The 124,132-nt window shown below is 39.5% G+C and overlaps 5 protein-coding genes and 1 pseudogene across 7 annotated transcripts; 2 read left to right on the top strand and 4 right to left on the bottom strand.

Annotated features, from left to right (window-relative positions):
- The first annotated feature begins 6,849 nt into the window (after positions 1-6,849).
- On the top strand, positions 6,850-12,660 carry LOC104609719 (potassium transporter 5-like). The gene is made up of 9 exons (XM_010276094.2): positions 6,850-7,118; positions 7,207-7,429; positions 7,535-7,783; positions 9,502-9,552; positions 10,294-10,554; positions 10,650-10,702; positions 10,849-10,963; positions 11,058-11,312; positions 11,393-12,660. Exons 1-9 carry the CDS (start codon positions 6,921-6,923, stop codon positions 12,499-12,501), a joined length of 2,514 nt encoding a protein of 837 aa, XP_010274396.1. The 5' UTR covers positions 6,850-6,920; the 3' UTR covers positions 12,502-12,660.
- A 6,696-nt stretch (positions 12,661-19,356) lies between these two features.
- On the top strand, positions 19,357-61,258 carry LOC104609721 (NADH dehydrogenase [ubiquinone] iron-sulfur protein 4, mitochondrial-like). Of its 2 annotated transcripts, XM_010276097.3 has the most exons (6): positions 19,357-19,685; positions 24,244-24,332; positions 24,686-24,815; positions 57,350-57,379; positions 58,015-58,061; positions 61,004-61,258. In XM_010276097.3, exons 1-5 carry the CDS (start codon positions 19,524-19,526, stop codon positions 58,018-58,020), a joined length of 417 nt encoding a protein of 138 aa, XP_010274399.1. In that variant the 5' UTR covers positions 19,357-19,523; the 3' UTR covers positions 58,021-58,061; positions 61,004-61,258. The 2 variants fall into 2 exon arrangements, with proteins under 2 accessions (XP_010274399.1, XP_010274398.1); XM_010276096.3 differs by lacking the exon at positions 58,015-58,061 and having other exon boundaries at positions 19,370-19,685.
- LOC104609720 (uncharacterized) lies at positions 61,179-63,059 on the bottom strand. The gene has a single exon (XM_010276095.3). It carries the CDS (start codon positions 62,463-62,465, stop codon positions 61,299-61,301), a length of 1,167 nt encoding a protein of 388 aa, XP_010274397.1. The 5' UTR covers positions 62,466-63,059; the 3' UTR covers positions 61,179-61,298.
- Positions 63,060-92,657: 29,598 nt separating this feature from the next.
- On the bottom strand, positions 92,658-94,246 carry LOC104609722 (protein CYSTEINE-RICH TRANSMEMBRANE MODULE 13-like). The gene is made up of 3 exons (XM_010276098.3): positions 94,086-94,246; positions 93,687-93,855; positions 92,658-93,000 (listed from the first exon to the last, which is right to left on the bottom strand). The coding sequence occupies exons 1-3, from the start codon at positions 94,135-94,137 to the stop codon at positions 92,955-92,957; spliced, it is 267 nt and encodes an 88-aa protein (XP_010274400.1). The 5' UTR covers positions 94,138-94,246; the 3' UTR covers positions 92,658-92,954.
- A 7,073-nt stretch (positions 94,247-101,319) lies between these two features.
- On the bottom strand, positions 101,320-105,648 carry LOC104609723 (uncharacterized). 2 transcript variants are annotated; one of them, XM_010276099.3, is made up of 4 exons: positions 105,299-105,648; positions 103,378-104,224; positions 103,119-103,270; positions 101,320-101,742 (listed from the first exon to the last, which is right to left on the bottom strand). In XM_010276099.3, the coding sequence occupies exons 2-4, from the start codon at positions 103,625-103,627 to the stop codon at positions 101,608-101,610; spliced, it is 537 nt and encodes a 178-aa protein (XP_010274401.1). In that variant the 5' UTR covers positions 103,628-104,224; positions 105,299-105,648; the 3' UTR covers positions 101,320-101,607. The 2 variants fall into 2 exon arrangements, with proteins under 2 accessions (XP_010274401.1, XP_088750275.1); XM_088894149.1 differs by having other exon boundaries at positions 103,378-103,964; positions 105,299-105,646.
- A 1,641-nt stretch (positions 105,649-107,289) lies between these two features.
- LOC148803773 (F-box/kelch-repeat protein At5g43190-like) lies at positions 107,290-108,012 on the bottom strand (annotated as a pseudogene).
- Between the last annotated feature and the right edge of the window lie 16,120 nt (positions 108,013-124,132).

Genomic DNA, 124,132 nt, shown 5'->3' on the forward strand with positions numbered 1-124,132 from the left:
CCGGCCAGACCGGTGCCCGGGTGGGACACCAACTTGGTAAGTTGTTGCCTGGGTGTTTGCCTAGTTGTCACAAGGTGCCATGTGTCACAATTTCACTAGAGGGCCAAATCTGTGCTCATCAATTGCCCCCCACTCTCGAGTTGAGAGTAACTCAGCTAAGGGAGTAGATTTCTTTTGGCCCATAAGTCGACGAGCTAGTAAGTGCTGATCCAATTCCTTAGGCTTTGGAGCTTCCTGTATGTGGCGAGCTGCCAGTAAGGCGAGGGGGCTTCCCTCGTTCAATAGTGTAGCCCTTAGGCTCTGGGGCAACTTATAGTTGACTTTTGCAGATTTTGCTCTTGCTGAGGAAGCGACTGGATATTTAGCAATAGTGTGGCCCGTAGGCTTTGGGAGTGAGTTGTAGTCTACTCTTCTTTGACTTTTGCCCATGTCGGAGAGGCGACCGGGTCTTAAGCAGTAATGTGGCCCGTAGGATTTGGGAGTGACTTGTAGTCTACTCTTTTTTGACTTTGCCTGTGCCGAAGAGGCGACCGGGTCTTAAGCAGTCATGTGGCCCGTAGGCTTTGGGAGTGACTCATAGTCTACTCTTTTTTGACTTTTCCCGTGCCAGAGAGGCGACCGGGTCTTAAGCAGTAATGTGGCCCGTAGGCTTTGCTTGTGAGGTGCTGAGCTATGATTGTGCTGCATCAGCTTCGTAATGGCGGTCACCCACTCCTACAAGAAGTTACTAGGAGCTCGACCTTCGGGGGCAGCACTACTAAATTTAAGTCGCCAGCTCACACGGGATCCTTGGAAGGCTCGACTGGTAAGGGCGCCTATGTAGTCTGTTGGACGCCAACTCCCGCAGAAGCCACGAAGAGCTCATCTTTGTAGGGGGGACCTTGCGGAGAGGACTGATGAGGCATTATCTGAATTGAAAGTAAGGTTGGTAGAGCTACTTAGTCTATTAGCTCCCTGCATAGTCTTTGAATTCATAAAAAATGTAAATTATAAAGCGATAGATTCAATTTCTAAAAAGTGAGGACTTAGCTTTGGTAGGATGAGAACTTAGCTTTAGTAGGATGAGAACTTAGCTTTAGTAGGATGAGAACTTAGCTTTTTGTAGCGTGATCCCACAGACGGCGCCAATTGATGTAACCGTTTTTGGTCACGTACCATTTTTCTGTGATGTATAATTTTTTTTGGCTAAGTACCTCGTTATTCAACCCGGTGGTGACGTGCCTTGGTGATGAGCTACTTGGTGGCGAACCGCTTGGTGGCGAACTCCCTGGTGGCGAGCTCCCTGGTGGCAAACTGCTTGGTGGTGAGCTCCCTGGTGGCGAATTGCTTGGTGGCGAGCTGCCTAGTGGCGAGCTCCTTGGTGGCGAACTCCCCGGGGGAGAACTGCCTGGTGGACTCGTCATTTGACTTGCTCCTAGGCGGCCTGCAACTCAGAGGATGATGGAGCTCTCTAGTGCAGCGCAACCCGACTCCCCTCTGCATGAGGTGATTTCCTCTCCTTTGTAGGCGGCGGGAGCTGAGGAACCTGCGAGAACTGAATCAGAGGACCCGGGGGTATTTTCCTGGTGAGGACTCTCCGATGCCTAAGTTAGCATTTTGATTACTGAAAGCTTGGAGAGAAATGAGAGAGTTAGAGAGCAGGGGTTACCATCTTTTTTTTCTCCATCCCCCTCCCCTTTGGGGGGTGAGGTCTTTATATTACCGGAGTCCTTGCGGGTTAGGTGGGTGAAAAACCTCCAAACGGTAAGACTCGTCACATCCCGTCAGAACCGGGGTACGGTGGTGAACTCCTTGAGTTCGTCAAGTTGGTGCTTGTGTCAGGCGGCCAGGTCGGCGCCTGGGCCAGGTTGTTAGGGCGGCACCTGCGTCAGTCGGCGGGTCGGTATCTGGGCCAGGTTGTCAGGTCGGCGCCTGTGTCAGTCGGCGGGTCGGTGTATAGGCCAGGTTGTCAGGCAGGAGATCTTCCTGCAATACGCCAAACTACTCTTGTATCGAGCTACCCTACAAGTGGCGAGCTGCCCGGGGGAGCTATGCCGAGCTGCTTGTCGCGAGCTCTACCGAGCTGTCTGGCTCCTTGGCGAGCTCTTTGGTGAGCTACCGAGCTCCTTGGCGAGCTCCTTGGTGAGATATCGAGCTCGTGGGGTATACATGCCGAGTTTACCAGTGGGCGTCTTATGGGCGGCTAGGTCGGATCATGTGCCAGGTCGATCTAGGTCGCCAGGTCGCGCAGGCCGCGCGCAGGCCGCGCCAGGCCGCGTGCAGGTCACGCCAGGCCGGCCAGACCGGTGCCCAGGTGGGACACCAACTTGGTAAGTTGTTGCCTGGGAGTTTGCCTAGTTGTCATGAGGTGCCACATGTCACAATTTCACTGGAGGGCCAAATCTGCCCTCATCAGAATCGGAGTATAAAGTTTATACTTGTACGATTTTCCACCTCAGACAAACATGGCTTAAAGAAGAATCTTGGGACAGGAAACAAATAGCTGGTCAAGTGTGAGCATTAATAAGAATGAGGTGAAGAAGAGTTTTCTACATGACTGACATGGCAAATCAATGTAGTTGATTTGATGCAAGGTTCAAAGTGTCGACACGTATCGGCTCATATCGGTTGATACGTATCGTTCTGGAACTCCTCCGATATGCCCCTACAATGGGTGTATCAGGGGTCTAACCAGTTCTAGGTGTGGAGGAGTACTAAACCGGCTCCCCTGAACCAGTTGCGAAAAAAAAAAGTACCAAAAGCTATATCGATTCGCCCGATATGCCCAAACCACCACATCGGACGTATCAATATTTTGAACCTTGATTTGATGTGGCACTAGCTGGATTATCCATGTGCAATTGTGCATAATATTTATTTTTTCCGATCCTTTAAAATACTAATATTATTCGGCATCATAATCACTCTTTTTTTTTCCATTATTACTTTGGAAATTATAGTTTGTGAAAATCGTATGATATGAAAATGAATTGTGATCACACAACTCCCATTCCATTGGAATGGTTATAACCCCATGTCCCAATTTATGACCTCAGCTCTTGAGGTTTTTCTATAGCATACTATATGATTCTTGGGCTAGGATAACACTTATTCCGTTCATTAAGCACGTGAAAGGAATAGTACATTTATGAATTATGGCATATTATGCTTAAATTATGAGTTGTATGTCCAAATCACATGTGATATGTCCAAAGTCAGCAGTTTAGCACGCGTGGTGGTCACATTAACCCGTGGTCATTAATCAAGGTGGGGTCATAGCAATTCATTGAAGGTTGTGATTTTACCGTTTTAGCCCAAGAGGCCAAGACTCAAACCGAGTTATATATAAAAGGGTTATTAACTTATTATGTAAAACTCAAGTTTTCTTTATTTCTCAAGAATTTGTCCTTACTTTTCAAAACCTCTTTAGATCCCTTGTGAAATAAATTTTGTTATTTGAAACTCACCTTTTCTTAAAAAGGTGTCGAGTGTCAACTAGCTTGTTGGTCAACTCTCTAGTATCTGGTTGTAGTATAGACATGAGATAGAGTCCTGCCTTAATTAACCAAGGTTGGGAGGGGGGGTTACGGGTTTGGGGAGGGCTTGTGCAACCTGTTTGTCTACAAAAAATCATAAAAGAAGAAAATGCAAAAAGAAAAAAATTTTGGGCTCATTTGATTCACAAGAATAGGGGTTTAGAATTAAAATTAGACCAATTGTTTGGTTGGGTAAAATTAGAATCTCACTCCTATTCCTGGTGGAATGGTCATTCCCTCACCCTCCTTTTCCCTTGGAAATGAAATCCCATTCAAAGTGATTCCAATTTCCATTCTGATTAACGTTTTAAAAAATGATCCAGAAACGAAATGTTTTAAAAAATACTAAAGAGTGGTAATAGAACGAAATGCACATGAGGCCCATTGGAATGACAGCTAGATGACCAGTTCAACTATTACGCCATCGGCGTGTTGAGTCCGTGTTTATATGTCTCATTCTCCAAAAGTCAAATTACAAGTCCAATAATAAGGAATCAATGGTTTAATGAAATGAAAAAGAAAAGTTGTTGTATAGCTATAAAATTCTAAATGGATTAAATAAACTGGTGTTAAGTGTTTATTCGTGATATTATATGATGATTTTTCTATTGGCAAATGACATCATTCATGTGTCTACCCAAAAAAAATGCCTTCATTCATGTAAAAGCAATAAAAAAGGAGATAATGCAGAATTCTTTTTTATTTTTATTCGTGAGAAGATGTCTATTTTAAAATATATATCTTAACTAATTTGTTCCAGAAAGGTATTACTGATCTCAACATTTCGGGTTCGATATATAAGCAGGTCCTGCCCCCACTGAATTAAGCATCAACTTTAGAGTCTTAACGCTACCCTACCACATGGTTAGGGCGAATCCAATGGAACTGTAGTAATGACTTAAGGTCTAGGGATGGTAATTTTTATTCTACGTGGTGGGTATCTGTCTCTACCCACCCGATGAGTTCAAATCAGCCCCCCACCAGATTGCCCCCCATAACGTTCCACAGCATATTCCTGTCATGTATTGTGAGTATTTCCCGATGATGACATCATCATTTTTGGTATCATCATTGGGAGATGTTTTCAATACATGGCTTGAATGTGCTGTGGGACGTTGTGGGGGATTGATTTGCTCTCCCACCCGATGGGGTTTTTCTTTCTTTCTTTCTTTTTTTTTTGTTTTTGAAAAGCAAATTTTGGAATTATACAACTAAGTATCTATTAGGCTAAATCAGATCTTCCCTGATGACCTGCATATTTGAAAGACATACGAACCATGTATTAGGTATTGAATTTTATATGAAAGATAATTAATAGTTATATTTTTTTGCATATTTTAATCAAATAATTGAAAATTTTGATGTTTGTTAATGTTATTTTACTTATTTATTGCTTACATATAACAAGAGACTAGATGAGGGTTTTAGACCCAACCTGTACACCCTTAAATGTAGGGAGACTGGTAGGGTCGGGGAGGGTTTTGCGTTTTCACGTGCAAGGAGGGTTGGAATTTTGAAAAATCCAATCTTCTACATATTTTGGGGAGAATATGGGTTGGGAGGTCTAAAGAGGTGGATAGAATTTAGAATTTACAAAACCCTCTTCGTTGCCATCCCTACTCAGGTGAAACCCATGTACGTAGGTTTTCTTTCATCTTGAAGCATATATCGAATAAAAGAAAATTTCCATGCCCGTGGTTTTAAGGGGTATTTGGTATAGTGGTATTGTGTTGTTGTTGGGTTATGGGCTGATAAATACAAATTTGTGAGAAATATGTATTGCCACATCATATAGTAGTATGGGAGTGTATTTCAACTAGAAAAATTTGTATTAATCAACCCAAAATATTTCAAGTAAAAATTTGTGTGTGATTTAGGTAGAAATATGAATTCGTATTGATCAACTCAAAACATTTCAAGTAAAAATCTCTCTCTCTCTCTCTCTCTCTCACACACACACACACAAATTTGTATTGATCAACCCAAAATGCAACAACATTGTACCAAAAGGGGACTTGAATGATCAGGATTCAAATCTTAAAAACGACCCCTCTCTTTATGTGCAGGGATAAGGCTGAATATATGTCTGTCCCTCCCTAAACCCTGCATTGGCAGGAGTTTTATGCACTAAGGTGTCCATTAGGCTGTGTTTGGTTTGAAGGAAAAGGTAGGAAAATCTTTACAAATCTTGTATAAATTTCTCTGCTAAATTGATGGCCATTAGAATATTCAATCATTCATAATTTCTCTCCAATACTGCTAATCTACTATCACTACCACCCATCAACACCATTACATGTTGAAAGGTGGTTTCCAATTTGTTTGAATTATTATTATTATTATTATTATTAATTAGCTATCGATAAAAACAAATAAGTTGTGTCTTGCTTGTAGAACTTATCAATCCTAAGAAAAACGACCCAAACATAATTCTTATTATGTTTGATGATGGATTACTATCTAGTTTATTAGAGGCTATATTTTCGAAATTTAATTGCCAAAATTTGGATGCAGAGCAGAGCAACAACCAACAACGATGATCCCAAATTCCATTCCGAAAATAGTTCAATCTTCAATATGAAGTAGACGATCTCGAAGTTTAGTGGTCCAAGCCAACCATATTTGAAAATTTTATAGTGATGATGGTACGGGTGGTTACTGGTGCGCATTAGTGTCCAATTCCAGGAAAACATTTGTAGACGGACAATGAAATTCGACTTTGACTTCGCGCAACAAGGGTTAGTATGCATCATTGTCTTAGCTTGTGTGAAGACTGTGAATTCTTTCAATAAAATACAAGAATTATTGGCCTTCAGGCCCTTCATTGAAATTATATGCCGTAAGAAAAGAAGTATACCGATATATCTAATTCAGAAGGTCAGTAAGAGGGTTTGAGGACTTTCTAGACAATCTACCCCATTTAATTAGCCACGTGGAATGATTGTGCGTCAGATGTCGACTGTTGAGCTGTTTAATTTAAAGCATTCAGTGGGAAGGCATGATACCGGAAAAAAAAAAAAAATCCAAACCCGAGGTATACGCAGTCCCTGCATTGTATTTGTATGTACACGAATCAGGAATCCCTCCCCTCTGATGCCATTCCATTGGTAAAAAAACCAAAAGAGAATCAGACCGCTAAACGAATTGACCAACGGATTAGGTGCTTAATCATCATTCATCAGTGTGCTAACCGTGTATGCCCTCCTACGAGCTTTAGTAAAATGGATTAGTGCATCCGGATCTTCGGAATCGCCGCACACTGGGAATAATTTCCAATAGAATTTCTTTCCCTATATCGCATTCAGACTACGTTTTTTTGCCTATAAAAGGAGATGAAGGCAGGACGATAACACGGCCTGAGCCTAGAAAAAAAAGGGTATAGAGAAACTGGATACAGCAGGAATAATGGCGGATCCAGTTGATGAGAGGAAAGAAGTTAATGGAGAGAAAAATAAAACTAATCTAGAGGAAGAAATAGTGATTATAGAACCGGAAAAAACTATGCAAGACCGGAAGTTGTCATGGGCGAAGCTTCGCCATGTAGACTCGCTCCACTTGGAGGCTGGGAGAGTTTCAAATGGTTGGATGAACCACACTGCGAAGGTCTGAGAGTAATTCATCTATGTTTTTTTCTTTGTTAATCTCTGTTTTTGGGCTGAAAAAATACAAATTTCTGCTGACTGACTAACAGATGGATTGGAGAACGACGTTGAGTCTGGCATTCCAGAGCTTAGGAGTGGTGTACGGGGACATAGGGACATCTCCACTTTACGTGTATGCAAGCACCTTCAGCGACGGAATCCAGAACAATAACGACATACTGGGCGTGTTGTCTCTCATAATTTATACACTAGTTCTCGTACCCTTGATTAAATACGTGTTCATTGTTATTCGGGCCAACGATAATGGTGATGGTGAGTTCCATGCATGACTTACTTTCGTTTATATCTTGATCAGATCGATCGATCCTACTGCAGTTTAGAATAAGTGTTGTGACTGGTAATTAATTGATTCTTTAGGGGGAACCTTCGCGCTCTACTCCTTGATATGCCGGTATGCGAAGGTGAGCTTAATTCCAAATGATCAACCGGAGGACAGGGAGCTGTCTAACTACAGACTGGACACGCCATCGAGACAGTTGAAGAGGGCTCAAAAGATAAAAGAAAAACTGGAGACAAGTAAGGTGGCTCAAATCGCGCTCTTTCTTATCACTATTCTGGCGACCTCCATGGTGATCGGGGATGGAGTTCTTACTCCATGTATCTCAGGTCAGTAGCTTCTTTCAGTTTCAAGTCATTGACTTTTATCATATCAGAGACCGTAACAGTTCAATTGCACAACAATGAGAAGGACATATTCTTCGCCAATTTTAATTATATGATTAATTAATTAATTTATTGAGAGAGAGAGAGAGAGAGAAAGATGTGTGACTCTCCGGTCTCCACTCTCCACCAGACTGACCGTCGTCTGTGGTCTCGTACACGATTTGAGCTGATTTTTGAAATATAAAGTACGAACGTGCAGAAAGCGGATCTTCCGTGCTAGTCGCTACCGCGAGCGAGCAATGGAGCAAGGCGGTGCTGTGAGCAAAGCTCTGCCCACTGGCCAGTGGCCACCGATATGCTCAGTGTTTAGGAAAACGTGGACTGTGTCTGTGTCTGGTTATATTTGAATAAGATCCGGCCTGATCAAGTACTATACCCGACTCAAAGCAAAATGTTTCGTTGCTCCTTGCTCGTGCAAAATTTGATAGAAATTAATTCAGGCTTTTCCTATGGCTTATTTGCTTTAGTATCTTAGAAAGTGCTATAGTTGGTTGTAGTGGAGATTTGGATCGAATATCCGGATCCCACATTCACCAGGGTAGGGAGTGAATCAAGGAAAAAGAAAAGGGTTTACTTTCCTAAGTCCTAACCCAAATCTATAAAACAAGGAAACCCCTATTATATTAAATTATTAATACCAGAAAAATATATTAATTATTAAGGGGAATGATTAATTACACACCATGTAGCCTTCAAGAAAAATAATAGATAAATAACACACTATGTAGGTTGGTCAAACCGTATCTGCATACGGTTGCTGCATTGCTTTTCTACTAATATTGGCAACTGTGTTGATTGGCCATGTATAAGTGCTTTTTTGGTCAACCCATAAGCCCACGAGTAGCAGCTGATGCTCGATGGCTAGTTTTTCTACTTAAATTTCATAGATTCCCATGAAAGATGGCTATCTTTTGACTTGTTGATGGTAACAGAATATGACAAGTTTGTTTCTGCTCTTTCCTTTTTTTTCTTGGTATACTACATGATTCCTCCATGCAACTTGGGTGGGCTGGAACGGGTTTAAGATCAATCCAGGCCCAACCCTTATTTGAACCTATGATCCGATTCTGGACTGAGCCTGAGAATAAGCCTGATGTGGCCAACTCTGAATCCAACCTGAACTAAAATTTGACACATTCAGGTTGGAATCGGGTACTTATTTAATCAGGTCCAGGTGGATCTATTAAGCCCAAGGTATTTAAAAAGAAAATGCTCTAAGCGTATTAGCACAAATAATTTAAACCATTATATTAGTATTGAAAATTTTATATTTTGTGTATATACATGCATATGCATACATGTGTAGTTGGACCGGGTTTGGGGAGGAAATTCGGGTCCAACCCAAAATATAAAAGTCCAGTGTTTTAGGATCAAATCAATTAACACTTGAGAGGACGAAAAATATTAAATTCTAAGCCCAACCATTTATTCAAAAACCATCTGCCTATCGTGTTTTTGGTAAAGCTTCCACAGTCACACTTCACACGCAGGTGAAACCGTGAAACTTTCACTTTATGATTTCAGTCATCCGTGAATTCCATGCGTCACCCTAATTTTGCCTTTGTTTTTTTTTTTTTCTTTCCTCCGATCTTCTGGAGATTCTCTTGTGGCAAATAGAAAAGAAAAAGACTTGATCAATGAAATTGTAATTTTCATTGCAGTGCTTTCAGCGGTCAGCGGAATCAAGCAGTCAGCGAAATCCCTTCATCAAGGTACTTTAACATTTTCTTTTTCTCCGCTCTTGTAAGCATCACGGTACCTTTACATGTTTCTACCAAAGAAAAAAGTAATTTAATTTACATGACCACCACATCTCCCGTGAAAAAAATTAAATTAGTTAAAAACATTAATGCACCATTAACCATAGTTATGAAATGCAAAATGGTCAGGTCAAACATAGCGTGAACCGCTTTTTGATTTCCATCGTTGGCGTGAGCCTGTTTCATTGGAAGGTCCCAAATCATTCATGGCTCTAAAGCTTAATTGGTCCACGTCTAAAGCTTATGAGGTGAACCACTGTAAAGACTCCTAGTTACAAGTCATGTATGCCTAGCCAAAACCCTACAAGTGACGCAATTCCAAACTCCACAAGCTCCAAACTTATATATGCTTGCATGTCCATTCACAGAAAGAGATCGATATTATCTTAATCAACATAAACAAACTGATTGGGTCCTACAGTCAAATCGATTTTGATTCAAATCATCCATTTCCCTAGAACCTAGCTACCAAGACAAATATATAGTTAAATCCACTAGTAATAAAAATCAATTTGTTCTGGTACGGATCGATGAAAGTGTTGAATTGACTAATTTCAAAGTCAGTAGATATATAGATGGAGATGTTAATAAACTAGTATGCTGTAAGGCAGGGTTTAATTTAATTTGCGACTGCTAATTAACTCGATCCATTTATCTTTTTCTTTCTTTCTTATGTGTGTTGTCATTCTCCAGACACCATAGTCGGAATTTCTGTAGCAATTTTGATCTGTCTCTTTGCTGTTCAGCGCTTCGGCACTGACAAAATTGGCTACTCATTTGCACCAATCATCATATTGTGGTTTTCTTTCATTGGTGGCATTGGTCTCTACAACTTATTCAAGCACGAAATCGGTGTTTTACGTGCTTTCAATCCAAAATACATTATAGACTACTTCAAAAGAAACGGCAAACAAGGATGGAGATCTCTAGGTGGTATTGTGTTGTGCATTACAGGTGGGTAGAACTAGCTAGCTAGCTCTCGATATTTCTCTTAATTTGTACTATTCTCATCACCACCACCTACTTTTACTTGGCGTAATGGAAAACAGGCACTGAAGCCATGTTTGCTGACTTGGGTCACTTCTCAGTCCGAGCCATTCAAGTACGTATATGCCATAGACTCATGATCGATGAGTCCTGATGCTGGTTAAATATTAATTTAATATTTATTACTCGTCCAAGTTGTTTAGTTTGCCAACAGTATATAATAATGGACATGTCAATCACCATGGCGGAATTGAATTACAGATAAGCTTCTCCGGAGTTGTTCTTCCTGCACTGCTATGTGCCTATATTGGTCAGGCTGCATACCTCACCAAATTCTCTGATAAAGTTTCTGATACTTTCTACGCTTCCATTCCAAGTAAGTCAAATTAATTAAGTTGATGATTATTATGGGCTGTGCGTGTTAATTATATAACTTTAATTGAATAATTAACGGGATGACATGCATGCAGATCCATTGTACTGGCCAATATTTGTTGTGGCTGTTGCTGCTGCCATCATTGCCAGCCAAGCCATGATATCTGGAGCATTTGCAATCATATCCCAGTCGCTAAGTTTAGGTTGTTTTCCGAGGGTGAAGGTGGTTCACACCTCCACCAAATATGAAGGGCAGGTTTACATCCCCGAGATTAACTACATTCTCATGATCGCCTGTGTTATAGTTACTGTCCTCTTCAAAACTACAGAAAAGATCGGCAATGCATATGGTAATTCTCCTGTGGACAGAAAGAAAATGAAAAGATTAATACTAATTATAATGGGATATATTATTGGGGTTTTGGTGCAGGCATTGCAGTGGTTGCTGTAATGGTGATTACGACACTTTTAGTTGTTCTCATAATGCTCATGATATGGAAGACAAAGATTTGGTGGATCACACTGTTCTTTCTGGTGTTTGGTTCGATAGAATTCGTATATCTGTCCTCCGTCCTGTCTAAGTTCGTACAAGGAGGCTTCCTACCGCTGGTCTTTTCAGTTGTGTTGATGGCTATAATGGGCATATGGCATTATGTTCACAGAGAAAGATACGTGTTCGAGCTGAGCCACAAGGTTTCCGGTGAATTTGTAAAAGATTTAGCCAAGAACCCAGCTATAAGCAGGGTGCCCGGAATTGGACTTCTATACTCGGAGCTTGTGCAGGGAATTCCACCAATATTTCCCCATTTTATTGCTAATATACCATCCATCCACTCAATCCTAGTGTTCGTCTCTATAAAGCACATACCAATCAGTAAAGTTGCCCCGGAGGAGCGGTTTCTATTTCGACAGGTTGAGCCCAAAGAATATTGGATATTTCGGTGTGTCGTGCGCTATGGATATAAGGACCTTATTGACAAGCCGGAGGTCTTTGAGCGTCAACTGGTGCAATACTTGAAAGAATTTATCCGCCATGAACACTTCATATTCGAAGGTATTCCTTCTCATCATCAACAAAAAGCAGCAGCTCTGGAGCCTGCTGATGAGGAAATGAGCCTCACGTATTCCAGTCTACTATCAAAAGACGGGGTGTTACGTGGATCAGGGCGGTCATCATCAAGAGTGCGTGTTGATCAGGAACCCATGCAACAAAACATCCCATCAGCTCGTAGTGTTTCATCGGAATCTACCATCAATACAGTGGTTGCTCGATCAACAAATTGTTCGAATCGAATAGTGAGTGGGCCCATACAAAGTGCTGAAGAGGAGATGCAGTTTATTCAGAGACAGTTGGATAATGGGGTGGTGTATCTCTTGGGAGAAGCAGAAGTGGTGGCCGAAGAGGAATCCTCCTTGTTCAAGAAGTTGGTCGTCAACTATGGCTACAATTTCCTGAGGAGGAACTTCCGACAAGGAGAGAAGACAATGTTGATTCCACGGGAAAGGCTCCTCAGGGTTGGAATGACATATGAGATCTGATTTGACATAGATGTAGTAGTCTATCAATCATTACTCGTTAGAACATATATTATGCGTACGTACGACTCCTGAATCTCGTCTGTACCATAAACTTATCTCGGATAATTAAATAAGTTAGTTTTCTCCTTTTCGGAGAAAAGAATGTATATTGCAAAACAACACCTTGGCTTTTGGGACATACTTATTTCAGAAACGGAGATGCCAAATAAATATCAATAAATATCAGGTGATGAAATGCAAGATTATGTCAAGGAACTATCCATCGTGTTACTAAATATTATATAGTTTTTCTTTATATATATATATATATAATGCTGATACTAGCTAGCCTTGGTTCACGTCCAGTCAACCATGTGAAGGATTTGACAATTTATTTTCATCTCTCTTTTTTGCATGTTCCACTCAATAATCTTATACTTGACTTATTATGGTTTCACAGCCAGATGACCATACGAAATCTAATCCATTTATTGCATTAAAAAAAAAATTAATCCATTTATTTTATTTCCTCACTCCAATCTCCACGCTCTGGTCTATAATATATAAGGTTTTTAAAATCGGATTGGACAATGAAACCATTCAGGGTCCGGTTACAGGGTTGAATGGTCCGATCGTTTGAATCAAATGGACGGCTCATTCTGAATAAGGATTAAGGTATCGATATGATGCTTTTGATACGGGGTGTATCGTATTCATATCTATGATCATAGATACATGATATGCTACGATTGGATATGTACCTTACAAGTCGTGTGTATCGGTGCGATATGCCTCCGTATCAGACCGTATCGCACTATATCGAAGGATACTATCCAATACACACCGATACGGAGGTGTATCCGTGTCTAGCTTGACAAAATTGTACATTGAGTACTTTTGGATTGTTTTTCATCTTTAATACAAGTTAAAAAATAGTATTATGAAAACTGAAAAAAAAAATAATTTAAGATTTAATTTTTTTCACAAAAAATTAATAAAAAGTAAAAATTATAAAAATAATATATTTTATCTACCTTGGATGAGTTATATATTTTATTTTACACATAATTATTTGTTAAAAATGAAAACATAGTTATTATTTGAAAAAAATAGTTATTATATAAAAATACTAAATAAATAAATTTTCCCAACAAAATTAATGAAAAACAAAAAATTATAATTATAAAAACTGAAACAAATAATTTAAGATTTAATTTTCCCAAAAGAATTAATAAAAACTGAAAATTAAATATAATTTATTTTATCTACCTTAAATGATTTATTTGTTTTATTTTACAATTATGTGTAAAATAAAAAAAAATTATATGTTAAATATGAAAACATATTTATTATTTAAAAGTATTTTTTATTTAAATAAAATACTAAATTAATAAATATTCCCAAAAATTAATAAAAATTGAAAATTATAATTATAAAATTGAAAGAATGATAATTATTGTACAATGTTTGAATGTTCTAGAGTTCCAGTATTGTTCATTGTAATATTTCTTTTCATATAACCTATTGAAGTATGCATTTCTCATGTCTTTATATCTTATTCATAGATAATTCAGCTTTTGGTTTAGTATTATTAATGTATTTATGTGATTTGTATGCATTTCACTAGCGTATCCAAGCGTTTCTATATCTTTCATTTGTATCCATGCGTTTCCAAAGCGTATCCATATCCATATCCATATTTGATTTATCTGATACGATACCCGATACCGATACTTTAATCCTTGATTTTGACAAAAGAAATAAAAAATTAAAATTAAAAAACGGCCAAAAACCATTGGACGGTTTGCCCGCCTAGTTTAACGGTTTGTTGACTAAATCAACGGTTTTTGCCAAAAAGATGATTCTAGGGTAAAATAGACCAGTTTTTGTTTTTTTCAGTCCAACCATCCAGTTTGATCCGATTTTAAAAACCATGATAATATCCATCTCCCTCGTGATTCAGTCGTAGTGGTTGAATACCAGAGTTTTGAAGTTACGTTCCTTCCAATGCCTTATGCATATAAATCCAAGCAATTCTATTTTTTAATGTTTATTTAGGCAGTGTTTAGCATCGTGTTCATCTCGTGGATGGGATGAACACCCGTTTTGCAGGTTGTGGACAGGACCTGTTCTATCCACACCACAATTTCTCATCCACGACAAAATCTTGTGGTTAGGGACCGTCCACATTTGATTTTTGATCTTCTACTTCACACTTTCCTTAAAAGGCTAAAACCTTATTGTCTGTTTCACATTTTAATATTTTTATCAATAAAATATTAATTATTTAATTTTTAAATTTTTTAAATTTTTACTGTTTTATCAATAAAATAATATTTTAAATATATTTTTTAAAATTTTAATTATTTTACTATTGTTTTTTATAAAAAATTAAATTTTGTTGGTTAATATTAATTTGTCGAATCATTTTTCAATATATTTATCATATAAAATGTCAAACGGTTCCCAGACCGTTTGGCCTGGGAACCGTCTAGGCAAGCGGTTCCGTTTTATCCCAAACCTAGTTTTTGGCCAAAAACCATTGAAAAAGTCAACAATCCGTTGACCGAGCGATCGAACCATTGACCCATTCAACGGTTTTTTACTGTTTTTTTTAATTTTTAATTATTGTTTATTTTTTTAATTTGTTTGTCAGCACGGGTCGTCCAATTGAACCAGACAGTTGGACTGTCAACCCAAAAACCGATGGCCAAAACGGTTCCGTTTCTGGGTTCTTTAAAATGTTGGTGTAGATCACTCATAAATGTATATGAGATACATGGAATAAAAAAGAATGGTGTGGATCCACGCCTACAGAACGCCATTGTGGGTGTGGATTGGTCCAGTCCACACAATTTGCCCACAGTTCAGAATAGTTGTGGACTGAGGTGTGGTGTGGATTGATCCCTACCACAGGTGTGGTGTGGACCAATCCACACCCACCAATTTCTCATCCACACTATAGAACAGTGGAACACCCCCTTAATAAATGCTAACAATGGTGTGAGGAAATAGAGTAATAAATGCAAACACCTAAGTGACACTGATGTGACGATATTTTTTTTTATGAACGTCCATAAAACCAAACATAGAGTAAATTAAATAAGAAAATATTTGAGTATATAATAATCTTCCATTACAACTTCAGCCATTATGTAACTCAAAACCCTTAAAAACTTATTCATAAAATCATAAGGGGTCTCCGACAACATGGTTGGTTTTAATTTTGCATACATAGTAGTTGCTTTTGTTTTCAAAAACAAAACCAACCTTGTTGTCAAACACACCTAAGGCTGCGTTTAGAATTGGTGTAAATCAAGGCTGTGATTTATATGGTAAATCGGTGTAAAATCTCATCAAACATAAAATTTTACATTGATTATCGATGTAAATACTATATCAATAAAATTGATGTAAAACTTTACACCGATCACGTCACACTTTTCAATAGTACAATGATCATTGAATCATAGTTCAGTGTAAAACGTCATCGGTATACCGTTTCCAAACACAGCCTAAGAGACAAAGCAATAGATTTTTCAGTCCAGCCACTTTTTAGATATATATTATATCAAACGATCTTCAAAGACACAAACTATGTGATGACATAATTTATTATTCTTTCAAATATTGGAGATGTAGGTTGGTTATCTACCTAGAAAGTAACCTTTCCCTCCAAAGAAGGAGAAAACTTTTTCTGCATCAATTTTTGTACTCCATGTTATCAATCATTTCACACATAATCCATTGTAGAGAAAGTAAAGACTAAAGGGTAGTAATTAATTGTCCAAATAAAAAGAAAATAAAAAGTTTTTCTCTCACCAACTTATAGTTGTGCTTTTTTTTCATCAAATTAAATTATATTATTGTAGGTATCAAAGACAATTTTGATAGCATTTATCAAGAGATTCATTGGATTTGGTTGATGATTTTTTAAATATTTTTTTTTTATTTATGACATCCCAAGATTAATCTTAAAAGTATGAACCAATCAGGTAGGTTTTTGCCAAAATTCATGGGGGTTGTGATTGATCAAAGCCTCTCCGATCTAATGTCTTTCTGACATCATTGATTTTCCCAATCGAAAAAAAAAATGCTTAACATTTGTTTTCTATCTACCTTTGATAAGCGGTTGAGTTGGTTCTCCATCCACTGTTGTAGGTACTATCAAACCACGTGGTTTGAGTTGATCTTCTCACGATCAATGCCTAACTACAAAGTTAGCCACATAGAAAACTATTGATTTTCTCACAACATTGCAAAAGAAAATAAAAAAAAAGGTTCTGAAATTATCTATTTTGATCACATAGAACACTATTGAGCTCCTCTATAAGATAAAAAATTTTGTCTTCTTAAAACATCAACCCAATATGATTCTCATAGAAACACTTGAAACCTCTGGGGGTGTTTTTATTTTCTATACCGTAATCCACTTACTTTTCTACGTACGTAGATGATGATGGCAAATGCCTTACAGGGTTATATACAATGTTTTTGAATCGTTGTTGACCCAGATGATCGGACTGTTTGGCCCGGAAACCATCCAAGCAACCAGTTCTGTTTCACCCCTAATCCGTTCTTAGGTCAAAAACCGTTGACTTTGTTAGAAAACTGCTGACCCAGGCAGTCGAACCATCAATTCGTTTGACCTGTACAACGGTTCACGGTTTGAGAAATTGCAGAGAGGGAGAAACTCTGAGTCTGAGACACAAACTCAGATCTGATATCCAGAGAGATTGAAGAGAGAAGAAGAAGAAGTTGCAGTTTTCTTATCTGAGAACTCATATCTCAGATCTCAGATCTATCATCTGCGTTGTTACCACTATCACCATCTCGTTGTCGCCGTCGCCATCGCCGGTGAGTGTCGAATCCATTCTCCTCCTCTTCCTTCTTCTTCCTTCCTTCCCTCTTTCTTTCCTTGCTTTTCTTTCTCTTCTTTTCCTTTTTTTTCCCTTTCTCCTTCATTTGTTTCTATCATTCTTCTCTTCTTTCTCAATGCAAATCTCCCGAACCGTTCGATCCGGATGGTCGAACCGCTAACCCAAAGACCGGTAGATAGAACGATTCCATTTCCGGGTTTTTAAAACCTTAGTTATATATGTTGATTTAATAGTGTATGATGAAGAGGTAACTATACCTTTCCATTTTACCTTTTGTCGATTTGTCTGTATGGTGCATGATTCAATACTAAAAACTCGCCAGAACTGTTATTCATTGAATAGAATATGACATTTTACATAGATGCATATGGGTTTAAAGCAAATTATACGAAGACTGGAAAATATCTTACAAGTTTAATGAATATGCAAGCCACCCCTGCAACTATTTCAGCACCTCCCCATGATCTGAAAAGGGGTAGAAAATCCTACAAAATATGAAATCCAGAAATAGAAGACATTAATAAATAGCAATTCTTATATATATATATATATATATTAATTTTGCCAATGCTTATTCTATAGGAATGTGCTTTAAAGCATTATGCTTTTTCTATCAAATCAAATTTACTGCATCAAAAGCTTCCTCTTGATCCAACAGTCTCATGATTTGTGATGACTCTTACTTGATGGCCTTCTCATATGTAGCATAATCCTCCTTAAGACTTTGATCATCCGTATAGTTTGAGAGGCCTCAAATGTAAAGCTTTAAAGATAGCATTCATCTAATATTGGCCATTGGAACATAGATGGATTAGATGCTAACAGTTCGGAAAGTGACTTAGCTTCCTATTGTCATATGAATTTCGAGATTATATCTCCGCCCCACAAGGGGCCACCCCACAGCCCCAATAAATATTTTGGACTATTTTGGACCAATCTAGTTCAATGTGTCTAATCTGTTTAAATTCCTGTTAATTTAGATTGGTTCCAATTCAAACCTAGTCCATTGATACTTATTCTCTTATCTTCTACCAATGGACCAGATATTGGCTCAATCCAATATAAATTCATTATGGACGGATCAGGTCCAATCCAATATGTCTTATTGGTCCATCCAAAATCAATTTGTCTTATTGGTCCGCCCAATCCATCCAACCCAAAACCGGTTCATTGACACCCCTAATTACAATTTAAAATTTAAAAAGAGAATAATTTTGCATAAAGAGAAGGGAAAAAGGAAAATGGAGAGAAGGTTAAAAACAAAGCAATAAAAGAGGAGCATGTACATCGGAGTAGATCCGGACTCAAAAAATAATCCAGTTTTGCTCCTCAAAAAATGCTTCTCACACCATCACAACTACACATTGGGAACATCTCTCCATGAATGATAAAATACATGTCCAGAGATACTTCCAATGCAGGACTGAAGGTGCTGTAAGGAGCGCTCCTCACACCATCCTCACCTAAATATGGAAGTCATGTATTGGGAATAATGGAATATCTCTCCATGAATGATGAAATATATGTACAAAAAATATTCCCAATGCATGGCTGAATGTGTTGTGAAAAGGGCTATTTAAAGAGCAAATCTGGTCTCGTTTCAACCCAAGAAAGGAATAAGAGTCTGGATCTGGTCCTCACACTAACCTTATAACACGAGTCCGGATCTCCTGCCCACACAAACTTTACCCACATAACATCGCAGCCATACATGGAGAACATCTCATCCTCTTATAATATTATGCAGGGAAAGACGTTCCCAATTCACAGGGATAGTGTGTTGTGGATAGACGTGGGCAGAATTATTATGAACAGGAAATCCGGAGTCTTATAACATCAGAGCCGCATATCGGAAACGTCTCCTGTGCTCGTTTGCCTTTATTTATGGAAGGGAGATGTCGGTGTGAAATGCGCTCTGTGATGTCGGTGACGGGTGACCTATTCACGGGCCGGGTTTCGCTCTATTTTACACTGACTAGGACTTGGGAACGGGCCCATTAGAATTTTTGGCAAAAGCCAAGCCCGAGCCCGGCCCATGAACAGGTCTTCGTGACTGTGGCGGAGGTAATAGGTACTTAGGATTCTGATTGATTCTGATTGGAGATCCCAAAAGGCTAGTACACGACAGAACGATTCGGTCCGGGAAGCAAGTGATAGTTGAAAATGGCCAATACTCTGCAACGAGGCTTGTCTGCTGCCACTGTACTTCGTCGTTCTGCTTTCCTCTCTTCGTCGAGATCATTCTCCGCAGAGGCATTGGTGGAAGTCAAACCGGGAGAGGTCGGTATCGTTTCGGGAATCCCTGAAGAGCACCTTCGAAGGAGGGTACGTTTGCTAATGTCTAGTTTTTATTTTTATTTTATTGTTTTGATTTACTAGAGTGACTCGTTCACGATAATCTGTTTTTTCAATCTATTTAATCAAGCCTCTATATGTTCTTCTAAATCATTGAGTGAGTTTATATTGGTCTATTAATTAGGCATAGTAGGTTGAATTCGTTTTTCCATAAAAGGGGTGAAAAATATCTGGAATATTTCAGACTTTCCACCATAATTCTAGTTTTCCAACATAATTCAAGTTGTGATTTCTTCCCATATTAGTAACGATTTGAGGGGAGGGGGCCTTTTGCAAGTTCAATTACTTTACTAGTAAAGCTTTGATAATGGATTCAAGATAATGGTGAGAATACATTTATACTATTTGTGTGACTTTCCCAATTTCAGTTGCTTTACTAGAAAAGCTCCGAAATGGAATCTAACATAAACCTGTAAGCATTTGTAATATTAGACACGTGGAAGTACAAATGCAAGTGACTCAACGTTCCCAAGTATACAGGAAACCAAGAGGTCTATTTATATTGGTTATTTCATTTGTATCTGCCCATTCAATGGAGGTAGACTTTCATTTGGAGATTTATAAAGTTCAGGGAAACAAAGATAGTAACTTGGAAAGTATGAGTGATTAATACAACTTGATTTACCAAAGTATCAATCCCCTCTTACAAGCCTAAAGCTAGTTCTTTCTCAGTTACAGTGGGGGGGGGGATATTGCATTTCAATAATTATAAATTAAAGGAATTTTTCATTACAAGGCAATATATATGTATATATATATATATATTAATTACAAAGATAGGATAGAAGAGAAAAATTGATCCCTGGACTTATAAAAAAAGCTATAGTTGTGTTTCAATGGATAGATCTAAAGCTCCAGGACTTGACGGTTTCACTATGGCTTTCTTTCAGGATTGTTGGAATATCATCAAGTTAAATTTGTTGGCAGTATTTGAGGAGTTTGCGGAGACTCACTTATAAGTCCAAGGACCAATTCCACTTTCCTGGCTTTGATCCCTAAAAAGGGAGAGACTGTTCAATCGAAAGACTTGACCCATCATCTAGTGACTAGCATTTATAAAATTTTGGCCAAAGTGTTGTCATTAAGGTTAAGATCAGCCTTGCCAAGTTTAATAAGACAATCACAAGGGGTTTTTATTCAAGGAAGACAAATCATAGATCAAATCTTGATAGCAAATGAATGTGTGGAGGAATTCAAGAGAAGGGGGAAGAAAGGTTTTGTATGTAAATTGGACTTGGAGAAAGCGTATGACATGGTTGATTGGTCTTTTCTGTTGGAATCCCTGAGGAACTTTGGGTTTGGAGAGAAATGGTGTGGCTGGATTGAGGCTTGTTTAAAAACTTGTAATTTTTCAGTTTTAATTAACAGAGTAGTTAGAGACTTCTTTCTAGTCTCTAGAGGGTTGAGACAAGGGGATCCTCTTTCTCCTTTCCTTTTCACCTTGGTAGTCAATGTGTTTAGTAGGCTCATTTCGAGAGCTGATGGGTTGGATATGTTTAGAGGATGGAGGGAAGGAAGAGAGGGTATTGTTGTGTCACACTTGCAATTTGCGGATGATACAATCATTTTTTGTGAGTCTGGAGATCCCTCAAAGGCTAGAAACTTGAAAGGAGTAATAAAGTTGTTTGAATGTGTATTGAAGATGAAGGTTAATTTTGAAAAGAGTTGTGTAGTGGGGGTAAATTTGGAGATGGAGGAGTTGAGTGGGGTAGTAGAGTCCTTAGGTTGCCTTACATGTAACTGGTCCTTGAAGTACTTGGGTATGCCTCTAGGAGATAATCCAAGAGAAGGAAGATTTTGGAATTCGATCGTAGAAAAATGCACAAAGAAGCTAGTAGTTTGGAAGAGAAACTACATTTCTCTCAGGGGTCAGATCACTTTAATTAGAGCTACTCTTGCAAACTTGCCATCTTACCTTCTTTCCGTCTTTAGAATGCCACAAAAGGTGATTTTGAAGGTAGAGAAAGTTATGAGGGATTTTTTGTGGGATCTAGGGGAAGGGAGGAAGGATCATGTGGTTAGGTGGAAAATAGTGTGCAGGAGGAAGGAGCAGGGGGGTTTGGGATTAGGCAATCTAAGGAAGAGAAATACAGCATTACTAGGTAAATGGTTGTGGAGGTGGCCTCTAGAAAGGAAGAGACTTTGGCATGAAGTGGTAAGGAGTGTGCATGGTGTTGCAGACAATGGTTGAGATGCTGGTGTATCTCGGCGTGCTACGCTGAAATCCCCATGGAAGGCTATTCATAGTATTCTTCCCGTTTTCCTGAACCTGATCAGGTATGATGTTAGTACTGGAGATAGGGTTTTGTTTTGGGAGGATGTTTGGATTGGTGACTGTGCCCTCCTTGTCTTCCATCTCATGTTTTAAAAACAAGCCAATTCAAAGGTTTGTATCCTCATCCTTTTCTTCTGGCTTAAACTGGAATCTGGGTTTTAGAAGAGATTTGAGAGATTCTGAGCTTGAACAGGTTGCTTTGCTCCTTAAAACTATTGATCCCGTTTGTTTGAACTCTCTTTCTATAGATTCCCGTATTTGGAAACCTTTACCTTCATGATCCTTTTCTTGTGCTTCCTTTTTTGCTTCCTTGTGCTCCTCTCCATTGCCTCAACCTTTTCATAGGAAGTTTGGTCCAAACCTGTCCCTCTTAAAGTTGGAGCCCTTTGTTGGGAAGTCTCCCTTGGGAAAATCAACACTTTGGATGTTTTGCAAAAAAAAGAAGACCTAGTCTTTGTATCTCTCCTAACTAGTGCACCCTATGCAAAGCAAACGAGGAAAGTTGCTACCATATACTAATCACTTGCCCTTTTGTTGTAGGCCTTTGGGAAAAGCTTTTTGATCTTTTTGGGTGCAGGTGGACAGAACCAGTGCTGATTTGCAATCTTTTTGATCCTACAACTTTCAGGTGGCCAAAGATAAGAGGAAGAGTTTTGTGGAGGTGTGTTAGAGCTGCTTTGGTGTGGACGGTGTGGGAGGAACAAAATGCTAGAATCTTTAATGACAAGGAGAGGGATCAAACATGTGTGTTAGAAAGTATCTTATGTAGGGACATAAGCTGGGTAAAATCCTTGGATCTGTTCTCTTCCTACACTTTTGATGACATAAGGAGAAATTGGTAACAACTAGCTAAAAGTTCCGCAGTCAGAAGCAAGCTGGTGGTGGATTGGAAGTCTCTTGATGTAGGCGTCATTAAACTAAATTTTGATGGCAGCAGTTTGGGCAACCCAGGGCCATCTGGGATAGGGGGAGTCTTTAGAAATGATAAGGGTCAGATTGTAGCTCTATTTTCTGGTCCTATAGGGTGGGGAGACTCAGTAAATGCAGAACTCCAAGCTGTGTTACAAGGAGCAGAATATGCAAAAGAGTTGGCAGTGGAGCATTTAATGATTGAAGGTGATTCCAAATTGGTTATTGGATGGCTAAAAGAACCAGAGATGGCAGCCTGGCCGTACAGGGGGCTTTGAGAAGATTTAAGTGGCTGACTTCAAATATTTCAGTCACAGTTCAATGGGAAAGAAGATAGGCAAATGGGCTGGCAGACCTCCAAGCTAAACAAGGAGTACATAGGAATCAGCTCTTTTGGGATCAATTGTAAGCTTTATGATGTAGTTTGGAGGCTGCACCTCACGCCTCTTAGTGAGGAATTGTATGATGTATACTTAGTTCTTTAATTAATAAAATTTTCACTATCATTATCTATAAAAAAAAGACATGAATCACAAACCCTGAGAAACACAAGTTACCTCTAAAGCAGATGGTAGATGGGTCATAAATCACCAAACCAGTTCATCAAATCGGACTACTAGAGTTGGAGTGCAAGTTGATGGGAAAAGAAAATAATCTAGAAAAATGAAGAAAATAAAGATGAAAGAACATACACAAGATTTACATGGTTCAGAAAAGAAGCCTATATTCATGGGATAGGGAGATCAATTTACTATTTAGGAATTGAAGAATTCATGTCCACGGAGCACAGCTGATCCCAGCCATTCCCTCAAACACAAAGACAAAATAATATGACAGCTTAAGTAAGCTTTAAAACACAATTTTCCTAAAATTACACACAGACCCATACAAAGAATGTAACTGCATCACATTAACACCATCACATCCTCCAACACGATCCCCTCCACCCCAAAAAAAATCCCTCCCCCCCCCCCAAAAAAAAAAAAATAAAAATAATAATAAGAACTTGAAAAGTAGTAATTAGGGATAACTGGCCAAGAAACAGAACCTAACAAAAACAAACACTCAACTACACCGTGCAAAAAATTCAGAAATAAATACAAATGTCCCATCATAAAGAAACCCCAAAATTAAAGATAACTAGTTCAACTCTTGTCCAGCTACCTCTAATTTGGAATTCATGGTTGAACCTAAGAATTAAGATACTATATCCCATTCACTAATAGATTAAGTTATTAAGCCCCAGGCATGCTTATGTAACCACCAAGACCTACACAGTTACTTGATTGTTTCACTTTCATTTTTGTTTGTTGAATTTAATTCATTTCCTTCCATACATGTCAGGTTATAATATATTCACCTGCTCGAACTGCAACCCAGCAAGGTTCTGGAAAAGTTGGAAGGTGGAAAATCAATTTTTTGTCAACCCAAAAGTATGCTCCATGATCTGCATTTTCTTGTTTCTTCCTTAATTAGTTATTGAGGTTGAGAATTTTATAAAAAGTATGTTTTAGTGTTGCTTTCAAGTTTTTATGAAGAGTTGGATGCCTGCACAAGACACAACTCACTTGTAGTAGATATATGTTTTAGTTTAGGTGTCCAAATATCTTTTATGGGATAAGGATTTCTTGTGACAAGTTTGTATATTTTAGTCCTGGTTTTTGGCTTGTTATTTTAGTATTTACAATACTCTTTGGGACCTTGTTTGTTAATAATCTGGTAAACCATTTATTTTAAATGACGGATAAAAATACTATTTCTTAATAATTGACTTATAATTTTGAAGGTGGGAAAATCCACTGATGGGCTGGACATCCACAGGGGATCCATATGCCAATGTTGGAGATGCAGGGCTTAGTTTTGATAGTGAGAAGGCTGCAAAAGCATTTTCTGAAAGACATGGTTGGGAGCATGTGGTATGGTTGCATGGTTATTTGAATTTCACAAGAAAATGAACTGTTCAAGAATCTTTATATCTTTGACCTTCTGCTTTTTCTTGATAAGCAGCAGAATAATACGATTATATTCAACATGAAAGTCTACTGCATACAGAATTTTAGGAATAAAAGACAATACAAAAGCAAAAAGCTGACCTGATTCAGTGTGTCATACAAAACTTTTTTTGAAGATAAATAAAAAGTAAACTTTATTAGAGAGAAAGGAAAAGGAAATTACAGCAGGGTGATAAGGAATCGCCCAACAATAGCAGACCCAAAAACAACAGATTGGCCCTAACAAAACCCCAAAAAACAGAGAAAAAACTTACAGACATACTAAAGCTCCTTAAGAAACAAACCCATATCCAAATACAAACAACAAAACCTCCGAGGTCCCTCCCACCAACCCCTAAAACAACTAAAGCACACAATAGACTGAATATTCCAGAAACAGAAATCCTGCCAGAAGATACATGTGAAAGACATCCTGAAACCAAACAATCCAGCTGATGAAAAATTGAAAAGTTCCACTTAAACTTTATCCATTTTCTCATTATGCCCTCTGTCTAATATAGAAATCTCTTGTCTCGTCTGGGTAACTTTCTTTATTTTTCTCCCTTTCTTTTTTAATCCCACCCCATATACTCCCATCTTCAATATGGCAAAAATATGTGAAATTTGTTTCTTTTGATTGGTTTTCTGTTTTCTAATTCTTCTTACTGCATTAGGGCATTTCTCCACCCTCATAGAAAACTCTCTTTGAACATCAATTCTTTCTAACCAGTGTTTTAAAAGGTGTGGGAGGCGTACACCTGGAGGCGCACCTCCAGGCGAGGCGCCCCCAAAATGCCTCGAGGCATATGCCAGAGGCGTTGACACCTCTGAGGCGTACGCCTCATGTGCAAGTAGGGGTGTCAATTGAACTCGGTTTGGTCCAATCCGATCCAGTCCAATGTGAGTCCATTATAAATGGACCAGGTCCAATCCAGTCCAATGAATATTTTGGACCATTTTGGACCGGTCCAATTCAATGTCTGGACCATCCAATCTGTTCAATTTCGTTTTGATTTAGATTGGTTTCAACCCAAACCTGGTCCATTGACACCTATATTCTTATCTTTATATCAATGGATCAGATATTGGCTTAATCCAACCCAGTCCAATATAAACTTATTACGGACAGACCAGGTCCAATCCAATCTAATAAATATTTTAGACCAGATTGGTCCAATCCAATGTCTTGTTGGTCTGTCCAGTCTGTCCAAATTGGTTTTGGACTGGACGGGGTCCAATCCAAAACCGGTCCGTTGACACCCTTATGTGCAAGAGGTGTACACTTCATACGTTTTTTTCATGAGGCGTTCTAGAGGTGTACACCTCATGCGCCTCATGTAAAAAGATAGGAAAAAAAACAAAGAAAAAAGAAAAAAAAGGAAAGAAAAGATAAGGGGAAAGAAAGTTGGATGGGGACTACCCCCCCTCCCCCTTTTAACTAGTGATATGCATCTTCATTCTTCTTAATATAAAAGATTTTTATTAAAAATAAAGAAAAATGAGATCCTCCTTCCTCTTCTCCCTCCTTCCTCTTCATCCTCCCCCCTCCTCTTAAGTAGGCTTATGCCTCCTTGTATTTGGGACGCTTATGCCTCTTACATTTTAAACTATGCCTCGTGCCTCCTTGCGCCTCTAGGTAGTGGAACACCTCACGTCACAACTCCACATTTTAAAACATTGTTTCTAACTGAAATATGACATTCTTCTCAAACAATTGATTGACACTCAGGTCTTCTCTACACTTCCCCTCCTCTACATCTCCAACCATCATTAAACTTCCAATTTCCTTAGTTGTCCCTGAACCAGAATCAGCCGCCCCCTTAATCTTCTCTTTTGTCTGGAATATAGTCTCTTCCACCTCCCTAAAAGCTTCTCTTGCGAAATCCTCTCCCCCCCCCAAGAAGAATAAACCCAACAATTTACTGACCTTCACCCTGTTTTCAGCAACCTTTTCATATATCCGCAGATTTCTCTGTGAGTCTCATCTATGGTTACTTTCTCCTCTGTATCCATTGCTCCATCCTCTTCTCCAGATTCTGCATCCTCTTGCAAAGGTGGTTCTATATTTTTGTTTCCTTATATAGATTCTTGATAAAGACTTTTTCTTTTTCCTATCCTCTTCATCAATGGTCTGAACTTCTTCCCTAAAGACCTGTAGTAGGCCATCATTTTCCAACTCAGGCCCAGTTTGATCTTCATTCCTCTCTCCCCCTCCTCCATGAACATTTTCCCCCAAGCTGTTCTCCCTTCCGCCTTTTTTCTTTTCCAGATTCCGGCTCTTCCAATATCTTGAAGTCATCTTCCTCAGAATTATCATCTTTTTTTGTGAGAACTTCTCCCTGTCGAGTCCACTCCATGACCTTGGACTCTGAACTTCCCACACAGCATCTCTTTTCTGAAACCTTCCTCGCACCTGGTTTGATTTTTTCTGAAACCTTCCTCTTCATCAATGGTCTGGACTTCTTCCCTAAAGACCTGTAGTAGGCCATCATTTTCCAACTCAGGCCCAGTTTGATCTTCATTCCTTTCTCCCCCTCCTCCATGAACATTCTCCCCCAAGCTGTTCTCCCTTCCGCCTTTTTTCTTTTCCAGATTCCGGCTCTTCCAATATCTTGAATTCATCTTCCTCAGAATTATCATCTTTTTTTGTGAGAACTTCTCCCTGTTGAGTCCACTCCATGACCTTGGACTCTGAACTTCCCACACAGCATCTCTTTTCTGAAACCTTCCTCGCACCTGGTTTGATATTTTCTGAAACCTTCCTCTTCATCAATGGTCTGGACTTCTTCCCTAAAGACCTGTAGTAGGCCATCATTTTCCAACTCAGGCCCAGTTTGATCTTCATTCCTCTCTCCCCCTCCTCCATGAACATTCTCCCCCAAGCTGTTCTCCCTTCCGCCTTTTTTCTTTTCCAGATTTCGGCTCTTCTAATATCTTGAAGTCATCTTCCTCAGAATTATCATCTTTTTTTGTGAGAACTTCTCCCTGTCGAGTCCACTCCATGACCTTGGACTCTGAACTTCCCACACAGCATCTCTTTTCTGAAACCTTCCTCGCACCTGGTTCAATCTCCTCAAAGGGAACCAAAGTTCATAAGCCTAAATAATTGGAGCAATCATCAAAACTTTCATTGTTATAGGGAGGCTTCTCAGGTTCATTGTTTTTGTTGAAGTTTGGTCGGTTTTTTGTGATTTTTTTAGAATAGTTGTGTTATGTTAGGAATTAGATAGGTAGTGGGGACCACAACAGTTATGTGAGTCCAAATTTTATTATGTTTTTGAGTCCTATTCATACTGTTTTATGCTTTGCCACCCTATAAGGGCATAGTAGCCTTTGTATTCTTATATTTTTATTATAAATAACAAATGAAGGGGGCGGCCAGAAGATAACTCTCCTACTTCTCAAGATTTCTTCTTCTCTTCTTCTCTTCTTCTCTTTCTCTCTCTCTCTCTCTCTTCCCTCTTCAAGAAAACACCTTTTTCTTTTATATTTTTTATATTTTTTAATTCCAGCAGGTTTTAGGGTTCTTGAAGCATTCTCATGCAGCCCTAGATCGGCCGATTGCATGAAGTAAGAAGAGGTTGATCAATCTGCTATTGATTGCTCAGTTCTTAGATTTTTTGGTGAGATCGAGTCATCGGGAAGGTGATCTATGTTTTGGCATCAAAATCAGGAGGAACTGGAGTATGGAGAAGAGTCCTAGAAAATCTGGACTCTTTGATCATGGTCTGATCTTGGGTGCATAGGTCTCGTTTGGCTTCTTTTATTTTTCTGTAGAGGGCGGTTAGTTTTTTGGACCTTTCAGGGCCTTTTGGAGTGGCCGATTCTATCTTCTCTCTATTGGGAGATGCTGGGAGGAGAGAGATTTCTCTCCAGTTAGGGTTTTCTTTTCCCAGAAAGGTTTGTTTTTGTAAGTGTGGTTTTAAATTGTTCTTGGAAGCTCTCAACTCTCTTTTTCAGTCTATTAAACTGTTTAAAGTAAGATGGAGAGTTGGAATACCGAACTGAAATCCACCAGTACCATGGGACTGGGTATTGGAGGTGGTAATGATATTTTTGGATATGGAATTATTACTACAATAAACTGGATGGAATAAACTATTTAGAATGGGAATAATCAGCCAAGATGGCCATTGGTTCCCATGGGAAGTTAAAGTACATCACTAGGGAGGAAAGGAAACTTGATATAGATTCCTCTTGGTGGGTACAAGAGAATTACATGGTGATGTCATGGCTGTGTAATTCTATGCTACCTCACATTGGAATTTTTCTTTTGTGGGCTAATACTGCTAATGAGATTTGGGATGAAGTGACTGAAACCTATTATCAAAAACAGAATGTAGTTAGAGCTTATCAGCTAAGAAATCAGGTGATTAGTATAAAACAGGGAAATAAATCTCTTGCTATGTATTTCTCCATGCTAAAAACCCTTTGGCAGGAGATAGACCACTTGGAGACTGTAACATGGGAAAGTGTCAATGATGCAGCAACCTATCAGAAACTGGTGGAGAAAAATAAGGTTTTTGAGTTCTTGGCAGGGCTGAACCTTGAATTTGACATTGCTAGACAACGTATCCTCTCTAGGGAGAGTATGACATTCTTTCAAGCCTATGCCTTTGTTTCTAGAGAGGAAAGTAGGAGGAATGTCGTGTTGAGACAGCCTGGGGTTGACTAGTCGGCTATGGTTAATACAACCAAACCTAAGCCGAATGGAGACAAGGAGAGTAGTGAGACTAGGAGGGAGGATAAGGACTTGGTGTGTGATTACTGTAAGAAGCTTAAGCATACCCGAGATACGTGTTGAAACTTCATCCACATCTTATGCCTGCTTGAATAAAGAACAAGAAGGGAAATGCAAATGTGGCCACTACAGGAGACTCTTCGGCCCCTCTTTCCCAAGCTGATTGGGAATCCATTGCAGTAGTAGTTGTGAGAACAGAATTTGAAAGATTTGGACAGCTTATGAGTAAGAAAGATACAACTAGTTCCAATCTTACAAATGGACAACAAAGTACAGGAACTAACTACACCACCTCTTTGGTACATACAGGCAGTTCATATGCAACTGCAAACCTTGCATCCACTTCAGGTAAGGAGGGACCTCCCTAGATTATAGACTCAAGAGCATTTGAGCACATGACTAATGCCCCTACCCTCTTCAGTTCTTATCAGTTATGCTCTGGTAGAGACAGTCTCTACAACAGATGGTTCCCATAATCCCATTGCTGGGAAGGGAATTGTTAGTGGTGTTAGTGAAGGGGTATTTCGGTCTTTGTACTTGTTGAGAATGTTGATGTGTATTATTATGTTAGTTCGAGTGCATCTTACTTAAAGAAGGGCACTTAAGTCTTTTCCAATAAGTTAATAATATAATAACAGGTCTGGCTGAATCTAGAGAGAACTTTTTCTCTAATTCGAACCAGCCCTTCTCTCTTTTCTTTCTTCTTTCCTCTCCTACTTCTTGCTGTTTACTTTACTTTACAGTCAATGAACAAGACAGAATTCTAGGGCAGGTCAAACTTCAACATGGTATCAGAGCAAGGTTAAACAAATCAGACTTGCTAGAATTCTATCTTCTGCGCATTTGAATTAGGGTTTCTCTTGGGTTTCTCAGCTGTGAGTTGGAGACTGGGAAAAGGGCTGAAAAGGAGTGATCGCCCTCTTCCCTAGGAGGTTCCTATGCCTCCGATTGTGTCGTTGGTGATTGGTTGCTGTGGTTTCTAAGCCCTAGTTATGGCTGGTACGTGTGGTGCAGTGGTGTCTCAGTCCTTCGTGTGGTTGGCCTTCAGGCGATGAGGTAAAGTTTTTTTTATGCATATTTTCTGTTATGGAATACATGAGAGGTGTAGTACAGTTCGTATGATGGGTTTTCAGATTGCAGTATGCTAGGGTTTATTCTGGTTTGTGTGTGATTCGAAGGGCAATAATGTCTACTTAATGGTGAAACTTCCGGTAGCTGTGGATTAGGGTTTGTGGTGTTACAAGTGTGGTTTTCAGCATTTGATATTGCTGAAATCAGTGTGTAGACTTTGGTGAGTAGGGTTTGTGGTGTTGCAGTTTTCAGCATTTAATACTGCTGAAATCAGTGTGCAGATTTCGGTGAGTAGGGTTTGTGGTGTTGCAGTTCTCAGCATTTATTACTATTGAAATCAGTGTGCAGATTTCGGTGAAGTGTCTATGTGTAGTGTGCATTGCGTAGTGCTCAGAATTCAGTGATAATGGAGTTCGGCAATGGCAGATAACAGTGATAGTAAACCTAGTGTCATAATATCTACTGACTACCTGAATGTCCAAATGACCTCCATTAAACTGAATGGAGAGAATTATGTCCCTTGGGCCAAGTCTGTAGAGGGTTTTTTGAAGGCGAAGAAGAAAGTGAAGCACATAAGAGAGGAGAAACCCCCCGCTAATTCTCAGGAGTATGAAGACTGGGAACAGGAAGATGCACAGATCATTACATGGTTGTGGAACAGTATGGAACCCAGAATCAGTGTGAAATTCATGTTTCTTGACACAGCCAAAGAGGTGTGGGATCATGCTAAGAAACTGTATTCAGGTCAGGATAATACCACTAGGGTATATCAACTATATCAGGAATACTTCAATCTGCAACAGGGAAATTAGAGCCTTGAGGAGTACTATGCCAGTGTGAGGAATATCCGTAATGAGTTAAATGTCTATCATCCTCTCACTTTTGATGTCAAAGTTCAACAACAACAACGAGAGCAGCTTGATGTGACACGGTTTCTGATGGGGCTGAAGTCTGAGTATGAACCAGTACGAGCCCAGATACTAGGGGGATTTGCTCTTCCATCTTTCGAGGTGTTTGCTCGTCTTTGGAGGGCTTCCATTGGATCCATGGATTCTAATATCTCAGATAAATCAGCATTTGCAGTGTCGAGAGGTCGAGGTGGCAGAAGTGGGGCTTGAGGAGCCCAGCCTGGCAGGAGTGGTAGTGGTGGATCTACACATATCTGTGGTGGTGGTCGTACTGGAGGCAGAGATTCAGGGGGAGCTCGTGGTAGAGGACGTGGCTCGGGTCCACGGAAGTGTACTCATTGTGGTTTGGATGGACATACTATTAACTACTGCTATGACTTACATGGTCCTCCCTCGACGTGGGCCAACCATGCCATGACTAGTGACACCAATTTCAGCTCTAGACAGGAGAACCGGTCAGTTGACCCGATGCCTTCTACTCCCTTAGATGGTCCAGGCAAGGAGATGGTGAGTGTTCCTCGGGATGAGTATGAAAGGTTTGTTCAATCCAAGTCGCAACAGAACACAACTACTTTTGCACACTCAGGTATGGCTTGTTTGGCATCCACACCCAACCCCTGGATTATGGACTCTGGAGCCTCCGATCACATGACGGGAACTCCAGGTGTGTTTTCATCTCTCACTCATTGCTCAACATCACAATCTGTTACCTTTGCTAATGGCTCCACATCATCTATCTGTGGTGTTGGTAATGTTGACCTAGACCCTGTATCCCTATCCTCTGTTTTATATGTACCTAAGCTTCCATTTAATCTTATGTCTGTTAGTAAGCTGACCAAGTTCCATAAGTGTCCCATCACATTTTACCCTTCTATGTGTGTTTTTCAGGATCTCAAGACGGGGATGAAGATTGGTGGAGGGCATGAAGCCGGTGGACTATATTATCTTGATGGTGGTGGAAGAACGTCAATGGCCTTTTAGTCATTCATTTCTCCTCTCCAGTGGCATTGTAGATTTGGTCATCCTTCGCTAAAAGTGTTGCAGTCCTTAGTCCCTTTATTGAGTCAACTTTCTGTTTTAGATTGTGAGTCATGTCAATTTGGGAAACACCATCGTGTTCCCTTTCGTTCTAGGGTCGATAACCGTGTGTCGAGTCTTTTTTCTTTAATTCATTCAGATGTTTGGGGTCCTTATAAAGTGATGTCATATAATGGATACAGATATTTTGTTATTTTTGTTGATGACTGTTCAAGAATGACGTGGCTCTATTTAATGAAAGAAAGAAGTGAATTATTTGCCATCTTCTAGAAATTTTATGCTTAGATCCGCAATCAATTTGGCGTTCACATCAAAATTTTTCGTTCTGATAATGGTTGTGAATACTTGTCTTCATCTTTTCAAGAATACTTGGACTAACATGGTATTATACACCAAACTTCATGTACCTACACTCCGCAACAAAATGGGGTTGTTGAGAGAAAGAACCGCCATCTTGTAGAAACGGCACGGTCCCTCATGCACTACATGAATGTTCGCAAAACCGTTTGGAGCGATGCAATGCTCACCTCTTGTTTTTTAATTAATCGGATGCCCACATCTATCCTTGATGGTCGTTCTCCTTTTAGTGTCTTATTCCCCAACATGTCTCCGTTTCCGCTTTCTCCTCGGGTATTTGGGTGTGTCTACTTCGTTCATAATCTGGGTCCCGGGACTGACAAGTTAGATTCACGTTCCCTGAAATGTATCTTTCTTGGCTATTCCCAAACTCAGAAACAAGTGTTATCATCCCAATTCTCGTCGTTCCTTGGTATGTGCTGATGTTACATTCTTCGAGTCTACTCCGTTCGTGGGGTCCGATGCTGCTGCTTCCTCCACATCACCACCTCTTCTTCCTCTTCTTGTGGCTGTTCCACCTCCTCTGGTTCCAGTCATGCCTACGTTCTTGTCTCCGGTGCCACCGTCTGTTGACCGTCCACCCATCCGTCACGTGTATACACATCGCCCGCGTGTACCGGCTGCAGCTCCTCCAGCTTCATCACCGTCGACAGATCCAGCTCCAGCTCCGACACCAGCCTCCGACCTAGATCTTCCTATTGCCTCCGGAAAGGTAAACGTACTTGCACCCTTCACCCTATTTCCAATTTTGTTTCACTTACCCACCTCTCAGCCTACCATCGCCAGTTCATCTCTTTGTTATCCTCCGTGGTTGTTCCTAAGGATGTCCAGGAAGCCCTTACCTCTCCAGAGTGGTGCCGTGCTATGGAAGAAGAGCTCTCTACTCTGCATCATAATCACACTTGGGATCTCACCGCTCTTCCTTGTGGGAAGCAGGCTGTCGGTTGTAAGTGGGTGTATAGTGTTAAGTACTTGCCAGATGGTCGTGTTGAGCGCCTGAAGGCGCGACTAGTTGCCAAAGGGTACTCCCAAACCTATGGCATTGACTACACAGAGACATTCTCCCCTGTTGCTAAGATAGGGTCAGTTCGTGTCGTCATCTCCCTTGCAGCTATGTATGATTGGCCTCTCCCTCAGCTAGATATCAAAAATGCCTTTTTGCATGGTGATTTGCTCGAGGAGGTCTACATGGAGCAACCACCACGGTTTGTTGCTCAGGGGGAGGATGGTAAGATATGCAGACTTAAGAAGGCTATTTATGGACTTAAATAGTCCCCTCGAGCATGGTTTGGTAGGTTCAGTGAGGTGGTCAAGAAGTTTGGTATGAAACAGTGCCAAGTTGATCACTTTGTCTTCAGTTTTGACTCTTCGGCAGGCAAAATAATATTGGTGGTGTATGTGGATGATATCGTTGTGACTGGGAATGATAAAATGGGCATTGACAGATTGAAGGCATTCCTACAGGAACACTTTCAGACAAAGGACCTTGGCAAGTTGAAATACTTTTTGGGCATAGAGGTAGCAAGATCTTAGCATGGCATTAATTTGTGTCAGAGGAATTATAATGTTTGATTTACTGGAAGAAACAGGGTTGTTGGGTACTAAACCGGCTGAGACACCTATGGAAACAAATACGAGGCTGAGCAGTGATATAGGTGAAGTATTTGAAGACCCTGGCAGATACCAACGCCTTGTAGGCAAACTAAATTATCTAACCATTACTCGGCCAGATATTTCATTTGCGGTTAGTGTGGTGAGTCAGTTCATGCAGAAACCTTTGGTCCCACATTGGAATGCAGTGCTAAGGATTGTGAGGTATCTGAAAGGAGCTCCTGGTCGTGGTTTGTTGTACAGGAGTGGTGGAAAATTGGTAGTAGAAGGATACACCGATGCTGATTGGGCAGGTTCTATGTTTGATAGACGATCTACCACAGGCTATTGCACCTTTCTGGGGGGTAACCTGGTAACGTGGAAAAGTAAGAAGCAAACAGTTGTGGCAAGAAGTAGTGCAGAAGCAGAATATAGGACCATGGCACATACTGCTTGTGAATTAGTGTGGCTGAGGAACCTTCTACAGGAGATAGGATATGACATCAGTACTCCAATGAAGCTCTATTGTGACAATCAGGCAACGGTTCATATCTCTTCCAATCCGGTGTTTCATGAAAGAACCAAGCACATCGAAGTTGACTGTCATTTTGTGAGAGAGAAGGTGCTAAATGGGGTGATAGAAATTGCATATGTTAGTACGGGAAACCAGTGGGCAGACTTGTTTACAAAAGGTTTGAGTCGGGGGAGAGTGGACTACATATGTAACAAGCTGGGATTATATGATATATACTCACTAGCTTGAGGGGGAGTGTTAGTGGTGTTAGTGAAGGGGTATTTTGATCTTTCTACTTGTTGAGAATGTTGATGTGTACTGTTATGTTAGTTCGAGTGCCTTTTACTTAAAGAAGGGCACTTAAGTATTTTCCAATAAGTTAATAATATAATAACAGGTCTGGCCGAATCTAGAGAGAACTTATTCTCTAATTCGAACCAGCCCTTCTCTCTTTTCTTTCTTCTTCTTTCCTTTCCACTTCTTGCTGTTTATTTTACTTTACATTCAACGAACAAGACAGAATTCTAGGGCAGGTCAAACTTCAACAGGAACAATTAGAGTGACCAATGATATTACTTTATCTTCTATCTTACATGTCCCTAAACTTCATACTAACCTATTTTTAGTTAGTTCTTTGACAAAAAATCTGAATTATTCATTGACTTTCCTTCCTAGTAATTGTGTTTTGTAGGATCTGGAGTCAAAGATGATTGGGAGTGGTCATGAGGTGAATGGAGTTTTACCTTCTGGATGAGATTCTGAGATATCAGAGTCACCATGTTAGTAGTAGTAGTAGATCAGAGTTAGTGAGTCAGATTATGCTCTGGCATAATCAGTTAGGGCATCTTTTTTTCAGTTCTTTAAAATTTCTGGTTCCAAAGTTATTTGAGTTCGTTCAGTTATCTACCTTAAGAGTGTGAGAGTTGTTAGTTGGGAATACATTATAGACATTCTTTTAAACCAAGTAATAAAATAAGTATTTTTGCTTTTGATATTGTTCACATTGAAGTATGGAGACCATATCACGTTCCTTCCATGGGTGGCTACCGTTATTTCCTCTTATTTGTGGATGATTATACATGGTATTCTTGGGTGTATTTGATGAGATCCTGTGATGAGGTCCCTAATATTGTCTGATAGTTCCATCGGATGGTTTTCACACAATTTGGAGTAAGAACTAAGGCCTTCAGATCGGATAATGCCAGAGAGTATTTTGAGAAGGACTTAACCTCATATTTTTTGGAGCATGGTGTAATTCATCAAAGTAGTTGTGCACATACATCTCTTTAGAATGGAGTAGCAAAGAGGAAAAATAAACGCATTGTGGAAGTGGCAAGAAGTCTTATGGTATGTGTAGTTTCTTGTGATGATTGAGAGAGAGAGAGAGAGAGATAGGACGGATGATAGAAAGGAAAGGCCAAAAAACTCAGTACTAGCAGTCACCAGTTTTCTATTTATATTAATCTTTATAAAAAGGCAAAATTACAAGTATGCCCCTGGCGGCATATCCTAGAATAAGAACAATAGAAAAAGAAAAAAAGAAAGGACTAGTAAAGTAACTGAAACTGTCCCACTAACATCAATTATAATGAACACTCAAGCCTTACAACACTCCCCCTCAAGTTGGGCTGAAGATGTCTATCATGCTCAGTTTGTCACATAGCTCATTGTGCCTCGAACACGGAAGTCCTTTTGTGAGGACATCAGCAAGCTGTTCCTTGGTGTTGACATAAGGGATACAAATCTCCCTTTTTTCCAATTTCTCTCTTATGAAGTGCTTATCCACCTCAATATGCTTAATCCTCTCATGTAGAACTGGGTTGCTGGCGATGTTTATTGCAGCCTTGTTGTCACAATAAAGAGACATAGGGTTATGAACAACAACTCCAAGCTCACCTAGGAGGTTCTTTAGCCAAAGGACTTCAGCCACCCCATGTGCCATAGCTCTATACTCAGCTTCTGCACTTGATCTTGCTACTACACTTTGCTTCTTGCTCTTCCAGGTCACCAGATTTCCTCCCACAAATGTGCAATACCCACTAGTGGACTTTCTATCATCTACTGCTCCTGCCCAATCAACATCTGTAAAGACTTCCACCTTCAGGTGATTGTGTTTACTGAATAGTAGGCCTGTTCCTGGATGTTTCTTCAGGTATCTAAGGACTCTCTCTGCTGCCTCCATGTGTGGCTTATTAGGAGAATGCATAAACTGGCTCAGAACTCCAACTGAATAGGCAATATCTAGACGGGTCATGGACAGATAAATTAGCTTTCCCACTAACCTTTGGAACTGCTTTACATCTTTCAGAGGTTCACCAATACAGTCACCTAGCTTGTGGTCCGCATATATAGGAGTGTCTGCCGGCCTTGCACCTAACTTATCTGTATCCTGTAATAGATCAAGGGTGTATTTCCTTTGAGAGACAAAGATACCCCTTTTTGAACGGGCAACTTCAATCCCAAGGAAATACTTTAGGAGTCCTAGATCTTTCATTTGGATGCAAGGAATTGTTTCAATTTTTGTATCTCTGAACTCCAGCTCCTTGTAATGATGATATCGTCTACATACACTATCAATACGGCAACCTGCTCCTGACATCTCTTCACAAAAAGTGTATGATCAGACTGGCACTGTTGGAACCCCATCTCTTGAACTGCCATGTGAAACTTACTGAACCAGGCTCTGGGAGACTGTTTTAAGCCGTAGAGAGACTTCCGCAGCTTGCACACCTTGTTTTCACTTCCCTTGGCAGAGAATCCAGGAGGTTGAACCATGTATACCTCTTCTTCCAAGTCACCATTCAGGAAGGCATTCTTTATGTCCAGTTGATGCAATTCCTAGTCAAAATTAGCAGCTAAGGATAGGAGAACCCTAATCGAGTTCATCTTAGCCATCGGGGAAAAAGTCTCATCATAGTCAACTCCATATACCTGTGTGTACCCTTTGGCTACTAGTCTTGCTTTGTACCTTTCAACTGTTCCATCTGCCTTGTGCTTAACTGTGAACACCCATCTGCATCCCACGGGTTCTTTCCCCTCTAGAGGATCCACCAATTCCCAAGTCTGATTTTTGTGGAGGGCATCAATCTCCTCCTTCATGGCACCTATCCACTCAGGGAATTTTAAGGCTTCTGCAACATTCTTGGGAACAGGGACACAGTCAACTGCCGATAGGAAGGCTCGGTACACGGGAGAGATGTGGTCATAGGAAACAAAGTGGGTAATGGGATGTTTGGTAGTGCACGACCTGACTCCCTTTCGTTGAGCAATAGGGATGTCTAGGTCGTCCACAGTGGGAGAAGGGTTAGGGGTTGGACTTACCTCCTGGGATTCTGATGATGTCAGTTGCTTAGTGGTTGGCTGCTCCACATTTCTATCACACTACTGGTCTCTTCGACGAGTACGCTGGAAGACACGGAAGGGAGTGAGGTCCGGAATAGAAGGAAGGGACACCTGAACTTGCTTCTCCTATTCCACACTACGGCTCTCCCCCTGAGGAGGGAAGAATAGCTCGGATTCAAAGAAGGACACGTCCATAGACACAAATTATTTACGACTGACTGGATCAAAACACCGATACCCCTTTTGAGAGGATGGGTACCCCAGGAAGACACAAGGAATAGACCGAGGGTCTAACTTACCTCTGGATGGAGACAAATCGTGGACAAAGGTCCGAAAACCAAAGACTCTCATGGGGATGGAAAATAAAGGTGACTGAGGGTATACTAACTGATGAGGAGCCATGTAATTTAACACTCTGGAGGGCATGCGATTGATGACATACGCAGCTGTAAGTATAGCATCCACCCAAAACCTTTTTGGTACATTCATGTGGAACATCATCCTGCGGGCTATCTCAAGGAGGTGCCTGTTTTTCCTTTCTGCAACCCCATTTTGCTGTGGTGTTCTGGCGCATGAGCTTCTATGAATAGACCCATGGGAGGCGAAGAACTCATTTAGCTCCCCATGGAAGTATTCCTTCGCATTATCGAATTGGAAGATCTGTATTTCAACATGGAACTGTGTAAACACCATCCTCTGGAAGTCTTGCACTATCTTTGGAACATCGTCTCTGCTACGCATAGGGATTACCCATGTATAGCGAGAGTAATCATCAATCAGTGTAATAAAATATCGATATCCACCCTCAGAGGTTACATTTGTAGGCCCCCATACATCAGAATACACAATATGAAAAGAAACACTTGATCTTTTATTGCTGGAATGAAAAGTTGTTCTACATTGTTTACTCAACTGACACGTTTGACACATGAACTCTGATACTGAACACGACTTAAATAAAAGTGGAAACAAACATTTTATTATTTCAAAAGAAACATGACCTAAACGACTGTGCCACAACAAAATTTGACTCTTATTTGATTGACTACGTGACTCTGAGGATGACACAGAAAGACCAGCTTTGTTGTCGAGAATGTAGAGACCATCCAGCAGGCTTCCTCTACCAATCGTCCTCTCAGCAGTTCGGTCCTGAAAAACACATGAATTAGCAAAAAATGTTACATTACAGTTTAAAGAACTTGTAATGCTACTAATTGAAAGCAAATTTATGGGAAGTTGAGGGACATGCAAAACACAATTCAGGTTAAGGCCATGGGGAAGGGATATCGATCCTTGACCGGCAATGGAAGAAAATGAACCATCTGCAAGTTTCACTCTATCCCTTCCTGATAAAAGGCTATAAGAATGGAATAGGTTAGGCTTACCGGTTATGTGATTTGAGGCCCCTAAGTCAATAATCCAAGGGGAATCTGTGGGAGTGACATGGAATGCAGAAGCCACATTACCTGAAGTGGATGCAAAGGAGGTAGAGGGAGTACCAGTGACTGAGCTATCCAATTGCTGCAATGCCCTACCATAAGATTCCAGATGCTCCCTGAATGAATTCATTATATCCTCCTTGGGGTCAGGTTTATTAGGAGAGTCCCGGGTACTACCGGCAACCTGAGTGTCTTGGGTTGCTACATGTGCTGCACTCGTTCTTTTCACGTGACCTTTACCCTGTTCTTGATTCTTTGCTGCCCACTTGGGTTTCCCATGGATGTCCCAACAGGTGTCACGTGTATGTCGTGACCTTCTACAATGGGTACAAAAGAGTTTATCTTTATCATCTACCTTCTTAGGATCACCTTTCTTCCTTGTTGGGCTGTTATTCACCGTAGCCAAGGCAACTTGTTGCTCACCTTTGGCTATAACCATCACACTCCGCCTGCTTTCTTCAGATTGGACGAGGGAGTATACTTCGTGTACTGTAGGCAATTCCTTGCTTCCTAGAATCTGCACCCTTAATGGTTCATATACAGGGTTCAGCCCTAACAAGAAGGAAAACACTCGCTGCTGAGAGATCAGCTTCCTATAGGCCTTAGCATTATCATCGTGCTTCCACTCTATGGCCTGATAATGGTCAAACTCCTTCCATATGGAGGTAAGAGCCGAATAATATGAGGACAAGCTGCGGTTTCCCTATTTACAGGTGGAGGACTCAGGTTGTAGTTGGTAAATCTTGGCATAATGCCTTTGCTCAGAGTAGGTACTTCTGGCCTATTCCCAGATCTCACTGGCGGTGTCTGCCCACATAAAATTCTTCTTCACATCAGGTTCCATAGCTGCAAGGAGCCAAGACATCACCATACTGTTTTCTTGGTCCCACCTATCATGTTCAGCTGTATCACCCTTAGGTTCTTTCACCCTTCCATTGATGTAACCGGCCTTACCCCTTGCTGTTACATAGAGTTTTACACTCTTAGTCCACTCCAGGTAGTTCAAACCATTCAAGGGGGTGATTGACATGGGAAAGACCATGGTTTCACCTCCCATACCTGCTGTATTGCGGGTTGAGGTGTTCCCCAGTGTGGTCAGTTCCTGACTTGCCATTGGAAATTACAACCAACCAGTCCAAATGCCACCTAACAGCACAACCGCCACAACTGGAATGTGGCAACTCAGGGTTTACTTCTATGGATGTGAGCAACAAGCTATTCAATACTGCTGAGAGCACAAGAACTGTTCAACACTAGATCAGAACCTGCTAGGGTTTCATTGCACCATCAACTCCCTCCTTCGATTAGGGTTTCAGCAGACCAGTACCATTCCACGGCTAGACACAACTAAGGTTTTCAGCAACTGTCGCATGAGTCCACTAAGGTTTCAGTAGAAGTACAACCGTAGGACTGACTAGGGTTTCTGCAAGCATAGTGGGTTTCTGCAAACACAGTCGCTAGAGAGAACTAAAAAACACAAGCTGCCGCTAGTTTTTTTTTTTTTTTTCTTTTTCTCCTTTTCCTTTTGAAACAAAAGTAGTCACGTCCAATCCCCTTCGGAAAGACTGATGCTAGGATTGTAGGTCTTCTCCAACCCAGAAATTTCGCTCTGATACCATGTAGTTTCTTGTGATGATTGAGAGAGAGAGAGAGAGAGATAGGTACGGATGATAGAAAGGAAAGGCCAAAAAACTCAGTACTGGCAGCCGCCAGTTTTCTATTTATATTAATCTTTATAAAAAGGCAAAATTACAAGTATGCCTCTGGCGGCATATCCTAGAATAAGAACAATAGAAAAAGAAAAAAAGAAAGGACTAGTAAAGTAACTGAAACTGTCCCACTAACATCAATTACAATGAACACTCAAGCCTTACAACAGTATGTGCTTCAGTTCCTATCCACTTATGGGGAGATGCAGTTCTTACAGCTGTGCACTTGATTAACCGTGTTCCTTCACATATTTTGGGGTTTAAGGTGCCATTCAACCTTCTTTTTCCAACTACAGAGATGTTTCACATACCTTTGAGGGTTTTTGGTTGTGTGTCCTTTGTTCACATTCTTGGTCCCCATCGCAATAAATTGGATTCTAATGCCAAGAAATTTGGGAATGCTCAGAACCAAAAGGGGTATTGTTGTTATGACCCTGTGACGAGGAGCAGATTTGTCACTATGGATGTTACTTTTTTTGAATCTACCTTCTACTTCTCAAGTGGTTCTTAAGGGAGAGAGTTTTGGGGAGGAGAACTTACAGTCTGTTCCTCTTCCTATTTCTTTTTGTGCCTCCATTAGTTCCACTAGCACCTTCATCAGTTTCTCTATCTGAGCCACTATGGGCAGCCTCACAAAAGTACCAGCGCCGGTAGATGATGGTTGGCTCCATACATCCACAACCCACACCACTCTCCATCAGTCCTTTTGAAGCTCCAGATTCTGCAGATATATTTCCAGGTATTCCCCTTGAGCTTAAGCTTGTCATTTCTTCTAATTATAATGTTCCTATACTTAACACTATTGTTGCAGCTGATTCCACTGACATTGATCTTCCCATTACTCTTCACAAAGGGAAGAGAAAGTGTACAATCCATTGCATTTCACACCATCTTTCTTATAGTGCCTTATCACCCTCTTATCGAGCTTTCCTTTCTTCCTTGGATTCTGTGTCTATACCCGGGAATGTTACTGAGGCTCTTTCCAAACCTGAGTCGAAAACAGCCATGCAAGAAGAAATGGAAGCGTTGATTAAGAACCAAACTTGGGAAATAGTTGATCTTCCTCCAAACAAGGAAACAATCGGATGTAGATGGGTGTTCACTGTGAAGTATAGGGCTAATGGTAGGATAGAGAGGTACAAGGCAAGGTTGGTAGCAAAAGGGTATACTCAAACATATGGCATTGATTATCTGGAAACTTTTGCATTAGTAGCCAAGATGAGTTCAGTTTGTATTCTGTTGTCTCTAGCAGTAACCAATTCATGGCCTCTGTTTCAGCTTGATGTTAAAAATGCATTCCTCAACGGTGATTTACAGGAGGTATATATGGACATTCCAACAGGTTTTTATGAAAATATTGATATAGGAAAGGTGTGCAAACTCAGAAAACCATTGTATGGCTTGAAACAATCACTTAGGGCTTGGTTTGACAGGTTCAGAGGGGCCCTTATCCGTTTTGGGTACACACAAACCTAGTCTGATCACACCCCTCTTGTGAAGAGGAGAGACACTCTTGTGTCAATTCTGATTGTATATGTGGATGATATAGTGGTTACAGGAAATGATTTGGAGGAGATTGATGCTCTCAAAAGGTTATTGTACTAAGAATTTGGGATCAAAGACCTTGGTGAGCTCATATACTTCTTGGGGATTGAGGTTGCAAGGTCCAAGCATGGGATTTTCATTTCTCAAAGAAAGTATGTTCTTGACCTACTACGGGAGACTGGGAAGTTGGGAACCAAACCAGCTGATACTCCTATTGATCCAAACCATAGAATTAATGTTGTAGATGGTGAGTTGGTAAAAGATGTGGGGAGGTACCAGAGAATGGTTGGCCGACTGCTATATTTGTGTATAACACGACCGGATATTTCCTATGCTGTCAGTGTTGTGAGTCAGTACATGCATGCACCTCGAGTTCAGTACTGGGAAGCTATTTGAGAGAATACTTGCATACTTGAAGAAGCACCCCAACAAAGGCATTATCTTTTCAAACTATGAAAATCTGAAATTGGAATCCTATATAGATGCAGACTGGGCAGGGTGTTTAGATGACAGGAGATCTACATCAGGAGTATGCACCTTCGTAGGTGGAAACTTGATTTCATGGAAAAGCAAGAAGCAATCGGTTGAGACTACGTCAAGTGTAGAGGCCGAGTATAGATCCATGGCCCATGGTGTCTCAAAACTACTTAGGTTAGATCCCTATTGAGCGAGATTGGGGTGAAAACAAAGGAGCCTATGATGTTGTACTATGACAATCAGGCTGCAATCAACATTGCCCATAATCCAATCCAGCATGATAGAACAAAACACATTGAAGTTGATAGGCACTTCATAAGGGAGAGGGTAACCATCGGAAAAATTTGCTTGTCTTATGTCTCTTCAGAGTCACAATTGGCTGATGTTCTCACTACAGGGGTTGCAAAGAACAAACTTGAACATGATCTACGCAAGTTGGGAATGTGTGACATCTACTCCCAACTTGAGGGGGAGTGTTGAAGTTTGGTCAATTTTTGGTGATTTATTTTAGAATAGTTGTTTTATGTTAGGAATTAGATAGGTAGTGGGGACCACAATAGTTATGTGAGTCCTAATTTTATTATGTTTTTGAGTCCTATTCATATTGTTTTATGCTTTGCCACCCTATAAGGGCATAATAGTCTTTGTATTCTTATATTTTTATTATAAATAACAAGTGAAGGGGGTGGCCAGAATAGAGCTCTCATACTTCTCAAGATTTCTTCTTCTCTTCTCTTTCTCACTCTCTCTCTCTTCCCTCTTCAAGTAAACACCTTTTTCTTTTATATTTTTTTTTAATTCCAGCAGATTTCTACTGTTTTCAATATTACGAGGAGACTTGCCGAGATTTTCCGGCAAGTTGCTAAAAGACCCTTGAAACCCGCCGAGTTCAGATCACTCACCCCTGGGGTCTGAACTGCTCTCTTTTCCTGGTTCAAGGTCTAGCCTAATCGGGTTAGAAAACAAAACCAGCTTTATGCTACCCACCCCCTTCTGTTTCTCGAGCTCAACGTCTCCTTTTCCAAAAACACTTAAACTTTGGAACCTTCCCGAAGAGTGAACATTATTCGACCCTCCCTTCGCCCCTTCTTCCTAGTCTATCACATTAAATGAGCGTCTCTCTTCCAGTCTTTGTCTGCCACGTGGTCTGCTCTGTGCCCTGCCTCGTCAGCTTCATCTTCAACCTCTTGCCTTTCCCTCCACAGTCCACAGTGACGCTTCATGTTCCGACGCAATCTAGATCTTTGTCCAAGCTCCATCAGAGAAAACATCAATAGATCGAGGAACTTCATCCGGCTTCACTCCAGCAATTTCTACCACTGCATAGAAGAGATTTGAGATGTTACAGGATATGAACATCCCTCCTGATGTCGTTACTACCTTCTCCAACACAGATTCTTCCAACGATAAAAGGGAGCCCAAACAATCTTGTTGAAGTTTGACCTGCCCTAGAATTCTGTCTTGTTCGTTGATTGTAAAGTAAACAACAAGAAGTAGGAGAGGAAAGAAGAAGAGAGAAAAGAGAGAGAGAGAAAGGCTGGTTCGAATTAGAGAAAAAAGTAATCCCTAGATTCGGCCAGACCTGTTATTATATTATTAACTTATTGGAAAAGACTTGAGTGCCCTTCTTTAAGTAAGAGGCACTCGAACTAACATAACAGTACACATCAACATTCTCAACAAGTACAAAGACTGAAATACCCCTGCACTAACACCACTAACACTCCCCCTCAAGCTAGTGAGTATATATCATATAATCCCAACTTGTTACATATGTAGTCCACTCTCCCCCGACTCAAACCTTTTGTAAACAAGTCTGCCCCTGGTTTCCCGTACTAACATATGCAGTTTCTATCACCCCATTCAGCACCTTCTCTCTCACAAAATGACAGTCAACTTCGATGTGCTTGGTCCTTTCATGAAACACTGGATTGGAAGAGATATGAACCGTTGCCTGATTGTCACAATAGAGCTTCATTGGAGTACTGATGTCATATCCTATCTCCTGTAGAAGGTTCCTCAGCCACACTAATTCACAAGCAGTATGTGCCATGGCCCTATATTCTGCTTTTGCACTACTTCTTGCCACAACTGTTTGCTTCTTACTTTTCCACGTTATCAGGTTGCCCCCCAGAATGGTGCAATATCCTGTGGTAGATCGTCTATCAGACATAGAACTTGCCCAATCAGCATCGGTGTATCCTTCTACTACCAGTTTTCCACCACTCCTGTATAGCAAACCACGACCAGGAGCTCCTTTCAGATACCTCACAATCCTTAGCACTGCATTCCAATGTGGGACCAAAGGTTTCTGCATGAACTGACTCACCACACTAACCGCAAATGAAATATCTGGCCGAGTAATGGTTAGATAGTTTAGTTTGCCTACAAGTCGTCGATATCTGCCAGGGTCTTCAAATACTTCACCTATATCACTGCTCAGCCTCGTATTTGTTTCCATAGGTGTCTCAGCCGGTTTAGTACCCAACAACCCTGTTTCTTCCAGTAAATCAAGCACATATTTCCTCTGACACAAATTAATTCCATGCTTAGATCTTGCTACCTCTATGCCCAAAAAGTATTTCAACTTGCCAAGGTCCTTTGTCTGAAAGTGTTTCTGTAGGAATGCCTTCAATCTGTCAATGCCCATTTTATCATTCCCAGTCACAACGATATCATCCACATACACCACCAATATTATTTTGCCTGCCGAAGAGTCAAAACTGAAGACAGAGTGATCAACTTGGCACTGTTTCATACCAAACTTCTTGACCACCTCATTGAACCTACCAAACCTTGCTCGAGGGGACTATTTAAGTCCATAAATAGCCTTCTTAAGTTTGCATACCTAACCATCCTCCCCCTGAGCAACAAACCCGGGTGGTTGCTCCATGTAGACCTCCTCGAGCAAATCACCATGCAAAAAGGAATTTTTGGTATCTAGCTGATGGAGAGGCCAATCATACAGAGTTGCAAGGGAGATGACGACATGAACTGACCCTATCTTAGCAACCGGGGAGAATGTCTCTGTGTAGTCAATGCCATAGGTTTGGGAGTACCCTTTGGCAACCAGCCACGCCTTCAGGCACTCAACACGACCATCTGGCAAGTACTTAACACTGTACACCCACTTACAACTGACAGCCTGCTTCCTAGAAGGAAGAGCGGTGAGATCCCAAGTGTGATTAAGATGCCGAGCAGAGAGTTTGTCTTCCATAGCACGGCACCACTCTGGAGAGGTAAGGGCTTCCTGGACATCCTTAGGAACAACCATGGAGGATAACAAAGATATGAACTGGCGATGGGAGGCGGAGAGGTAATTATGTGAAACAAAATTGGAAATAGGGTGAAGGGTGCAAGTACATTTACCTTTCCGGAAGGCAATAGGAAGATCTAGGTCGGAGGCTGGTGTCGGAGTTGGAGCTGGATTTGTCGACGGTGATGAAGCTGGAGGAGCTGCAGCCGGTACACGCGGGCGATGTGTATACACGTGACGGATGGGTGGACGGTCTACCGACGGTGGCACCGGAGGCAAGGACGTAGGCATGACTGGAACCAGAGGAGGTGGTGATGTGGAGGAAGCAGCAGCACCGGACCCCACGAAGAACGGAATAGACTCGAAGAATGTAACATCAGCACATACCAAGGAACGACGAGAACTGGGATGATAACACTTGTACCCTTTCTGAGTTCGGTAATAGCCAAGGAAGATACACTTCAGGGAACGTGCATCTAACTTGTCAGTCCCGGGACCCAGATTATGAACGAAGTAGACACACCCAAATACCCGAGGAGAAAGCGGAAACGGAGACATGTTGGGGAATAAGACACTAAAAGGAGAACGACCATCAAGGATAGACGTGGGCATCCGATTAATTAAGAAACAAGAGGTGAGCATTGCATCGCTCCAAAAGGTTTTGGGAACATTCATGTGGTGCATGAGGGAGCGTGCCGTTTCTACAAGATGGCGGTTCTTTCTCTCAGCAACCCCATTTTGTTGTGGAGTGTAGGTACATGAAGTTTGGTGTATAATGCCATATTGGTCCAAGTATTCTTGAAAAGATGAAGACAAGTATTCACGACCATTATCAGAACGGAAAATTTTGATGTGAACGCCAAATTGATTGCGGATCTCAGCATAAAATTTCTGGAATATGGCAAATAATTCACTTCTTTCTTTCATTAAATAGAGCCACGTCATTCTTGAACAGTCATCGACAAAATTAACAAAATATCGGTATCCATTATATGACATCACTTTATAAGGACCCCAAACATCTGAATGAATTAAAGAAAAAAGGCTCGACACACGGTTATCGACCCTAGAACGAAAGGGAACACGATGGTGTTTCCCAAATTGACATGACTCACAATCTAAAATAGAAAGTTGACTCAATGAAGGGACTAAGGATTGCAACACTTTCAACGAAGGATGACCAAATCTACAATGCCACTAGAGAGGAGAAATGGATGACTGAAGGGCCGTTGACGTTCGTCCACCACCATCAAGATAATACAGTCCACCGGCTTCATGCCCTCCACCAATCTTCATCCCCGTCTTGAGATCCTGAAAAACACACATTTTAGGGTAAAATGTGATGGAGCACTTAAGGGACTTGGTCAGCTTATTAATAGACATAAGATTAAATGGAAGCTTAGGTACATATAAAATAGAGGATAGGGATACAGGGTCTAGGTCAACATTACCAACACCACAGATAGATGATGTGGAGCCATTAGCAAGGGTAACAGATTGTGATGTTGAGCAATGAGTGAGAGATGAAAACACACCTGGAGTTCCCGTCATGTGATCGGAGGCTCCAGAGTCAATAATCCAGGGGTTGGGTGTGGATGCCAAATACCTAAGTGTGCAAAGGAAGCTGTGTTCTACTGCGACTTGGATTGAACAAACCTCTCATACTCATCCCGAGGAACACTCACCATCTCCTTGCCTGGACCATCTAAGGGAGTAGAAGGCATCGGGTTAGCTGACCGGTTCTCCTGTCTAGAGCTGAAACTGGTGTCACTAGTCATGGCATGGTTGGCCCACGTCGAGGGAGGACCATGTAAGTCATAGCAGTAGTTAATGGTATGTCCATCCAAACTACAATGAGTACACTTCCGTGGACCCGAGCCACGTCCTCTACCACGAGCTCCCCCTGAATCTCTGCCTCCAGTACGACCACCACCACGGATATTTGTAGATCCACCACTACCACTCCTGCCAGGCTGGGCTCCTCGAGCCCCACTTCTGCCACCTCGACCTCTCGACACTGCAAATGCTGATTTATCGGAGACATTAGAGTCCATAGATCCAATGGAAGCCCTCCGAAGACGAGCAAACACCTCCTCTAAAGATGGAAGAGCATATCCCCCTAGTATCTGGGCTCGTACTGGTTCATACTCAGACTTCAGCCCCACCAGAAACCGTGTCACATCAAGCTGCTCTCGCTGTTGCTGTTGAACTTTGACATCTGAAGTGAGGGGATGATAGACATTTAACTCATTATGGATATTCCTCACACTGGCATTGTACTCCTCAAGGCTCTGATTTCCCTGTTGCAGATTGAAGTATTCCTGATACAGTTGATATACCCTAGTGGTATTATCCTGACCTGAATACAGTTTCTTAGCATGATCCCACACCTCTTTGGCTGTGTAAAGAAACATGAAGTTCACACTGATTTTGGGTTCCATACTGTTCTACAACCATGTAATGATCTGTGCATCTTCCTGTTCCCAGTCTTCATACTCCTGAGAATTAGCGGGGGGTTTCTCCTCTCTTATATGCTTCACTTTCTTCTTCGCCTTTAGAAAAACCTCTACAGACTTGGCCCAAGGGACATAATTCTCTCCATTCAGTTTAATGGAGGTCATTTGGACATTCAGGTAGTCAGTAGATTTCATGACACTAGGTTTACTATCACTGTTATCTACCATTGCTGAACTCCCTTATCACTGAATTCTGAGCACTGAATTATGAGCACTACACACTGCACACTACACACCGACACTTCACCGAAATCTGCACACTGATTTCAACAGTAATAAATGCTTAGAACTGCAACACCACAAACCCTACTCACTGAAATCTGCACACTGATTTCAGCAGTATTAAATGCTGAAAACTGCAACGCCACAACCCCTACTCACCGAAGTCTACACACTGATTTCAGCGATATCAAATGCTGAAAAACCACACTTGTAACACCACCAACACTAATCCACAACTACAGGAAGTTTCTCCATTAAGTAGACACTATTGCCCTTCGAATCACACACCAACCAGAATAAACCCTAGAATAAACCCTAGCATACTGCAATCTGAAAACCCATCATGCGAACTGTACTACACCTCTCATGTATTCGATAATAGAAAAATATGCATAAAAAAACTTTACCTCATCGCCTGAAGGCCAACCACACGAAGGGCTGAGACACCACTGCACCACACGTACCAGCCCTAACTAGGGATTAGAAACCACAGCAACCAATCACCAACGACACAATCGGAGGCATAGGAACCTCCTACGGAAGAGGGCGATCACTCCTTTTCAGCCCTTTTCCCAGTCTCCAACTCACAACTGAGAAACCCAAGAGAAACCCTAATTCGAATGCGCAGAAGACAGAATTCTAGCAAGTCTGATTTGGTGAACCTGGCTCTGATACCATGTTGAAGTTTGACCTGCCCTAGAATTCTGTCTTGTTCGTTGACTGTAAAGTAAAGTAAACAGCAAGAAGTAGGAGAGGAAAGAAGAAGAGAGAAAAGAGAGAAAGAGAGAAAGGCTGGTTCAAATTAGAGAAAAAAGTAATCCCTAGATTCGGCCAGACCTGTTATTATATTATTAACTTATTGGAAAAGACTTGAGTGCCCTTCTTTAAGTAAGAGGCACTCGAACTAACATAACAGTACACATCAACATTCTCAACAAGTACAAAGACTGAAATACCCCTGCACTAACACCACTAACAAATCTGATAGCAAAGTCTTCATCATGAAAAACCTTGCTGTTACAGTCGGCAGTCCATTTCTTCACCAGAATGACACCTGATTCAGTTTCTAACCTCTTAAAATCCATTGTTTTTTTTTTCTACATGCAAAATTTCTCGTCTTTTATCAAAAGGGAATATCATAATTTGTTAGAGGATTCATGAACATCCGAGAGAGTTCATTGACAACTGGAGTTGGTTACTTCAATAGCTGGAATTAGTTACAAGAATTTCTTCCACGTGCTCTGAGTTTTTTATATATCAATGAAAGCATTATTATCTTCTTGGTTATTGGATACCAATTTACATGGTATCGGAGCGGTAATCTACAACCATCGCTTCCCTTTTTTTTTTCTTTTGCCTCTGTTTCTTTCTAACCATCGACTTTTTCACCGGAAGTTCAGTTTTCTGCCACCATGGAATCCAGAGAGAATTTTCCTTACTACTTACCTCCGTCTGATACTCCAAGAGCAGTTCTTGTTTCTTGCCTCCTCAATCGAGACAATTTCCCAATGTGGCAACGAGTTATGACCAATGCGCTACGGGCAAAGGACAAGTTTTCTTTCGTCGATGGCTCACTACCCAAACCAGTAGCTGGTTCTCTAGATCTGAATTCAATGATCAAATGCAACTCTTTGGTGGTTGCATGGATCTTCAATTCACTGACAAGAGGGATCTATGACAGCATAGCCTTCATCGAATTTGCCGCAGAAATTTGGAGAGAGCTTCAAGAAAGATTTTCGCAAGGAAACATCCCCTGAATATATCAACTGAAATGACATTTAGCCCTGGTGTAGCAAGGTGACCTTTCAGTAAGCAACTACTTTACAATGCTGAAGATATTATGGGATGAACTCAAAACCATTACAGTATGTCCTAAATGTACTTGTGAAGCGGCCAAGGTTTTCTTGGCAGAATGAGACAGAGACAGGTTGCATCAGTTTCTTATGGGCTTGAACGAATCCTTCAACATAATCAGTTCAAGCATCCTTGGATTGGAGCCCTTCTCATCCCTGAACAAAGCATGTGCTCTCATCATACAAGAAGAACGTCACCAACAACTCTCAACCTTTCAACCTTTGCAACCTGAAGCGGCAGCATTAGCAGCAGATGCGTCCAAGGATAAAGGCACTGGAGCTCCTTGATCCAAACTTTGATGTGATCACTGCAAGCGCATCAGCCACACAAAAGAAAGGTGCTACGCCCTTGTAGGTTATCCACCTAACTGGAATCATCACCGGAATAACAAAGGTCCATCCTCTACTAGTGACTCTTCAAAGAATACGAGAGCAACTTCTTGTGTTTCCACAGACACCAAGGAATCGACATCTTTCATTGATCATAGTTCTCCAGTGGTAGGCCTCACTATGCATCAATATACTCAGTTGATCTCTCTCCTAAGCTGTGAACCTACTAAATTTGTAGCCACCGTCTCGGCTGGTAAGCCTTCTTCCTCTGATCCCGTAGAATGGATCATCGACAGTGGCGCTTCAGACCATATGGTGTCAAATAGTTCTCTAATAAGTACACTTACCACTGTTACAACTACATCCATTCGACTCCTGAATGGCTCCCTTACCTACACCAATCATAAAGGCATCGTCACCGTTGGATCCCACATTCTTAATAATGTTCTGCGCAATCTTTTATCAGTCAGCAAGATCACACAACAATTGAACTGTGTGGCAATTTTTTTTCCATCTTTTTGCGTTCTCTAGGACCCACACTCCAAGATTGTGATTGGGATGGGTGATCTCCAAAATGGATTGTATTACTTCACTTTCCATTCCATCGCCAACCACTCACAAACCGCTTGTCATTCCACTTCTGTCATCAGTTCCACACTTTGGCATATACGCTTAGGCCACGCCTCACAAGGCCGTCTTGCTCTCATTCCTAGAGTCAAGCTCACCTACCATTTCCAATCAGCAATACTCGTAGTAACTCACCTTTCTCCTTGATACATTGTGACATATGGGTCGGTTATAAGACCCCCTCTCATTCAGGGGCAAGATACTTCTTGACTATAGTAGATGACCACACGAGATGTATGTGGGTCTACCACTTAAGAAATAAATCTGAGGCTGGTCATTTTCTTATATCTTTTTGTGCTATGGTAAACAGACAATTCAATACCAATGTAAAGCAAATCCGTTCTAATAATGGTTTGAAGTTTCTCTCTGGGCCTATTCAACAATATTTTTTACAAGGTATTTTACATCAGACCTCGTGTAGATTCACCCCAACAAAATGGAGTGGTAGAACGGAAACACCACCATTTACTAGAAGTGGCTCGGGCCTTGAGATTTCAAGCTTCCCTCCCTCTTCACTTTTGGGGGGAATTCATACTTACAACCACGTATATAATAAACTTACTACCCACTCCCTCACTTTCCAACATTTCCCCTTATGAAGCCCTCTTCCACCAACCACCCTCCTACCATCACTTAAGAGCCTTTCGATGCCTATGTTACACTCAAATTCATCCTCATCCTCATGACAAATTTGCACCTCGGGCTACACCTTGCATTTTTGTGGGTTATCCACACGACCAAAAAGGGTATCGGGTATACTCTCGACACACAAAATATTTACAAGTTGTGATATCATCTTTTATGAGGACCGCTTCCCCTTCCAGCATGGCCTCTCCACCGTCTTTCCACATCACCAATCTGTTCTTCCTTTATCTACTTCTAATGACTGTGACTATCCTAGCCCACTCCAACCATCCACTTAGCACATTAATCCACCCACTAATACTAGTGCGCCCACAATCACCAATCCTAACACCATAACTGAGCCCTCTTAAGGTCACCTCACCATTGTTGTTGACACACCTGAACCCATTAGTCAGCCCAACACTTTGTTTCTCACTAGTTCTTGGCCAAAAAGACATACCACTATTCCCACACACCTTCAAGACTACATTTGCCAACTTCCCCCTTCCATCTCCTGGTCAAACCAGGCCTCCATTGAAGTTGAGCCAAAACACAGTACTTGAACGCAATAATACTTGGATCGTCACCCCTCTACCTCCTAGCAAACGACCCATAGGAGCTAAATGGGTTTAGCACATCCAATATAAGGCTGATGGAACCATAGAGTGATTTAAAGCGCGACTTGTTGCAAAAGGCTACACCCAGGTTGAAGTCCTCGATTACCAGGATACTTTCACCCCTATGGCCAAACTTTCCACTGTTTGTTGCTTGTTGTAGCTGCCATTAAGGGCTAGGATCTACATCAGTTGGACGTGAATAATGCCTTTCTTCACGGTGATCTCCATGAAGAAGTATACATGAGTATTTCCCAAGGTTTTGAATCAGCAAATCCCACTCATGTTTGCAAACTACGGAAGTCACTCTATGGCCTCAAACAGGCCTCCTACATGTGGTTATAGAAGTTTACTCAAGCACTCCTTTCTCTAGGGTATTGTCAATCGCCTCTGGATTATTCCCTATTCACATACACTTATGGGAATTCTTTTGTTGTTGTACTTGTATATGTTGATGATGTCATCCTCACAGGAAGTGACAATATGCGCATTCTCTCTCTCAAGAAACACCTTGATGATTATTTTGGCATGAAGGATTTGGGTTCACTCATTTTTTCTTGGATTAGAGGTATCTTGATCAACTTCTAGGATTTTCCTAAATCAGCACAAGTATGCGTTTGATATTCTTCAAGACACCGGTATGACTGAATGCAAACCTTGCTCTACATCTATGGAGCAACAAAATCATTTTGTTGATAGTTCCAGTGCTCTGTGCTTTGATCCAGCTCAATATCGAAGACTTGTTGGACGACTTGTGTACCTAACAACCACTTATCCAGACCTTAGCTTTGCTGTCAATTGCTTGAGTCAATTTATGCATGCTCCCAAGCAAGAGCATTACAATGCTGCCCTTCAAGTGGTGCGTTATATCAAAGGCACAATATCCCATGGCATCTTCTTCTCTATTTCTAGTTCACCGCAGCTCCATGACTTCTGCGACTCTGATTGGGCGAGTTGCCCAATCACTCGCCACTCCACCACGGGTTACTTAACATTACTAGGTGACTCCCCCTTTACTTGGAAAACTAAGAAACAACATACAGTCTCCCGTTCGTCTGCTGAAGCTGAATATCGAGCCATGGCCGTCACAACATCTGAACTCATCTGGCTAAAACGTCTCCTTGCTGAATTGACAGTTACTTTGTCTGAAGCCCCAACACTCCACTGTGACAGCAAGGCAGCCTTGCACATAGCAGCCAACCCGGTGTTCCACGAGCGAACAAAACACATTGAAATTGATTGTCACTTTGTTCGTGACCACATACAATGAGGTGCTGTCATGACTGCTCATATCTCCAGTGCCTCTCAACCAGCAGACCTCTTCACTAAGGCTGTCTCCACAGATCGCCTTTTATACCACTTACCCAAGTTGGGCATCCAAGATGCTCCAACTTGAGGGGGGGAGGGGGTGTTAGAGAATTTATGAACATTTGAGAGAGTTCATTGACAGCTGGAATCGGTTACTTCAACAGCTGGAATTAGTTACAAGAATTTCTTCCACGTGCTCTGAGTTTTGTTATATATATATAATTAATCAATGAAACACATTATTATCTTCTTGGTCATCGGATACCAATTTACATAATTCGTTCTTCCATTTGAAGTTTCTTTTTCAGCTTATCCAGAATAAATCCCCAGTTCGTAAACTCCCTTCCTGCTTCCGAAATCATTTTTCTTTCCCACCCCTCTCCATTTCCTTCCACCGTCAACCTCTGCACTTTATTAACACAACTTGTACTTATTTCTTGTTCAAACTCTTTATTTTTATTGCTTTGGTAGACTTCTCCTCTGGATGAACTATCGTCCTTCAACATCAGATATTCTTGCAACATCTGAATGACCAACCTCCAGCCTGTCCCCTGTTTTCCTTCTGGAAAACAAACAATTTGTCTTCTATACTTCCAAAAAACTCTGTAACAGCCACAAACCAGCCCTTGTGGTTGTATTTCAATGCCGCATGGTACCTTCTTCTTGCAGCTTCCAGCAAGCCCATCCAGCCGTTTTTCTTCACTAAGAAGAGTGCTCCATCGATGAACCCCTTCAACCACTGTGAAGCTTCTCCGGTTAGAAAAGTAGTTGCCCTTCCTTTTTCTCTTAATTTCAGAACTGAAAGGTTTTTGCACTTTCCTTCTTCAAAAACCAACTTCTTTGTTTCAATCAAGGTCTCGACCCTCCAACTTCTCGTTGGAGTTCCCATTTGCAGTTCTTCGTAGTACCCTATGGCTGTTCAGCTAATGTCCTTGCAAGGCACATTCCCCCTCATACAGAACTTTCTCACAACAAATCTGCTTAACATTATTATAAAAGACATAAAGGCTTTGACCTTCTGTTTTTTATCTTTTCCCCCCTTTGATCAGTTTTGCATGGACTCTCCTAAATGCAAGCATGAAGCAAGGAAAAAAAATGACAAAACTCCTTGGTTTGGCTTAATGTTGATGTTTTGGATCTAGTCTTTCTCTACCTTTCCAAGGACTTTATCAACCAGATCTAAGAGATCCCTGTTAAAACACAATTAGAAGACACTAATATGAAGTACAATCATCCAGTCTATCCAGTACAGGAGAAACACACCAAAGAGCCTCTCAAATTGAGAAGCCAAGTGAAAATAAATATTAGAAAAAGCTTTTTCTTCTTATCAATTAAATTTTATGTTAATGATCCAAATGAACTTGTTGTTATTGTCTCCCCTGTTTAGTGTTAAATCTTTTGATTTGTCTAAGAACTACTACCATATGAACCTTCACTATGATGTGGGCGCCGGCAGCAGCAGCAGTAATTTAGTGTTCTCAGCAGCAGCAATTTAGTGTTCTCATCCTATCTTATCTATTCAGTATTCTTACCTTATCTGCTTTCAGTAGCAGGGATTAGTAGGAGTCTTATCTATTCAGTGTTCTTATCTTATCAGTTCAGTAGTATGGATTAGTAGGGAGTCTTATCTTATCTTATAAGTTCAGTAGGATAGATTAAGGGAGTCTTATCTTATCTTATCTTATCAGTTCAGTAGAATAGATTAGTAGGGAGTCTTCCTAATTAGCAAGGAGTCTTCCTAAAAGTAGGACTCTTATCTCTTGTTATCTCCTATTTAAGGAGCTGAGAATATTGAATAAAACCATCGAAAATTTCAATAAAAGTGAGGAGAGTTGGTGATCTCTTGAACAAATCACCATTAAGGCGCCAAAGTAGGTTCCTCAAGAAAAGGGAGGAACAAGGGAAAACAGGAGGTTTTCCCCGTGGACCGACCTGTGACGAGATCCTATTCTCGGGCCCATAACACACTATGCATCTATAGCATCAAGCAAGGGGTCAAATTTTTGGTTGACCTTCCTTGTTTCTATTTGGTTATTTACTTCTCATATGTTAATTGAGATCATTCAAAGAAGATAAAGGAAGAGAAATTAGTTTAACGTCAACTGGATCTGTTAGCAGCATTTTTTCTTTTTGATAGGCAGGAAGTTAAAACCATGTTAAAGATCAAGACCTGTTGATATCAAACAACTTTTAGCTCTTATTCTCTTGTGTATTATAGTTAAAGTTGTTCTTATTATCATATGTTTTCTTGTCATTACCCCGGTTGTTAAGTTCTTTGACATTTCAATTTTTTTTTCTGGTGATTGTATTTTCCTGACAATTCCTTCTATTCTTCTCATATACACATTCTTGACACAACTTTGTAAACTTTTCTGCAGATTAAGAAGCACCATACACCTTTATTAAAGGTTTGATATTCTTCTTATTCCAACTTTAGTGAGATATTATCTCTTCTAACTTCTAACAGAAGTTCTGTGTGAGCTCCTAGGCTCTTGGATTTGCTGATATACTTTCTGTGCTTAAGATATTGCATTTCCATCCCCATAATATTATTTTGGATAAATGTACCTACATCTAAAATATCTTGTATTTTGTTCCCTCCCCTATAAAATCCTCCACATATTTTGTGTTGTGCTCTTATCTTCACATTTGACATTAAAATTATTTTCACTTATCAACAGAAATCCTATGAAACGTGTCATCTTATAATTGATTACAATTCATAATTTTTTTGAGGATAGACAATACTATGTTTGGAAGTACTACTTAAAGCTCCTGGCAGAAGATTCATGTAAAGGTATTGGAATAAGTCTTTAGTGCCAGGCAGTAGTAGAGTTGGAACAACTGGTAATGGTAAGATGAAATGGCTTGTAATAGGACAAATGCGTGTTGCAATGGATAGTAAAGCAATGTATTAGAACTTTTGAGTTGGGAGAACACTAGGTTCTACAAACTTCACTGCTTAAGTGAATCAGAAATAGAGGTTTCTACAACTTGCAATTCTATCATCTCATTCCTCATTAAATTGCTCCACTGATTGCAGCATTAGAAGTGATCAAAGCAGAACTCGATTCAAGTCCTGATTCTCAGGTTTCTACAGACTTTAATCCCTTTTACGTTCATCTCCAAAGATTTTTATATTCCAGAATTCTTGTCCAATTCTTCACCTGCAAAAGGTTCAAACTTCAAGGAGACAGGAACCTCATATAATTAATTTCTTGTTGCCTTGTTGGTGATTTCCCACATGCTTCCCAGTGATCATGAAAAATAGTTATCAAATTAGAAACAGAAAAATCAATGCTTCATTGATAAGAGCTTGATATGTATTGACCAGAACCTTTACTTTCGAGAAACTTGCTATGCTGTTGACTTTAATGCCCATTCTTTTTAGCCATTTGAGCGAAACCATTTTTGCTTTCACAGTACTTTGTGTGTGTGTGTGTGTATATGTCATCAATTACAAATTAAACCTGATTTAATTTACTAAGTTAATTAAGAAACCCAAATCAACTTTATAAACATAAGCAGTGAATCATAAGCAAAATAATAAATGGTTTGGTGGTTTGGGACCTATTCTTTTACATAAAGTGGGTTATTAATTACAAGTAAAACCTGTTTTAATCTCTTAAATCAAATAAAAAATCCTTTACCAAAAAAATATAACCTAAATTTACCAAAACAAATCTAATGAAATAGGTCAGTTTAGTTGCCTTGTACTAAGTAAGGGGGGGTGATAATCTGCCAAATATATTACAGCAAAGCCTGCCATCATAAGAGGGCTTCTTCAAACATGTGGCTCCCATTCTGGAAATGAGATAAATAAATTTTGATCCAGATTAAAATTTATCTCAATTTTGGTCTAGATTAAAAAGTTACCTCATATCCTTGGAAAAATCTATGTTGCATTTTCTGCACCAGGAAGCAAAAAGCATGAGCCAATGATAAAATGAGACATCATAGGTGATATCTTTAACAAGTACATGAACCAATGAAAAGTAAATAGATTATGTGATGTCTTTAATGTGATTGGTTAGTTTATAGATTTATTGTGCAAATTTTTGACCATATGGTTGATGTTGCGGAAAAACAAGCCCTTAACTTGAACAACGGAGAAAACAAATGGAAATTGCAAAATAGAGCAACTCAAGAATGCACAAAGAGATTTATGTGGTTCAGCTTATAACTTACGTCCATGTGCGTCAAAAGAAAAAGAAATACACTATCCACTGTAGAAACAATAGAGATCATAGTCACAGTGTATATAATCTCCCCCACCAAACCTTAGCTCTCAATACACCCAAAACACCTCTCAGTCTGTCTCGCACACACCCGTGCTGAAGATACAAGATGGCTTCCTGTGTAAATAGCCCATCAAAGTTCATATTCAGGTTGGATCCAACTAAGAAAACAGGTTGGGTTCATGCCCCTACACTACCACAAATCACTATAAAATTTTGCCCTCGGATTTTTCTTAACTTGATTGCCATGGAGCAGGTTGCAACTGGAATTCGAGGCACCAACACAACAGTTGAATTCCATATCTTTTGGTAACAAAACAAATCTAATTTAGTTTCCTGACTCAAATAAAAACCCTAGCTGGTGTGGATCACATTCTTAGATGGAGTGGGTTGCTAATTACTTACATATCAAACCTAGATCTCCTAAATCAAATAAAAAAACCCAGCCTAAATTTACTGTGGATAGTGAGTCCCAAACAAAACATGTAGGTATAGTTGCACTATATACTCAACAAGGGGTGGTCGTTAACTGGTTTAATTGTTAATTCAAGAGTGTCAGGTGTTATACCATAAAGTAATCACAATTGAAATTTTGAATTTGGTTTTCTTTTTTCTCCCCTTATTCTCATAAACTTTATATTGATCTATTTATCATGTTGTTAGTTGAAGTTTCTTGAAATTATAGAAAGAATTGGTTTGTTGTGACTGTATGCTTGTAGTTTTTTTATTATTTACATTGGTCAGACTGTATGCTCGTATTTTTATTTAAACAATGGCTTGGTTGTGAGCTTAATTCAGTTGTTTCATAGAACTGCTGTATTGGCCTGAGAAAGTAAAGTATTTAATTTTGCGAACAATGAAATGTGAGATATACTGAGAAGGCAATGTGTGAGTTTTTAAAAGCATTTTTTTTTATCAATTGAGTTTTTCAAGGCATTCTGAATGCTGTGGTGCATCCTCATTTGGTTTCTCTAGACACCTGAAAACAGATTCAAATGGGACAAATTATAGTTAATGTATCTTAGGTAAAGTGAATAGTTAAATCGCTAGATTATTGGTTGCCAGTGTGCTGTCGGTCCCACTTAAGCGGATAGAGGCAAAGAATTTATAACCTGAGTTTCTGACCGTGCTTCTCAGAACTCTGTTGTTTCCCTATTCTGGTTGTAGATTTGAAGCAATCTCCTTTTGTTATCTTCAAATAATTCAGGAACAGGAACATGAGAGATGGGGTAGGCGGGCTTCTCTTGCTTGGGGATCTCTAGGGCCCGAGGTGCAGCCAAGTGGCTGAAATAGTGCTCATTGTCCTTTGTGATGCGATGTCAGCCCTAGCTGTCTTTTTCTCTCTATCTTGAAGCACATTTTAATAACTGGTGTCTGTCTAATTTATGTTATCAATAAAATTGTTTGATCCTTTGTTTTTGATATTTGATAGTAAGTAATTAAATTCCGGAATATGGGCCGGCAAGCATGCGGGGTCTGTGCATGCTTTCGTGTTCCACATCCTTGAACTGAGTAAAACCTGTCAGACTAACCTTGACAGTCTAAGGTGTTGATGCTTGAGAGAACTCCCGACTTATGTCGAAGGTGGAAAGTTTAGATGGATGGTCTTAGTTGCTTGATGCATGTCTGTTTCATTGTGAGAATAATCTCAGTCGGAGCTCAGAGATTTGCCCCCAAAATTGTTCCGAATTGTTTTACTGAAAATCTTTTCTGCTCTCTATCAATGTTAATCTATGGCCTTAATTTTTATTGGCAACACTAACACCGACAATCTTTATCTAATTTTACTGGCAGCCTAAGGCATATGCGGACAACTTCAAGTGGAAAGGTCCACCCAAGACTTCGGAAAACTGAAAGTTGAGCGATTAGCAGAAGCAATTTGACGAGGTTTGATATGCCTTTATTATCTGTTAATGTATTGCTCAATGAAGTAGCGAATGCAACTCCTGAGAAACCCTCTCAAGTCGACTTTTTAATAAGTGTAAAACAAGCTTATGAAGCATAATTTTCATTCTTTTACAATAAGATACATTTGTATTATATATACTATATATTTCTCCATACATGTTATATACAAGGAAAGCCTCTCTTAAGCGTTCGAACTACCTTCTGAAGTCTCACTGGTATGGAACCTCCATGTGAATAGGTAGTTCTTGGAGTTACAAGATAATCTGATTACATCGCAGGGGGCAGTTATGGAGCTCTTCTTTCCATTAGTTCCCCACTCTATCCTTACTCTGCAAGAAAACCCATTCGAATAAATCGGGACATTTGAACCTGGAATATCCAACATCACCTCCCCGCCGATCCTCTTGCATGGTCTGCCCCTGGAGGCTCCATCGTATGTTGCATCAAGCCACGGGCACTCCGGTTGCCCAACCATCTCCTTGTACGCAGAGTTTGCTAGTCTGACCCTGTTGTTTGAGTCCGACACTATAGCTGGTAAAGCTTCGGATTCCACCTCTTCCTCCACCTCCTCGGGTCTTTTGGTGGTGCGCATGGCACAACTTGGGCTGGGATACTCGCTGATGAAACCCACGCTGATGCTCGACCCGATGGGCCTAACGGGCTGCGGTGTTATAACGCTCGGGCAGTTGGGTGGTTCCTGCAGCTTCTGCAAAGGATCTTCGGGTGGTGGTTCGTGCAGCAGATTCCTTTCCTCTGGAATGTCGATGCTGGTGTTCAAGTCCAGAATCTTTTCTTCAGTCTGAGAAGAGCAAAGGTTGATGCCATCCATTTCGGGTGTTGATTTGGCTGCAACAGGTACTGAACAGGGACGTGAGAGAAAAGTAAGGGTGGCTAGATGAGAAGCCTTTGCGGTTGCCTCCTCCAAACTGGCACCGATGCCAATGCTTGGAGTCGAAGTCGGAAAGCTGAGAAACCCATGGGCAAGGCTCTGCAAGGATAAACCAAGTAGGGCGTTTTTGGCTAGAGATAGGGTATGGCAAGGAGAAGAGAAGCCTCGAAGATGCATCCCTGCTCTCTTGAGGGTTGCTGGTGAGATTCCGGTTCGGTTCCTCTTCCTGGCTCTGCTAGGCCTGGTTGGTAGGCGGGGAGAGAGGTTTTTGAGGGTTGTCGGGCCATCCAGTAAGGGATGTATGGGAATGTGAGGCTTGGGAGCAATGGGTCTGTACCTTGACATGATTTCATCAGTTTTGGAAGAAGAGGAGTAAATGTTGAGGGAGTTCATCAACATGGTTTCCTTCATACTGCCTTCCTGATGATGCCTGAGTAGGCCCACCAAGTTGTGGGTCATGAGGTCAGAGGGGGGTGGAAAAATTGAAAGCGAGAAATACAGCAGAGTGGGAGAGAAGGAGGAGGGTTGTTATGGGACGAGGGGAGGTGGAGGTTGTTGGCCCTTTAAGCCATGGAGGTGAGGGCAACCTGAAAGGATGAGGAAGGAAGGAGACGGTGGCACGCGGACCTCTGTGGTGGGTACGTGTTAGGGAGTGTGGGAGAGGATGACACGTCGGGAGGTGCTACTGCTGATACAATGAAGGAAGAGAAGCAACTCAACTGTGCTGGGAATGGGATAGGACCACGACCACCGTCTTTGAAAACTCCAAACAAACTCCAGTAGTCTCCCGCCTTCAAATCTCCAATCTACATGCATGAAATGAAATAATGGGGGGTTTTGAACTTTGAACTTTGAAGTGAAGTGGCAATGGCATTTTATTTGTCGTGTAATTGGTTGTAATTGTTACACGAATTGGTGCCAACACCAACCGCCTATAAAGTTACGCGTGTGGGTCGAGCAGCAATGCTTATGTTTGGGTTTTACACATACTGGCGAATGGCCATGGGGCATGGGCTTTAGTAGAGTACTGTGACTTTTGTTTGGGCATGTGGGATGTTTGAAGTCATCACTCTCCCTGATTTTGATTTCTTGTCCTTTTCTCACTTTTTCACTTTTGATAACCAGTTCATTCAACTTGGCTTGATGTCATTGGACCTCAACCCTCTTTTGGACACATCAGTGCCAACAGCTGTTAAATCCTTCCTCATGGTGTGATTCCATTGATTGTGGAAGTAATGAATGGTCAGGTCTAAGTGTTGGTAGGCCGGGTTTCTATCTTAAATCAAATGTACCCAATCAGAGAAAGGTCGACACAGATTTGACCAGGGCCTAGAGAGAGAGAGAGAGAGAGATGGGGTAGGGGAGAAAATGACAAACTTTAACTTATTAAAATGACTCTTATAAGCTGATTGCTGTTTTGGGGGCTTGGATATGATTGGTTTTATAGATGGATTTAATTCCAATCTATGAATATAAGATGCCCACGGAGGCATGATATTGGTTTCGCATGTCGACCCGAAGGAAACGGTTGGACTTAATCAAATGGTATCCAACGCTTGGGGCTCCAAAAGAAGCTGAACCAAGCTGCACGGAGCTTTGCCTCCCCAACTCACTTTAATTCAAGCCCTAATAATATTGTTAATTTGAAAAAGCACAATGTTTGTAAACAGACACGAAATTAGTTGAGACAATCAGCTTATGTTGGCCCCCAAATGCCATCGTTGACGATAGAGCTTACAAAGCGTGTCACATACACAATTAGCTTGCATTACAAAGTCTGTCAGAAAATGCACCAAAGAAGACTCCATCCTGCGCCATTGCTTATAATAAAGTGGTTGATGTGTTACTCAACCAGATGCGCCATTGCTTATAATCGTATGGTTTTGTGATACCCAGCTCTTTCCTTAATAGAGAAGAGCCTTTTCTATAGAAATAGGTCATCGCTCAAGAGAGAAAATAACTAAACAACTCAAATAGAAATTCCTTGATGATCTTTATTTGGGCTCTTGGGCTTATTTATAAGGATTTAGACCGTTACAACAATTGATAACTTGGCAGAGTCAAGCATGCTAAGGATTGCAGAATAACTACCATGATTCTTACGACGGTCTTCGTAAAATTCTAACAGAATCAATCATCGTGTGGTAGTGGCCTTTTTCAGGGAATTGCCACGTGCCCTTCTTCACCATCCAGCTATATCATTTCACCCCCTTAAAAGTTAAAACATGCCTTGTCCTCAAGGCTTGCTCCTTGGAATTTCTTCTGCAGACGATTCCAATTTTTTCAAGTGGCGTCTTCTATTCTTATTCCTTCCCATAAGATCTGAACTTCTGTAGTTGCCTTGTTGCCTCTCTTAACCAAGCACCTATCTAGGATGGCGATAGGGTGGCTGTAGTGTTCCATCAGCCAACAGAGGTGGCAGGTCTTGTTGAGTGACAGAGTGATCGCCTACTCTGGCCTTGAGCCAGGACACATGAAATACAGGATGAATCCTACTTCCTTCTAGAAGGTCAAGGTGATAAGCAATAACTCCTATTTTCTCGAGAATTTTGAAAGGACTGTAGTAGTGAGCAGATAACTTTTGAGACTTGCGGGCAGCAATGTAACTCTGTCTGTATGATTGAAGCCGCAGGAATACCCAGTCTCCAACTTGGAAAACTCTTTTAGTCCTTCCCTTGTTTACCATTCTTTTCATTCTGTTTTAGGCTGCTTGGAGGTTCTCTCTGAGTTTTGATAATACAACTTCTCTCTCCCTTAGCTCTTGGTCCACAGACTACACCTGAGTCGTTCCCGGAATATATGATATCAGAGTAGGTGGAGGATATCCATACAAAGCTTGGAAGGGAGTGGTTTTTGAAGTCGAATGGAAGGTGGTTTTGTACCACCATTCTGCCAGGGAAAGCCATTTGATCCAGGAATGGGGTTGGGTACTGGTAAAACAACGAAGATAGGTCTCCGAGGTCCTATTGATCACCTCTGTTTGCCCATCCATTTGTGGATGGTACGAGGAACTCATGTTGAGACGGGTCCCTTGAATTTTGAACAATTCCTTCCAGAAATTGTTGGTGAAAGTTGGATCACCATCACTGACTATAGACAAGGATCACTGTCTTTTTGTTGGAAGGTGGCAAACCTTCTATGAAGTCAAGAGAATAATCAATCCACGCTTGTGCTGAAATGTTCAATGGTTGCAACAGCCCCGGGGTGGGTACATTCTATGTTTTGTTCCTCTGGCACACTTCACACTCCTTGACCCAATTTTTTACTTCTTTTCTATACCCCTTCCACCAGCATATCCTCTTCAATCTCTGCATAGTATTATGAAATCCTGAATGCCCACCAGATGGAGTTTCATGGGCTTCCTCAAACAGTCTTCTCCTAAAAGCGGAAGTGGGACTCAACACTATTTTGCCCTTCTTCCAAAGCATTCCATTTCTCCACTCATACTTAGTCTTTGAAGTTCCATTTATGAGCTCTTGTATGATGCTATGTAATTGGGAGTCTTTGGAAACTTCTTTTTTTAGCTCTTCTACCCAGCTTGGCACTTCTGTTGAAATTGCCAACATCTCACCTCCACTCTTACAAGAGAGAGCATCAGCCACAATGTTCTCTCTTCCTCATCTGTACTTGATCTCATAATCATACCCAATTAATTTGCTCAAGAGTCTCTGCTGGGTTGGTGTTGTAAGCTTTTGCTATAGGATATAACCCAAGCTTCTGTGGTCTGTGAGAATATGGAATTTGTTGTCAATGAGATAAGATCTCCATTTCTGAATTATTGTGATTACAAACAATTATTCTTTGCCATAAGTGGAGAGATTTAGAGCCTGTCCCTTAAGCGCCTTGCTAAAGTAAGCCAGAGGTCTCCCATTTTGGGAGAGAACTGCCCCCAACCCTCGTCCACTAGCATCGCATTCTAGAGTGAAAGATTGGCTGAAGTCTAGGGTGCCCAATACTGGAGCTGTGGTCATGGCTATTTTCAACTCTTGAAAGGGATCTTGCTTTGAATTAACCAGTGCATAGGCACGAGGTTGAGAGTGCTAGATCGTTTTGCACGAACATCCAAGGGTTTAAGCTCGAAGAAGACATTGATGTGCGGATGGAAACCAGAGGAAAACTATGGACGTGGAGGGAGAAGAAAAGTACCGATTAAAGACGCGGCAAAACGAGAGGGAGCGGACAGGACAAACCCAAGACCACCCACCCTTGTGAATTTTGAACACGCCATTGTTTTAATCAAACACCAGTTTGATTTGATATTTTTCTCTTTTTCGTCAAACACTCGCGTATTCAAAATTCACTCAATCTCGGTCTCGGACCAAAGACGAATGAGTGCAGAGTGCAGAGTGCAGAGTGAGACTCAATATGAGACTGCAGACTGCAAAACCTCAAACCAAAGACATAGGTGTGGAAGGAGTTAAACAACACATGACACAAGTTTGGTGGCTTATGGGGCACATGACGCTGGTTGGCTTCAGCCTTCAGGGAGCCCGGTTCAGCTGCTCGCACAGAGGAACACAAGTGTGTTTAACTCGTAATTGGTTATGCATGTAGCTGTTACATACATCGCTACGAGCAGGAGACCCCAACTAGGTTTCAATGGCAACAAAAATGGATTATAGTTGATAATACGTCTTAATATCAATAAAAATAATCTTTTTAACATAATTTTTAAATTAGTATAATTTTTAAAAAAATATCAAAGAAGAGTATAAACACTGTTCATCTCCTTCCTCATTCAGCCTCCCTATATTCTCTCTCAGATAAATTAATCGGACACTCTTTACTGTTCTCCTCCAGTCTCTCTCCTCTCTCTCTCTCTCTACTTCAATTATGATGGTCGTTGTTGCAGAAAACCCAACAACAGCAGAGTAGATTAGATTCAGGAGACCCAAGAACCAACCCATTACAGCTCCAAATCCAACCCCACAAATCTCTTCTACCAATCAGTCCCCTCGCAGTAAAACCTCCATTTCTTCTCTATTCCTATCCACATTCACCTCCAACAATAGCAACAACAAGAAGGGTTCTAACATGTCTTTGGCATTGAAGGATAAAAATAAGAGCTTTACATTTACGACATTCAGAGGTCTTGGATGCACATCTACTTCACAGGTATTGACAACAGAGGCTATTCGGTCTTCGGCAAATTGGCAAGCGAAGAAGGTGAGGAAAAAGAAGCAGAGGAACACACAGAGGAAGAAAAGCCATCACGTCACAGAGACAACATCTATGGGGTGCATGTTGAAACATGTTGGGATGGATATAGGTTTTTCTTTTTGTGGGGGTGGGGGAAGGGATCCGGCCTCTGCCTAGAAAGGTAGAAAGGTCAATCTTCTATCTATACCCACCCACATGACGCTATATATATGAGTAGCTTGTGGATAGCGTAATTGGTGTTCTTGTGGGTAGTAGATTGGATTCATAACAGCCACCATGGCTGGCAGAGTGAGAAATATTTCAATAGAATGTTTGAGGTGTTTGGTGCATCTTTTTTGCGTATCTTTTGGTCTTGGGAAACTCAAAAGACCAAAAAATGATACTTTCCCATTTGGTATCAGATAGACTGAAAGACCCAAATATGAACATGTGAAATGACCGAAAAATCACAAAATTGGAAAGTTTCAAAAGAAGTTTTTGGTCTTTATACGCTGAAAATAGCTTTCTCACCTATTTTTTAACAGCCCGATAGACCATGAGGCAAACAAAATAGTCTTGGTCTTTAAAGAAAATAGCCCAAAAGTTCAACGTGTCTTATCGTCTTGTTGAAAGCTACCTAGAAAGACTTGACAAACAGCCCCTATATCAAAGGATTAGGACCAATTGTCTTTTTACATATGATCTGGAGATATTCTTTTTTTAATTAAATAATTTAAAAATTCATGTCTTCGGTGTGTTGTCTCCTATATTAGTTTTTCTTATCATATTCAACTCTTTGTATTTTAAAAAAAATCATTGTATTTTCATATGATAACAAAGAACTCCACCATCTATGCATAAACAATGAATTGATGACCCAGTTATGGTGGAGATAAAGCCATAATGAAAAGATATAGATCCTTAACCAGTCGTGTTGGAAAAGGATCCATCAACTAATCTCATAATATCTCTACTAGAAGGAAGACTATAAGAATTAAACAAGATTGGCTTACTAGTCAGATGATTGAATGCCCCCGAGTCAATGATTTAAAGAGATTTAGGGACGTGAGGACACATGGAAGGTAGAGGTAGTATTATCTAATGTGGAAGTAAAAAAAGGAGTGGGGATAGAAGTATCTATTTGACGTAGAGCCTATCATATAATTCCAAATGATTATAAAAGGAGTTAATGATGTCCTCCTTTGAGTCGAAACCACCACAATTATTCATGGGGTGTACCAATTGTCAAAGTACATTGGGGCTCTTGTGAGGCTTCATTGGTTGAGTTATACTTCTTTAATACTAACTTCTTATTCTAACCCTAGTTCTTGATTGCCCACTTGGGTTTCCAACTAGGTCCCAACAAGTCTCATGTATGTGTTTAGGCCTCTACCAATGAGTATACTACAACTTATCTTTGTCATCACCCTTTTCAAAAAAATATCCTTTTTGAATCACTTTTCTTTGCCTTACCACTACCCCTTTTCACTGCTAAAGAAATTTGCTCCCATCAAAATTATCCATCACGTTCATTCTACTCTCCCCATACTACACTAAGGCATACACTTTTTGAACTAAAGGAAGGTCTTTGCTTCCCAATATCTGGACTATGATAGACTCATACATAGGATTAATCCCAATAAGAAAGCAAAGACACAGTATTGAGAAACCAATTTTTGTAAGTTTTTGCATCATCATCATTTTCTAGTCAATACTCTAATAGTGGTCTAATTCTTTCTAGGTGGAAGTTAGATTAGAATAGTATACTGATAAGCTCCTATCACCCTGCATACAAGTTGATGATTTTGCTTGCAATTGATATATTTTAGCATAATGCCTCTGTTTTGAGTATGTCGACATATCCTATTCCCAAATCTTATAAGCTATGTCAACCCACATAAAGTTTCTTCTTATCTATGGCAGCATAGAAACTAAAAGCTATGACATAACAAGACTATTTTCTTGATCTCATTTATCATATTCAATACTTCCAAACTTAGGTTCCTTAATTTGACTATTAATATACTCAATCTTACCTCTATTAGTAATGTAGAGTTTGATGCCTTTAGACCATTCTAATTAATTCAGTCCATCCAAAGGAATAGCAACCATTGGGAAGTTCATACCATCTAGGCATCTAACCCACTACTACGTTATCCACCTTGATTAGATGAAACACTTGAGGTAGTAAAATCTTTAGAAGACATATTGGATACTTCAGTTTTCACTACTTAATCCAAACACCACACTCGATAAGAAACAACTACCACAAAGAAGATGAGAATCAATACAACAAGGAGGATTGTTGTTCCTACTTTTGCTACACTATTATGGCAATTGGAAACTCTTTTTCACAAGAAAAAATAGAATTGTTACTCGTTTCCGCAGTTGGAAACTGATAAACTCCTCACATACTAATCGAACAGTCCACAATTACACTATAGATGCACAAGAACCTCTTTACATAACCACAAAAATGATCATACATGGTTTGAAGAGGCCTACCGCACTGTTACAGGATCCCACGATCCACAAGAAGAGCTGGATCACTCCAAACCACCCTTTACAGCATTCTGTTCCACAAGAAATACTTCTCTTAGTACTATGACCAAGAAAACAATGGAGAAAACACAACATGAGTGATTCAGTCCAATAGATTGGTGTTTCTTGACCTTTCAATAAGCTTGAAGAACACTAGACCAATTTCCTTCTATAGCCTAGAAACATGCTTTGATATTATATTACTTTGTTAGAAAATTAGAGCAAGAGGAGAAGAGGGGAGAAAAGTAGATTTTACAATTTGGGAGTCTCTAAACATGGGGCTGTTGGCTCCCACTAAGTTAATATATATTAAACTATAGAAAAGTACAAGAATGCCCTCATTTAAGGAGCATGTGATGTCCATATGACCACTTAGCTTAAAAGCAAGGGTAAAAGACTTAAACATGCCCTGAGTTTCTCAATTGACCCCACCATCAAGTAAACGTTATATCTAAATTCATTTAAATCCTATTTTGCCCATTAACAAATGAACCTTGTTATCTGTTCACCTATTCTATTATTTGAATTATGATAAGGATGGGCTTCACTATTTTATTTGAAAAATTACTGGTCAACAATTAGTTTGGAAAATAAGTGTTACACAGTGGTGCATATCCATTGTATTTTATGGTATTAGTTGTAGGAACGTGTCATGAAGTCTCTCTGCATAAATGATTCCATTTTTCTCGCATCAGTGCAACTGCTCTTTAAACATTCTAACTCATATAGGACCAAAACCTTTGAATTATTGAATCTAATTCTTTTAAAGATGCATCTGCTTCTCATTCCTTGGTACTACATGGACTCTGCCATTTCAAATTTTTCATTTAGCTTTGCATTTGTATAGCTGATATCTACAGTTGTTAAAACATCCAATGTTAGAATTTGTATAGACAATATACAACTTTAACTGGGTGGGGTTCATTAAGCAATATCTATGATTTGTATTAAAGCCTCACTTACCACTCTTGCTAATGATTGGAGGGGGAAAAGTGATATTCTGTGTTATCTTCATTGGTGTTTGAATTTATAATCCTTTTGGTTCTTTTTGAAATTTTGAGAGAAAATGAAGGGTAAAAGCATCACAAAGTATCTTTAAATCCATCTTAAAAACTCAGGATATATTTAAGTCAATTAATAAAAACTCAGGGTATCGACTAATTAATCTTGAACATCAAAATTAAGAATTGAGGTTTCAACTATATTAGCCCATCCAAAATGGGGGTACCAAATTAACAAATCTAATGCATTAAAATCGTCCCCTAAGTTCAATACATTAGATAAACTCTTGGTACATGGTTGGAATTGGTTGATTGATCTTAAGATATCATTTTAATGGCCCAAATTTTAAGTGTTATTGGGTATATCACTTTATTTGACTTGTATTTTCTTTTCTTTTTTTTTTTTTCAGAAAATCATGTGCGTTACTTGATGGCCAAGATTAATTTCTTGCTCTTAGGAGACCATTTTGATAACTTAGACTTTTTGGGTGATTTAGCACATTGTTGAACTAGCCACATTATTTGGTACATGTTGTAGAGGTAGTGTGTCACATGTTATTTTAAGTAGGGTCACATGAACATTACTTGACATTGAATTTTTTGTTTCAAAATTTGGTAAAAGTCCAAGTGACACCAAGATTTCAACCAGTCTAGATTATATCACGAGTTCACATAATGTATCAAATCAACCTAAAAGTTAAGGCCATCCAAGTGATGTATTAAATTAAACCAAAGATCTAATTTGTCAAGTAGCTTTCATGAATAAATCAATGCAAATGAACAATCAAAGCGTTGTGCTAGAGTTTTCATAAGGAGCAATATATGATCTATGTGTCTACCAACATAAGACATGCCAATCTCATTTGTACCATGAAAGTATACAAATAATATATCATCATACACCGTCATTATTAAAGGGAAAGAAAAGAATTTTCCTCACACCGATCTCACGGCACATCCCACACATGGGAGATGTTCCCAATGTGTGGCTGGGACATGCTGTAAGATTGGTGTGAGGAGTGCTTTGTGAGTCCATGCTTTGTTTTCAGTTGTTCATAACCGACGAAACAAAATGCTTTCTATTATTTGATTTATGTAGCGTTGTTAAATGTCCTTTTTCTTTTTCTTCTCCCTAAGAAGTTTGGAATGAAAACATCAAAGGCTTTGGAAAAAACATAAAAACATTAAGGATATGTTTGGTTTGAAGGAAAAGGTAGAGAAAGGAAGGGAAAGATAGGAAACTTATACAAGGTTTGTAAAGATTTCTCCACCTTTCCCAAGTTTTTCCTCGAAACCAAACACAGACTAAAAGAAAAAAATAGGGGAAATCATTAAACCTCCCCCAAGTAATTTGGCAATCACTTAAACCTCACATGGGTTTTGACCCTACCAAAAACCTCCCTCTACCTTTCAAAGAAAACCGTAAAGAATGATGTAATTCTTTAAACTATAAAATCTCACTTATGCCCATAAAAAAAAAAAAAAAAATTGTTGGGTTGAGCATTTAGCCATTTACTGAATTACGCCAAAAAGGTAAATATTTAAACTTAATATAAATATACTTTCATATTTAAAATTAGTGTAAATATGACCACATGAAAGTATACATGTATAATCATATTTGCTCTAATTGATTATAAATGTTTACCTTTTCCATAACATGCTACAAGAAAAAAGGGTTATAGTGATAGACCAAATCCATCGCTATAGATTGAAAATCCGTTACTATAGATCTATAGTGAATGACAAAATTTCATCTCATTACAAGTGGCGTCACTAAAGATGTTAACCTATAGTGACAGATTTGAAATCCGTCACTAATGTTAAGCCTATAGTGAGTTATTTTGTCATTATAAATTTTTATTATAGTAACAAACAACATATGACTGTCACTATAGATTTTTACCTATAGTAACAGAAATCCGTCGCTAATGTTAGGCCTATAGTGACAGTTACATTGGTTACTAATGCAAATGCATGGAAGTGCAAATCTAGTCTAGTTTTGCATGGGCATTTGCACTTGTCTTGTTTAGTTGAAGGTAATGCAATTAATAATACAATTTTGCACTTGTTTGTTTGAATTGTAAAAGTAAATGTAGCAAATAAAATGCAAAGCTTAGATTCTTTTTTTTTTTTGGCTCTACAAGATATAAGTTGACATCAATGTATAGTCATTAATACATTTTACATGTGGGCCCCACTTATAATACAAATTTACACTTATAAAAGTAAATGTAGCAAATAAAATGCAAAGCTTAGATTCTTTTTTTTTTTTTTTGGCTCTACAAGATATAAGTTGACATATGCATATGTACCACATGTGGGACCAAAATAGACATCAATGTATAGCCATTAATACATTTTACATGTGGGCCCCACTTATAACACAAATTTATTTAGTTTATAAAACTCAGACTTGTATTCCTAACTTTGTCCCTACTAATTTCATTTTGTACAATTGTTGATTGGAATACAAAATTTTTTAATAGGGAGACAAAGATGATCCCTCCCCCCTATCAGATGAAAAAGAATCAAATATCTTCTACTAGTAACTATCACTTGTTGGCAAGAAATTAGGGTGGACCTAATAAAAAAACCTCCTGTCATAACCAATAAAAGAAAATTAATAATAGAGAGTGCAACAATTCAATAAATAAATAAACCATTTCAACCATCAATAATCTTCTTTCTGCAATAACCATTAATCCACTTCACTTGTGTGTAATAAAGTCATTAATTAACACAAATAAAGAAGTGGATTAATGGTAAGAAACTGAACAAGAAAAATGTTTAGCTAGTTGGGATAAATGTAAGCATAGATCAATAATAAATGTGCAGAAGCTACTTCTAGAACTAAATTGAATCTTCAACAACAAAAGTTCATTTAAAATACCATATACAACAACAAGAAATTGCATGTTAATGGTCTCTCCTACATGAACCAACTTAAAGCACCACTTGTTCACTACTAAAGAGTAAAGACAGTTACAACCCTTAATAAGATCCTTATCATTAATCACTTAATACCCAGAGGTATTGATATTGAAAAAATGTGCTGCTTATGCAACAGATGATGATGAAACAATACTCAATTTGCTTATACACTACAGTTTTTTCTCTTTACATGTGGATTCTTTTTTTTTTACAACTGTTTATGGGATCTTGTGTAATGATGCGAAATCTATCTATGCTGATTGCTGCATGATCAGTCATAGGATTTTGTCACAGGATCTATTTTATAGAATGTCCTTTCCCTTCACAGTTTGCTGGTTCAATTGGAAAGAAAGGACTCCACAAATCTTGAAAGGGCTTTTCAAGCTAAAACTCTACCAAAAGACAGTTGATGAGTAGTCAATCCAACTGAAGAACTCTGAGGCTGATAGGGAAAAGTACTTTGAAGAATGCAGACAAACTAGGATCCAAAGAGATGAACTTGAATACAAGATAAACAAGATTTTAGATCAGCTCTTGGAAAATGAGAAGGCCGAAGAGCAACTTCTTGATGCAGTAAGTAAACTGAAGGTTGTTGAAGAAGAGTTGCCAAACACAAAAGCAGAGCTTGCTACTGCTGAGGAATTGAAGCTTGCTGCCATTAAACAAGCAAAACTAATGGAAACCTCCATTAACATGGAGAAGGAAAAGAATGAGAAGCTTATGAAGCACGTAGCAGAGCTAAACAAAGCTATTCTGCATTTGAAACTAGTAGTAGTTGAAGTAGCAAAAGAGAAATCCACAATCAAATCACACGTCACATTTCAAAAGGCTCTGGATTCACCATTGGAGGAAGTGAAAAGTGCTCTATAGAAACTCAGAAAGAACCTTAGAGTGGTGTTAAAATTCATTCACGTTTTCCTATTTGGAGTTGCAACAGGCAATGCCCAAACAAACCCCTGAGACTGTGTTTGGGTTTGGGTCATGGGGGTGGAAACAGAATTAAATTTCTCTCTTGCCCAAGTCAACTGTGATCAAATTACTGACCCCATTACCACCAAATTAAAAATTAGAACCTAACCCATTAAAATTCTGAATCTGCTTGCAGGTACGTGGGAAAAAGGAATGTCAGCTTTAGAGGCTGTGTTTAGTGTGATGGAATTTGGAGAATGTGGGAAGAAAAGCTCATGAATTCTTCATTTTAACCACAGAATCCAAATTTCTCTAGAGGGGGGAGGATAGAAATTCAAATCCATTTAATCCAATAATCCAAAATCAATCTACCAGTTTTCGGATTTTTCTATGCCAATAAATCATCCTAAGTTGTGAAATTGAAAATTTGTGAAGACAATTCCATTTATACTGCAACTAGAGAAGATCTAAGTGAAGCCAACCAAAATGGTTATGGTCCCATTCTTCTGAATGCAAGATCATTGTTTTGTTGCTTCTTAGTTTCAGCTTCTAAGATCCTTCCATGATGAACATAATACCTTACATGATTCTGTTCTACATACTGATTGGAGCATCTTCTGCGTGATTTCTTTATAATAGTATTTTTTTTTTCATTCTGTTCCTCCATTAAATGAGTCAACATAATTTCCAATTTTTAATTAGATTTTGGAAACTTGCAGAAGCCAATTCCATTTTCACTGAAATCCGCACACATTCTATGATTAGAGTGCCCCATCAAATGGAAACTGGGTTTCAATCATAACAGCATATGCAGGTAGGAACCCTTCTCATGTTTGAAGTTTCTACTTTCCGAGACACTCTTATAATGAACAAAACACCCTTCACATGTCTAATCCGAGATATACTCAGTGCAGATAAAGTACAAACACTTCAATAAATCAACTCATGGATCAAGCTATATATAGAACTCTACCAAACTACAGGTCGAACTCTTCCCACAGGACATGGCAAGAGACTCCACAACCCTCTAAAAGATAATAACTTATCACCATCCAATCCTTTGGTGCACATGACAAAGAATGAGAGTATTATACAGTCAATATACTCAAATCAGATTCTTCATATTGATAAATGCTGGATAAAATCAAAGACAATGTCATTGATGATGGTGTAGCTAAGTCACAGAAATAATTACTTCCAAAATGCTAAAGCAGACTTCTTGGATAAGTCTGTGAGAACTTCACTTGGCCCCACAATCATTTGCAAAAACATCCTAAAGTAATTTTGCTGAGTCTTTGTGTGTGCTGTGCATAGGACAGTAACCAGTGGAAGGGATAAGTCTGTTATGGGGAACTGATTTAGTTGGACAAGTAATCGGCATGTTTGAAACTCAAAAGTTTGCTATTGGAGCTGCTTAAAAAAACAAAATCACTCCTTCCAAATCATCAGTAAAAAAAACTACTTTTTCCTCCCCATTGCTGTTATGGGCTGGAGGAAAACGAAGAATTTTGGAAAGTGGTGTTGACTCACTATACAAGCATGGATTGGAATTCTTTCATTGGTTTGAAACTGATTTATAACAGTTACTCAAAATATTATTTAATTCAGTATTTACTGAAAATATTAAACCTTGATTTGTTGATGGCTGTAATAACTGTTTACAGAGTTAAATAATTGTCATTATATGGGAAAATTATGTATTTATTCCAGGTTGGATTGGTTGGAGAAGATTCCTTATTTGGGAAATACAAGTTTTGGAACAAATAATTGAATTAATAGGGAAATATTAAGGTCCTATTTGGTTTGTCACCAAATTCAGAGTGTTTCGACTGGTGCTACAGTAGTCCGAACCAGAAAGAGAAGAAGAAGAAGAAGAAGAAGAAGAAGAGAGAAGAAGAAGAAGAGAGAAGAAGAAGAAGGGTCTGCCGAAATCTGATGGGTTACTCCTTCAGTCGACCCCCTTAATCTATATTAGACTCTAATAATCTTTACAAAGACAAAAATGCCCTTACTTAAGTGTGGGGCAGAGTAACTCTAATAACACTGCCACATAAGCAAACTACTTAACAAACATAAGAAGACTAAACTACCCCTATTCGACACACTTTAACACTCCCCCTCAAGCTGGAGAATATATGTCATATAATCCTAGCTTGTTACATAGATAGTTCACTTTCCCTGAGCTTAGAGCTTTTGTAAACAAATCTGCCCACTGGTCATTCGAGCCTGTTCTGTATTTATCTCTCCAACAAGAACCTTCTCTCTCACAAAGTGGCAATCAACCTCCATGTACTTTGTTCTCTCATGAAAGACAGGATTGGAAGAGATATGGAGTGCAGCTTGGTTGTCACAGTACAATCTCATAGGTTTATTCATGTGAAACCCAATTTCTTGTAGGGGATTCCTCAACCACACTAATTCACAGGTGGTGTGGGTCATGGCCCTATATTCGGCTTTAGCACTGCTTCTGGCCACAACCGTCTACTTTTTACTCTTCCATGTCACAAGATTTCCTCCAAGAAATGTGCAATAGCCTGTAGTAGATCTTCTGTCATTCACTGAGCCTACCCAGTCTGCATCTGTATACCCAACTACTTCAAGTTTTCCCCCTAGTTTATACAATAACCCATGGCCTGGAGCTCCTTTCAGATACCTCACAATTCTAAGGATTGCATCCCAATGAGGTATACGAGGGTTCTGCATGAATTGGCTCACCACACTGACTGCAAAGGAGATGTCGGGTCTCATGATAGTCAGATAGTTCAGCTTTCCCACTAGTCGTCTATACCTTCCATGATCTTCAAATACTTCTCCTGTATCACTGCTCAACTTAACATTTGGTTCCATAGGGGTCTCAGTCGGTTTTGAACCTAACAGTCATGTTTCTTCCAATAGATCAAGGACATATTTCCTTTGGCACAGATTTACACCTTGTTTTGACCTAGCGACTTCTATTCCCAACAAATACTTTAATGTTCCAAGGTCTTTTGTTTGAAAATGATTTTGCAGAAATACATTTAGTTTGTCAATCCCCAATTTATCACTACCAGTGATGACAATATCATCCACATAGACCACTAATAAAATCTTCCCAGCTTCTGAGTCATAGCTGAACACTGAGTGATCAACCTGGCATTGTTTCATTCCAAAACTCTTCACCACTTCGCTGAACTTCCCAAACCAAGCACATGGAGATTGCTTCAACCCATAAATTGTCTTCTTCAGTTTGCACACCTTACCAACCTCCCCCTGAGCAACAAACCCAGGTGGTTGCTTCATATAAGCCTCCTCCACCAGATCACCATGGAGGAAGGCATTCTTTATGTCAAGTTGAAAGAGAGGCCAATCATACATAACTGCCAAGGAAATGAGTACACGAACAGAACCAATTTTAGCCACCGGAGAGAATGTCTCCATGTAGTCCACTCCATACAAATGTGAGTAACCCTTAGCAACAAGTCTGGCCTTCAGACGCTCCACACTACCATCTGGCAAGTATTTCACAGTATACACCCATTTACAGCCCACAACATGCTTACCAGGTGGGAGAGTAGTAAGTTTCCACGTTTGAGTATGTTGAAGAGCAGAAAGTTCCTCCTCCATTGCCCGCCGCCATCTAGGTGAACTAAGAGCTTCTTGAACATTGCTAGGTATGGAAATAGAGGACAAAAGTGAAACAAACTGGCGATGTGAAGTAGAAAGACGAGATAATGAAACAAAATTGAAAATGGGATGGAGGGTAGAACTGCGTTTACCTTTCCGTAAGGCAATGGGTAGGTCAAGGTCTGAAAATTCAGTAATAGGAGCCATGAGAGGATCCGCAGATGAGGTAGAAGCCGGAGGAGGGGCCGGTGTCGTTCGACGTGTATACACTTGGCGGATCGGTGGTCGTTTAGTGCTGACCTACACTAGATGAGGCAATGAGTCTACTCCAACAATAGCCTCTGGAACTGGATCACTGATAGGAAGAGGAAGAGGAGGTAAGGGTGAAGACAAGGGTGCTTCATGACTGGAGAAGAAAGGGTACAGACTCAAAAAATGTGACATTAGGGCAGACATAGCACTTTTAGGTAATGGGATTATAACACTTGTACCCTTTTTGAGTCCGAGAGTAGCCAAGAAAAACACATTTAATTGAGTGTGCATCTAGTTTGTCTATTCCAGGACTCAGATTGTGGACAAAGCACACACAACCAAAGACACGAGGAGTTAATGGAAACAGAGATAAAGTGGGAAACAAAATAGAGAAGGGGGACCAACCATGAAGAATAAAAGAGGGCATCCGATTAATGAGAAAACATGCAGTGAGTACAACATCACTCCAAAACCGTTTAGGAACATTCGTGTGGTGAAGCATAGATCGAGCAATTTCAAGAAGTTGACGATTCTTCCGTTTAGCCACCCCATTTTGTTGAGGGGTGAAAGCACATGAGGTCTGATGAATAATGCCATGCTGTTCTAAATATTGTTGAAATGAAGTAAGAAAGTATTCACGACCATTATCTAAACGAAGAACTTTGATTGGAACACCAAATTGTGTGCGTATTTCAGTATGAAATTTTTGAAAAATGGAAAATAATTCACTTCTTTCTTTCATTAAGTAAATCCATGTCATTCTTGAACAGTCATCAATAAAGAAGACAAAATACTTGTACCCATTATAAGACTATTTTGATTGGACCCCAAACATCTAAATGGACCAAAGAAAAAAGACTCAACATACGACTCTCAACTCTTGGACTAAAGGACACACGACGATGTTTACCAAACTGACATGACTCACATTGTAAAACTGACAACTGACTCAATGACGGAACCAACATCTTGAGAACCTTGAGAGATGGATGTCCCAGTCGGCAATGCCATTGTAGAGGAGTAAGGGAAGTCTGAAGTGCAATTGAAGATCCACCACCGTCAAGGTAATACAATCCACCAGCTTCATGCCCCCCACCAATCTTCTTCCCCGTCTTGAGATCCTGAAAAACACAAGTGGAAGGAAATAATGTAACAGAACAGTTAAGAGCCTTGGTTATTTTATTAACAGACATAAGATTGAATGGAAACTTAGGTACATATAAAACAGATGATAAGGGACAAAAGCCATGTCAACATTACCAACACCATAAATGAGAGATGAGGACCCATTGGCAAGTGTAACAGTTTGTGATGTGGAGGTTTCAAAAATAGAAGAGAACACACCTGGAGTCCCAGTCATATGTTCTGAGGCTCCAGAGTCAATAATCCAGAAAGGAGTTTTAGATGACATGCAAGCAATACCTGATTTGGCAAGTGTAGCAGTGGTATGCTGTGAAGTAGTTTGAAGGAACTGTTCATACTTATCACGCGACACTCACCATCTCCCTCCCAAAAGCAGATGTAGATGTGGGAGGAGTTCGGCCTGTCAGTTTACTGTCACTTATATTAACCTCGCCTGCTACACCATGATTAGCCCATTTAGAGGGAGGGCCATGTAGGTCATAACAGAAAATCACTATGTGTCCTTCCCTACCATAACGAGTACCCTTCCTTGTAGAGTTATTTTTTCCTCTGCCACGGCCTCCCCCTGAGTTACGGCCACCCCGACCAATCATGGAATTGCCACGGCCTCCTCTGGGAGCATGACCACCCCCTCTTGTACTATGTCCACCTCCTCTAGATGTCACAAGTGTTGATCTATCAGACTGTGTGGGGTTCTCAATCTGTCCCAAAGAAATTCTACGAAGCCTTGGGAATACTTCCTCAAGTGTAGAAAGAGTAGAGCCTCCCAGTATTTGGGCTCTAACTAGTTTATATTCCGACTTCAGTCCCACTAAAAATCTTGTAACATCTAGTCGTTCCCTTTGTTGTTGCTGAACTTTAATATCTGGAGTGAGAGGATGATAAACATTGAGTTCATTCCTTATATTCTTCATGCAAGCATAATACTCTTATAGTGTTTTGGTTCCTTGTTGTAAATCAAAGTACTTTTGATAAAGCTGATATACTCTTGTTGTGTTATCTTGTCCAGAATATAGCTTCTTAGGATGCTCCCATATATCTTTAGCCGTATCAAGGAACATGAAGTTGGCACTAATTTTGGACTCCATACTATTCCACAGCCAAGTCATGATTTGAGCATCTTCTTGTTCCCAATCATCAAACCCTAGAGAGTCAACCGGTGGCTTCTCATCTCTTACATGCTTTACTTTCTTCTTTGCCTTGAGAAACACTTCCACTGATTTATCCCATGGAACATAGTTCTCCCCATTCAACTTAATTGAGGTCATTTGTACCCCTAGGCAGTTGGGGGAAGTAACCACACTAGGTTTCTAATCATTGTACCCATCTCCTATTGTTGCCATTGTATTCTTTCACAATTGCCTCTAACCTTACTTCTCAGCTACAAGCTGATTGATGTTGTTCACAGTTTGATACTTCAGCACCTACTGCAGCCCCTAAACACAATAGTGGGAGCACACACTTGTTCTTATTCACACTACTGTTGACTTCACACACCTACGACCCACATAAGCATCAAATTACCACTCACTAATCACAAATAGGCCCTCTTACAACCACTCAATAAAAAAATGTGCATCACAAGCACCATAACACAGTCAAAACTGCTACACCCAGTTCAGACTTGTTTAACACACTTAAGAGGGCATTACACAACCACAAAGAGCTCGGCAAGGTCACTGCATTCCACCTTACACCACTCGGCCACTCACAGCAGCCCTACACCATTCAACAACTCACAACAGCCCTACACCATTCGGCTACTGCACACACAACCCTTTCTAGGGCAGCAATGAACCTAGTTCTCTAGGTTCCAATCAATACTAACATCTTCTTGTAGGATTTCTACCTAGAAATATCAATAACACTAGAAGAAGAGAAAACTGACATTCCTTTGAGAATATCAATCAACCATTCACTGCTGATGTCACTTTCCTTGCTGAAGAAGGTTATGCGCAGCAGAGAGAGACGAGCTGTGATGTTTCTGACCTAGGTTATGCGCAGCAGCAGAGAGAGACGAGAATATCAATCAACCAGTTCTCTCCATTGACTGACCAGAAACAAAGGAGAAGAGTCACGAACACTGCTGAGGCACTTTACCAACTGAAGTAGGTCAGGAGCATGGCTCTGATACCATGTTTCGACTGGTGCTATAGTAGTCCGAACCAGAAAGAGAAGAAGAAGAAGAAGAAGAAGAGAGAAGAAGAAGAAGAAGAAGAAGAAGAAGAAGAAGAAGAAGAAGAAGAAGAAGAAGAGAGAAGAAGAAGAAGGGTCTGTCGAAATCTGATGGGTTACTCCTTCAGTCGACCCCCTTAATCTATATTAGACTCTAATAATCTTTACAAAGACAAAAATGCCCTTACTTAAGTGTGGGGCAGAGTAACTCTAATAACACTGCCACATAAGCAAGCTACTTAACAAACACAAGAAGACTAAACTACCCCTATTCGGCACACTTTAACACAAAGAAACCCTTGAATTGCAAGGTCTGAATTAAACAAGATCAGCCCATCTGTGTCAAATGCAATTACAGATATTATTCTCATCGTTAATAGTAGAAGCATAATAGACTCGATAGTTTGGTGTTTGGAGCCAACTGCCCAAAAAACTAATTGAGTCCTAGCTTATAGTATCTGAATTGTGCAGTTTATGCTCAAGATTTTCTTATTATATGTAACAGTCAATAAGCTTGCTGGTATATTATAGTATCTGTTGTTCTCATGGGTCCAGAGATTGGTCAATTAGCTTGCTGAAAACTTGGCTAGGGGGGAGGGGGGAGAGAAGAGGCTTAGGCTGAGATTCAGCCTTTCCCAAGTGAGTTGCTTTTGGTGTAAACTGATGTGGACGCGTATTGGGAGCAGCAACAACAACGATTCGGTGTTCTCATCCTATCCAATTCGGCAGCAACAGTCTTATCCATTCAGCATATTAGATTAGACTATCTTGTTATTCTTATCTTATTAAGTTAGTAGATTAGATTATCTTATCTTATTAGATTAGGATTAAGAGAGACTTATCTTATTAGATTAGGATTAAGAGAGATTATCTTATCTTATTAGATTAGGATTAAGAGACTTATCTATCTTATTAGTCTTATTTTATCAAGATAGAGTTGGAGGTCTCCCTATTCAGCAAGGAGTCTCCCTAAGAGCAAGACTCTTGTAATCTCCTATATAAGGAGCCACAATTATTGAATAAAGGCATCCAAGAATTTCAGTCAAGAGAAGAGTTGAGGAGAGTTAGGGTGATCTCTTGGACAAATCACCCCTTAGGTCGCCACGATAGGGTCTGCACGCGAAGGGAGGGGCAAGGGGAAGCTAGAGGTTCTCCCCGTGGACCGACCCGTGATGAGATCCTATGCCCGGGCCCATAACATAGACTGTAGGCTTGGGTGGAGGTGGGTCCTCTGTTTTTTCCTAGTGTAGGTGCTGTTAAAAGAAAGCCAAATGCCTTCAAGACTCTAGGCTCGCTTCTAAGCACTGGAATTTAAGAAAGCACTAGGCTCGTTTCCTAGTGTAGATGTTGTTAGAAGAAGGCCAAATGCCTTCAAGACTCTCTTTATTTTCAAGGCATCATGAAACCCATTTCATCAACAAACAAGCAGTCACCAAACTACTGCTTAGGCAGGATGTTTATTGACTCCAGGATCCCCCAAGCCCCCACCACCTAATACATTGATATAATCAATCCAATCTGATGAGGGCGGATTTGGCCCTCCAATGACATTTGACACGTGAGATCTCGGAACAACTGGGTGACACCTGAAACCACTTAAGCAACAACTTGCCTTAGCCAAGATGATGGCGACTTGGCACAAGCGCCGAACTGGTGACCTGGCACAGGTGCCGAACTGGCGGCCTGGCATAGGCGCCGACCTGGCAACCTCGACCACAATTCAAGTCGGCAAGAAGCACCTCGTCCAAGACCGACCTGCAACACCTCATCACTAGCCGAAGTGACCTTGATGCAAGGAGCGACCTCCCTCGAAGGCGTGCCAGCTTGATTGAGGTCTAGGTGGCGACTTGCGAGATGTGCTTGCCGACAAATTCGGCATGCCTATCCCAACACTCCCACGATCCTTGGAAGTTGGCCCATGCACCAAATGTTTCGGAGGGTGGTCAACGTGCATGGCGGTTGCCTCCAGGAATCTCGGACCACTTAGGCGACCTCTCGGAAATCTCGGATGCGGTGTATGAAGCCCATGCCAAACAATGCCTATATAAAGGAACCAATCCAAATGGCATAAGGGGGCAAGTAAGAATATTCTAGCTCTCATACTTTAAGATTTTTAGCTGGCAATCTACTATGAGAGTAATGCCTTAATCATCGGAGTGACCTCGCCGGGTTAGCCACTCCAGGTCCTTTGACATTGATTCCTTGCAGGTCTCTACAGAGCTACGAAGCTCAACAATTAATCCAGCTCACCACCAGTCAGCTCAGCACTCTGGTCAGCTCGGTACTCTGGTCAGCTTGACACCTAATAAGTAGCTCGACACTCTGGTCAGTTTGGCACCTAACTTGCCCAGCTCGGCCCAGTTAGTTCGGCACCTAACCTACCTAGCTCGGCCTTGTCAGTTCGGCACCTAACCTACCCAGCTCGGCCCAGTCAATTCGGCACCTAACTTGCTCAACTCGGCACCTAATCTGCCCCCAACTCAGCTTGGTCAGCTCGGCATCCAAGTCCTCATACAACAAAGTTCTCCACTTCGGCTTCTGAGTCATCGACCACTTGGAAGCAAACCAAATGACGAGGTACTTAGCCAAAAAATTGATTCATCAATTGGCGTCGTCTGTGAGAAATGCTACAAAAAGCTAAGTTCTCATCCTCTGAAAGGCTAAGTCCTCTTCTTCTAGAAAGCTAAGTTCTCACCTTTTAGAAACTAAAGCTCTCACTTTCTAGTTTCCATTTTTTATGAACTCAAAGACTATGCAAAAAGTTGATGGCCAATAGACTAAGCAGCTCTGCCGACTTTATTTCAATTCGGATAAAGCCTCATCAGTCCTCTTTGTAAGGTACCCTCTACAAGATGAGCTCTTTGTGGCTTCCGCGGGAGTTGGCTGCCAACGGATTGCACAGACGCCCTTGCCAGTCGAGCCTTCCAAAGCTCCCGAGCGAGTTGGTGACCTAAAGTCAGTAGTGCTGCCCCCGTAGGTCGAGTTCCCAGTAGATTTTTGTAGGAGTGGGTGACCGGCGTCACTAACGAGGCTAATGCAGCGCAGCCGTAGCTCTAAAGTGTCGAACTGATAAAAGACCTCGACATCACATAAGATCCAGCCACCTCTTCGACATGGGTAAAATCAAGGAGAGTGGACTACGAGTCGCTCCCAGAGCCTAAGGGCTAAAGTAACGAACTGATAAAAGACCTCGGCACTACATAAGACCCAGTCGCCTCTTTGACATGGGCAAAATCAAGGAGAGTGGACTACGAGTCGCTCCTAGAGCCTAAGGGCTAAAGTGCCAAATTGATAAAAGACCTCGGCACCACATAAGACCCAGTCGCCTCTTCGGTATGGGCAAAATTAAGGATAGTGGACTACGAGTCGCTCCCAAAGCCTAAGGGCTAAAGTGCCGAATTGATAAAAGACCTCGGCACCACATAAAACCCAGTCGCCTCTTCGGCATGGGCAAAATCAAGGGTAAGGAGAGTGGACTGCAAGTCGTTCCCAGAGCCTAAGGGCTAAAGCAATTCGTATTCAGCACGAGAAAACAAAGGAAAGACTAGTTCTCTCTCAGCACCATGATGGATGCAAACTTGATTTCTTCATAGCGACCTCCACCTCGGTTGCAGGCTTCGCATCAAACTCACTGGCTAGGGCCAGCTCGAAGAACGCTGCGTCGAAGTCTACCTAGGTGGAGCGACCTGATAAAGCAGTCACACAGAACCCCCTCTTAAAGACAGCATGATGAGCTTCACTCTTGAAGTACTTAGTCGGATCGTAGAACCTCTTGATCGTCACACCCCTAATAAGGTAGATGTCCTCGGGGCACCTGCTCCACCTCTCCTCGAGCAGATGAATTCGCTCTCAGGCCTCGAAAATAAAGATGGCGAGGTGTTATACAAGGCTGCAAATGCTTGGAGTCTTCCGACCTGAGAAGCAAATTGGATCGATGCTTACGAGCTCATCAAACTAGTCATTCCAGGCCAAAAGGAGCAATCTACTCCCTTCGCCGAGTTACTTTCATCTCGGGAGTGGGGGGCAAATGAAGAGGGCGAATTTGGCCCTCCAATGACATTGTGACACATGAGATCTCGAAACAACTGGGTGACACCCGAAACCACTTAAGCAACAACTTGCCTTAGCCAAGATGATGGCGACCTGGAACAGGCGCCGACTTGGTGACCTGGCACAGGTGCCGAACTGGCGACCTGGCACAGGCGCCAAACTGGTATCCTCGACCACAATTCAGGTCGGCAAGAAGCACCTCATCCAGGGCCGACCTGTAGCACCTCATCACTAGCCGAAGTTACCTTGACGCAAGGAGCGACCTCCCTTGAAGGCATGACGTGCTCGCCGACAAATTCAGCATGACTATCCCAACACTCCCACGATCCTTGGAAGTTGGCCCACGTACCAAAAGTTCCAGAGGGTGGTCAACGTGCATGGCGGTTGCCTCCGGGAATCTAAAACCACTTAGGCGACCTATCGGAAATCTTGGATGTGGTGCGTGAAGCACATGCCAAACAATGCCTATATAAAGGCACCAACCCAAATGGCATAGGAGGGGCAAATAAGCATATTCTAGCTCTCATACTTTATGGTTTTTAGCTCACAGTCTACTATGAGAGTACTGACTTAATCATCGGAGCAACCTCACCGGGTTAGCCACCCCGAGTCCTTTCACATTGATTCCTTGCAGGTCTCTAAAGAACTACGAAGCTCAACAATCAATCTAGCTCGCCACCAGTCAACTCGGCACTCTAGTCAGTTCGGCACCTAACCTGCCCAGCTCGGCCTAGTCAGTTCGACACCTAACCTGCCCAGCTCGGCCCTGTCAGTTCGACACCTAACCTGCCCAGCTCGGCCCTGTCAGTTCGGCACCTAACTTGCCCAACTCGGCCCAGTCAGTTCGGCACCTAACCTACCCAGCTCAGCCCAGTCAGTTCGACACCTAACCTACCCAGCTCAGCCCAGTCAGTTCGACACCTAACCTGCCCAGCTCAGCTCAGTCAGCTCGGCACCTAATCTGCCCCCAGCTCGGCCTGGTCAGCTCAGCATCCAAGTCCTCATCCAGGAAAAGTTCTCCACTTCGGCCTTTGATTCATCGGCCACTTGGAAGCAGACCAAATGACAAGGTACTTAGCCAAAAAATTGATTCATCACAATCAAAGAAGGAAAAAAAATGAAGCTAAAAATAAAAAACACCGACAATCATGATAACCATTAATAACCAGATAAATAAGAAGGAATTAGAAAAATAAACAACCTAATCGTCCATGTCAGGGAATATAGCTCTGATAGGCTACAACTAGACCTCTTAATGGGCCGGGCTTTTACTCCTCATTAACAGGATTTTTAAGGCCCGAGCCCGAGCCCAGCCCTCTTAAAAAGCCTGAAGCTTGACCTAACAATGATTTCTTTTTCACTTTTATTAAAGATTGTATCGTGAGTTTGTCGAAGTTCACTGGTGGCGCGGGTGTTCACTAGTGAGAATGAGTTCGCCTGAATTCACTGGTGGTGCCGATGTTCACTGGTGAGAATGAGAACATTAAGAAGTGAGAAGATGGAACAGATAGGGTTGTTCATAAGAAGGCCCAACCCGACCTAACCGACCAACCCGAACCGACCCAACCCGAGTCAGCCAGGTTTTCATCAGTACCGGTCGGTTTCGAGTTGTACAAATTCATAAACGATGGTTCGGGTCAGTTTTAGTTTTCTTGTGTGAAAACAGAAACCGACCCGAACCAAACCGGCTTAGTTCCTATTTAACTAAAAACTGAAATATCTGAAAATATATATTCCAATATATTTGTATGTATATTTTTGTTTATATATATATATATATATATATTTTTTTTTTCTAATATACATATTTCAGTTTTAAATATATTTCCAGAAAACTAGGTAGCCATGGGGGGCATGGATGAACTTAGAGCCGAAACCGACCCAACTCGACTCAAACCGACCAGGTCGGTTTTGCTTAACACTGGGTCGGTTTCGGTTTCCATTTCAGGTAACCTGACCAGGTCGGGTCGGTTGGAAAAACCTCAGTAAACCGACCCAACCCGACCCGTGAACAGCCCTAGGAAAAGAGAGAGAGAGAGAGAGAGCAAACTCACCACCGCAGTTCAGTGGTGGTGTTGGTGTCGAGTTCGCCTATGAGAGGGTTCACTAGTTCCTGAGAGTTGAGACCTAAGAGGCTGAAAGGATAAGAATGAGATGAGTGAGTAGTCGATTTAGGATTATTAGGGTTTAAAGGGGATATAAAAGTCGGGCCAGGCTTTTGTGACAAATCTTGAGCCCTACCCGTAAAATAGTCGGGCTCAAGATTTTAGGCATGAGGTCAAGCCCGCGGGCTAAAGTCCATGCACAAGCCTGTCCAGGGGCCGGCCCATTGGGCTACCTAGCCCATAAACAGGTCTAGCTGCAACCCAGTCTACCTTACCCAACCCCAGATAGGCCACAGACCACTACGCCCTGGTCCAGCCCATGCATAGGCCAGATAGGCCACTACCTAATCCACCCGAGCCAGGCCCAAATATAGGTCATACAATTTACATAAATTTCCCAATGATAGTACGGGAGAGGTTCCCACTATGATATTCTCGATGTGCGATAGGATGCTGTATGCACAGAATTTTTTATTGCAGGAGAACTAGGCAATCTAGGCTTTCACACATATAACATCGTTTTGGTCAATGGATCATGGGTGTAATTGTTTGTCTTGTTCTCACTGCTTGGCTTATTGACTTTTATTCTTAATAAAAAAATATATACAAATGCTTCAGATCATTTCAAAGTTATTTACATGAAAATAAGTGCAGAATAAATATATGCTATAACATCTGATTACACTTGTCGTTAGGTCTCTTTGAGGAATTCAACATTTGTAAGTGGGCATTTAATGCTGCCAAACAATTCATTCTTATAAATTTTGTGATTATAAGAATCATTTTCAAATTTGGATGTACATAAATTATTGGAACCAATTTTCTTTTGGCTCAAAAAATCATTTTAATGTATAAGGCCATGTTTGGTTTAACCCTCATTTTTGTCCATTCTTTCCAACAGCAAAATTTTAGAATGGATAAAAATAGGTAAAAATTAGGCAGAATGAGAAAATGCTGCCACAAACCAAATGCTTTTTTAAAAAAAAAAATCGTTTTGTGGCAAAGATGAGAATAAAATTTGAACATGTTTAATAAATTTCAATTTTGTTCTATTTTCATAAGCCAAAATAATTATATAAGTATAGATACAATACTCAATAATAAATATATAGTGGAAACCTGCAAGACCCACACCAACAAAACACAAATCAACCATGAGGACCCCACATCAATAACACAAATTATGAAAAAAAAAACTAGAAAAGCTTTTGCATTTGGTTGCATAGAAAAATATAAGAGAAAATTTAAAGGAAGCAATTGACACCTATTTAAAGTAATTACTGGATTGAGTAGGCAATTGTGCAAATGAAGAAAAGATCTTTGAACAAGGGGTGCAAATGGACTCGATCATGATGATTTGACTCAAATTCGAATTGGATCCTATTTTGTTAGATTTGTATCCCCTTGTCAAATATATTGCATTTTTATAATTTGATTTTTTTTTATATTATTTATGTTGTTTTATAAAAATACATGTATATGACAAAAATTAAGAAAAAAACTGTGTTTTTTGTTTTTCTTTATATAGGTTGTTTTGTTTCTTTTTTTTTTCTTGTAATAGTTTGATAAATTTTACATACCTATGGGTAATTAAATAGATCAAATTGGATTTGGATATCCAACATCCTTAGCAATTTTGAATCCGAATTCATCTTTGTGAGATCCCTCGAATCATTGGATCGGATATAGGATTAATATTATCCAATCAAACTGGGATATACCCCTATCCAAATTCAATTCAATTTGTTTACGTCTCTACTTGAAACTTTTGAATAAAAATGAAATTTAAAATTATAAAATTAAAATAAAATAATAACATGAATTAGTATAAAATTTTTAACAAATTCAGCAAGTTGGTATGTTCAATAACAAAATATACTAAGAAAGTCATAAAATACAATAAAAGATCATATAATCAGGTCCTATATTACTTGTTTTCGATTTTCAAAAAATATTTCTGTTGGCAGTAGCCATAAACTGCTAGCCTAGGTCTCCAAAACTGTTGGAATAGATTTCTACTAGCAAATGGCTTGCGGATAATGATCATCGACATAAGTTTTTATGGCAACCCGCCCATAAACATCTAAGCCAAATATTTTGTAGACCTAGTCCAGCAGTTTATAACTGCTAGCATAAAGCTTCATTGAGAATTGAAAATGAGCTACATGATACACGATTATTTTTCATGTTGCAAGTTACTTCAATTTTTGTGTCATTGGCTGATTTTTTGTTGCAATTAAAAAGAATGAGGACCATGGCAAGAATTTTGTAATGAAACACTCTAATGTTATTCATTCTTGCCCAAAATGAATAAAAATTGAAAGAATAAGGCCTAGAATAATGAACCAAACATGGCCTAAGAATTAATTCTTTGGAGTTAAAAAATTTAACTTCGAAAAGAATCAATTTGAGCTCAAAACTCACTTTTCAAATAGTTACTCTTTAGAATGAAATTTTAACCAGACATCATAAAAAAACCATTCTAAGGTAACTTCTAACTATTCTGTTCTTTTTGTGGGTTTTGGTGCTTAGGTGGTGTTTGATACCATTGTCATTTCTTGAGAAATGTTTTCTTAGAAAACGTCCATGTAATGGTAGACTGTTCTCTCACGGTCATGTATTTTGTTTGGTATTTTTGTTGCCACCTAAGCTGATGCAACAAAATTGTACATGTTTTTCTCTTTGGTAAGACATGTTTTATCATTGTTTTCTTATAAAATGACATGATATTTTTGTCACGTTTTTTTTTTTTTACTATTTAAAAAAACGGCTTACCAAAATGGAAGATGACATTGTTTATGCAAAAATGTCGAATTTACATCTATACAAGATTGTATAAATTTCCCTACCTTTTCCTTCTTTTTCTTTATCTTTTCTTTCAGAGCAAAACACAACCTATGTAGCACAATTTTCTTAAAAAATGGCAATAGTACCAAATATCCCCTTAATTTGCTAACTTATTAATCCACATACAACAAATCCTTTAGAAAGCCATAAAGAATATTATCTTTTGTTCTTTGTTTTTTATTATTATGTTTACCTAACAAATGCATTTAAATTATTTTTGATTCATGAAATATTAAAAAAAGCAAAGTTATTTTGGTGACTTGGTCCATCGACCATCACTTTTTTAAAATGTTGATATGACTTTTGGGTCACATCACTTTTTTATGCATCACGTCCATTAAATTTTAAAATGTTAATATGATAACTTAGGTGGTGTATGGTTTCATTGACATGTTTTATGATAGTCATGAGAAAATGGCAATGTGTGGAGGTCTTGATTCCATTGTCGTTTTAATGAGAAAATGACACCACATCAGAGTTGCATCAGCTCAACCCAAGTTCAATCCTAAGAATTTGGTTTAATACCGAGCCTAAGTTTAACCCAAATACAATGGTCTTGGTTCCATTGTGTATATATATATATATATATATACTTTCAACATTTTGAGAAAGTATAAAATGTCAAAAATGATGTTTCCTGAAGTGGACTGTTTTTTGAGAATTGGGAGATGAGACTTTTTTAGCCGTTTTCCCAAAAACGACTAACCGAATAGCACATCACAATGGTTTCTGAGAATATCTGATGCAGCTCTAACATGATATTGTTTTCTTAGAAAAGGATAATGGAACCAAATGGTCATTGCATTTTGAATTGATTGATACAAATTACTATTTCTACCAAAAACTCCAAATTTGATATTTCTCTGATGCAGCAAAACATTTTTCTCACAAATTTATGTTGAATAACTCAAAATATAACAACAATACAACACCATTATACCAAATACCCCTTAGAAATATGGACAAATCAATAAATCAATTTTCTTACCAAACATCACCTTTTCATTTTATAATTATACTTCTTTTCTTTTGATTTCTGGGGAGAGTTATCCCAGGCTTGAGGCTTTTGTACCTCAACTCTCTTCAAACGTCACGTTTTCATTTTATAATTGAACTTCTTTTGAGAAAAAAAAAAGGAATTATTTTCAATGTGATTTATAAGGAAGACCTACCCAGGGATTCCAGATCTCCTACCCATGAAAACTCTATCAACAAAACACACTCACGGTGTATTACAAATATCTTCTAATGATTAATGATTAATGGAAGGTTCTCCATGTGTAATTACGATGATATATGGGTAGACATGGATAAAAAATCTGTGCCCCACACAAAGTGCCCTATATGCAATATTTGAGCGTGCAGAAAAAATCTCTGAATACTTGTCATTGAGAGATATCTCAGTGTGAATTGGGAACATCTCTAGTACTTATTATTAAGAGATGTTCCTGGATGTGCTGTGAGCCATTTGTGGGGCGTGTGATTTATGGAGAAGAATTGAAGAACTACCCTGAGCTTGTGTCTCACATAACAATGAAAAAAATAAACACAAAAGGAAAAAGAACCATATTTAGTGTGATATCTGGGGAAGAACTACCCAGGCTTGAGTACCTAATCTTCTCTAAGAAGCATCTTCAATGTTATTTTTCAATACGATTACCCGACCATTCTGAAATTAAGAATAAGAAGACCTAACCTACCCGCCCCCAACGACAACGTCCCTATCTACGTTAATATGCCACCGGCTCCGGCGCAACCAACGCTTGTCAGGCCTGGCTGAGAGAGACTCGCTAACTGACATACTGGACAAGGTTGTTTGGTGCACTTCACCCAATCCTGATCAATGAGACTATTTTTCTAGATTTAACCTATATTTGTATTACGACAAGACGCTCTGATCCCACATTTTATCCCATGATTATCCATCATTGTAATGTAACTAGTACGAAAGATGCATTAATCCCATGGTTGATTTACTTTTTTTCTAGACCAGAACAACAATTTTCCCATAATTAATTAGGAGGCAGGGAATAAAAATAACGTCTGAAAATCACACACTTAAAATTTAAAATAAACATCCCCCCGGCAATCAAATTACAATCTCTGGTGATAATGAAAAAGCAAAACAAGAACAGATTGTAAACTGTAGATGTACAGAGAATGAGAGAATGCCCTTCTGTATGTCAAGAGTCTTCAATTTCATCGCACCCCACAGTCATCAACAACAATTCAATGCGTTTGACCTCCTATCAGAAGCAGGCGTCCAGAAGGCAACAACAGCAAAGAGCAGCCAAACTGCACCAACAACATCAACAAAATTTAGGTTCAAACTCCAGACCGTTTTCCGAGAGTAAATCATGCACGATTTATTAATCACACGCACAGAACCCTTAAGAGGCTGAGGTTAGGTCCATCCTCCATATCCTGTGGCCGTGTCCACCGCTGATAATATCTTATACGTGGCAAAATATTTTCTCTCGTGTGTCCCCACAATTGTGGTGGATGCATATAGAATACTAGATTGGAGAATAGGTTGCTTCGTGACTCGACTCGACTATTGAATTGAACCCTTTTTTTTCGAGATGTTAAATGAAATATAACAAGTTTCATATGAACGCGATGTGATTTGAGAGTTTGCCGGAAACGAGAGAAACTTGGGTTCTCAGTCGTCTTGTCTTGTGAATTCGAATGTTAAATTCTCGAGCAGAGGAACAGGAAATCAATCCCACACATCCTCCACCGACACTCACAGGACTTGCATAAACGCCTGAATCTGACGTCGATGCTTTCTGATTTTAACTCTAGGGCTACGTTTGCTTTGAAAGAATAATACAAGAGAGAAACAGAAATCAGAAGGGAAATTTACAAGGAATTTCACAAATTTTGTTAAGAACACTCATTTGACTTTGTTTCTCTCTTATTTTCTATCAAACCAAGCATAGACTAAGGGCGATCAAAAAGGGAGGAGAGAGAAAGTTTACCATCCTTCCAGTAAGCCGGCTCCCTGTTGTCGTTGCGGTGGTGGTTGAGCGTACTGCGGAGGGTAGCCTTGCGGAGGGTATCCCTGAGGGGGGTACCCCTGTGGATAACCTTGTGCAGGATAACCGGGTGGAGGATAAGCATCCTTGGAGTAGCTTTCAGGAGGATATCCTGGAGCCCAAAAAAGAAAAAAAAGTATCCAAGAATCGAAGTCAAAAACCTCATCTGTTTTCAAATCTAATCAACAAGTAACAAATCAACTCGCAGTCTGATACCAGAAAAAAAAAATAACGAAGAAAAGAAAAAGATCGAACAAAGAAATGAAAGAGACCAAAAGAAAGAAGGAAAGATAGTGCCCGAAGAAAAAACAGAGGAAAACAGGAGGGAGAGACAACCGGTACCTTGAGGAGGAGGAACGCCAACGGGAGGCTGTTGCTGGTTGTAATAACTCATCCCTACTGATGATTCGCTCGCTTGCTTGCTTCTTGCTGGATTACGATTTACGAAAAACGAACTTAGATTTGAGGGAAGGCGGTATATAATTTATAGAGAAGGAAAAACCTAGGAGAAAGAAATCGGATGTAACGAAGCTTCCTTTTATTGGCTATGACGCGCTTTACCTTATTTAATTCGTGTACAAACCGCGTAGGGACCAGCGAAGAGTTGACTGGACCACGGATCGGCTGGTTATAAACGCTTCCCACAACCGTCGGCACTTTACATCAAAACCGCACATTAAGAACATCCCTCAGTGAATGATATAGTATAGTGCAAGAAATATTCCCTATGTGCGGCTGTAGATGCAATGTATATATGTTTGGTGATCAGCAGATTGGGCTCGTAGAACCGACCTAAGGTAGCAGTCAAGAAAACCATCGATAAATAATTTTTTTTTTATATACGAAATTACCTTTTTTTTTTAATCTTGTAAAATTAATTGGATATGATATATCTTGTAAGAGGCCTCACTTATGATGATGAGTCCACTAGACAAAGCTTATCGTTAATTATGCTTCCTTGCATTAATTTTGCCGTTTTAAGATTTTGTGAGGATAATTAAATAATTAAATTTGTATAATGCGAATTATCTGAGAATCAAAGGCTGATTTTGTAAATCTCACCCACACAAGATTTTTTCTTTTTAAACACACTACTCTGTTTTAACTTTTTTTTTTTCCTGTTTTGTTGCTCGAACTCAGAGAGAGAGAGAGAGAGCATGGTTGAATTCATGGTCTGCTTGATAGTGAAGAATTAATGTCTCCATAAATAATGGATTTTTTTTTTTTAAATCATGGAGAGGGTGTCTTATTAGTGAATCAGATTTTAAAGAGGCCAGGGGCTCTTTAATGAGTAAAGCTGAAGTTAGATACGCTATTACACCTTTTTAATTATTTTATTTACTAAAAAATAATGCAATAAGTGATTCAGTTCAACAATTTTGTTTTTTCTTTTTGATTAGGTGTGAGTAGGTGTTTTGCATCGATGCCGTTGCTTTATAGATATTTTTTGAGAAAGAAAATTGTCTAAAACTCACCATGAGTTTTTAGAATTTTTTTTTTTAAATATCAATACAACTTTTTAAAATATCTAAAATTCACCATTATCACTAAATTGACGTTAAGCAGACTAACGGGTGTTAATATATTATCATTTTAATCATCATAGAAAAATATAAAATATATACAAAATAAATTAATGGGAGTTAATATATTACCATTTTTATATTTAAACATGGAAAAAAATTTCAAAAATATAAAATACATAAAAACATAGAAATTACAAAAAATATAAAAAGTTATAAAAATTTCAAACAAAACAAAAAGTTATTTTCAAATTATAGAAATTGAAAACAAAATCAGAAAATAAAAATTGTAGAAAAAACACCAAAAATTATAGAAAAAACAGAAATTACAAATAAATAACAAAAAAGACACATGAAATTTTATAGATTGTAGAAAATAGAAAAAGTAAAAAAAAAAAACAGAAAATTGGCCATGAAATTATTATTTATGCTGACATGGACACCTCTATTAAGAAGCATTAACGGTGCAATAATGGAATGTGGGATTTGGAAAAGAAAAACTTATCGACATTGTGAGTTTTAGACATTTTGAAAAGTTGTGGTGAGTTTAAGGAAAATGTTAAAAACTCATGGTGAGTTTTAGACAATTTCCCTTTGAGAAAACGGTGTTGTATGCATGAGGATCTGTTGCACCATTTTCTCATAAAAATGCTCATTTTTTTTTACATCAGCAAAAACAGCACTGGTTTTGTTTGGTAGCAGTGTTGTATAACCATTTTAAGCATTTGTCTACATTATCCAATGCCCAAGATGATGTTGCATTGATGCCATGTCATTGCACTGCTACCAGCAACAGCTAAAAAGTTCAGTTATACAACGAGCTGTTGTATAACCATTTTAAGCATTTGTCTACATTACCAATCAGCTGATTGGCACTACGGTCCTTAATGTTACCAACGGAATATAAAAGGAAAATGAGTTGTCATTGTCATTGGATCCGGTCCTTAATCTAAAATGATGAATCCATATCCGCATCAATTGCATGTTACAAAATCCAAACCAAAATTTCCCTTTAACTATGTATTAGATTAGATAAGATTGGGCCCTCAATTGAAGAAGTCCATCGTTACGCAAGGTGTTACAGTATACTCCCATTTTTTATACAAAGATTTTATTTTCAAGTCTTAAATAAGTTTCCTTTCATTTTATCGATGGTCCCACTGAATAATCTCCTCTAAAGACTTATTCAATTGTTAAGAGCATCTTCATATGAGGTGGGTTGTTGAGTCACGAAGGTTAGTGGTGATAATAAAGGGTGTATTCTGACTGAGCTGAGTCAAATATCTAGTTATTTGAGTTCAGGTAGTCAAAAAATTATGAGGTTCGAATTTGATTTGAGTTAGAGAGTTGAGCTCAATTTGGTTAGACTCAATAGTCCATAAATTCGAGCTCGACTATGAAATGCACATGCACATGTTTTGTTAAGAGAAAGTTAAACAATAGAAATACATAAGATTAGACAATTGTTTTATATTTAAATTTTTTAGATAATTAACAATTATTTATATTGTATATACTATTTTTAATATTTTTTTATAATACAAAAGTAATAATTAATTTCAGCTATGACTATTTATCAAACCAATGAAACTGACTAACTTGACCCAACTCAAGCTGAGTTGGTCGATTTTCTAGAATTTCTGGTCAGCTTTGGTTCAACTATTTTCCAACAGACCAAGTTGGGTCAATTTCGGTTTGACCATTTGTAAACCAACCAAAATCAAATCGACTTGACCATATTTATATATTAATATTTTATATCTTAAATATAATTTTTCTAATATGGAAAAGTGCGAAAGTTTCCATATTTCTTAGTCTAAAATATTTTATATTATAAATTTAAAATTTTTAATATATTTTTTCAATAATATCGATATAATTTTTTAAATTTAAATTTTCTTTATGTTTAAATCTTTTGAACCAACTGACCAAACCAAAAATTGGCCCAAACTAATAGAACCCGAGTTGGCCAGTTTTCACTAATGGTTAGTCAGTTTCAGGTGACCAACTCTCCAATCCGACCAAGTCGGTTTGGTTGGCCAGATAGTCTGCAACTGAACTGACATGGCTCATGGACACTCCTAATTTCAGTTAAATTAATAGTTAAATCTCTAATAAATAACAATAGATTAATCTTCAATAATTATTGATAATTTATAGCAAAAATACACAATTACTAAAAATAAATTTATAACAAAAATATAATAAATAAATAATAAAAATACAATAATTACAAAATAAATACTAAAACATTTAACTTTTTATTATTTAAAAGTTATTACATAATATTAAATATTTTGTAATATAATTATTTAGATATTTTTAATATATTTTATTTAAAAATTTTAGTTATTAAAATATTTGAAAATATTTAAACTTCTTAAACTTTTATTATTTAAAAATAAATTTAAATAATTTTTATTATATAGTTATTAAATAATTTATTATATAACTATTTAGTTATTTTTAATATTTTTTATTTAAAATAATTTTTAATTGAAATATTTAAATAAAATTTAAATAATTTCGTTACTAAAATTTTTATTCCGTAAAATTATAATTTATATTGTTATTACATAATTTCAATATGAATTTCATAAAAATATAAAATTATTAATAATCCAAACACTATTAAATCTATTATAATTATTTTTTAATAAATATTCTAAAATTATTACATTATTTTGTTATAGTATTTAACTAATTTTTAAAATTTTTAATTCAAACTTTCTTTAGATAGATATAGATGAAAAGTGTGGGAGAGGATAAATAGGAATTAGAGATAAGGGAAATTGGTGAAAACTCACCATGAGTTTTCAACATTTCTATTAAACTCACCACAACTTTTTGAAATGTCTAAAACTCACTATGTTAGTAAGTTTTTATTTTCCAAAACTCACTGTCCATTAGTGCACCATTAATGCTTCTTAACAGAGGTTTCATGTCAGCATAAATAACAATTTTTATGACCAAATTACCCTTGATGGTGAGTTAGATGAAAAATGGTCTTTTCAGTTTTCAATTTTCTTGTTTTCTTTTTTTTGCATTTTTAATGTTTTGTTATAATTTCTAATGTTTTTTATAATTTCTGTTATTATACATTTTCTATTTTCTACAATCTATAATTTTCCTGTAATTTTGTTATTTATTTATTACAATTTCTGTGTTTTTCTATAAGTTCTATTTTTTTCTACAATTTTTATTTTCTGATTTTTTTTCAATTTCTATAGTTTCTATAATTTGAAAATATTTCTTTATTTTGTTTGCAGTTTCTATAAATTTTTATATTTTTCTAATTTCTATGTTTTTATGTATTTTATATTTGAAAATACTTTTCTGAACTTTTTTTCCTTTTTTCATGTCTAAATATTAAAATGGTAATATATTAACACTCATTAATTTATTTTGTATATATTTTATATTTTTCAATGAAGGTTAAAATGATAATATATTAACGCCCATTAGTCTCTTTAACGTCAAGTTAGTGACATGGTGAGTTTTAGACATTTTGAAAAGTTGTGGTGAGTTTAAGAGAAATGTTGAAAACTCATGACAAGTTTTAGACAATTTCCCTAGAGATAATTTAGGAGAGAAAGTCTTTCCTAAATTAGAGATAACTTAAGAGATAAAAATAGGAGTTAGAGATAGTGAGAGATAATCTAGGAGAAAGTAGGTGATAGTGGCTAGATTTGGCATGTAAGATAGATTAAGAGGTGTTTTAGGATGAATTTTAGGATAGAGAGATAGCTTAGGAGAAATTTTAGGAGGGGATTATCTAAGTGATTAAGAACATGAGAGAGGAGTTGGAGTGGGAACTCTATTGAAGAGGAAAGGATGCCATGTGGCTAGATGGAAGGGTTGGGAAGGGGTAAGTAAGGGAAGAAGGAGAAAGAGTTAAGGAGAAGCCAAGATTGGATAATGGAGCAAGGAGAGGGCTAATGACATGGCCTATATATATAGGGATAATTGCTCTAAGCTCACGCATCAACCCAACCCGACTTGCAGCCCTAAGCTCAGGCATAATTGCTCCATGACCTAGTTTATTACCCCATAACTTTTGCTGAATGAGATGCAATTTTTTGGTGATTTGGTGAACGAAATTTGCTTTAGGACTTAAAAAAATCAGACTTAATCAAGGCAACTAGATGATGATAATTCATTATTCATTAGGTGACTTCATTAACTAAAACAAAACAATGTCTGTGTGAGCAATGATGATAATGAACATAACCTTACATTCTTTTTTTTTTTTTCTTCTTCTTTTTGAAGCCAAATAGGTAATTTCAATCAAGCAGAAAAATTAGTACACACCACAGTCCTTAAAAATGATAGATCGCAGAAAATCTGGACATTCAGACCAAGTAAAGCAAAAAGAAATTGAGCAACCATGCTGAGCTAGGACATGTGCTGCTTCATTTGTAACCTGAGGGTATAGTTGACTTGTACCTGGGTGAAAAAATTATACATAAGAGTCCTACAGTCCTCAATTAAGGTACGAATACATCAGGTAGGTTCAATAGAATTATCCATTACGATTTGAACAATAATAATTGTATCACCCTCTAAAATAAATGAAGAAAAGCCCAAAGTATATGCTAAAATTAAGCCTTCTTTGAAACCATGTGCTTCAACTTCTTGCACATCCCTAAACGGAGAATGAATTGATCTACCCAAGATGAAATCTCCCTGAGCATTACAGATAGTAATTCCAATGCCTCTAGAAGTTGCATGACAGGCCCCGTCTACATTGATTTTAACCATACCCTCCGGTGGCTTCAATCAAGTATCCACTCTTGGAGCACTACCAATTAGGATACGGATATATTGCGATTTTTGAAATTTACTTGCCTCCCTTCTTTCTTCTTTCTAATTTATATATTGATTAGTAGAATATTTTTCTTAATCTTCTAGATTTAAAATCGTCCCACCAAATACATTAAATACCCGAAATGTCCATTGAGAGAAAATTTAAAAAGCAATTAAATAGCCCCATATTGTGGAAGTTGGACTGGCTTAGGAACCCAACATGTTGAACCCCCAACCCTAACCCTAATCCAATCCTAAAATTTCGGGTGGGTTCAAATTGAGTTTGGGTTGGGTTCCGGTTGGTCTCACACTAACCCAGCCCAAGTTGCAGCCCTACCCATGAATCAGGAAAAAAACTGTTCAGAGTATGGTTATCGAGCTTTTAGTCTTTGGTTGTTTTGTAGTATAAATCTGAACTGGATATAAAATTTGCAGTTGCATACATTTGCTTGTATTTGTGATTTTCACTCTTATCTGATATAAAGTTTTTTTTTTTTTTAATGTTTTGTATTCAAAAAACTGATGCAAAATTTGCACCACCATCCTCCTGCCTCAATCCTTTCTTATATATAAGCAGGGGACAACATTTGCATTTATATCAAAACCAGAACTTACACTCGTCCCATTTGCATTTATATCAATGTAGATGAAATTGGCAATGCAAACAAATTGAGCGTTATGGTAGGTGACAAGAGACAAGTCAGCAAGAAAATATGGTACCATTAACTTTTTTATCTTTCATTTCCCATAGGACGAATAAAAAGATAAAAATCTTGAATTAGAACCTGCGCGATTGACACCGACTCACAACCACATCCCACCACCCTGTATTGGAAGCATCTCTCAAGAATGATAAGTATTAGTATCGAAGACATTCTCAATTAAGCTAAGGGCAGTGTATTCGGTCGTTGCAGAGAGAGACTAAACACTGCCCTGGAAAATGACTTGTAAAAAACACAAAACTAAAAAGATTTGCAGTTTGAAGAGGTGGGGTTCGATTATGAGTTATCATCGACATCTTCAGCTACAATTAATTTATCTTTTCCTGAGTTTCTTCCGCGAGTTTAATGGGCGTGGGTATCCTAGTGGGGTAACGTTGGTGGATACAGTAAACGCCAAAACCTAACCAGAATTTTCTCATTGAAACAAGTTTTTTACTTTTTACCTCCGGGAAAATATTATCACCAAATCTGACACATTTTTTTTTCTACAATCCATCTATGGAGGAGGATAAAGACAAGTTTATATTATGACAACTTAGTAGCAGGTTTAATTCGTTGATGATTATGTATAATTACAGCCATTATAAGGTACAAAGACTGAAGGATGTTCTATTGAGATAATGTATGTAAGGAAAAAGAAAAAAAAAAAAAAAACAGGAACGTACAGAATGACAAAGGCAGAAGAAAAAAGACATACAACGATACAGTCCTTTGTTGTGATTGAGGAGGTCCGAAGCCAAGGGAGTAAGGAAAAGACGATTGAGAAAAGAGTAGATGGGGGTGGGAGCGTGCGTGGGAACTAGGGAAAGAGGTTTAAGATCCGACCTCTGCAATGCTGTGCAAGGCTGGCCTCCATTGGCTACCGCCACCACCATGCTGCCTCCCCATTGCTCTGCTAGGTCCGGCGCCGCTGTTGCTACTACTTGGGCGGTGAACGAACTGCTCCACCTGAAACCATGAAAACCATGCATAAATTGCCAACCCAAGTAATTTAACAAACAATTAATGGGTATGCAGCATGCTGGGTCCTTTTAAATTTTAATCCTACTACTCATGTCATGAATTAATCAAAATCCTCAAACTTCAAACACCCGTTCCACTTATTTCTCCCGGCCGGGATCCCCTTCTATGTTTCGGAAACCTCATACATCATACTGAACCATCCAATAACGGTTGAAACCAAAAAGAGAACACTAATTATTATAATAACCAGAAAACCGGCTAGCTTTAGTTATAGAATTAGAGAGGTAGGGCCAAACCAATCGAGGCAACACGGCAAGTTGAACAACCAGCCGGCCGGACTTGTAGTGTATGTGGGTAAAGGTCTACGTAAATGTAACCTGGTCACAACAGTTGGAAAAGTATATCCAGCCATCCTCGTTGTGGACCATAAACCCATTATGATCCACATGGTCCTGAAGTCGTGAGTTGATTGCTTAATTATCTTAATAATTATGATCATTAAAGCTGTTTGAAAACTTTACAACGAGTAATGGAAACAGTACCCAACTTTTAAGTAGATGGGTTATTATGATGGGTCTCATAAATAGTTAAAGTCCAAATACCATAGCCCATAGTCACTAGTCAGTTGGGGTGATTCCTTTATTAAAATAAACCACACACGTATCCTACCTACCTTACCAACTCATAAAACCGTACCCCTCCAATTCTCAAAACTACAGATTTGTCATTTATCTTCCACTGTCAGACGACGACAATTTGCTCTTTCCTTTCTAAAGTTTAGCATACAGTAAGTGAATTCGATCTAACCTATTGATCGGTGTGCAGGGATGTGATACCATCAAAACGCTCTCAGCAACGTCCGAACAAGTCAATGCAGCTGTACATTGGGAATGTGCGATTAAGATGGCCAATTGGGACAGTGTTGTGGGACGTTTTTGGGGCGCGTTCCGTGGGGACAGATGTGAACTTCCTTTAGATTTATCTAATTTCATGATCGCCAAAGGATATGGCGTTTCAGTTCACTAATTACTACCCTGATGTAAACCAGGATACCCACCTTGGAAAGTTGCGACCCACCTTGGGAGTATAGATGCCTTACGTCTTTTATGGGGAGTAAACAGTAAAAAGAAAGATGAAAGAAGAGAGGATGATGGACAGGAAAAGACGTGAAAGCACTGAGAAAGGGTTATTCCCCATTTCCATTTTCCCATGCTTATCACAATCTCAGATCCCCGCACCCGCAGAGACAGAGACAGAGACAGAGACAAAGAGAGTTTTACCGAAAGCAGCAGAATGACGGAATTACCCGTCGAAGTCTATCCAATTTACGGAAGAGGATGAGAGTCGGACAGGTTACTTGCCTTGGCCGGACTTGATTTTTCAGGCGTGGAAATGGAGATGGACGACGACCTAGAATCTCCTCCATGCCTCCGCCTGTTCTCAAGTCGTCCTGTCTCTTTAAGCAATTTTCCAAGTTTCACGCTCTTTTTGGCTGCAAACTCCTTTAACACCTCTATAATTTAAATTCACCACATAACAAAACAATAATATTAGTAACTATATATATTATAAACCAATAATTCACACAACTTACCTGGATGCTCAAAAATTTAAAATTACCTTGGAAACTGATAAGCCGATAAACCTGACCGATGTGGAGGGTATCATCAGGTCGGAGGAGCTTCAGCTGCCTTACCGGAATCCCATTCTCCGTCTTGACAGTGGGAGAGGGAATGACGAGAGCAACGTAGTGTCCGGGATTCGAAGCCATGACCTCACGTGCACTCACCGACCAGTAGATCCTCTCTATCTTGCTCCCTGGGTGTTGAATCACCACCGTCGCCGCCTCTGCTGCCTGGCAGTTTCCCATCCCTTCCTTCTTACTCCTCTGCTCAGTACAAGTATATATATATATATATATATTTATCTCTGTGCCTGTGCCTCGACGGCTTCGATTTCTTTAGGAGAGATGTTGAACTCCGATAAAACTCTCAAACCTACTACCATGAAAGTTGAAACCGCAGAGTTTATGCTCGAGGCTCGAGGGCTTTCACGACAAAACCGACTGTTCTCTTTTCCACACTAGGCTTAATGATAGCGAAAATAATAATAAGAATAATAATAATAATCTTTTCCAAACAGAGACCTCGATCATCAATTGCGTTTACGAAAATGCGTGCGCTTCTTTCTTTTTCCCTTATTCGAACCTGTCACATACATGATGCATATTGAGATATCTGCATCTTAAAGCTCCGATCCTTCTCCCTATATTTTAGGATCCTCCGCCATTAATGAGACAGCGACGATTCCTTGCGGCTTTCGGATAATGAATCAATAGAGTCAAGCGCAAGCGATCGACGAGTTTTCGATATTTAGCGCTAATATATATAAATCCGAAAACGTTTTTTTCGTAGGACTAGGTGTGCTAAAAGATATTTCGTCCACTGATATTATAAAAATTCAGGACCTACATACAGAACAGCACAGACAGATAATAAAAGAGGAAAAAAACGAGAATAAAGGCTGGAACAGGAAGAAGAAATCCTTGTGCAATCGGAAAAAGGTTGGTTGAAGACACGCGACGTTTATCTATTATCAGGGCTTTTATAGAGAAAAGCTGAGAAAATACAAACAATAAAATATAACACTGTTTGCTTGACTCTATGGTTTTTCTTTTATTTTTCATATGTCATGATTTCTGGCAGTCTGGCACTGGAAATTGGGAAACACAATTTCGGGGATACGAGTCTACCAGAGTCGAGGGAGAGAGAGAGAGCGCTTATCTTTTCAATCTGTCTTGACATAGAAATAGAAATAGAAAGCTCATCATATCGTTCTAATGAACAATCAAATGGTGTGGACATCTATTCATAGTCTATTAAACCTAACAGGAACAGAGAGATAAGTTATTAGAATTTATGAATCCCAGTATTATCATGTTGTTTGTGACTGATTCGTACCAAAAACAAATAGGGTAAATTTCTTAAGTTAATTAGGTAAAATACAAAAACTTTCTCTCAAGTTTCAGAAAATCATAAAAATCTCTCCTATAATTTTGTTTTAACAAATACCTTCCCTGAAATTTTGAGAAACTCAATAAAAACTTTCCTGCCACGGTTTTGAGACGGAAAACATTAGATTAACGCACCAGATTTTATCAAACACCCATTTTACCCTTTTATAAATCATTTTACATATAAAATTACTAAAATAACCCTATTTTAACTCAACAAAAGCTTTTTTTAATGATGTTTTCAGTAATTTTATATACAAAATTACTGAAATATGTTTTTTTGTTGAGTTAAAATGGGATTATTTCAATAATTTGGTATGTAAAATAATTTATAAAAGGGTAGATGGGTATTTGAAAAAAACTGATGCATCAATTTAAAGTTTTTCATTTGGAATAGTGAGGAAGGGAGGTTTTTGTTGAATTTCTCAAAATTTCAGGGAAAATTTTTATGATTGTCAGAAACTTTAGGGAAGATTTTTGTATTTCACCCAAACTAATTTTATGATTTAGCAAGTTGATTAAATGTACCTTTACAAAGACTAACGGTACCCCCTTATTTAGGAGAGATGGTTCTGTCAAAGTACTGGCACCACCAGCATCTGTATACCAGCTACCAATTGAACGAAATGGGCATGGTGATCGGATGATGATTGCCTTCCGACAAGCGTATCGCCACTACAAGATGATATTGACGGCCTTGTTCGACTTAAAAAATTTCACCACCGACGTATTGCCCCTATAAGTGAAAGACATGATTCGTTGTGGCTACTTCACCGGATGTTAGTTCTCCTCTGGCTGAGGTTGTCCTGCTCTTGTAGCAAAGACAGGGCTTTGCCTACGCATGTAGGGAGCCTCGGTTGGAACCACCATATCTATGTTTCATCAATTAGAGTGGGATATGTATCATGCTTTTTAGGCCTATATGGATCAATATAGTAAAAAAAAACAAAGTAGGAAAAGGTTTTCGAGATTTAGCAAATTAAAACTTTTAATCCTCATCACAAGATTTATATTAACTTTCTATACTCTAGATACTTCTAAATCACCAAAGCAAAAAGAAATGAAAAATTGATCATAACTCAAAAAATTTTCAACATAAATATGCCTTATGCAAAATTTTAAAAAATAGATATGATTTTTTTTTTTCATTTTCTCATAATATGCACAAATGTTTTTGTGTTTTTTTCTTGAATGCATGAAAATGCTATATTGTGCATCTATAGATGATTAATTATATCCATATATTCATTAAAACGTATTGTCAAAAATTCATTTTTTAATTATTGTAACTTTTGGAATAAAAAATATAGAAATAATTATTTTAATAACAAAAAATTATTAATTACATATCCACTTAAAATTTGCATGAATGTACCTTTGGATGGTTGGATAGGAATATAGGATAATTGGACCCTTCTCCCTTAACAGCTATAATTAGATATTAGATTTTTTAACGAAAAATTGAAAAATAAATATAATTATATAAAGCCACTAAAAGAATTGCTTTTTATAATTAAGCTTGTAGTTATACTAAAAAATAATTACAAAATAATTACCTTAATACCAAAAGAATTACCAACTTAAAAGCTTAAGATACAAATTTAATGAAGAATTATCAACTTATAAACTTATAGTTATAGCTTTGTTAGAAGATTTTCATATGTTTTCATATCTTTACCTCATTTAAGACATACATTTAGTGTTATTGATGTATTTTTAAGATTTATTTAAGTTTTGGGTAAATTATAAAGACCCCCTGTACTATGGGGTTTGTGACAAAGACCCCCCTGTACTTTGTTTTGCGACAAAACCCCCCTATACTATGATCGTCAGACAAAGACCCCCTTATGTTAACTTTCCATTGAAATCCGTTGTCACAATATTTTTTAATCCCCATATTGCCCTTCTAATAATTATTCGTACAATTAGGAAAAAATACTGTTCATCTTCTTCCCCAAATTCACGATACACGAACAACAGCGGCGGAAGAAAAATCTGACTTTCTTTGATGAAAAATGTAGAACGTCTAATCTTCGGAAATGTCCGTTAACAAAGATCGACGTCTCGTCTTTCCAACAGCGAACATCAACGGCATCCAATTTCTGTTGGGCAGCGACAGAGGGACTTCGCTCATCAGATTTCAATCTCGGTCATACCACAGTGGCATCTGATTTAGAAACAGCCAAGCGATGAAGAGTCCCAGCTCTTCCGAACCCATATTCGACCCCGCCGAGATTGGGGTCAATTGGTGGTTGCTATAGAAATTATGGCTTCTGAACCCAGATTCCACTCGACTAGACCAGCTTTGTAGCAACGGTGATTGCTACAGAGGAGATGTTGGTGGACCAATGGACTGGTCTAGCGGTGGTGGTCGCCCTGTGGGGATGTCTGGAACACCTATACTTTCCATCTTTGTATTGATCACATGACATTATCCAAATTCTCAATTCCCATGTTAGCTCCGACAACACCAATCACAGGACATCATCCAAATCCTCAATTCCCATGTCAATCACTCCTTACCCTTTTTCTGAAAAGGAGTCACCCACGGTGAAGAATGACTTTGCCCACTTCCCCATCTCCAAATCAAAACCCACTATGGAGAATGGCTTCAGAATCATAAAATACAGGTGCCCATTATGGAATACCCCTTCCTGGTGAAAATTCTCTCTAAGAATATGGCAAAAGCCCTTGAATTGGCTCCATGAATTGGAGGTCGAGTCGTAAACAAAAACAAAATTCAAAAAGGACCTAGAAGAGAATACAACCATCTTGTATCAGCTTAACGAAAAGGGGACGAGAGAGACCGATTTGAATGAGAAAGGGTGGGTTAGAAACTCAAAGAGTCTCGAGTATCTAGATAGGGGATTTTGAACAAGGAAGGCAGATGAATCTGGGGGAGGAGCAGAGAAGGTCGTTGGAGGTGGAGACAAGGCAGGATGGTGTGCAGGACGAGGGTAGTTTGAGGGTGTGCCACATAGGCGGCTTAAAATCAAAGTGAATGAACTCATTGTAAATTTCAGGGTCAGAAAATAGAAGAAAAGAGAAGCGTGGATGAGTTTGGATTTTGTCTCCAACTCCAAGCTGGAAGAAGAGTGAACGGAGATAAAAAAGACAGAGAAGTGCAAAGAAATTGAAGTGCTTACAAGTAGAACAGAGACTCAAGAAGGTTTGAGAGGGAGGAAAGTTAGTATACGTTCAAGAAGCTCTTCCGACAACCTACTCCAGACTGCAGGCTTCATCTAAGTCACCCTCAGGTGAAGAATATGGTTTAAACTCGTACGTCTTTTTGCGAGAGCATGAGGCAATGAGGATGACATGTTACCCGATGGAACGGTGGTGAAGATGACTTCTAACGAAATAGGGTTGGAAGGTGTTGTCGCGGGAGGAAGAAAGGGGAGGAGAGACAGGGGAAGGGGAAGAAGAGAGATCGGGGGAGAAGGAGAGAGAGAAATGTGAAGGAATCTGAGGTAGAATGTTATTTGGTGTATCGTGAGTTTGGGGAAGAAGATAAACATTGTTTTTCTCCTAATTGTACGAATAGTTATTAGAAGGGTAATATGGAGATTAAAAAATATTGTAACGGCGGATTTCAATGGAAAGTTAACAGAAGGGGGTCTTTGTCTCACGGTCATAGTATAGGGGGGTCTTTACCGCAAAACAAAGTACAGGGGGTCTTTGTCACAAACCCCATAAGTGTTTGGCATCAATAATGTTACCGTATTTGTTACCTAAGACCTGTTTTCTCAGAAAATTGTTCTGCATATATGTGAGGTTTAAGCACCCGTCTTTTTCAGAAAATGGTATTTATTTTTTATTTGGCTTTAGTGCTGTTAGCTATTAGGACATTTTCTGGAAAAATAACAACAGCATCTGTTTGGTACCGATGATCTATAGTCATTTTTAGCATTGGTACCTATTATCCAATGCCACATCACTGCCATATCATGTTACCGTTGGCAGCAATGGGCAGGAATCTCAAAAAATGTTGTATTTGACATTTCCTTAGATCATACCTTCCCGATTTTTAAGACACAGTCGTTTTCTTTTTGTTTTCTGAAAAAACAGAACTTAACAGTTACCCATTTTCTACAAACAACATTTTTTTTTGACATGATGCCGTTTTTTGGGGCAATGGACATCAATGCCAAACACCGCCCTAATGGGAGTGTTCTGCAATCTGCAATCACGTTGAGAAATGCAAACCCGAACCACTGTCAAATAAGCAGGTGCTCTTTGTCCAACCGATACAGTTTAAGCAAATGTTTATTAGCACAGGAAAAGGTGAGGTAGCTAGCTAGCTGCATGATTAATTAATTCGTCTATGTGGTGTGTGTGAAAAACGAGTATATATTGTTTAGCAAGTGGACGTGGAGAGCGGTCAGTGGTGACGGAACAACCTGGAGGGGGAAAGTGTGATTGATTGATTAATAATGCCTCAAAGGGATTCTTTTAATGATTTGCGTGTGCGAGCATTAAGCTGGCTTCCAGGGTTTTACTCCGCCAAAACCCGGCAATGAGAAACCCTCCCGTTTCTTTTTTTTTTTTTGCATTACTAGTAAGGATTAAAGCATTGGTATCGGAGAAATTGGAATATGGATATATTTTGAAAATATATGGATATAGAACAAAAAAAAATGAAAAATTGGAAATATATGGATACGCTAGAGAAATATATACAAATTTCATAAATATATTAATAACATTAAATTTAAGATCAAAATAATCACAAAATAGTATATAAATACATAAAAATGTAAATATTAAGGATATATATGAAGAAATATATTACGATTAATAAAATGGGATGCATAATTTTATTTATAGTGCATCAATTAAGAGCCCAAGATACTAAACATATGCACCTATTATATTTTAATTATTATAGTAATTATTTTTTATTTTAATTTGTTAACATTAAGAAAAAGTCAACTAAATACTAAATTTTCAAGTGCAAATTAAAATATCAATTAATAATTTAGAAAAATATAATCTTAACTTAAAGTATATCAAATTTATTAAAATTTCTAAGATACATATCATATACAAATTCATAGTTTTTAATTATTCAAATAATTATTCCATAATTAATATTTTTATTTCTATTTTGAAATAAATGTAAATTAGTGGATTTGATAGATTCAATTTAATATTATATTCTTCAATATTTTGTATATAATATTTTTATTTTTTGTAAATAATAAATATGTTGTTATTACATATTAATGTAAATTAAAATATTAGTTAATAACTAATAAAAGTATATAAAAATTTAAGATTTATATCATGTGCGAATTTATAAATTTTAAGTATTAAAATAATTATTCTATTTAATATTCTATTTGTATAAATTTCTTGATATTAAAAATCATCTTTTTTATATAAATGTGGATTTAATACATCATTTATTCTATTAGTTTATAAAATACTATTCTTAAATATTATTTTTAATTTTTAGTTAGAGTTCTTAAATATAAATATGTGTTTTTTATCTAAATTGCTTGTAAACACCAAAAGTTAATAAAATTAATTTTATTTTACTTTATATTACGAAGTGAAGTGTGACTTGGTGGTTTGGAATTGTAGTGAGTTCTAAATGCGCGAACCAATAGCCATCAACGGCGACAGAAAGAGCTCTGGCGGTATGTTTCTTCTTCTTCTTCTTCTTCTTCTTCTTCTTCTTCTTCTTCTTCTTCTTCTTACAAGGGGATTCTTGTGTCACAAAAACCACCCACCTAGACAACCATCGGCAACCATACTCAGACGAGATATCTAATTGCATGTGTTGGCTCCATCGATCTGAGGGTTCTGTGAGATTGATTTGCTCTTTAGTTCATACAATGAATATCTCTATGGAAGGCTAAGCTAGAGTAGGGCACTTGAGAAGGGAAAAAGAGACTAAGCTAATTAAACTTAAATTCATACAAGTAAAACTGAAAATACAAGGAGTTAAATTGACAAATCAGCTAGCAAATTACCTTGAACTTAAAGGGATCCAGATTACAGTAACCATATAACCAGTTCATTAGTTGTGAAATTAGTTACCAAACCAATGAATTAAATCTTTAAATTAAGAAATTTCTCCCCTGGTCTATGTTTTTGTGAATGTAGAAGAGGGCAAGAAACAAATCTTTTTCTCTGGAAATACAATTCAATAATTCAGAGTGAAATTGTTTTCTCAAAAAAAAAAATCTAGTTTGTTTGAAAGCTAAGCATTAGTATTGCAAAATACTGTTCAAGTGATGGTTGAGCAGGCCAAGGATGCAACGTGGCAATCTCCATAGCCCCCCTTAGGCCACGTCAACGCCACGTGTAACGGAAGAGCACGACTAGGAAGGAGTGTCTTGCAAGGACAAGGAAGAGGACTCCACCGGGGGAGGGGAAACTTCCCGAGGATCTTGGCGGAGGCCCTCATCTCGATAACCCCCAAAGCCCTATCCATCTGGGACATAGACACCCAACTATAAATAGGTATTCCCCACTCGATGTAAGGGATCCTTTTGGAACTCTACACTCTTTGAATACCTCTTTGCACTATCTTTTTGGCTCAAGACCAACAATGTCTCAACTTGCTTGCCCCGACCACATCCCTATCTATCCTACTGACTTGAGCGTCGGAGTACCTACCCAGGGAACAACTCCTTGTGCCTTTGACCTTTCTCCTAGTTATAGATCTCGGTGTGCGGCTTCGTCCTTCAACCTTGGCCTCATCCAGTTGGCAAGGTTATCTGGTTGTTTCCTCAGTTCGGAACACCTCGGATAGGACATCATTAGATTGGTGTCGTCTATGGGAAACAAATAAAAAGTCATTTTCCAAACCCCTCTCTATGCACTAAAAGCAACCATGCCTAAGAATACATTCGTCTACTCTAGAGCCCGTTCCCCATCTCGGGGATCCCGCTCACTTTGCATCTCCCCGCCTTGGGAGCCCCAACATCAGGCAGGAGTCGACCACAGGCAGTTCCAAGCCATGCAGTAGAGGGTCAACCGTATCTTATCCATGATGGAGACACTAAGGCAATTGTCTCACACCCCAAAGTTACTCACCCTGCCGCTTAGGCGCCAACTATAGCCGATCCTCAAACCGAGAAAAGGCACCATGCAAACATGCATAGGGCCCAATCTGATCGCGAGTGACTATGGCCATTAGAAGATGTGACTCCCCAGGACTACCTCTCATGCATGATGCACGTAGTAGATACCACTCCACTCAAGTACTGGCAAAAGAACGACTCAGCCAACATCTGTAGTAGCTACTAATCTCGATAGCAGAATCCAACTTGGTCCGAGACAGGCATGCGATCCCAAAAGGGGAAAAGTCTGTAAATGAGGTCCTAACTGACAGAGACACCGAGATCGGAGAACTGAGAGAGTGCCTAGTCGAACTGAGGCCCTCCAGGTCCAAGCTCTAGAGCGGTCAGTCGCTATGATAAGGATTGTGGCGGCGCCCCAAGCCCGGGTTGTCGCGTTATGCCCGTGGAGACGTCGTCGTCACGATCGTGGAAGGCAGCACGCACCCTTAGGCATGCCTTGGCACTTGCGTGCTCCGGGCATCGGCCTGTGGGCTCCCCATTCGGCCCGTCTTGAAACACGGACCAAGGAGTCTGACATGCGTGCGAGTCAATGGGTGAGTAAACCAGTAAGGCGCAAGGAAGCTGACTGGTGGGATCCCCTTGTGGGTTGCACCGCCGACCGACCTAGATCTTTTGAGAAGGGTTCAAGTGAGAGCATGCCTGTCGGGACCCGAAAGATGGTGAACTATGCCTGAGCGGGGCGAAGCCAGAGGAAACTCTGGTGGAGGCCCACAGCGATACTGACGTGCAACCATCACGAGCAGACTACGCTCCTCAATGTTCAACTTCTCACTGCAAAAGAACCCTCTGCCCAACCTGGTTGTGCTCATGAAACATGCATAGAAGTACATGAACACCGAGGAAGCCCAAACACTACAAAGGAGTAAAAAGGACCAACATGATCAGAAGCGGAAATACCATGATGAGCGCAGGTCAGACAGAGACATGGCTGTTGACCTAACCACAGATTGAGGACCTCATCGCCGATGTACAAAAACTTCAATTCCCTGAATGCGTCGCGGGCCGAGATACTAATGCAGATCTGCGATCGTAGCTTCATCAAGTGGCCTCAAAAGATGAAGTGCCAGAACAACAAAAGAAATTGAGACAAGTACTATGGTTTCCATCGAGACCATGACCATGAAATTGAGAGCTGCCGCAACCTACGCCATCACGTGGAGGACCTCGTTCGGCGTGAGTACCTCGGCGGGATCTTAGACATCAAGGAACACAAGCCAAAGGGAGAAGAGTGCCGCCCTAATGCACCACCAGCCTGAACTCCCCCAGTCGGGATGACCTCTGGAGGAGATAGCAGCTCAGCCTACAAGGCCTATGCCATAATGCATCAAGTTTAGGACAAGGAATCAAAGAGGCCAAGGCAGGATGCTCCCATCACCTTCACCAATGACAATCTTAGGGGGGTTTAGACACCACATGACAGCGCCCTTGTGATAATCGTTGAGATCCCTAACTTTGAGGTTCGACGGATACTGGTGGACATAAGGAGCTAAGCCGACATCCTATTTGAAGAAGCCTACGAACAACTCGACATCGGGAAGGACTGTTTGATGCCAGTCAACACTCCCCTGGTGGGATTCTCTGGGGACTCCTTAATACCCCAAGGGAAAATCACCCTGCCACTGCTAATAAGTGACGACCTCATCGCCACCACGACGATGGTGGACTTCGTCATTCATGTCTTGTCCCCCTACAACGCCATCCTCAGCCGGTCTATGTTGAATGCTCTATAAACCTCAGTCTCCACGTACCACTTGGTCATGAAGTTCTCGACCCCATATGGAGTGGGCATAGCTCGTGGAAACCAGAGAACTGCGAGGCAACGTTACTTGACGGCCTGTAGAGGGAGACCACATACCACTGAAGCACTCACCACAGGAAACATGGACTTAAGGGATGAGCTACGGGCACAACACGGCCTACCCATGGAAGACCTTGTCCAGGTGCCCCTCTTTGGCAAAGACCCCGAGAAGATGGTCCAAGTAGGGTCCCTCCAAGAAGGCTGCCTTCGAGATGACATTGTGCAACTCCTCAGAGACAATGCTGATATGTTCACCTGGTTAGTAGCAGACATGCTACCAACCCGTGAGGCAAAAGAAGAGGGGCTTTGCCTCGGAACGGTGGCAAGTGATCAGCAAAGACGTGCAGAAGCTACTCGACGCCAGCTTCGTCCAAGAAGTGACATACATAGATTGGATGGCGAATGTGATGATGATCAAATGGGATGACGAAAAGTGGAGGATTTGCTTTGACTTCACTGACCTAAACAAGGCTTGCCCGAATGACAGTTTCCCCTACCGAGGATCAATCAAATGTTGACACAACGGCACGAGCTCCTGAGTTTCATGGATGCCTTCTTCGGTTATAATCAAACCCCAGATGCACTCGGATGACTAGGAGAAGACATCCTTCATCATTCACTGAGGACTGTACTACTACAAGGTGATGCCCTTTGGCCTGAAAAAGCTGATGCCACTTATCAGAGGCTAGTAAATCACATCTTCAAGGAATAACTCAGTCAAAACGTGGAAGCCTATGCTGATGACATGCTGGTGAAGAGCAAGAAATCCGAGCAGCGCTTGGTTGATCTAAAGGAAGTCTTCGACACCCTCAGGAAATACTAGATGAAGCTGAACCTGAGAAATTGCGCCTTTGACTTTGGCTCCGGCAAGTTCCTAGTCTTTTTGATCACTCAAAGGGGAATTGAGGCGTATTTACCCTTTCTATCAGCCTGGCATGGACCAACATAGAGAATGATGTGTACTCTAGCATGTCTACCCTTTTTATCCGCCTGATGGCCGCTAACTCCTCCCTAGATAGCTTAGCCTCAGCTGATGCCTTCACCTTGGTCCTCGGGATTGACGACTCAACGGGGAATGGCCAGCCCCCCGAGAAGTACACAAAGAAGAACCCCTCCTTCTAATGTTTCACCAAGGAGGGGGATCTGATGAGCACCTTATTGTTTTGCCAAGCCAAGAAGTAATAATAAACCTGTTGGTGTTTCTTCAAGTGTAAAAAGTATGTGAACATCGGTAGGGTGATGTCCATGTTATGAACTGAGTAGTAACAAAGGAGGCTAACCAAGTATCTAAAGTAATTGGGCATCATCTGGACTAGCTGAGTGCAGTACCACCTCAACACCATTTCGATACCCTCACTCAAAGGAAACCCTCAACCCGACTATCAGGTTGTGCTCATAGATGCAAATCTCCCCCAACTGAGCCGAGGAAGCCCTCTCATCGATACCTGGGCACCTCAAATCATACTCCTCAGGAATACAGTAAAGGGTCCTAATTCGGGCCAGGTCCCCAGGTGTCAATCTACATGGTAAAGACGCAAAACGGCTATCGAACCACGTAGGGGCACCGAGCCCCTCTTCTGACACAATGTCTACTTAGGCCTTATCGGTATCCCTGAGCTCGCCCTCTCGAAGGGCCACAACATCCTTTGCCGCAGCAACCTCACCCTTAGGCCCATTGACCTCGGCCTTGTGGGCATCGGCCTCGCAGACCACGAGCATAGTGGCCTCAGAATGAGGCCCCAGCTCGGACTCATTACTCGACATATAAGAACTAGACGAAGAGGAAGAACAAGAAGATTAGAAGGAAGATGAAGACATCTTACCGATGAGTTACACCGTAGGACACCTAAAGCACCAACCGAGGACTAACTCTCGTTGAGCTCCTAAGATCGCTCACTCAAAATGACAATGTAAAATGGCTCGCCACCTCCCCTTTTATAAGGGGGACCAACAATCCAAATCAGCCCAAATCAACGATATTGATTCTATACCGCCCTTCGCATGCACGTGACCTCAGGAAGACGAAATGACGCATCTGTCGACCCATATCAAAAATTGCACGAGCTTTGAACCATCTGGCCCTCCCAATAAACCGACCTTACTCTGGGTCAGTCAACTCAAAGAAATTAAAGCTCCTCTGCCGAGGACCGCAGAACTCTTCCACACCCAACTGTGGCCGAGCACTACACTCCTTAACTTTGGAACTAGGGGAGTGGTGTTCAGGAGAGGATTGAGTTGGCCAAGTATGCACATGGCAATCTCCGCAGCCACCCCCATCAAGTTAGGTTGATGCCATGCATAATGGAAGAGCATGACTAAGAATGAGTGTCTTGCACGAATAAGGAAGCAGACTCCGCTGGGGGAGAGGAAACCTCCCAAAGACCTTGGCGGACGCCCTCATCTTGATAACTCGAAAAGCCCTATCCATCTGGGACACAGACACCCAACTATAAATAGGTATTCCTCGCTCAAGGTAAGGGACCCTTTTGGAACTCTGTGCTCTTTGAATACCTCTTTGCACTATCTCTTCGACTCAGGACCAGCATTGTCTCAACTTGCTCGTCCTAGCCACATCCCTCTTTATCCTACTGACTTGAGTGTCGAAGTACCTACTCGGGGAATAACTCCTTGGGCCTTGTCCAATTGGTAGGGCTATCTGATTACGTCTTCGGTTAATTTGAAAGTTGAGCATTGATATTGCCAAAAACTTTTGCTAGCCGGTACAAATTACAGATTTACAATGGGTCTTCTTGAGACACCTAATACAACATTCCTCAAGCTTTTGTTGCATCTTTTAACTCTAAATCATCTGCACTTTTACCAGCCAAAATGAAAGTATTTGGGCAAACCACCCAGACTCCTCTTTGCAACACACTCACCATTTGAGGACAACCTTATCTTTTGCCCTTTTCTTGGTTAAATCGAGCAGTTATAATATCTCAAGCTACAGATTGATAGTCAGTCAGTCTCCTTGGTATAAATAGTGTAGCTTGTGCTTAGTTGTCTACTAAAGGATGAAGCATTCAAAATTGAAAAAGCAACTTGAATTTCAACAATCATGATTGCAGGTGTTGGGATCACAACTACCATATGTCGATATTCAAAGCTGGTGAGTGTTTATTGTGGCAACCTATAACCAAGGTTTAAAATTTCAATACAATATGCCTAATACGGGGCATATCGTATCGTATCTTTGAAAAATAGATATGGGATATGCATGGAAATCGAACGTTTTGCCTTTTTTTCATGTGTATCAGACCCGTATCAGGGGCGTATTAGGAGTGTATCGGGGCGTATCCGTAATGTATCGACGAAAAAGATACAACCAAAAACTAAAAGAAAAAAAAAATTAAAGGAAGAAAGCAAACTTCTTTTCCCCGAAATAAGCCTTCTTTCACCCCCAAATGACTCTAAAACTCCAAACTTCATTCCTAGAGTTCTAGATTTGCAAAAGTTTGCAGGAAACAAGTGTGAATCGTTAATTTTCTTTTAAAGATTTTTCAAAATTTGAAAAAATATGACAAAAATGGGTAAAATTTTTCAATTTTGTATAACATATTGTGATTTCTTTTTTCTTAAATGTTTAAATTTATGTTGATTTACATTTCTTACATTCAAAATCACAATTTTTTTTGTGTTATCAGTAGATTTATGGAAATTTCTTGAAGATATTTAGGGAAAATATAAATTAACAAAAAATTTGAAAATGTAATTTTTTCTCCACCTATAAAGACTAAATATGTTTTAGATCTATGGATTTATCTATCTTATCCATAGATCAATTGAAATTTCTTCTTTAATATATATATTTTTTATTTTTTACATTTTTAGAATTAAAAAATAAATAATAATTAATTATATTTTATCATTTGATCACAAGAATTGAATATATTATAATTCTTTGGATGATCTATCATATCCACAAAGCAATTGAAATTTCTTCTTTAATAATTATATTTTTATTTTTATATTTTAAAATTAAAATATAAATAAATAATTAATTATATTTTATCAATTGGTCGCAATGATTGAATATATTATAATTTTATGGATGATCTATCATATCCATAAAGCAATTGGAATTTTCTTCTTTAATAACTATTTTTTGAATATATTATATAATGTTTAGTTATTTTTTATAACTTTTGGAAATGAATAATGAATAGTAATTATTTAAGTAATAAATGATTACTAATTATATTTCCACATAGAAGTTGTGCCAATGCATGTTTTATAGTTGGATAGGAGAGTTGGTTTTTTTCCATCCCATAAAACATTAAAACTTAAGAATTATAATTTATAAATTATAGTTAGGCATAGGATTTTTAATGAAATTATAATTAACTATAATATATTTGTTCATAAAACCATTAAAATATATTAATTTAATCTATATACACCTCACTAAGGTCTTATATTTAGTATTGTTGATGTATTTTTATGATTTATTAAGTATTTATAATATTTCCAAGTGTATCTTAGTTTTTCTCCGATACACATGCGTATCCAAGGTGTATCTTGATACGTCTCTTAAAAGTTAAAATTGGTTTTTTGATACACTGGATATTTCCGATACTTTGAACATTGCCTAGAACTACGATAACCCAGAATCCAGATGAGTGGTTTCTATTGACACAAGAAGCCCCTTGTAAGAAGAAGAAGAAGAAGAAGAAGAAGAAGAAGAGGAAGAGGTGCATGGCCAGAAACGTACCACCAAAGCTCTCGCTGTCACCGTTGATGGCCGTTGGTTTGGGTCACTCGCTGTGGTATGGTCGTCGATGTGTGGGTAAGGTTCGGTGAAGGGATGAAAAGTATCTGGGGGAAATGCAAAATGTGGATTGGGCTTCCTTTTATTTACCTTTTGTCATTTATTGGCCAGATGAGTTGAACCACCGACCCGTGTTAATGAGTGTTTGGCCGTTAACGTTATGTATCCTTCCCATGATCGACGTGATCGAACATGATTCGTGGGTCCAATCTTCTAGTGCACCCATTGATGCACAAAACGCAGAATCCCTCTGCTCTTGCATTACATTATTGGTAACTGTTGGAATTGTACAGCGGAAATAATGTAATATGTACGTGTACAGAAAGAAAATAAAAAGCAGATAGCAATAGAGAAAGAAAAAGAAAGAGAGAACACCAGATTTACGTGGTTCGGCCAAAATGCCTACGTCCACGGGCAGCAGTTCGGAGCTTCCTTCTTACTATAAACAGGAGAAAATACAAAGATGACCTCACCGAAATCACACCCGCACCCAATACTCAATACACCCAAACACAATACTCCTCTCAACACAGTGCATACACTATACACTGAAATGAAATGGAGTATGTTTTGAACTAACATAGGAGGGACCCCTATTTATACTTGAGCTTAGGGGTATAATGAGGTTTTTAAAAATTTTCTTCATAATTAAGCAAACAATAAAATGGTGTGCCACCGTTCAATATGGTGGGCTCAGCTCGGTGGGCCATCGATTGTAAATTCGGTGAGCCACCGACTGGCCCACCTTTTTTACTTTTCAACATTCTCCCACTTGAAGACAATTTTCATAGTGAAAAAACTTGCTCGAGAATAGCTGCCGATCATCTCTTGCTGTGTGGCTTCAAGTCCCAGAGAAGTTCTGCACCAGATGAACTTCTCTCTCATCACCGGCTTTGTCAATATATCAGCAGTGTTGTTGTTAGTGTGGATCTTCTGTAACGATATCTGCCCATGTTCAACTACCTCATGAACAAAGTGGTACTGTACATCAATGTGTTTAGTCCGTGCATGAAAGACAGAATTTCTTGCTAAGTGTAATGCGCTTTGACTATCACAATGAATAGTCACCACTTCTTTCTTGATGTGGAATTCATCAAGCAACCTCTTTAGCCAAATACTTTCTTTGCATGCTTGTATAGCTGACATATATTCTGCTTCTGTTGTAGATATGGCCACTACAGATTGCAATTTTGATGCCCAGCTCACTGCACCATTAGCTAAAGAAAACACATAACTAGTAATTGATTTTCTATTATCGCGATCTCCTGCATAATCTGCATCCACATAACCAACTAGTTTTAAGCTTTGGCCACTATAACAAATAGAGATTTCAGAAGTACCCTTTAAATACAGAAGGACTCTCTTCACCGCAGTCCAATGATCTCTTCCTAGATTTGCCATAAACTTACTGACTGCTCCCACTGCTTGTGCAATGTTTGGTCTAGTGTACACCATGGCAAACATAAGGCTCCCTATTGCTGATGAATATGGTATGTGGGACATCTCTATCTTCTCAGCTTCAGTGCTAGGTGATTGTTCCGAAGACAACTTGCAACCAACAGAAAATGGGATACTGACTGGTTTGGAATCTTGCATGTTGAAGCGCCGCAAGACCCTTTGAACATAACTCTTTTGAGTTATCCAGACTTTCCTGTTCTTTCTGTCCCTATATACCATTATCCCAAGAATCTGATTAACCGCCCCCAGATCCTTCATGTCAAACTCCCTAACTAAACGAGCTTTCAGTGTTGAGATACTTCCTTTATCAGTACCTGCAACTAGCATGTCATCAACATATAACAACAAAATGATGAAGTGATCATTACCAAAGTATGTGTAGGCACAATGATCTGCTTCGCATTTGCTAAAGCCCAAGCTCACAATGAAGGAATCAAATCGCTTATACCAACACCTTGGCGCCTGTTTTAGACCGTAAAGTGATTTGGTCAGCTGACAGACCAGATCCTTTTTGTCGTCCTCGACAAAGCCTTCAGGTTGAGTCATATAAATCTCTTCTTCAAGATTACCATGCAAGAATACAGTTTTAACATCTAACTGCTCCAGCTCCAAGTCAAGTACTACAGCCATACTCAATAGAATACGAATAGTACTTAATCGAACAACAGGAGAAAATATTTCGTTGAAGTCGATACCTGATCTCTAAGCATATCCTTTTACAATTAGGCGAGCTTTGTATCTTTCGATATTCCCACTAGTATCATTTTTGAGTTTGTACACCCATCTACAACCAATGGCCTTTCGATTCTTAGGTAGTTTGACTAAGTCCCAAGTTTTATTTTTCTTCAGAGCTTCCATTTCCATTTCCCAATGACGAGCATTTGGACATTTGCATGCTTCCTGGTATGAACAAGGCTCATGCTCTTCTGTAATGCAAGTATAAGCTGTTACATAATCCTGAAGCCAGACAGGAGGTCTTGTAGCTCTCCTTGATCAACCTTGATCATCGTGAGTCTCTCCTTCAAAGTTTTCAATGTGCTCTTCAGGTACATCAACAGTTGTATCAATTTGTTGCTTTTGAATCTTTTGAAAAGATTCTACTTTAACTTTCTCTGTTGTCTTAGAGCTTGATTCTTTCTGCATCAAATCTTCATTGAAGACAACATTTCGGCTAACAACTATCTTGTGGGCAGTAGGATCCCATAATCTGTATCCCTTTGTACCTTCTGCATAGCCAAGAAAAATACACTTTTTGGACCTTGCCTCTAGCTTGGTCCTTTGCTCCTTAGGAATCCAAACATAAGCATCGCAACCAAATGTATGTAGGAAAGAATAATCAACAGGGTTTCCTGACCATACCTCTTCTGGAATTTTGCAATCAAGTGTCATAGTGGGAGAGCGATTTACTAGGTAACATGCCGTATTGACTACTTCTGCCCAAAAGTATTGCTCCAGCCCAGCTGCACTCAACATGCTTCTAGCTCGATCCATAAGTGTACGATTCATCCGTTCAGCAACTCCGTTTTGTTGTGGAGTTCGTGGAACCGTATACTGTCTCAGAATGCCATGCTCACTACAAAATCCTTCAAATTCTTTTAAGGTATATTCTTTCCCATTGTCGGTTCTTAGACACTTAATTCTTTTCCCCTTTTGATTTTCAACTAGAGCTTTGAACTTCTTGAAATAGGAAAAAGTATCACTCTCCCGTTGGAGTAAATATACCCATAATTTCCTGGAGAAATCATCAATAAAAGAGACAAAGTATAATGAACCTCCAAGAGATTCCGTAGTAGCTTCCCACGTATCAGAGTGTATTAGATCTAATACCTTTCTACTCCTAGCTTTAGACTTGTGAAAACTAGCTCTATGGTGTTTCCCAAATAAACAATTTTCACAGAAATTCAAATCAGTAGATTTTAAACCAGGAAGTAGATTTGATCAAGAAGTACCTTAAGTCCTTGCTTGCTTATATGACCCAAACGTCTGTGCCAAATCATGACAGAATCAGTCACAGCATTTGCAACGATGGCATCGCCGACCATGGTATCCCCGATCAAGTGGTATAGCTTCTCTTGTAATTTGCCTTTTGCAATTACCATAGCTCCTTTACTGATCTTCAATTGGCCCTTTTCTCTAGAAAACTTGTAACCGTCTTCATCAAACTTTCCCAGTGACAGGAGACTCTTTCGCAGTTCAGGAACATACCATACACCAAAGATTGTACGAGTGATGCCGTCAAACATAGTAATTCTAACGTCTCTGATTGCCACTATTTTGCATGTGTTATTATCGCCCATGTAAATAGTTCCACCATTGCACAATTGGTATGTGTAGAACCAACATCTGCATGGCATCATATGGAAAGAAGCACCAGAATCTAATATCCAGTTATGCTTTAAATTTTCACAAAAATCAATAGACAGTACCTCACCATCTTCTGATGAATCACTTCCTTCTGCGATGTTTCCTTGGAAATTATTTGAAGCCGGATCTTTGTCAGAGTTGGGCTGATTTTGCTCTGCTTAGGGTTGCCAACAATCTCTTCGAAGGTGCCCCTTCTTACCACAATTCCAACACTTGAGTCCTTTCTTGTTGCCTCTTGACTTGGATCTCGTTTGATTTTTGATAGAGTCATTTCTCTCATTCGATCTATCTCGTACCATCATTGCATCACCTGAAGAATTCTTACCAACTTTTCTATGAGATTCTTCCGTAAGCAACATAGAAATAGTAGATTCTAATGATAGATCTTTAGTATTGCTCAAATTCATTATCAAACTATCCCAAGAGTCTGGCATAGAACAAAGCAAAAGAGCAACATTTTCTTCGTCATCAATACGTACCTCTACAGCTGCTAATTTGCTTACTAGAGTGTTGAACTCATTCAAGTGTACTTGCAAAGAGGCTCTGTCCTTCATCCTCAGATTGTAGAGTTGTCGTCGGAGAAAGATTTTATTGGACATCGATTTCCCCTCGTAGAGATTCCGCAACTTGTCCCATAAACCTTTGGCAGTGGTTTCCTCGGACACGTTGAATAAAACCAAATCTTCTAAAGCAAGAAGAATATCAACCATGGCTATCTGGTTTTTCTTCTCAAAATCTTCGTCTTTCATATCAGCAGGCTTCTTCTCTTTTCCTTCTATGGCAATTGCACAATCTTCTTTCACCAACACAGTATGCATCTTCAGCTTCCAAATTGCATAGTTGGATCCGTTGAATTTCGATATGTCGAACCGGGTAAAGCTCGAACTCGCCATATTCAACACGTGCAATACCGAAACAACAAATACAAATTTTGGTAGAATCCCGGAACAGAACAGTATGGCTCTGATACCAATTGTTGGAATTGCACAGCGGAAATAATGTAATTTGTACGTGCACAGAAAGAAAATAAAAAGCAGATAGCAATAGAGAAAGAAAAAGAAAGAGAGAACACCAAATTTACATGGTTCGGCCAAAATGCCTACGTCCACGGGCAGCAACTCGGAGCTTCATTCTTACTATAAACAGGAGAAAATACAAAGATGACCTCACCGAAATCACACCCGTACCCGACACTCAATACACCCAAACACAATACTCCTCTCAACACACTGCATACACTATACACTGAAATGAAATGGAGTATGTTTTGAACTAACATAGGAGGGACCCCTATTTATACTTGAGCTTAGGGGTATAATGAGGTTTTTAAATTTTTTTTTTCATAATTAAGCAAACAATAAAATGGTGTGCCACCGAACAGAACGGTGTGCCACCGTTCAATATGGTGGGCTCAGCTCGGTGGGCCACTGATTGTAAATTCGGTGAGCCACCGACTGGCCCACCTTTTTTACTTTTCAACAGTAACCATAAAATAAATATGAAAATCAATCTTTCAACCCAAAAGAAAAATCAAAGTCATCTAGACTAGAATAGTGATTAAGATTCAGAAAAATGTAAGAAAGCTTTTACAAATTCTGTATATATTTCTCTATATTTTCCTTCATTTTCCTATCTTTTCCTTCAAACCAAACATAGCCGCCTAAAAGAAAGACCTCACCGATCCCACAACGCACAGCCTAGCATAGTCACATTATTTCTAGCACTCCACTCATTGATGTTGCGCGTAAACCCTTGAAAGGTGATAAAGTTAAGCTTTTGATGTATGATTTTGATCAGCATTTAGCAATTAATTAGCACCCAAAACGAAGTATTCTCTGTTTGGCCCTGAATCATTTCCAACTTCACAAACACATGAAATT

Source organism: Nelumbo nucifera, chromosome 1 (assembly GCF_055504915.1).
Source record: "Nelumbo nucifera cultivar China Antique chromosome 1, China Antique-T2T, whole genome shotgun sequence".
Classification (NCBI taxonomy): Eukaryota; Viridiplantae; Streptophyta; class Magnoliopsida; order Proteales; family Nelumbonaceae; genus Nelumbo; species Nelumbo nucifera.

Bases quoted from the DNA above. Each gene is read 5' to 3' on its own strand.
- LOC104609721 (XM_010276096.3), top strand. From the start codon at position 19,524: ATGGCCAATACTCTGCAACGAGGCTTGTCTGCTGCCACTGTACTTCGT. The intron at 24,333-24,685 runs GTATGCTCCATG...ATAATTTTGAAG, and splicing joins AATTTTTTGTCAACCCAAAA to GTGGGAAAATCCACTGATGG. The intron at 24,816-57,349 runs GTATGGTTGCAT...ACTTTTCTGCAG, and splicing joins GACATGGTTGGGAGCATGTG to ATTAAGAAGCACCATACACC.
- LOC104609719 (XM_010276094.2), top strand. From the start codon at position 6,921: ATGGCGGATCCAGTTGATGAGAGGAAAGAAGTTAATGGAGAGAAAAAT. The intron at 7,784-9,501 runs GTCAGTAGCTTC...TTTTCATTGCAG, and splicing joins TCTTACTCCATGTATCTCAG to TGCTTTCAGCGGTCAGCGGA. The intron at 10,703-10,848 runs GTACGTATATGC...ATTGAATTACAG, and splicing joins TCTCAGTCCGAGCCATTCAA to ATAAGCTTCTCCGGAGTTGT.
- LOC104609722 (XM_010276098.3), bottom strand. From the start codon at position 94,137: ATGAGTTATTACAACCAGCAACAGCCTCCCGTTGGCGTTCCTCCTCCT. The intron at 93,856-94,085 runs GTACCGGTTGTC...TTTGGGCTCCAG, and splicing joins TGGCGTTCCTCCTCCTCAAG to GATATCCTCCTGAAAGCTAC. The intron at 93,001-93,686 runs GTAAACTTTCTC...TTGTTGGTGCAG, and splicing joins GCCGGCTTACTGGAAGGATG to TTTGGCTGCTCTTTGCTGTT.
- LOC104609720 (XM_010276095.3), bottom strand. From the start codon at position 62,465: ATGACCCACAACTTGGTGGGCCTACTCAGGCATCATCAGGAAGGCAGT.
- LOC104609723 (XM_010276099.3), bottom strand. From the start codon at position 103,627: ATGGGAAACTGCCAGGCAGCAGAGGCGGCGACGGTGGTGATTCAACAC. The intron at 103,271-103,377 runs GTAATTTTAAAT...TTTAAATTATAG, and splicing joins TCGGCTTATCAGTTTCCAAG to AGGTGTTAAAGGAGTTTGCA. The intron at 101,743-103,118 runs GCAAGTAACCTG...TCATGGTTTCAG, and splicing joins AAAAATCAAGTCCGGCCAAG to GTGGAGCAGTTCGTTCACCG.